Source organism: Phacochoerus africanus, chromosome 11 (assembly GCF_016906955.1).
Source record: "Phacochoerus africanus isolate WHEZ1 chromosome 11, ROS_Pafr_v1, whole genome shotgun sequence".
In the NCBI taxonomy this organism is placed as follows: domain Eukaryota; kingdom Metazoa; phylum Chordata; class Mammalia; order Artiodactyla; family Suidae; genus Phacochoerus; species Phacochoerus africanus.
The window spans coordinates 46428888-46569484 of NC_062554.1; the positions used below are offsets into that span (position 1 = coordinate 46428888).

At 55.3% G+C, this 140597-nt stretch overlaps 1 protein-coding gene and 1 long non-coding RNA gene across 4 annotated transcripts; one reads left to right on the forward strand and one right to left on the reverse strand.

Moving 5' to 3' along the window:
* Nucleotides 1-37661: 37661 nt before the first annotated feature.
* Nucleotides 37662-103211, reverse strand: LOC125110777 (nectin-1). The gene is made up of 6 exons (XM_047752355.1): nucleotides 102792-103211; nucleotides 52819-53169; nucleotides 51977-52279; nucleotides 51478-51595; nucleotides 49798-49949; nucleotides 37662-40911 (listed from the first exon to the last, which is right to left on the reverse strand). Exons 1-6 carry the CDS (start codon nucleotides 102868-102870, stop codon nucleotides 40367-40369), a joined length of 1548 nt encoding a protein of 515 aa, XP_047608311.1. The 5' UTR covers nucleotides 102871-103211; the 3' UTR covers nucleotides 37662-40366.
* Nucleotides 102917-112331, forward strand: LOC125110778 (uncharacterized). 3 transcript variants are annotated; one of them, XR_007130711.1, is made up of 5 exons: nucleotides 102917-102985; nucleotides 104011-104143; nucleotides 107829-107884; nucleotides 108645-108739; nucleotides 110373-112331. It is a non-coding gene; the product is annotated as an uncharacterized LOC125110778 (long non-coding RNA). The 3 variants fall into 3 exon arrangements; XR_007130712.1 differs by lacking the exon at nucleotides 102917-102985 and adding an exon at nucleotides 103210-103347 and having other exon boundaries at nucleotides 104011-104164; XR_007130710.1 differs by lacking the exon at nucleotides 102917-102985 and adding an exon at nucleotides 103210-103347.
* Nucleotides 112332-140597: the final 28266 nt, after the last annotated feature.

Sequence of the window (140597 nt, forward strand, 5' to 3'; positions counted from 1 at the left end):
TAAGACGTGGGCTGTTTGGCTCCCAAGCCCCTTCCAGGGTGAGCCTGGGCCTCCCAGCACCTCCAGGCCTAGAAGGAAGGAGGAGCATCTGAGACAGTGAGGGGTCTTGGGGCAAAGGCCGTGCCCGGGAAAGGAAGGGAAGACTAACCAGGGCCTCAGGGGGACACTCAGGTGGCAGGGCTCCCAATCTGCATACCCTGTACAGGGATTTGGGGGGCTGGGGTTGAGGGTACGGGAGTAAGGTGGCGACTTGCTTTCAGGGCACTGCTCTACCTCCACCTCCTGCCCTGCCCCTGTGCCCAGCTGCATCTGAGCAGGCTGGCCTGGTGCGGGGAACCCAGGGACAGGAACTTTTCTTGCCCCCCTCACACCCTAAACGGTCCATGTGGCTGCTTCGAAAGTCTCCAGAGTGTTCTCGTTGTAACTCAGCGGAAACGAATTATGACTAGGAACCAAGAGGTTGTGGGTTCGATCCCTGGCCTCACTCCGTGGGTTAAGGATCCGGCATTGCTGTGCGTGAGCTGTGGTGTAGTTTGCAGACGTGGCTTGGATCCCGAGTTGCTGTGGCTGTGGTGTAGGCCAGCAGCTGTAGCTCCGATTAGACCCCTAGCCTGGGAACCTCCATATACCACGGGTGCAGCCCTAAAAAGTACACACACACACACACACACACACAAAGAAAAGAAAAAGAAAAGTCTCCATGGCTGAACGTGCCTGTGGAGGAGGGAGGCAAGAGGCTAGGCATTTTGGTGTCACTTCTATCTATACCATCCAATATGGCAGTCCCCTAGCCATGTGTGCCTGTTTAAATTAAAATGGAAGTTAAATAACATTACGTCGATGTCACAGTATGTGACTGGTGGCTGTGTCCTGGAGAGCACAGATGTGGAGAATGTCTGTCAGCCCAGAGAGTCCTACCGGGGGCCCTGGGGTGCGTGTGGGGGCAGAGCCAGGGAGCGGTAGGAGCAGGTTGCGTTCCTCACAGTGCATGGGGGGGCAGCCAGTCTTGTGGGGGGGCCTGCCATCTGTAGCCCTGGGAGTCAGGGAGGGGCTTCGGAGGAAGGGGGGCGTAGACAACCAAGGGAGGGGAGGCGATGGGCTGGGTGGGGGGAGAGGGCTGGGGTCCCAGCGTGTGGGGCAGGCCAGCAGGGTGGAGCCCAGCCTTCGGACCCTGGCTCTGAGTTCCCACACGCCCATTTACAACCTGGGAAGAATAATCCCCACCAGATTGTGGAGGGAGGGGGGCCTGAGAGAGGCCTGGGCTGGCTCTGTGGCTCTGGCACTGCTGGCTGTGTGGCCGGGGTGCAGGTCCCTTCACCTCCCGAGCCTTGGTCACTTCCTGGCAAAGCAGGACCAGCAGAGGCTCCTGTGAGCTGTGCGCTCAGGGCTGCGGGTTGTGGAAGCTGCGCAGACTGAAGGAGCTCCTGGGCTCCCCATCCTGAGGGGCCTCCGAGCCCTGGAGCTCTGCCGCCTAGGTTCTTTAAAATTATAATGTATGCAGAGTCTGCTGCCAAAGGAGGATTTGAGGCAGCTAACCCCTTATTTTACAAATGAGAAAACAAGCTTCGGGAGGTTTAGGGACCTACTCAAGTCACGTCTTCCTCAAGTTCCCTGATGTTCAGAGCCAAGGAACGTTTCATAAATGCAGCCTTGGCCTTCCAGCCCTCCCCTGCCCCCAGCCCTATCCAGATGCCAATGTGCCCTTGCTGGGCCAGAGGCTTGGTGAGAAGCAGTGGCCAGGGCCACTGGGGCAGGAGAGCCCCTTCTGGGGATAGAGCTGAGCGTCTGGTGGGGCTGATGGGTGAGAAGGGCTTTCAAGTGGCTGATACGTCCAGGTGAGGATCAGGCCTAGAGATCTGGGTTCAAGTGGAGCCTCTGTGCTGAGTGACTTCTTGGGGATTTAAGCAGTAGGCCTTACTCCCAGGAGGCCTCTGCCCCTGTCACTATACTCCCAGCCCTGGGAGTAATGTTGAAATAGCAGTACTATTTTCTTTTTTCTTTTTCTTTTTTTAGCTTTTTAGGACTGCACCCACAGCATATGGAGCTTCCCAGGCTAGGAGTCTAATCAGAGCTACAGCTGCTGGTCTACACCACAGCCATAGCAACGCCAGATCCGAGCTGCGTCTGCGACCTACGCCACAGCTCATGGCAATGCTGGATCCTTAACCCACTGAGCGAGGCCAGGGATTGAACCCACATCCTCATGGATCCTAGTCAGATTTGTTTCCACTCTGCGCGACAGGAACTCCAATATAGCAGGACTATTAAGAGCAGGAACTTACTGACCATCAACTATGAGACAGGCAGGTCTTTTCCTTCCACTCTCCCTTTTAATCCGCTCAACAATTCTGTAAAGTAGATTATAGTCCCATTTAAAACATACTGTAGCTATGGGGTCAGAGAGGTGCAGTGACTCATCTAAGGTCGCACAGCCAGTAAGGGGCTGGCTGTATTAGGTTTCAAGCTAGTTCTTTGAATCCCCAGGGCTGGGAGCGTTCCATCACACACTGTGTCCTACTCAGTACCGGGCTCCGACTGATAAAGGGCTTCCCGGGGTGCTGGGCCATGGCACCCCCGCCTGTCAGGGAGAGTTACAGTCTCAGGGCAGGGGTGCACCCGGCACAGGCTGATTTTGGATGGGGGGCCCAGCTTTGATCTCCTTTTGAAGTTCCAGCCTCTGGAACCAGCAGTGTCAGTGGGGAGGGCTCTGGGCAGGGGGAGATGAAAAGGCAGAAGCAGCCAGGATGGGAGAGAGAAGGGAGGGTGTGTGGGGGGCGTGAAGAGACGAGAGGGAGAAACAGATGTGACCCGGGAACAGGGGGCGAGGCAGCTGGTGAAAGGGAGAGTGAGAGGCTGGTGGGGAATACGGACCGGGGGCAGGAAATGCTGTGGGCAGACAGAGGGTCTGGCCAGGCCTCAGGGCAAAGAAGAGGAGCCCAGCCGAGGGGGCCGTGGGGGAGCAGGGAGCGAGGCATGGGAGAGTGGCCTGGGGTAGAGGCAGGCTGTGGGGCCCCAGCTTCCAGCCTCTTCCTCCCAGGCGTCTGGGCTGTGGGCTGAGCCTGTGCAGGGGGACCCCACTGGGCCCTCACCGGCCATCCTCCTCCCAACTCCGGAAGGGAGGCACCTCTCTCTCTGGCTAGTTCTGCCAACTGTTGGTGTCGGATGGGCCAGAGCTTCCATCGAGTTTCTGGCCAAGGCCTCACTGAAGGCATCAAATGGTCCAAGGGTTGGGGTGAGGGAGAGGCGGGGAGCTCCCATCCAGGACTCTGCCCGGGTTTCTGGCTCCGGCTTGCGCCCAGCGAGGGGGCGGGGAGACATGAGGGGGAGGGTCTGCACCTGTTCCCGCCTGTCATCCTCCTTCCTCCTGGGGGGCTGCTGCCAGAGGGGAAGTGACAACACGTGGTGGGAAGGGGCCAGTGGCTGGAAGCCAGCTAATTCCCCGCCGGGCAGCCGCCTTCCGCTCCACCAAACCTCCAGCTCAGAGCCTCCTGCCCACCCCGCCCTGTCCCGCCCCCTACCCTGCCCAGCTTGCCCCAAGCTGTCAATTCCTTATGGCTTCTCCCCTGTCTTGGGCACTCTGGGCCAGCACCTTTCACACCTGGACCCAGACAGAGGGCCTCCCTGGGGCCCGGGATGGATGGCACCCTCAGCTCTGCTGCTGGTGGGATTGCTGGGGAGGTGGGGCGGGGGTGGGACAGGCGCCCAGTGAAAGCCCGTGAGGGAGGCAGCAGAGCCCCTCCCTTTCCTGGGTCTCTGCCAGCAGCGCCCAGGATTATACCCACCCCACCTCCTTGTACTTCAGAGAGGCCGGGAGGGCTTCCAAATTAGGATTTATGGGATTAATGGCTTCTTTCTGCCTCCCCCGAGCCTGTCTCCCTCACTGCAAGCCTCACGGCCTCCTCTCAGGCCGGGGGCGGGGGGGTCCCTCCCAGGGGCCCAGACCTCACAAGAAGGCTCTGCAGCAGCCGAGCTGCTCCCCTCGGTCTTGGGGGCTGGGAGGCAGAGACTCTGCCTGGCACCTTGTCCCTTGCTCATGCCCACAGCACCCCTTCCTTGGCGAGGGGGAAGGACAAATGAGAGTAGGGAGACTGCGGTTCCAGTGACAGGTTCTCCCAAGACGGCTGTGCAGGAGCTTCGGGAGGTCCCGGCATCGCTCTGGGGCTTCCCTCCTTCGAACCCAACGTCGGGGGCGGGGTGGGGGTGGGGGGGGACGGGTGTCGAGGCTCCACAAGATTCTCTCTTCAGAGGGGGTTGGGGGATGGCGGGCTGCAGGAGCACAGAGGTTGACGTGCACTGTGGGGAGGTTGGTGGGATGTGGGGGAGCAGAGTCCTGGCCCTTCTCGGGTCCCAGGACCCAGCTGGCTCCTGGTGGGTGGGGGATGGTGGGCAGGGCCCCCTGTGTCCCTCCTGGGGCCTCCCCCTCCGCCAGCCCTCCCAGGCCTGGTGGGGCTTTTCTCACACTCGGTACTGCCCTGTCTCTGCCGCCTGAGGTTGACTGATCTTCTCCCTCCTGCCCCTTTCTCTGTCCCCTTCCGCCTGCTCATCCTCAAACCATCTCAGGCACTGGGCCCTGGGGTCAGCTTTCCTGCCCTGTAGCTGAAGGAGTGGACCCTCTGACCCATCTCCAGTCCTGTCATTCTACTTTCTTAGTCTGAGGGGTCTTCAGCTTCCTTTAACTCCTCAAGGAGGCTCGCCCTCTGACCCACCATCTCCCCACGTCAATTCTTGGGTTCCTGTGGCCTCCACGTGATGCAGAACCCATCCTGGGGAGAGAGCCCTGCTCACCACCCCCTTTTCAGCTCAGGGGCTCTGTGTTGTCACTCTGCTGGGAGCTCCTCAAGCGGACAGGAATGTTGCCTTGTCCCTCTCTGAACCCCAAGCCCTCGGCACAGTGTCTGGCACAGAGCCTGTGCTCAGTAAAGTTGGTTGAAGCGAACTGTTCAGTGGAACCAAGGGAGGTCAAGTTCAGGAGGAAATGTGGGTGTGCAGCCTTGAGCCGTAGTAAGAAAATAAAGGGTAGCCCCCAGGTGCCTGTGAGGCTAAGGGGCATCCATGACGCAGGGAAGGAGGCCACTTCTGGGAGACGCTCATGCCTATTGGGCCCATAGGAAGATAAGCCGGGACCGCTAGAGCAGGAAGGAGCCCTAGAGATTACCGGGTCCAACCTCCTTGTTTCACGGGGTGGGGGCAGGGGGGAAAGGGGGGACCAGGTCCCAGAGGGGAAATGACAGGCTCAAGATCACACAGTACATTGGGGGCAGAAGCAAGATTACATTCTCCTGGTCCAGCTTCCTTCTCCTGCACCTGGAACTCCTGTCCCCCACCCACCCCATCCATTGCCGAGGCCCACAGCTCTGGATCCCTCCAGCCCTCTGAGCAGCTGGGCCTTTGAAGGCTGGGAAGGGTGGGGGGCAGAGCATACCTGAGGTCCAGAGGCAGGGGTGGGTGGCTAGGGGTCGTGTGCTAGGGGGCCGCTCAGCTGGATGGTGGCATATTCCACAACCTCTTCAGACCCCAGCATGGTGGTCCGTGGCCCTGGTGTGAGTTCCAGGGCTGACGTGTCCAGCTCTACGTACTGGATGTCAGTGTCCTTTGGACCAGAGCCCTGAGAATGAGGCGGATGGGAAAGATGGCAGGAAGGGGTGGGGGAGGGGGAGGGCAGGAGGAGGTGGCCAGATGAAGACCCCCAGGGCCAGGAGTTGGGATGAGATGGGGGGAGTGGGAGTGGCGGGGGGGTGCGTGAGGGAGGAAAGGGCAACGGGGAGAAGCGTGTGGGGTGGAGGGAGGGAGAGAGAGAACCAGAAAAGCAATCAATCAATGACAACAGAGAAGACACGGGTTTGGAGAAGTGTTTACAGAATTGGCCACGATGTGTGTGCTCGGCTAGGCTGTGTCTCCTTAGATGGCTGTGGGGATGGGCAGAGGAAGGCGGGTTCGGCTTCTGGTCCTGCTGCTCTTTGGCTTCCAGAGACTCTTTGGGCCAGCCCTCTCGTTTTGCAGAGGGAAGACACTGAGGCCAAGAGAGGGCAAGTGATGAGCTTGGATCACAGGGAAGTGGCTGGCAGCGCTGCAGTGGCATAAAGTTGAACTTGGAATCAGAAGAACTGGCTTTGAAGGTTTAGCTGGGCCACTTGCTGTGGCTGGTCAGATCATTCGACCCACCCGAGCCTCATTTCTCATCTATAAAACGGAGGAATAAAACACTTCATTCCATAAAGGATCGCTCGTTAGAACCCAGGGCTCTGCAGAGTTGCTGTGGCGGCTTAGTGGGTTAAGAACCCTACATAGTGTCCGTGAGGATGCAGGTTCAATCTCAGGCCTTGCTTAGTGGGTTAAGGATCAGGTGTTGCCGCGAGCTGTGGTATAGCTCACAGAAGTGGCTCCAATCTGGTGTTGCTGTGGCTGTGGTGTAGGCCAGCTGCTGGGCTCCGAATGGACCCCGATCTTGAGACCTTCCATATGCCGCAGGTGCAGCCACAAAAAGGAAAGAAAAAGGTAAAAAAAACCACCCCAGGAGTTCCCGTCGTGGCGCAGTGGTTAACGAATCCGACTAGGAACCATGAGGTTGTGGGTTTGGTCCCTGCCCTTGCTCAGTGGGTTAAAGATCCGGCGTTGCCGTGAGCTGTGGTGTAGGTTGCAGACGCGGCTCGGATCCCGCGTTGCTGTGGCTCTGGCGTAGGCCGGTGGCTACAGCTCCGATTCAACCCCTAGCCTGGGAACCTCCATATGCCACGGGAGCGGCCCAAGAAATAGCTAAAAAGACCAAAAAAAAAAAAAAAAAACAAAACAAAACCCCAAAACCAAAAAACTAACAAAAAACCCAGGACTCCAACTTTCAGGTACAACTCAGTATGACTTCTGACTTAGCTTGATCTGGAAATGACCAAGTAAGCGAGCTCTGAGCGTGGGGGCTGTCATGAAGTCAGAAAGGCAGACGCCCTCCCCGCCACGCATGGGCAGTAGCTCCATTGATGACTCCTGCTGTGGCCGTGCCCAGCCCCTCTCCCTCTCTGGGCCTCGGTTTCCCCTTTGACAATAACAGAGGGTGGCTCTGTGATCTCTGGGGCCCTTCCGCCTCCTGATGGTGGGCTATTCCTTGCAAGTTCCTCCTCTGCTCACTGCTGATGGATGTTCAGGCAGGCAGACAGATGGACCTGTCCACAGGGCAGGGGCTGAGGAGGGCTCTCCTCGGCTCGAGGGGCAGGGAGGAGGGCTCCAAGCCCCTCGTGGGAGGCAGACCCTCATGACCCAGGCTGCTCCTCACTCCTTTCCCCTTGGTGGAGCTGCCTGCGCAGCAGGAAGGTCCAACATCCTGATTTCAGCAGCACCCATCTGGTGCCCATCAGTGACCGCAGTCAGGGACATGTGGCAGGGCTAAGATTAGAGCAATTAGCTCCTGATTTCTCAGAAGTGAAAGTCACACCCTGATGCCTTTCCTTCCTCAGCCGTCTGCTTCTAGAGCCCGCCTGGAGGTGCAGGTGGAGGAAACACCTCTTTTCTAGGAGCAAGGGGCCTGGCGGAGGGAGGCTGGCGGTACAGGAGGAGGGTGACAGAAGGGAGGGGGAGGGGGCTGAACAGACCAGAGGTCTGGCTCCCGGGCCTTGAGCTGGAGGGCCCGTGAGGGTGGCAGAGGGAGGGACGGGAAGGTGGGCTCAAGGCAAGCAGGGCAGGGGTGGGCGCATGAGCTGCGGAGGGCAAAAGCCCTGATTTGCTTTGTCCCTGAGGGACTTATCCCCAAGGGACTTGTGGAGGCAGACAGAGTGTGGGTCCACAGATCAGGACCCCCGTAGGATAGAAAGGTGGCCGGCTCTCTGGGATGGTGTGAGACCATTTGGTGGAGACACAGACTGTGTCCTCATTCCTCACACCGAAGGTGGGACAGGGTGAATGGACCCTGCCTCTTGACTTTCCCATCATCATGAGGCTGCCTGGGGACAGGTGCTTCAGGTGGATGTGAGGCCAGGGGTGGCCTGGGGCTGCCACACTCTGCAGGTTCCCACTGAGGCTGTCTGCAGAGAGATCACCAGTGCCAGGAACTTCACTAAGTGGGTCCTTCCCAAATGAGTGCCATCTGCAAGGAGCGGGCTTGGCTCTGACCCCCACAGAGATGGGAGGGAGATGGGGGCGATGACAGCAAAGGTGGTTTGGGCCTTTTCATGCAGGTGGGTGGAGGGGAGTTCTCCGAGGTGGGTGGGGCTGACCTAGACGTCCTGGCACTTTGCCTTCTGTCTTAATGGGATCCATCTCAAGGAGGCAAGGGGGCAGTGACCTGGGATACCTGCTTGGACTGGAGGAACTCTTGGCGACCGGTTGGGGAGCCATCACCCTATAGGCCAGGTGTGTCCCTGACCCTAGGAGCCAGCCTTACCTGGGCTCTGGTACCCCTCTCACCCCAGAAGGCACACACCTCTCAGCCCAAGATTGGGGAACTGGGAGACATCTCACCCCAGGTTTGCCCTTGGCCAACTCAACCATCAATTCCTTCCCAAGGCTGTCTCAGTCCTGGAGCCTCCATACTCTCTGCTTTGTCCGTTGCTGGAGCAGCCACGGAAACACACTGCTCAGATCTGCCGTGGGGAGCGTGGCTGCAGACAACCCAGATACTGCCAGGCTGGATCCACCATGGCATTTGCAGAGGCCACGTGTCCCCTGGCTGCTCCTGTCAGCAACTGAGCATGGCTGGTACTGTTGGAGACCCTTGGGGAGGGGGCAAGGGACTCCTCTAGTGCTGGCCCCAGCACGCCCCATTGGCTGGGTTCAAGTTTTCCCAGAGTCAAGTGCCTTCTGAGGCTCCTCCTTCCTTCCCCTCTCCTTGCTCAGGGACAGCTTGTCCCTGCCTTCTGTCCCCTGCCCTTTATCTGTCATAGGCATTTTCTCCAGTGAAACTCTTATACATCAAATCATGCCTTGCTGTCTCTTCTTAGAGGACTTGAACAGACATAAGTGGTACAAAAATAGGTTTCAAAGGGGAAGTGGGGCCCAGAGTTTCTGGCACAACATGGCAGCTGTGGAGGTTCCTCCAGAGAGGGTTTTGGCAGGGGGGGACATTGAGGGGGAGGGGAACGCTCTCTCCAGCCCAGCCATTCTGGCTTTGAGATACCTGGGAAACGATGCCAGAGGGGTAGCAGAGCTGGCTGGTAATGATTTAGTGATGTTGGCACTTATAGAGGGATAATGAGAAATGAGGGCCATTGACAATTAAAGGCCCCATATGACAGCCAGGGACCCTCTCAGGGAGCTTATACAGAGGCCCCATCTCCTTCTGCCAGAGTGGAGGAGCAGACACAGGACCTGAGAGTGAGAACTGCAGAGCTCCAGAATTATGCTAAGTCAGGGCCTGGGCTGGAAAAGTTTGGAACTCTGAAACTGAAGATAAATGGAGAGAGGCCCCTGGGGTTGTGTCTCTCAGAGCACATGGAGGTGCCCAGGCTTCCCTGATGGCAAGAGGCATCTGCTCAGCTGCTGCCCCAACTCCATTCCCGGCTCCCAGGCCAATGGCTAAGTTTAAAGCCCAGCGTGATCCAGCTGGGGACAGCTGGACCTGAGGAGGAGAAGAGGCTACACCCAAGGAGCAAGGAGTGGGTGGCAGGAATTCTCTAGCACGTTCCAGCAGAAGCTGGGTGAGCACTCCGGGGTGGGATTTGGGGGTATAAGCAGGAATGCATTGACCTGGGGGTGCTTTCTCAGGACATGGAATTCACAGCCTGGCAAAGACCCCAGAGAACTGGGCAAACTCACTTGCTAGGGAGATGGCATTTTGCAGGGCAGAACTGGAGTTGCCATACGGACACCACAGGGAGCTCCTGGTCGGTGGGACAAGGGCCAAGCGGAGACCTCTGACACTGCCCTCACCAGCCAAGGGTCAGTCTAAAGTGATGTGGTACTCTGGTTGGGGGAGCAGTATCATCATAACGCCCTAAAGGACACAGGGGTCGGGGTTTATTATCTTATCTCCACTTAATTCCTCCATCTGGCCCCACAGGATGCTAGAGGCCGACGGTGGCTACCACGGTCGGCAGCCTGACTGAAGGTCCTGGACCAGGTGTTCTCAATGCCAGCTGAAGTGCCAGCTCGGTGGCGGCCCTCTGAAAAGCCTCTGTATGGTACTGTGTCCCCAACAGGAAGAATACAAGGGATGAACACAGGAGTGCCCCCCTCACTGCTCCCCACGGCTCAGTGGGGGATGTGTGCTTCCCACTCCTGCTCCTCTGGGCTCTGTAGGTTGCCCTTGGACTTCTCAAGGTTGCCCTTGCTCTGGGCCAGCTGGCAAAGGGTCACATTTTGGCCGGGGCGATTGGACCTGACCAGAAGGAGGAGGTCAGGCTGCTGCCACGCGTGCAGTGGAGGGCACGAGCTGTGAATGGACACACGCAACAGCCCTGCCTGCCAAGGGTGTTATTATTAAGGGCTCAGATGCCCCGGGAATGAAGATTTGGGTCACAGCACCCACACCAGGCTTCGGAGGTGAGAGCCCTGTGGTGACAGCATGGCCTGGGGAAGCTGGGGACATGCATGGCTTTAGATCCCAGCCGTGGGCAGCATGGATGGCTGTAGCCTGAGCTGGTGCCCCTCTGGACCCACCTCAGCGTTGTGCTGCACCCACACTCCCCCCAGGCTGCTCCCACCAACAACCAAACATGATGGGGACCTCGTGCAGCCCTGCGGGATGGGGGACTCAGAGCTTTTGAAGAGTGTGTGGTGGTTCTGACTCTTCCTGCTCCATCTTCCCTCCTTCCTCCTTTCCCTGTCTGTTCCTGCTTCCTCCTTGATCCTTTGCTAGTGTTACCCCCTCCCCCCCGCCCCCTCGCCCCTGTCCCAATGACTCTGTGTGTCTGATGCCATCTTGGAGTCTTCTTTTTGGGGGACTTGAGCCAAAAGAAAGCTTCAGAGCTCCACCCCCTCCCAAGGTCATCCCATCCAGTCTTCTGCTTTTAGCCAGGGCCGTCCATCCTCACAAGACCGAGGAGATGGAAGCCCCTCTCCTTAAGGGCAAGGCAGTGCTTCCTCCGCTCACCTCTTCCAGGCATCTACTTTAGAGCCTCTGGAAGTTCTCCCTGAGATCTAGCCCTGAGCCAGCCAGCTCTTCAAATGGTACCTGCAAATTGAGAAGCCTCGACAGAAACTCAGGGGAGCAGCACGCCTTGTTTAGTGCCCTTGAGTGTGTGGGCAGCATGGGGCTTGGCCCACCCGGGTTGGGGCCACTGAGCTTGGACAAGCCTCTAGCTGCTGGTCCCCCAGACCCCCTGCAGCCCTCCCACTCCCCTCTGGCGCCCTGCCCTGATGAAGGATGCATGCTGCCTCTGCCTGGCTCCTTCTCATTACTTAGCAGGAAGGACAATTGATGACAGTATTGACAACATCAATACTGTGACTTGTATACAAGCTGCACTGCCAGCTTGTATCCCCGATTGCTGGGGATAAATCCTCTTCCGGTCCAGTTGCTCTGCAGCCAAAAGGAATTACCCTTCTCTTGGCAACAACCCCAGTGCCTCCTCAGGATGCTGGAGTTGCCCCTCCACACCCCGCCACACAGGTCATTGTCACAAGTATCCACCTGCCCTGGGGCCCTGATCCCATGGCCTCTGCATTCAGGACAGAGAGTGTCCCCATCACCTGGCCCTCCTGCTAGGAGGGTAGACAGTGGCTCACTCTGCTCTTTGTCGGCTTGTTTGGGGTTTCTGTTCATCCAGTATGAGCAGAGCCTAGGCTGACAGGGAGGACACAGGGTCGGAGCCGCGTGCTGGGGTCTGGGGCTTGTATGAGAGGGGCGGAGGGGCCAGGGGAGGGAGGGCGGTTGGTGAGCTGGAGCTGCCAGGCTGGCCTGGCTCCTGCTGTGCCCCCCAGGGAGGGCTGTGCATGCCAGGCTGAGGGGGCAGCCGTCAGAGCACAGGGCCCAGAAGTCGTTAGAGGGGATTAGGGCCAGCTGCAGCTGTCCCGTTGCATCACGGCGATTTTTATGCCGAGCCCAGGCCCGCTCTTCAGGCGATCCCACTGGAGTCTTCCAGGACTTTCCAAACTGCTCCCTTCCATCATCTTACTTCCTCTCCCCATGCCTCAGCCCCCCACCCCCCACCCCGCCTGCCCCATTTCGCTTTCTCTGCAGCCCCTCCCCACCCTCCTGCCACCCAGGGCTCTGACAAGGTTATCGACTCCTGACCCAGGGCCGAGCTGAGGGAGAAGGCTGATGCGGAGGGGCATGGCTTTCCCTTTTCTGGAAACATCGGGGGCTCCACACTCCGTCCCTAATACCCACTTTCAGGCTGGGGAGAATGTGTGTCCTCATGGTCCAGAGCAGGGGTGGGGAGATGAGCTCTCTAGGGAGATCCCGCCCCGCCCCGCCCGGGGCTGGTTTTGTGGCCCAAAGTGACACCTCCTTCCCAAACTCAGGACTCTAAAGCCAAGTTCTCAGAGCTGCCCTGCGGCTCCCAAAGCCCTTGGGCTGAGGGGCAGCCAGGCCACAGAGCTGGGCGTTCTGCTGCATGCAGGAAGCCTGGGGCATCAAGGGATCTGAGGAGCTGATGCTGACCTGAGGCTCCTCCAGCCTCTGCAGGTAAAGTCCCCGCAGGTCTGGCCATCACAGTGACTGCTGTACCGTAGGGCCTGGACTTGGGAGCCAGAAGACCAGGGCCTCCCCAGTTACATGCTGGAGCATCTTGGGCCAGCCCCTTCGCTTCGCTGAGCCTCAGTTTCCTCATCTATAACATGGGGCAATGATAGGACTTATCATACTGATGGCTGTGAGGATTAAACAGAGTAGTGTTTGAAAAGTCTCAACAAAATTTCTGGCACACAGCGCATTCTCAGCACAGCCACCGGGATCCCTCTGTTGGAACTGGCAGGGCCACACAGAGGTTGCGTGCACCCTCTCATGGGGAGGGGTTGTCCAGCTGCTGTCTTGGGAATGGACCTTGTGTCCACAGTGAGTTTCGACTCACTTCCAAGCCTCTAGGTTGACAGAGGAATAACAAAGTGCTGGTGGTCTTCTCATCCCCGTGTAGAATCGGAAGGAGGGGGCTGGGTGGCCCTCTGGGCTTGGCACCCTGGGATAGGAATGCAACCTCCCCTGGGGGCAGGATTTGGCATCTCAAGATGGTCTCGCTTTGGTACCTCCAACAGAGAGAGAGGATGGCTATGCTACGAAGACAAAGCCCTAGCCCTTGTGTCAGTGCCAGGATGGAATGTGTTATCTTTGGGCCCAGGCGGTCTGGCCTGGATCTCTGCGCTGGCACCGCATGGGTACCGCCCCAGCCCTCAAGTCTGCTGAAAGAAGCGGGCGATGGGCAGAGGTGGCAGCCATTCAAGGGGACGCTGGTCCTCTGAGCAGCTGGGAGTGGGGCCAGGAGGAGGGGTTGTGGCTGGCTATCTGGTAGTCATTGGCAGGACCAGGGACTGGGGTGCAGGGTACAGAGCTAGGGGTGGGGCTGGGGGGAGGGAGAGATGGGCATCAGGTTGGGGCTCGGCCTCACTGGAAACCCTCTCCTCCCTGGTCTGTCAGCATCCAGTACCTAATTTGCCCAGGGTGCCTGCAGTGGTGCAACTATGGGGGACCTCCCTTGTCCCGGGTTGGCCGCCCTGTGCCCTCTGCCCACCATCCTCACCTGCCTCTGTCCCCTTCCCTCTAAGGTAGCTGGGCTTGTGGCCAGGCCAGGTGGATCTGGGTTAGGGACAGCATCCTCGAGGTTCAGGGGTCCTTACCCAGGGGCGGTAGGAAGGGGAGGCCCCCAGATCATAGTAGGGGGGCTGCAGGGGCAGCTTCTGCTGTTCTTCCTCATGCTGCCATGGCTGTGGCTTTCCAGGCTCCAGATGAAGGGTCTGGAAGAGAAGCGGGTGAGCGGCTGCCCTGCTCCAGGTGGCCCTCTTGGCCCCCCCATGGGTCAGGGACTCCCCTCCTCTGTTCCCCTGCACCCCATTCTGGCGTTCACCACTCTGGTGGCATTTGGGAGACATAGGGCAGCCTGAACCTTTAGCTTTGCGGGCTCTACCGGTGAGCAGCCTGGGGCCAGGCATCAGTGGTTTTTTAACCACTGATCTGCGAGGTGGGGGAAGAAGTCCCCCCGGAGGCCCTGGGTTGGAAGGGTCCTGGTTTGTCAGTGCTCAGGGTGGAGGGGGGGAAGCCCAGACCACAGTCTCTAGCCTGGACCTGGCCTTGTGGGACCTGGCCAGGGCTAGTGCCGGGGGCTGTTCGGGAACCCATGGACCTGGGAGAGCTCTGCATTCGGCTTGGGCCCCCTCGTGAGGCCCATCTCCCAGGTTTTCTGCCTGCCCCTCACTCAAGGGACCCAGGCTCACCTGGATGTCCTCAGGTGCAAGGAGACTCTGCCTGTTGGGAGAAGGCTCCAGCTTCTGGGAGCTGGGTAGGGCAGTCCTGGGGGAACAGAAGGAGGCTCACTCGCGGGCTCTCTTTCCCAGTCAGGCCATCTGACAGTTACCGGTTCCCTGCCCTTGTCACAAGGATGGCCCCAGGGCTCTCTTCCCAGGAGCCTCCTGAGTGGCCAGAGCTTGGGATATGGTGACTCAGAGGGCATGAGAAAGCCCCTCCCGTCTTTCCCAGTGTCCCTGTCCCCAGCCCAGCCTGACCTGTCCCTCGCTCCAGCCTGGGCACAGGAACCAAGTGAATCTCAGGTGTCCTAGCTTGAAGGACAGTGGGAACTCCACATGGGCCCGGAGCAGGCGCCAGGACCAGAACCAGGGAGAGCAGACTGAGGCCTCAGGTACAAATCCTATGGGGCACCATACATCTTAGTCATCACCGCAGAGAATGTTTTAATGAAATATTTAAAACCTCAAAAGTCATGCAGAAATCCACGATGAACAAAATATTAGTATTTTAAGCAAAGATCGGTAGGGCCACGCTAAGCCATATTGGAACATGTCGAGAAAGAAAAATCAGTAATACTAATCCTGTCTTTATTTAAAGTGTTGGTAGTTTGTTCTTTGTGGATTTGGGGCATTCATTTTGATTTTTAAAAACATATTGCCTCCATCTCAGGATGACGGAGGAATTTGGTGTCTTATTCAATTTATTAAACAGAGGCAAGTGCCCCACTCAGCTCACCCTGGTCCAGGTCCCACCCTTGCCCCTTGTCACCGCCGGGAGAAGGTAAGCTAGTGTGAGCTATTCACCTCTGTGCCTCAGTTTCCTTACCCATAAATCCTGGCTTGCAATTGCACCAGTCCTTCTCAGAATTGCTAAGAGAATAAAGTGCATCTTGATAACACAGTGTAAACACGGGGCTGCGCCTGCCTACAGCGAGACGTCGAAGGCTCAGCTTTGTCGACACAAGGGTTACAGCCACCCCCGCCTCACCTCACAGGTGGCAGGAGGAGGGAACGAGGCCTTGGGGTGTGGAGTAGTCCAGAGTCCCTTACAAGTGCAGGAGCTTCAGCAGGAGCCCATGGGGGTGGGCAGCAGGAGTGGGAGGGAGGTCTGGGTGGGTGAAGGATGGGCTTGTCTGCACTCACCCGTCCCCCTCCATCTCCAGTCGGCTCTTCCGCTGCCAGTGATACAGAAGGAAGATGGTTAGAGCCACACCGAGGATGACAACCAGGGCCACGGTGCACCCCAGGAAACTGGCCATATTTCCTAGGCCCCCCTGGGAGAGGGGCTTTTCTGGAACCAAGAAACCAAGGCAGAGAATGAGTGAGAGAAGGAGAGGGAGAGAGATGCAAAAAGAGAATTAGAGCCTGAGGCAGCGTCCTGCCCTAACCCCTCCCCTGCAGCTCCTCTCCCCCTTCCTGCCCCAGTTCTGGGAGGGGCTGTCCCAGTTAGGGTGGGACGGACCTCATCCATGGGCTCCCCAGAGCCCTATAATCCCAGCCTCTGCTCTGATCTTGGGATCTGGGGCATGGAGGTGGGAACGGGGGATGGGAACACAGGCTGGGCAAAGGGGGCTCGGGGATGGGGGTCCCCACCCCCCTCACTCCATCTCTGGCCCTGCAGGGAAGATCCCTGTTGAGTTTAATTTCCTTCCCCTTCCTACCCAATTAAACAAGCCCATGAACTAATTGGTGCTTTGCCCTCCCCGCTCTGGAGAGAGATTGAGGATCCAGAGAGGGGATGATGGGAGCGGGGAGGATGGATGGGGCTCCTTGGGCGAAACCTAGCCTGTCTGGTACAGAGAAGCAGAAAAACCCAGAAGGCTGGTGTCTAAGGTGAGGGGACTAAGCCTGCCTGCTGTCTGGACCACCTGGCCTTTGTGCCCAGAGCCACTGGCCCCGTGGGTGGGAAGTGGGGCTGGGGTTTAGGGCAGCTTCTTCAATTTGATCATTGGGGCAAGTCACCCAGTGTCTCTGGGCCTTGGAAAGAGAAGGGCCTGGGAGGCTGTGAAGGTTCATTGAATGACATCTCTGCCTGAGCTGGGGCCACTGGTGGTCCCTGAAGATAAGGACGCCATGAGGCTTCTGTGACTAAGCCCCGGGCCAGAGGCACAGGCCACTTTCCTGCCAGCTCTGTTGGCGTGGGAAGCTGTGGATGGCGCCAGGCCTTTCCCTTCCCTCCCTCTGCTGGGCTCCATTTCTCACCTCTGACCTTCCCAACACCCAGGGAGGAAGGGATTGAAGAGAAAATCATATACACTCCGTTCCCTCCTCCCTCCCCACACCGTGTTACAGATAATTAAACAAGAGAGCCCCTGAATAGAGATGCTAAATTGCAGTTTGCGATAAACATCATGGAGCCAATTTTCCTACAGCAGAATTGACAAGCACCTGCCCCCCACCCCCGCCCCGATCCACCCCAGGGCCCCGAAGAAGGGAGTGTCTGGCCGGGAACCTCAGGACCAGCCTGGCTCCCAGTGAATCCACAGCCCCTCGGCTGGGCTCCTGACAGTAATCCGAAAGAGGACCCTGCAAAGGCTCCGTCCGTGCACAGCTGGTGGGCTATGGTCGCACTGGGAGGGCAGCGTCAGCAAGCAGGTAGCAGAGGGACTTAGGAACCCCAGACTCCTCCGCCGACCCTTGACCCTCCTCCGGTACTGTCTCTTCTCTCCTTTCGCTGACCTCTTTGGCTGGAATACTGTAATCAATTAAACAAACCTTGTCCCCTTTCCTCCAAACCATAGCTTCTTAGCATTCACCGTCATCTCCTTGGTAGTCCCTCTTCACTTTTTTTTTCTTTTTATTAGAGTAGCTGACTCACAGTGTTGTATCAATGTCTTCTGTACAGCGTAGTGACCCTGTAGTCATACAAATGTATACATTCTTTTTCTCATACTATCTTCCATCATGGTCTATCCCCAGAGACTGGATACAATTCTCTGTGCTGTACTGCAGGACCTTATTGCTGATCCATTCTAAATGCAGTAGTTTGCATCTGCCAACCCCAAACTGCACATCCATCCCACTGCCTCCCCTCCCCCTTGGCAACCACCAGTCTGTCCTCTTCATCTTTAAGCCTTTCTGCTTCCACTCCAGCACTTCTGACTCTGCCTCTCCTTCAGTTTAGCAAACATTTCTGGAGCATCTAGTCTGTCCCAAGGCACTGTTCTGACACTGGGCAACAGAGATACATATGTGTACACACCCTGCCTGGCTCACAAAGTTCAGGTTTTTCTCCTGCCAGAGCCAGCTCGGCTGGGGACCAGCCTTGCGTGGAATCCAGGCCAGAGAGAGAGAGAGACAGCTATGCATCAGCCCTGCCTTGGCTCCCTGCTTCCAGGTGCCCCCTTCCAGGGCCTCTCACCCATCACTCCCTCTGGTTCTGGGGCCACTGGAACAAGGAAAGGAGGGAGCTGTCCTCCTAAGGGGCCGTAGAGCATGCGTAGGGTGCAAATAGTGGTATGTGACAAGTGAGTTTGTAAAGGTACCACCATGGGCATTAGAAAAATCAAGGGCCTAAAAGGGCGAGATGCTGGTGGCAGGGCTCAAAGGTGCCAGGGCCAGAGTGGATGACTCTGATTTTGTTCCCTCAAGTTGCCCGCTCTCCATGTCCCACCCCCCCCTTGAAAATATAAGTGCAAGTTCTCTTGAAGCCCCTGGGGCCGTCTGCTCCACTCGGATGGCCCCACTTTGGTGGAAAAAATACTAGTAGAGGGAAAATGAGAAATGCGGACAAGAAAAGGGGAAAGAGGGGACTCGGCCTGACGTCTCTGGCATGCCGGGCACTGCCCTGTGCCTTGGCTGATTTGGAGTTACTTTGATCCTCAGAATAAGCCGGCGAAGTTAGCTGGCCTTCTGGCAAGCAAAATGAGGCTCAAAGAGGTTAAGAGATGTGCCCGGGGTCACCTGGCTAGTCGGTGGCAGAGCAAGCCTTGGCACCTGCATCATGTGACATTCCCTGATCAGGCTGCGGGGTCTTATTAGTAGTCCTGGTCCCTCACACGTGGGGAGCTACCACCCCCCACCCCTTCCCAGACCCATCCCTACCTACTTCCTTGCCCCCAGCTGCTTTGTCTCTGAGCCTCCTCCCCTTGACAGCTGTGAGGTGGGGGCCTGGCGCTGGCCCCAGCTGGAGCCCTGGCACTGAGCCCCCAGACGTTCTCTGGTTACACCAGGACAAATCTGTTCCCCCAGCCCCAGCTCCACAGGCTTTAGGGATGGATCACCTGCAGGCAGCTGGGCCTGGCCAGGGCCGGAGTGCTGGGCTTGGGAGAGCTGGGAACTAAGATGTGAGGGAGGGGGCCCAGACAGCACCTTCGGTGTGCCAGGCTGGGTACTGGACCGAGGCTGGTCATGTTGGTCTTACTCTATGGAGAAGGCTCAGAGGGGTTAAGTCAGGCCCACAGCCAGGAATACCAGAGCTGGAATTGGATCCAGGTCAACTTCTGAAGTCCTTTTTTCCCTTACAGTGTCACCTCTATGTCCCAGGACCTCCTCTCTCTAGGCAGAGTCTGCATTGGTCCTGGCTCAGGCTCCAAGGATGTCCCCAACCAACTCCTTCTTGCCTGTTTCTGGGGTCACACCAGTAACTTCTCCTAAGCCTCAGTGCTGTTAGTTGCCACTTGGTGACAGCATGCCTGGTTTTCCTGTTTCTCAGACTAAGAAGTAAAATGCCCAGTTGGGAGGGAAACACAGAGTTGGGTTTCAGTTTTGGGGTGGGGTGGAGGGGGTGGGGGTGGGCACTGCAGGCCAAGAAGAGTCAAGGGAATCTTGGCTCTTCTGGGAATCAGAACTGCTTGCTGCCCTGAGGCCCTGAAGAGGTGCTGGGAGGGGCTTGGGATCCCACCTGAGTATCATCAACCTCAGTATCATCAACCTCAGTCTGCTTCTTCCCTCCACCCACCGCTCAGCCAGACCTCGCTGGTCCTGAGCCCCAGCCCATGCTTGGTGGTGGAAAGTAGACCCTGCCGTCCTGCTTCCCAGCCTGCTCATTTGCCTACCTGCTGCCCCCTCTCAGTTCCATAAACCTTCTGTGTGCCAGGCACTGTGCCAGGTGCTGGGGGTCTTGTCCCCTGGCTAATGGGGGAGTCAGGTATGTATACAAATAAGCACCATATTTTATTTTATTTTATTTTATTTTTTTATTTTTAGAGCCACACCTGCAGCATATGGAGATTCCCAGGCTAGGGATCTAATCGAAACTATAGCTGCAGGCCTACGCCACAGCCACAGCAACACCAGATCCAAGCTGCATCTGCCACCTACACCACGGATTATGGCAACACTGGATCCTTAACCCACTGAGTGAGGCCAGGGATAGAACCTGCAACCTCATGGCTTCTAGTCGGATTCGTTTCTGCTGCACCACGATGGGAACTCCTACCCTATTTTATGATTTATGCTTCAAGAGAAACCTTAGATAGGTTCAGGATGAGTGCAGAGAAGAGAGTGATTTCATGGCTTCACAGATGAGGGGCCTTCTGAGCAGGGTCTTGAAGGCATAATAGGAGTTTGCCAGGAGCATAGAGGGAGAATATTGTAGGCAGGGTGAGGAGGGCTTCAGGGACACATGGGTGTGAGATGTGGGGTGGATAAGGGGAATTCCCAGCACTGCCTGTGTTTGGGAAATGGGGTGCAAGAGGGCATAGACTGGGCAGGAATCTGGGGAGAGGTATGGCGGTAGACCTGGCTCAGAGGTTAGGTTTTATCTGTGGGTAATGCAACACTCTCTCTCTTCCTTGGCACAGAGACACTGCTTTCTCAGGAGCTGGTCTGAGCAAGGCTCTACCATGGGCTGCCCTTTCCAGGGTCCCTGCCCACGAAGCTGTCCTGGGTTGGTCTGCCCTCTGCTTGCCTCCTGTGACACAAGCAGATGAGGTGTTTCTGGGGGACCAGGAGCTCAGAGGAGGCTGGGTGTCAGGACTTGGTGCAGATGCTGGCAGGTAGGATGGGCTGGGGGTGGAGGGCCAGCCCACGAGGTCAGAGTCCCCAGCCTTTTCTCCAGCCCAGGTGTGCCTGAGTGGCTCCTTCCTGCTGGTCAGAGGCGGGCAGCTGAGACTCTATGTTCAGCCCGCTCCAGCTTCCTGCCTCCCTGACTCTATTTCAATGCTTTCTTCCCAGGACGCCGAGCTGGGTGGCAGCTGCATTGTCACACTGAGGGCTTGTGGGAATCTCTTCCTTCCTTGCCTGGGGCCAGGGGCTGGGGGCAGCGGCCGGGCGGGGAGGGGGGGGGGAACGACACATTTCCTCACCTTTCCCGCTCAGACCACGCAGAAGGGACCCTTTCAGGTGCTTTCTTATGACCCCGGTGGTGAGGGAGCTCCCTTAGAGGCCTGGGACTGAAGGCTTCACAGAGATTTTTCCTCGGCCTGTGCAGCCAGCGTGACTTTACATTGGACGGAGCCGGGCCTCCGCCTTCCCCTTCCCTGGGAGGCTGACCTGAAGGGCTGAAGCTGCTGGGAGCTTCCTGCCTGCCTCTTCCCTGGGGTGGGCCCCTGGTCTCTCCTCCCTGCACTGGGCTGTGTTGCCCTGCGGTGCTCTATCTGCCCTGGTGTATTAGGATGAGTGCAAAAAGCCCTTTCTCTTTGCCACAGAATTTCTTGGGCTCTGCCCTCGCTCAGGGGGAGGCCAGTTTGGAGTCGCCTCCTTCAGCCCTCCTGGATGGAGGCCCTGTGCTCTGGGCTCTGCTGCCCCGCCCTCTTTTTCTCCCTCAGCCCTGACGTCCATGTCACTTGTCCGGAGCAGACGTGAATTATGGAACGTGCTTAGCACAGGGCCTGGCACATAGTCAATACGTAATAAATAGCTGCTATTTTTGTCATTAGCTCCTCCATACATGCCTGTTGATGGGAGTGATGATGCTGGCGATGCTGGTGATGTAGTGATGCTGGTGATGATGACAAAGATGATGGTGAGGATATTGGTGCTTCTCCTCTCCCTGGAGTCCTGGCTTCTTCCCGAAGCTAGCCCACTGGCCAAATTATACCAGCTTAGCCACATATCATATGATACGACGCATATCTTCCATGATGCCCCCACCCTTTGCTTCTATTGACAGATAGCTAACTGGAGGCTCAGAGAAGTTTAGTAAAATCCTCAAGGTCACACAGCTCACAATGATGGAAGCGAGCTAGGGACCCAGGCGTCTGGATCCTCAGTGCAGAGCTCCAAGTGGCCTTGATGAGGATCCGCTCCCCATTCATCTGCTGAGGAAGAAAGGTCAGCTCCCTCCTGAGCTGGCCACTGACTTAGCTGGAGGACCTGGAGCAAGTTACTCATATTCTCTGAGCCTCAGTGTCCTCATCTGTGAAATGGGGATCACAATAGGGTTGTTGTCAGCTGACAATGAGGTAATGCATGCTAGAGCCCTCGGCACCATGCCTGTGTCCAGTCTGTGCTTAGTAAGCATTGGTTTTAGGTGGGCAGGGGACGTGTCTGCTCCTTGGGCTACTCCCGGGCAGCTGGGCCTGGGACGCCTGCTTGTCGCCCTCTCTCACTCCTGCCCTCAGCTTTCGTTAGTCCCTTGCTGGTCAAAATCTGCAAACCCCAAGTTGTCTAGACCTGTGCACGTGCGTGTGTGTGTGTGTGTGTGTGTGAGAGAGAGAGAGAGAGAGAGACAGAGGGAGAGAGACTGTGACACCTTGGGCAGGGTTAAGGGCAGTCACTTCCCACTTTGCCCACAGCATTCCCACTAGCTGGACTACTCTCCTCAATGTCACTAGGGTCCCGGCCCCTCCCACTCAGCCCTGCACCCCTCGAGGTGTCATTAGGAGGAAAAGGAACCTGATGGAGGCTGACTTTCCCAGAAGCCCGGCCCTGGCCACAGGGTTTGCTCTCTGAGCCCCCTCCAAGGTCGGCTCCAGCTGGAGCAAGTTATTGGGATTTCACGCACATTCCTGGGGGGAGAGGGATGATCTCCCATCTCCAATCTCCGTGCTGGGGACCCTGCTGGGAAGGGATGTGACCCCAGCCCTTGGAGGGAGGGAGATGAATGAGGATGTTGCCCAGCCAGGTGGGGGCGGGGCATAGCGAGGCCCTTTGTGCACCCCCTCCCCGCCCCCTGCCTGTCAGTTGGACACCCCCTCCTGGTGCCTCCAGGGCATCCCTTTCCTCACTTCCCTCCCTCCTCTTCTCATAAAGGCAGCTTTGAAGGGGAAAGGACCAAATCTGAGAAGGTGCACAGAGCAGTGGGGAAAATGGCCTGGATGCTCCTGTGTTTCCAGGGCTGTGGCTTTTAGCTGTCCTGAGCCCCACAGTCATCTCCTTGGGACAGGGGAGAGATGGTGCAAATGAACGAGATGACATGCATGGGGCGCCTGCACAGAGCAGCCGCTAGGAATCGCAACAGCAACTGCTGTGTCCTAACTCTGTGCTCTTCCTCGTCTTCCGATGCTGAAGAACAGCGGGGTGGGGCCAGAGGCTTCTCTCCTTTGCGGGCATGCGGGGGGGGAAGGGACTGGCCACATGTTGTGAGCTCCAGACTCTTCCAGCCCCAGTAGATCCTTCTTCATCATCCCCTACCTGCTGTCCTCTGGAGACACGGTCCAACACCCAGTAGAAGAGCTGGGGGCAGCAAGGGATCCCCAGCTCTGTCCCCACAGAAACCAAATCTCACGGGCTTTGTGGCCCGTGGTCTCAGCCAGGCTCCCCAGCCATTTTCCCAGTCTCAGCTGCTGGGTACTGGTGCTGCACAGCCATGCCCCCTGCACTGAGGGAGCCCCCACTGTCCCCTGCAAAGGCAGCAGTTTCCAGTGGGTCAGGGCGGCCCTGAGGGCACCCCATCTCTCTTTAGTCTGGTTGGAGTTTTACACCCATGGCCTGCCTCCCTGGGGCTGGGGTGTGATGGTGAGTGACAACATCGAAGCAGTCAGGCCTGACCCTGCCCACTGTGGCATGGTGGCATCAGCTCTGTGCAAGGAGCAGAAGGATGTGAGGTCAAGGGCAGCTGGGACAATCCCTAGGCATCTGGGGGTTGGACTGAGGGCTGCAACAGCCAGCGGATGCCAGAGCAAGCTTAGCCAAGGGCCTGGTCTGGAGCTGGTTCAGGGTGTGAGTGGTGGTAGGGGCAGGGGGCAGCAGCATGACTGCCCCAGGTCTCAGGGACAGCCTGTGGTCCAAGCCCCTCTTTCCTGTTTTGGGGACCCATCTCTCCTCCCAGTCTTGGTGGGTGCCCCAGAGTATCCTCACCCACTCACAAACCCCAGCTCTTCCCCTGTGAGGTCTGAAGCATTGCTGGGGAAGGGGTTGTTTTGGGCTCTTCCCCGGCTGGCCTCCCTCTCAACAGGCTTTGGCTGTTGGGCGGGGGGGCCCTCAACCCCCTGTCCCCCAAAGCCTGAACTTCCTGCCATAAGAGTCACTGCCTATGAGGATAAGTGATTCCCCCACTTTTTTATCTTGGACAAGATGAGGAGCATTTTCCAAAAGGACTGTTACTAGGAAAATAAGAAAAATAGGAAATACAAAAACACAGGGGTAACAGAGGTCATGGAGAACCTGCCTCTTCTCCTAAGGTAATTTACCATCCAGACCCCAGATTCATTAGAAATCTCCGAAGGTCAGCACGGTTGTCAGAGAGCTTGGCTGCCCTGGGAGGAAGCGGGGTCTGTCCCTGGAGGTTTTCTAGCAGGGCCTTGATGCCTCCTGGGTGGAGAATGACCTTGAACACTCAATACATAAAGACGATCCTTCCCTTCCCCATAGAACTTCAGGGTTTACGGAGGGCTTTCACTTGTATGCTCCTATCTTTGGTGTAATCCTAAAAATTAGGCAAAGCAAGGACTGATGTCTCTAGGATGAGAAAACTGAGGGACAGGAGAGAAGTGGCTTCCCCAAAGTCACAGAGAGGGAGGTGGTGACCACACTTGCCGGAATTCACATTTTTTAGGGCTGCACCCATGGCATATGGAGGTTCCCAGGCTAGGGGTCGAATCGGAGCTGCAGCTGCCGGCCTACACCACAGCCACAGCAACGCCAGATCCAAGCCGCGTCTGTGACATATACCAGAGCTCACGGCAATGCTGATCCTTAACCCACTGAGTGAGGCCAGGGATCGAACCTGTGTCCTCATGGATGCCAGTCAGATTCGTTTCTGCCGAGCCTCGATGGGTACTCCTGGGATTCACATTTTGAGCCATGGGGCTCTGCAGTTCCCTCCTAAGGGCACCCGTGGTTCTTTTCTGATTCATTTGCTCCTAAGAGCCCATCCTGCCACCTGTCCCTCTGTTAGGTTGGACCGCATTTACAGGGTCCTTAGGAGGTGGCAGGAGGTGATTCTGGAGCTGACAGGCCCTTAGCAGGGAGAGTGGAAGCATTGTCACAAGGACACATTAACAAGATAGACTGGGGGTGCTCTTGAGGCTTCCAGGAGGGGCCGGCTACGGGAGGGGATTCACAAGGCTAGAATTCTGGAAGCAAAGAGCTGGACCCACTGAGGGGCTGTGTGTCCATCCTGGGCAGGGGCCTCTGCAGGACCCCTCTCCGTATGGCAAATCTCCCAAATCAAGTGTGTATTGAGAAGAACCTCAGCACGGTCTGTAGTCATTGAAATGAGGGGATTTAGATATGACAATTCTTATATTAAAATGCCATGAAATTCAATGGCGCTTCCCTGGGTCTTGCCAAAGTGGAAGGTGCAAATCAGCTCCCCTAGAGGAGCTCTGGTTCTAAAATTGCAAAGTGGCTGAGTTCCAATACCCTGGGGGGTGGGGCGGGGGGAACCCAGGCAATCTGGAAGACTTTAGGATCTGGCCTGTCTAGGGAGGTAGGAGGAGTGGGGTGGGGCAGCCCCATTCTGGCCAGTTCTCAGTGGCACCACGCCAAGCGTCCGAGAGAAGATGTGAGTAAGTTGTTGGGCCCTCTCACGTCTAGAGGAAAATAACCTCAAGAAAAGAAATGGGGATACCTGGACCCTGGATCCTTCTTGTAAGAGACACCGGGAGAGATGAGACTTGGATTGGGGTGGGCATTTGGGTAGGGGGCGCGGAGCTGGGCTGGGGGCAGTGCAGAACAGTATTTCCTGTGCTCGGGCCCTGTGCCTTATGACGCTGGCCCCTCGCTGCAGCCTTCCAAGGAGGCGTCATTGTCTCCATTTTACCACATTTGCCCCAAGGCACTGAGCTGGTCGGAGACAGAGGTGGTGACGTACCTAGGCCCTACGTCTCCCAAACTGGGCCCATCCACCCATGTTTGCGCATGCATCTAGCTGTTCTTTGAGGCTCCGGAGTGCTGCCTAAAAGGGGCTGTGTTGTTCCATGCATTTCATAAGTTATGAGCCCCCATAAAAGTGTGACCATGGTGGCATTTTGTTTCTTTTTAATAGGAGATTCAATACAGAGCAAAGAGCGCTTGGCTTGGAGTCAGAAGGCCTGGGTCCCAGTGGCTCACCACTGTGTGACCTTGGGCCTGACATTGAACATCCCCGAGCCTCGGGTTAACCATGACCTCCCCAGCTGGCTGTGAGGACCCTGGGGTGTTGAGTTCCCTCTGGCAGCCCAAGGTGCCTGGTCTAGTCTAGCTGATTCCTGTTCCAAACATTTTCATGGAGGTTCTCCCCTGTGCTGAGTATTCTACACTTTGCCAGATCACTTCCATTTCACACAATCATCCCTGATACCATCTCTTCCAGGAAGTCTTTCCCCGTGAGCCCCACCTGTCTCCGATGACTCCATCTGATACCAGACGGGGTTCCCACAAGCTCAGTTGAATCCTGCCTGGGACTGTGAAACTTGGGTCAGGCCCAGGATCCCCTTGGGGGTGAGGCTGATGTGGCCTCTTCTCCTGGCTCTCTTGCCAGGGCATGGCCTTGCTCTTTCCAAGAGGATGCAGGTGGTGGGTAGGGTATCACAATGGTTAGAGCGTGGCCTCTGAGGCCAGACTGCCTGGGTTCAAAGCTCAACTCCCCACCAGCAAACTTTGTGACTTTGGGCAATACTTTTCATTTCCCTGCTAATGACGGCAATAATAATTCTAAGTTTGAGGCAAGAGTTTGATATAATAAAGTACTTTGAACTATGCCTGGCCCTTAGTGAGTGATATTGTCTTAGCTATTATTAAAAGATCTTGATTCACTTTGTCATTTCCAAACATGTAAATGTAAAGGAATTCTTACTGTTCTTAGCCTTCTGGGACGCAGTTTCCCCATTCGTGGGTTGGGGAAAATGACCTTTGAGGTTGCTCTGGTTCAAACGGTCTGTAATTCTGAAATTACGGGTAGATCGATGTCCTGCTTGGGGTCAGCGTGTGTTGCCCTGTAGGGGCAAAAGAACAGGGCAGGGTAGCCCAGGATGCAGGCTCAGGAAGAAAGAAGCTGACACCTGGGAAGTGATGGCAGAAAGCAGGCAGATGTTGATGGACGAGCCTTCCAATCAGAGAGGCCTTGCATGCCATTTTTACCCAGAGCCTGCGGGAAGGCCAGTACCAATGAGATCTGGGCCCTGGTTCCCATGCCAGCCTGCAATGGCACCTGAAACACCTGCATGGAAGGGACCGACACTTTTCTTTTATAGGCTGGGCCTGTGACAGGTGGAAGTTCCCAGGCTTGGGATTGAACCCATCCCGATAGCAGCAACCCGAGCCACAGCAATGACAACACTGATCCTTAACCCACTGAGCCACCAAGGAACTCTGGGGACCGACATTTTTAATTGATCAAAACCCCAGATCTTCCTAGGGCGAACTTCTCTGGAGGAAAACCCTAGAGAATAATAGCAATTACAGTCCTTCTTGGAGGCCAGAGGGGACATGGGGAGCCCATTCCCACTGTGGTTTTCCCAGTGGGCACCCTTTCTCTGCCCAGCTCTTGTAGAGACTTGGACCTCTGCTCTGGAGCAGGGCAGATCTGTCTCTTCTCTGCAGAGGAGGGCAGGATGGGGTGTTCTCACCAGTGAGGGGGCTGCCGTACCCTCCCCCACACCCTCAATGCTGCCAAGAGCCAGACTCCTTTGGAAACTGTCCCTGGCCACTATCACCCTGGGCACCTGGCCTCCGGATCAATTACAGCAGATTGAGGCATCGGAATGGGGTGTGGTGATTCATCACTGTCAAGGCAGCCTGGGGACCTGCCACCCCAGCCCCACTTTGTCTTCAGGGGTAGCCCAGGAGAAGTCACCAAGCCCCCATCTCCCAGGCTCTTTGTTCCATATGTAGAAAGTCATGGAATCAGAGAAGCGGAGGGTTTTGCTCAAGGTCATTCGGTGGGAAGTGGTGGAGAGGAAGCAGAGCTCAGCCTCCTGACTCCTAGTCCAGGCATCTTTCCAGCACGTTACCTGCCTCCAGCCTGTGGTCCAGCCTTGACCACCTGCACTTCCCTGCCAACCCATTATAGTCACCAGTGAAAAGCCCAGCTGGGTGTGGCTCACTGTCCCCTGCCCTTTTTTTGGTGAGCCCCCAGGAAATCTGTACTGCTTAGGAATCGATCGTGGGGGGGCAGAGGAGGATTTCCCAGCTAATTCCTCCCAGTGTGGTCATCATGACACTTCAACGGCTCATTGTAGCTGCAGGGCATTGCTTTGTGTTTTGTGCCAGAATTCCTATTTTCTGATGGCTGGCCCTTCCTTCCTGCTCGCCGGGACTCCTCCAGGGCACGCACCATCCTCCCTCTTGCTCCAGCTCTATCCATCCTGTCTCCACCTCCCCGGTGCCTCCTAGGCACCCAGAACAGGGACCTGTCCTCAGAGGACCACAGCATAGCTGCATGGACACTAACCCCTTCTTCCAGGGAATGCATAACATGCGTTTATAAACATTTTTTAAAAATGTAATTATAGTACATTTATAATGTAGTACGAATTTCTGCTGCACAGCAAAGTGACCCAGCCTTACATATATATATTCCCTTTCTTATATTATCTTCCATCATGGTCTATCCCAAGAGACTGGATATAGTTCCTTGCACTGTACAGTAGGACCTCATTTCTTCTCCATTCTAAATGTAATAAATAGTCAAACATTTTTTTAAAAAGCCTAAGTACCTTTTCAAAATTCCGAATCTCTGGTAGTCATGTGAAAGTACGTGACATCCTTTGTTGCCAAGGAAATGCAAATTAAAATCACAATAAGGTAGCTCTATGCCCTTGCCAACTGGCTAAACATAGAAGGACAGATGATGCCAAGTGTGGGCAAAGAAGTGGGGGCATCAGACTCCTTATACACCTGGGGAGGCATAAGTTGGCACAACCACTTTGAAAAACTGGCTGTATCTAACAATCCTAAGTCTGCTCTTGGAAATGAGTATTAAGTACCCCAAAGTTACATACAAGAATGGTTGTAGCAACTTTTTCCACAACTGCCCCAAACTGGAAACTCTACGCATGTCCTCTGATGTCAGAATAGAGGACTACATTGTGGCACATTTGCACGATGGCATATTATACAGTGAGGAAAACACGCCACATAGATACATGTCACAGGCATCATGTTGCGTGAAAGAAGCCAGACACGCAAGTTAATGCACGCTTTGTATGATTCCGTTTAAGCGAAGTTCCAGAATGGGGTGTGGCCTTTGAAGAAGCTTGAGTGAGCCTCTGAGTTTTGATCTGGGGCTGCCAGTGTGGAGGTATGCGTATGACATGAGCGCAGGCATATGGAGCTGTTCCCTTAAGATTTGACATTTTACTGTTTAATTCCTCAATAAATGTTTTTAAGTTAAATGTAACAAAGTGGGAGTTCCCGTCCTGGCTCAGTGAAAATGAATCTGACAAGCATCCATGAGGTTGCGGGTTCAATCCCTGGCCTTGCTCAGTGGGTTAAGGATCTGGCATTGCTGTGAGCTGTGGTGTAGGTCGCAGAGGCGGCTCAGATCCCTTGTTGCCGTGGCTGTGGCATAGGCTGGCAGCTGCAGCTCCGATTTGACCCCTAGCCTGGGAACCTCCAAATGCCTTGAGTGCGGCCCTAAAAAAAGGTAAAAACAAAAAACAAAGTAGTAAAACCTTACACAGAATCCTGACAAGTAAAACAGCAGGAAATTGAGACCCATTCTCTTGTCCTCCACCTCAGGGGGCCCTGGGGCGTTTCTGCAGATGAAACAATAGAGGGGCGTATGAGGGCCTTTGTTCTGGAGTAAACGTGGCCTCATGTCCCCACATCTGGCCCCAGTCCCCCAGCACTCAGGGGTGGCCCAGGGTAGGGATCCCCACTGAGGCCATGCTCGCGAGGGGCACACTGTAGCCCCTCCACGCCTGCGTCCCTCCCACCAGCTGTGGGTTGTGCTGTGGGGTGATGCTGTCAGAGAGGAAGAAGCTCAGGGGACGGGGCTCGCCCCGCAGGCAGGATGCCTGATGCCTGTTGTCGTTTCCACCGCAGGTTCTGTTTCCCTGCTTAGGGCAGAAGCGCAGCGGTGAAAATAATGGTAAGAGATGATACGATCCTTAAATGAGCACGCACTCTATTCCAGGCATTGTGTTAAGTACTTTACAAAGGGACCAGTCTCCTTTAATCCCCACAGCAGCCCTCTGTGGTAGGTGCCACTGTTACCTGCTGAACAGCTAACCTGCTCTCTGCAGACTATCCTTATTCATCCCAGCCGCCTACTCACATGGATTGAGAAGTAAGCTCAGGGCAGGCAAGTGACTTGTCTAAGGTCCACACAGCAGGTAAGTGGTAGAACTAGGGAATGCATCCAAGTCAGCGGACCCTAAAGTCCTGCCCCTTGCCTTTTACCAGGCTTTCGATACATGTCTGGTGTGAACTAAACTGATGATAGAAGCAGCATCTAAGAAGATCACAACAGGCTGAAATGCTGACTCGCGCATTAAGATAAAGTATAGCAGAGATGTGAAAATCACCACATGTAAGGGAAAAATAGCCCAACAATAAGGTGAGAGAGATCTGCTCAGAGGCAGCACGCATGAAAAGGCTCAAAGGTTTACTCATCCAGCCAGCCATCCATGCATCCACCACCCCACTCAGAAATTTAACCGGGATGGAGCCCCCCTGTTTCCAGGCCACCACCATGAGGTCAGCTGGCTTGGCTGCACCCACGATGTAAGAGAGCAGGCCACGTTCAGGAAGGACCCCACCCCCCCACCGCTGCTGGTCAGATCAGTTCCAGGAAATGAGTATTTACTATCTGGTCCTCAGAATGTGAGCTGGTAATGGTTTAATTTTTTTTTTAATTTTATTTTAAGAAACGGCTGGAGAACTGGATTTTTTTTAAAAAAAGGTTATTTTCAAGAGCAGTTTTAGGTTCACAGAAAAATTGAGTGAAAAATACAGAGATTTCCCATATTACCCCCCTACCCGGCCATATATATATTATATGCACAGCCTCTACTACCAGAATCCTGCACCAGAACTATACATTTGTCTTTTTTGTTGTTGGTGGTGGTTTTTTTGGTTTTTTTTTTTTTTTTTTGGTGTTTGGGAGTCATACCCACTGCATATGGAAGTTCCCAGGCTGGGGATCAAATTGGAGCTAGAGCTGCCGGCCACAGCCACAGCCACAGCAACTGCAGGATCCAAGCCGTGCCTGTGATCTACACCATAGCTCACGGCAATGCTGGATCTTTAACCCACTGAGTGAGGCCATGGATCAAACTTGGGTCCTCATGGATGCTAGTCAGATTTGCTAACCACTGAACCACAATGGGAACTCCCAGAGCTGTCTATTTGTTACAATCAATGACCCTCTATGGATATGCTATGACCATCCAAAGTCCAAAGGCAATTAGGATTTTTTCTCTTTTTCCTTTCGGTAACTGGGATTTTTGATGTGGGTTTGAGAGCTTTCGCTGCGCTGGGCATTGTGATAATGCTTCTCCATAGCTGCTGGTCATCACAGCCGAGACTTGAACCCAGGTTGGCCAGACTCCTAACTCCAGGTTCCTAACAGATGTGTTGCTGAATGGCCTGAAGACGAGAGCTGAGGGAGAAACATATGAAAGAGGTTTGGCCAGGAGTAACCGCCTCCAAACATCTGCAGGACGGTCCTGGGAAGGCCAGGCCATGTAGCTTCCCGGGAAAATACTGAGACCAGTGGATGGAACCTAGAGGGAGATTTTGTCTGAACAGAGAAATTGCCCCATGATGAGGGCTTAGCTCTGGAGGCAGGAGCTGCCCCTCCAGGGGCACCTGGTGTGCCAGGACATCCCTGCCCTGGGGAGGTTGGGCCACATCCCCGGAAGTCTCTTGACTCCCACTTGGAAGAGTTCAACTTGGTTCAACCTTTATGGACCGCACACTCTGCCCACCCCGGGCTAGGTGCTGGGGATGAATAAGATGGGAGCCCAGCCGACACTGGCGGGGTGGTGGTGAGGGGAGGTTTAGAGCCTCATTGGTGGGAATGAATAAGATGGGAGTCCAGCCCCTTGGGGTGGGGGTGCTCACAGCCCAGGTGCTGGGGATGAATAAGCTGGCAATGCAGTCCTTGGGGGGGCTTACAGCCTTGTGTTCGGTAATGTGTCTGGGGCATTACTATGTGCCACCTGCTCCCTCTGCCTCTCTCCGAGGGGCCTCCCTCATCTGCATATCAGGGCTCTAAGAGGACTGTCACTGTCCTTCATAAACTTCATTCGATTCTTCCAAGGTGACAACACTAAGGAGCAAGACCCCCATTCTTGGAGGGCTGGCAAGACTGCCTGTCCCGTCTTTGAGCTCAGAATCCCGCTTGCCTTTCTGACAGGCACCCAGCAACCAAGCACCCAGGGATGGTCTGCAACCAGAAAACCTGCTTCACTAGCCTTACAAGGTCGGCTCCATCCTGGTTCCCTCCTTGTCTCCAGGTATTGGCCTCTGTGGCAGTCACTGTCATCCGGGGGATCCTGTCTCATAGGGGATGATGATGGTAATGACGAAGATGATGGATGATGATGATGACAACACATAGCTTATTTCGTGCCCACACTTGTAAGTGCATTAACTCACCAAATCACCCAACTGCTTACCCATCCCTCGGTCTCTGTTTCCCATTTCAGGATCTGCCTCTTCCTTCAGACTGACACTTCAGGTGGCCTCTGCCTGCACACTGGGGGGCCCAAATCTGCCTGTCCCTTGGAACTTCCTGGGTAACTTGTTGAAACTATACCTGCCTGGGTACCAACCCCAGAGTTCTGACCCTCTTGGCCTGGGAGTAGGGCTTGGATATTTGCTTTTTTAAATCTGCAGGTGACTGGGGAACATGTCTAGGGTTTAGCTCTGGTTCAGTGGAGGCTGTGGTGTATGTTGATGATGCCTTGGGCTGGTTCTTGAGCCAAGCAAGGCTAGTTCTCTACCCTTCCTGGCTCAAGATGAGCTTAGATGCAGCAGGGCCAGAGGTGCCAGTTTAGATGGATGAGGCCCCAGGCAATGGAGCATGGTTGCCCTCCAGCTGGGGAAGGAGTGGCTGGCAAAGGGCAGAGGGCAGTGCCTGCAGCTTCTCATCTGGAATCGATGGGGGGGTAGTGAAATGTGACTTAGCTCTGCCATCAGGCCTGTACATGGGGGTGGAGAGAAAATGGGGTTTGGGGGCCCCACAAGCTGGTACCTATGGGGAGGCCAAGGACTGCTCCTTGGAAGTGTCAGGCCATGGGGACAGTGCAGAGGGAGGGCCAGGAGCAAGGTCTGGCAGGTGCCCCTCTTAAGCTCTCACAGAGCCTTTTCTTCCTCCACTTTTTCATCAACCCATGTGCCTCCCATTCTCTTAACAATTGCAGATACGATCTGTGACATTATGACTTATGATGGGAAGTATACATTTGCCCTTGGTCCTGCTCCTGGCACAAAGTTCCTAAAACCCTTGGAATTTCCTAAGGAATAAGTGTGATGAAGGTGTCTTGATATTCTTAAGACATCCCTTTCAACCATAGCTGAGTTTACATTAATGAGGTGACTTTTGGGAGTTCCCGTCGTGGCTCAGTGGTTAACGAATCCGACTAGAAACCATGAGGTTGCGGGTTCAATCCCTGGCCTTGCTCAGTGGGTTGGGGATCCGGCGTTGTCGTGGGCTGTGGTGTAGATTGCAGACGAGGCTTGGATCCTGTGTTGCTGTGGCTCTGGTGTAGGCCGGTGAATATAGCTCCGATTAGACCCCTAGCCTGGGAACCTCCATATGCCGCGGGAGCAGCCCTAGAAAAGGCAAGAAGACAAAAAAAAAAAAAAAAAAGAGATGACTTTTGGGAAGCCCCAAAATATGCGGGTTGGTTTCCAAGCCAACCAAGGAAGTGGTTAGAGGGTTGGAAATTTTGGCCCCACCCCTGACCTCTGGTGAGGGGAGAGGGACTGGAAACAGTTCAATCACCAAGGGCCAATAATTTACTTGATCATGCCTATGTGAAAAAGCCTCTATAAAGCCCCCAAAGAACAGGTTTGGAGAGCTTCTAGGTTGGTGAACACATGCAGGTGCTAGGAGAGGGCGCACTCCAGAGAGGGCAGGGAAGCGCCTGGCCCTTCCCATATACCTTGCCCCAGTGTCTCTGCCATCTGGCAGTTCCTGAGTTGGATCCTTTGACAATAAACCAGTAATCTAGTGAGTAAACTGATTTCCTAAGTTCTATAAGCTGCTCTAGCGTATTACTCGAACCCAAGGAGGGGGGTCATGGGAACCTCTGATTTATAGCCAGTTGTCAGAAGCACCGGTGACAACCTGGACTTGTGATTAGCAGCTGAAGTGGGAGCAGTTTTGTGGGACTGAGCCTTTCACTTTTGAACCCTGATGTCTCCAGGTACATACTGTTGAATTGGGTTGATTGCTTGGTGGTGTGGGAGAAAAACCGTATCAGAATCATACTGCTGGCTCAGCTGTTAACAAACCCGACCAGGATCCAAGAGGATGCAGGTTTGATCCCTGGACTCACTCAGTGGGTTAAGGATCTGGCGTTGCTGTGAGCTGTGGTGTAGTAGCAGATTCGGCTCAGATCCTGTGTTGCTGTGGCTGTGTAGGCTGGTGGCTACAGCTCTGATTCAACCCCTGGCCTGGGAACTTCCATATGCCACGGGTGCGGTCCTAAAAAGCAAAAAAAAAAAAAAAAAAGAATCATAGTGCCTTTTCCAGGAAGACTTCCCTATGGACTCTGACTCTGATGGCTCCACTCAACACCACATGTGGCTCCCCAAGGCCCAGTTTATGCCCCATGGGTGTTCACACTACTCTTGGTGGGTAGATCTAGAATCCACCCTCCCAGCCCAGAAATTAAGCTGGTGCCACCCCTTCCCCTGAATTCCTTTTGATCTATTGCTCTCAGGACATGGCTTTGCACTAGATCATGTTTAGCTGCACTTTCTGATGATCTGGTGGCCAAATCTTAGTTTCCTTTCTGCTTCTAGCAATTTTCCATATACAAATGAGTGTGTTGGACTAAAACATTTTCTTTTAGAACTGTTAGTATAAGATGTTAAATTCCAAGTTGGCCTGGAATATTCCTAACACATCTCTGGTCTGGAGAACTCCTACACATCCCTCAAGGCCCGAGGGATATGTCACCTCATCTATCAAACCTTTCGGACCTTTGCATGCAAAATGAGCCATTTCCATTCTTTGCTACCACAGCACTATACACACAGCCAACATGGCACTGTTTTGGGGTTTGGGACCCTGGAGACTCGGGATCCTTTGAGTGCAGGGATGCTGGGTGGTACTATCACAGTGTCTCACAGTGCCTGGCCCAGGGAGGACAAATGAACTGAGGGAAAAATGAATCCCTCGGTTCACCAAGTTCATTTCCTTAACCATCTGCAGGGGGAAGGGAAGGAGGATGGGAGAGAAGCCTCCATGGTACCCAGAGAGGGGCTTTGGCTGCCCAGCTGTGTCAGTTCTGGGCCCACAGTCTAACTAAGGCAACAGTGGACACGCCCCAGGGGGACCTTAGCCACTATGTGGCTTGGGTCTCCCAGACCCCCAATGTATGGTCCTCTGTTCTGCTGAGGATGGGGGTGGAGAGATGGGCACAGGGGTTGAGGTTTGGACACAAGTAGCCTAACTAGCAGAAAGTTCTTCCCAAGCCTAGCTCAACTAGAAAGCTAGGTGTGTCCTGGTCTGCTGGCATCCTGGGGGATGGGGCTGGGTCTGGCTCCTCCAGCCCAGAGAGGCTGCGCATAGGACTAATTGGCTTGCCCTCCTTCCTCTGCCGCAGAAAGTCTTGGCTAATTTGCCGGAACGCTCTAGTTAAATGCCAATTACGACATTCTGTCCACTGCTCTCTTGCAATATATTAATATTGTAATTAAGCATTTATTGCCTGCGCAAATTAAAAATTAACTTAAACGGACAGCCTGGAAAACTGAGGAAGTGACCGCTTAAACAACCAATTTGCATTTCATTCAAGATCTCATTCAGGTCTCAACATCTAAACACAATCTAGGGTGCTGGGTCTGGTCTTCCAGTGAGGGGTCCAGCCAGCTGCCAACAGCTGCTGGCTTCTCCTGCCCGCCCCAATCCTAGGTGTGGAGGGCGTGGTCTTGACCCAGATGGGCCAGAGGGCTTTCTGCTTGGCAGCCAACTTAGCTCCCAGCATACTCATCCCTTTTTCTCAGGGGTGTATGGTGTGGATTACAGTGAAAGAAGATGCTGCCGGGGTTGGGAGGCGGTAGCTGGGAGGGGGCAGTCACCAAAGCCCCTGCTACTCCCACCCCAGGATCGATTTGTCCTGCATTCCAGCCCAGGAGATGGGAAGCAGATGGCGTTGGAGTGGGGAGGGGGGGAGGTAACCAAGGAGCTAGGAGACCTTCCTTCGACCGGGCCCCTGGAGAAAGGGGGCGGGGTCTCTGAGAGCGCTTGCAGGGGATAGGCCGGCCAGTATTTTCCCCCTCCAAAAAAGATGAAAGGATAAAGCTCCCCCTCTTCCCTGTCCCCAGGGATCTGTCTAACACAACAGGTGTGACACTGCTGGTTTTCTTTTCCAAACAGACGTGGTGGGGGCTGGGGGGGGGCGTGGCAGGAAGGAGCAGGACATAGGGCAGTGGGGTGAGGGGAGGAATTGGAGGGGCCTGAGTAGGAGCCCTGGGGCAGGGGGACGGGGGTCTCCAGCCAGCACAGGACCACCCCCCCACTTGGCCCCCAGGCTCCCTATTTGTTCCTGAGCAGCCACCCCTCCTGAGGCTTCTGTCCACGGTGCTCCCACTTGTATGGAAGATGGCTCAGCCCAGGAGCTGGGTGGCCACTCAGGCGGGACCCTCACACTGGCCCTTGGGGTTCCTTCGCCTGTGCGAGGGGGCTCCTCTGGGGTCCGTGTCACTTTCCCAGAACCCTGGGACCTGGGCACGGGGGCTCTCTTCCTTTCGCTAGGATGCTGGTCTCACCCCAGCTGTGCCCTGTCCCCCTTCCACGGCTGTGGGGAAGGGCTCCGCCCCCGAGGGAGATGAGAGGAGTGACACGAGGCAACCAGAGTTGTTTTAAAGACTTTATTTATAAAAAAGTACATTTTTTTTCCTCAGTACATTTTTCAACCCATCATTTTTTTTATACAAGTAAAAGGGGGTGATGCAAACACCCCCTGGGTTAGAACCAGGAGAATCTGCTGGGCCGTCCCCAGGACCAAAGACGAAAACAGTGACTAAGAAACTGAAGCAAAGGTAGTGTGTCAAACTTGGGGTGGGGGGCAGCTTCTCCTGGATTTTGTTTCCATTTATACAAAAAAAGAAAACCATTTTTTTTTTTTTCCAGCCGAGAATCCCATTCCTCACAGCAGGAGTCGGAAGAGCAGCAGCACCGGGGCGGTGGGGCGGGTGCTCCTTGGGCCTTACGCTCCATCAGGCAGCAGAGATGCTGCCGAAGCCCTCGCTGCCTGGGCCACCGCACAGGGGCTGGGGTGGGTCTCCCCACGGGTGTGGGGCTGGAGGCACCCACCTGCTCCCTTCTAGGAGAGGGCTCCGGGTGGGAGAGGGCTCCTCGGAGGCCTCTGTCTGGCCCCCCAGCCTCCCCTCCTCCCAGGTGAGCTGCCCGCATCGCCTAACACAATCCCTGACTTCTCTGCTTGGATGAGGGAGAAAAAACGATTGCACCAGTGACTTGGGCACATAGGAGGGGGTTGGCAGAGGGAGCACGTGCCAGGGAAACAGGGCCCCTGTGAACCTCTGTGAGGACCCTGGCTCTGGGAAGTCACTGCTTTTCCTGAAGGGCTTTCAGCAGGACCAGCCCATGCCCCTGGCATGTCTGCAGGGCTGTAAGTAGCTAGGCTTGTGCGGGGCACCGGTGCTTGGGCCTGGCCGCAGGTGTGCGTCCCCGTGCACGCATGGGCCGGGCTGCACGTGTGTGCCTGTGTTCCCCGATTCTGTGCTGCTGCTCTTCAGAGCCTTCTGATCAAAGGGGACTCGGAGGGTTCTGTTACACATTAGAACAATATCAAAATCTTAAGGAAATAGGGATATCGGTGGAGTGGGGGGGGGGGCGGGCAAGGACAGAGGGGCAACAAGAGGCAGGATGACAACTGGGGAGGCCTTGGCACAATGAAGACCAAGTTTATTTCATTTCCAGCAAAGGCAGAAGCTCAGCTCATGCTGGGGGCTCGGAGGAGAAGCAAGATGTCCTCATCTGGCCGCTGGGCAGGACCTCCACGTTGCCAGCCGGCTGTGGCCCAGCAGTAGCACTGCCCCACAAACTTGGGCCACAGAAGACCCTGTCTCCCCACACCCAAGTGCCGACCCCCGCCTCAGGTCCACTCTCAGCCCCGGGGTAGCAGCTGCCCTGCTGATGGGGGCCCTCACAAGGCAGGAGCCTTCCAAGTGGCCCATGCATGGGGCTTGGACCCCACGATTTGTGCTTTGCTGGAGGAGAGGGCATGGAGGTGTCTTAAGGGGGGGGACTCAGTGCTTTGGCTAGGCCCCGGGGGCCTCCTAAGTCCATCACATAATAAAGAAGAGGGGTGGCAGTGCAGGATAAGGGACACACAAGAGGAGGAGTCCTTTCAGTCTTCAAGGGGACAGAGAATGCCTCCATCAGGCAAGCCCCTGGGATTGCCTCCTGCCTGGGGGCGGGCGAGGGGACCAAGCAGAGGGACCAGAGTGGTGTGAGGTGGGATGGGGCAGTGATGTGACATGGAAAAGGTCCTCTGCCCTGGGAGGGGGGAGGGGGGCGGACACTAACACTGCTGGGAGATGCAGCCCAGCTCCTCCATCCCCCTCTGCCCTGTGGCTAGAAAGACCCCAGAATTTTCTCCCAACTCCACCCCATCCAGTACCCCCAATGCCAAGAGAGGGGAGATCTGCCCCAGGGCTGGCATGGCTTCAGACTTCTGCTACGTGGCTACTGGGTGGTCTGGGCTGGGGCTAGGGCAGTGGGGGCTGGGAGAGGAGGGTCGCCCAGCTAGTGGGTCCAGGGTTGCCAGGGCAGAGATGGAGCTGGCTGGGGGTTCAACAGCAGCACCAGGGAGGGGAGGAGTAGGGCGGGGGCTGGGGGCTCCCTTGGGAAGCCCATGGTAGGGTAGGTTGGTGCCCGTGGGGCACAGAGTGGTCTGCCTCCCTCCCCTCAACACTTGCCATCCCACAGAGCCCCTGCACCCTGGGCTGAGTTAACCAGAATCCTAATGGGCAGGCCTGAACCTGCCTCTCCCATCCCAGGGTCTTTCCCATCTAGAGTGCTGGAGGGCTGGGGTGGGCAGATGGAGGAACTGAGGCACTTTGAGCTGGGGGAGCTGAGTGAGAGCTGGGAGGGGCCTTCCTCCACAGTCCAGACGGGAAAACCATCAGTCTTGGGTGACCGACAGGCCCCCAGGGCCCCGTTCAAGAAGGGAATGGACGATTCAAAGGGAAAGCTTCTCCACGGTCCCCCCGCAGCCCCAATCCGGAATGGAGACCAGGGAGAGCTGAGCAGGATGGGAGGGTGCCAAGCAGGAGCTTCTGACTCAGGATCCACGGCCACCTGCTCTCATAGCACTTCCCCACTTCCCGGCAGGCCTGGAACCTCTACACTGACACCGATGACGCTCCGGAGTCTCAGCGGACTCCGCCCGCTTCCCCTGTGCCAGCTTCCTTCTCCGATGCCCTTCCTGTGGACACTCCTGTGCCTGGCACTCCCGGAGGTAATTCCCTCCTGGGCTCCCAGCTCTGACTCCCGGAGAGAATCAAGAGCTGCTAGCACTTGACAGGGAAGGGAGAAATCGGAGAAACTTCCATGCTGTAAGAAGCAGTTCAGGGCCAGCCTGAGTGAGACCCGAGGGTGGAGGCGCCGAGGGGCCTCATCTCAGCTATATCCCTGGAAGCTTCGGAAGGCTGTCCCCATCCTCAGCGGGAAGGAAGGGGGAAGAGGTGGAACAGCGAGGTGACCTTGGGCAGTGTCCAGCCTGGGTAAGGCATGTGACCCCAGGGGGAGCACAGGGGTAGACACGAGTGGCGTTTATGTGCATGTAGGTGTGTGGACATGTTGGCAGAGGTACGGGAAGTCACGTGGGCCAGGTCTACCTGGTGACCCGCTCTGTGGGAGCAGGCACACCAGAACCGAGCCAACGAAACTCTGGAGGCCAGTGAGGAAAAAAAATGCAACACCAACCCTGCCAGGAAATCACGCTGCTCAAGGCCCAGGGTGGGGACCTCAACTTGATTCACTTAACAAACATGGACAACCCTGGCTGCTTTGGAAAAGCCACCCCTCCCACCCTCTACCTCTTGGGTGCAAAGGCTGCCTAGACTGGGGGTCCAAACTCCCACTGCGTCAGCTCATGGTGGGATTGGGGGTGGGGGTGTGCCAGGTTCCCTCTCCTGGGGAAAAAGGAGCAGCATCGGGGGTCTGGGGACGGCAGGGGTGGGGCTTTTCCTCTTGGAGCCCCTTCAGCCCTCCGCCCGCAAGGAGGGGACACACACAAATTCCAGTGTTGGGGGCGGGGGAGGGCTGGCTCCCCAAGCCCTGGGGGCACGCCCGGGTACACAAGACGAGAAAATGGGGCTCCCGCAGAGGGTGGCAGGTGGGGTCAGGGGAGAAAGGGATCAGCAACACCGAAGCCACAGTGAACACAACACCATGGGGGACACAGGGGATGGGAGGGAACCAAGAAAAAGCCTGGGCGGGCGTCCTGGGCTCCCTGGTGCCCCAGGAGCTGGGGGCCAGCTTTGGGCAGCTGGGTGAGTCTCTGGCGAGCTCCTGGAGGAGTGGGTGGTGGGGGGTGGGCAGGGGGCGTGCGGGTGGGGGCTGGGGCGGAGGCTCTGGAGAGGGGGGCTACACGTACCACTCCTTCTTGGAAATGAAAGACCCGTCGTTCTGAGAAACCATGTTCTCGGCCAAGTCCAGCTGCTCAGGGTCGTACTGGTAGCCCAGAGTCCGGTCCCCGTAGCCATCCTGACGGGCCTCTGCCTCATCCACTGTGAAGTAGGGCCGCTTGGCATCCTCGTCGTATTTGGGGTGGGGGCCACCCACCTTGCGCTCACCCCCTCCGCCCTCCTCCTCCTCTTCCTCCTCGTAGCTGCTTCCACCCAGGGGACCGGCTTTCTTCTCGTCGTCCGAGTCCTCGGGGTACTGCAGGTTCTGGGCCATGGGCGGGTGGTGCTGGGGGATGCCCGCCTTGCTGTAGCCATTGCCGTATACGTGCTTCTTGGTGCTGTAGTCACCCTTGAAGGTGTGACGGCGCCGGCGCAGTGCCACCACGATCCCGCCGACCACAAATAGCACCAGCAGGATGCTGCCCACCACGCCCCCAATGATGGCCGTGGGCACCTGCCCTGCACGCCGCCCGTGTTCGGGAGGAGACGGGGTGTAGGGGAACTCTGGGTAAGGAAAAGAGATGGAGGGGACAGTCAGTGTCTGCTCCTGAGGAGTCAGCGGGGGTGGCAGGGAGGGAAAGAGGGAGGGAGGCAGGGGAGGAAAAGCCAGGGAGTGGGCCCAGGGCCCAAGGCCAGCTCGGTTCCACAGCACCCCAGCACCACCCTCCAGCAGCTGCAGTGATGGTAGCTGGACGAGAGAAGAGAGAGGCAGAGACAGTCCGGTGGTCTCAGAGCCTCTGTGCTGTTTCTCCTTGGACGTGGTACCCGCCCACCCATGACCCAGTGTCCTCCAGAAGCCAGTAACCACCATGACACCCCGTGGAAGAGGTCTGCTATTAATTTCCATCCAGCACGCGAAGAGTCAGGCTTAGAGAGGTTAAATAATTTGCCCGAGGCCACCAGCCAGAGATGCATCGTTGGTTCTCTCGAAAGCAAAGTCTGTGCAAATGTCACTGCCCCTCTGCCTGACACCTGCTGGTAACTGCCCCAGCACCGTACCTTGGCTTCTGAGATTCGGATCCTGGAGCAGACTGGGTGCCCCAGGCTTGATGTCATCTGGTCCCAGGGTGCAGGGAAGAGGATGACCTGGGCTCCCAGGTGCTGGCCCTGTAGATGCCCCGTGACTGCCAGAAACCCGGGGTTGTGGTTCTTGGCTGTGGCCTGACCCAGCGGGGCTAAGTGGGGGCGGGGGGTGCAGCCGACCCAGGCTATGAGCATAAGATGCTCAATGTGGCCCCATCGAAAGTGGGTATGGGAGCATGTGAGCAGCAAAGATGACAAGTATCCACAAGAGAGCACGCTTGCGGGCACACGCCCTCATTGTCACCACCAGCCCACACATCTGAGGTAAGGAACGTGTGTGCAAACATGTGCCCACTGAGAACAGAGTAGAAACAAGAAGCCAGAAGAGGGAAAGAGAAAGGAGGCGGGTGGGCAGGCAGAGAAGGTGACTGCTGGGGGACTGGGCCAGAGGCCACAGGGGTCCCCAGGTGAGGCCGAGGGAGGCGGTTCCCAGCGCCACCACAGGGTGGCACCGGAGACCGCAGCTGGCCTTGGACAGCAGGCGCCGGTAGACAGGTCCAGGGCAGGCCTGGAAGGCTGACCTCGGCTGCTCTCAGCCCTCCTCTCTTCAGGCCAAGGGAGAGGGTCGATTTGGGCCCAGGTTCTGGCCTCTGGGAATTGGTTTCTGCCAGCTCACTCCCTGATTCAGCATCACTCACTCCATGGGAATCCTGTTCCTCTTATGAGACCAGTCCCTCCTCCCAGAGGTGGAGCCTGTCTTGTGTGTGAGCCGGCGGGGGGCGGCGGGGGGCGCGGGGGGTGAGGGAACAGCAGGGCGGGAGGGTGCTGTCTGCAGGGCTGGGGGGGTGGGGAAAGATTCTGAAAGAAAAGACAAAGGGCCTTCCAGGAGTTCAGGCTGGAAGGGCTCATGGAAACGTGGGGCCAAAGAAGGGAGGCGATTCGCCCAAGTCACATGGCTATGGCTAAGCTGGGACCACCCAGAGGCTCTCGCAGGCGGGAGCTGGCAGAGGGAAGCAGGAGTATTGAAGGCTCAGCTTCCCACTTGTCACCACTGTGTCCTCAGTGCAGGTCACTGAGTGGCTGCCCAATAAATATTTATTGAATATCTGTCCTCACCGCCCACTTCCAGAACAGTCTCCCTGAACCTCAAGCTTCTTCTGGTTCACCAGGTCCCATCTGTTTTACTGCCTCGAAAAGGGCTGCACACCTGCTCCCCATGAGGTGGGAGCTGCCACCACAAGAAATGCCCAAGAGGCAGCTGGCAGGAACCTAGCCGCCTCTGTGCTTTCAACCTGCCGGCTCCCTCTTCAGTTCTTACCCCATACCTGCGTGCTCTCTCCTCTTGCCACCTGCCTCATCATCTCTCCATCCACCCACCCACCCACTCATCCACTCAGCAAACACGTATCGAGCATCTATTTCGCTAATCCCGGGAGACAAAGAACCCACGGCCCAGCTGAGGGACCAAATGACTCTCTTAGAGGCAAAGCAGTGTGTGGATGTCGAGGGCGCTGGCAGATGGGTGCTTCGGGAGTGTGGGGAAGAGAGGACCGTGGCCTGGAGTTTGAAAAGGCTTCTTGGAGGAGAGAAGACTTAGGCCAAGGCTTGAAGGATGACTAGGACTTGGAGAGGCTGGCAGAATAAGGAAGGCACCGAGTGGAGGGACCTGGCCTTTCCTTTCGACGTGTTTCCTACAAATAAAAGGGGCCCCTGACTCTCAGCTTTATTTTCCAAGTGTTCTGTCTGGGCCTTCTCTCTGCTCCAGCCATCTGGTTGGAGGCTCCATCCTTGGACCTTCAGCCGGTACCCTCTGCTTTCCTTGCTAGGGATAGACCTGGTGTCAGTGTCAGAAATGACCTGGATCCTGGTGGCACAGCAAACCATTTCGGGTAGCAGGCTCTCATTGAACTTTGGGGCTTTATCTTTAAAGGCCTCAGCAGTTCCCAAGCAGTGGCCATAGAACCACAAGCCATTGGCTCCGAGGGTTGGCAAAAATACTGGGGTCAAACGTTTCAGGAAATGTTGGTGTGCACAGAGCATCAGAGCCCTTCATCTTCGCAAACACACTGAACTGTAAGAGGAACAGGAAGTGTTTCCCAACCTACTGGAACCCAACCCCACCCCTCCTGACTCAAGGACCATTCACGGGACCAGTATTTGGGGACACACTTAGCAAACTCTTCTATTCAGCACATCCTCATTCTGGAATTCTCTTTGCCCCCCTAAAACCCATCTCGCTCACTCTGGCTCACCACCTTCCCTTCCTCTTTGTTCAACAGCACATCTCCCACCACCATTCATCTACTCTGCCAGCTTAGACTCCCATTCACCTGTGACTCTTCCTTTACCTCTTGGGTGGAGATTACACCATCAAATCTTATTGACTCTTCCTATTCGATAGCGTCTTATTTGATGCCAGGTCTTACTGTTATAGGAGATCCCTCAATTTCCCACCTTCACTTGGTCTCTGCCCCCCTTTAGTCACTTCATCCATAGTCACCAGGTTAATTTTCACTATGTGGACACCACCACTCCCTTTCTCAAACACTAGCAATGACTCCTCCACTGCCCGTTAGACCACGCCGGTCTTCAAAGCTCGCGTCATGAAACTTGATCTTGGGTTTGGCCAACTCACCGTTTTTGCTGTTCAAGTTGACTGTTTACTGCAAACTTTTGCTCATGCTGTTCCCCCTATCAAGAATGCCCTTCCTCATCCCCTGTGGCCTATTTCAGTGCCTCGGTCCTGTCTTTGTGTGGTCTTCTCTTCTCCAGCTCACACTTACCTTTTCTCTTTAGAATTTTTACATACTAGTGGTCTGTAGCTCTCGTTCTGGTATAAACAATAGCTTATTCCCTTCCATTAATCATATACTAATGTATTACAGTAAAGCCTGTGATAGGACACCCTGCAGTAAATGCAAATTAGGATCTATCATGATTGGCTCTGGTCTTTCTGGCAGCTCTCAAGTGGCTAAAGTTCTTCTCCAGGAACAGGGAGAGAGGGGTTGAGGAAGTGGCAGCGTCTTGGTAATTTGGGATTGACCCAATTTAGTGTGTTCCAGTTGTGTACAATATTAGTTCCACTATATTTACTCTTACACTTTTTTTTTTTTTGTAGCCGAGACCCAAGGAAAAGCAAATCTCTCCCACATTTTACTGAACTAGATTGAATTTTTTGGACCCCATAATCATAGCCTGGTAGAGTGCAAGAAAGCGGCTGGTGGCCCAAACGAGTCTGCAAATTTGTGTTCAGAGTCAATCTAGAACCTGATCTCTTCTCACCGCCTCCATCATTACCAGCCTGATCCCAGCCACTATCATCTCTCACTTGGATTATTGCAGTAGCCGCCTAACTGGCTTTCCCAATTCTACACTTTTCCACTATAGACTCATTTCCCCACTGCAGCCACAGAGATCCTGTTAGGTCTGAGAGCTGAAAATGCTCCACATGATCTATGCCTCTGCCTCCATCTCTGGCTCTCCTCCCAGCTGGCTCCCCTCTCAGCTTCCTCAGGGCCTTTGCCCGGGCGGCTCTGGAACCTGGAAGGCTTCTCCCCTGGTGTCCCATGCTCACTCCCTCGCCTCTTTCAGGGCTTGGTTCAAACTTCTCATCAAGGCCACCTTCTCACTGAGGTCTTCCTTGACTCCTTCTTGAAAATCACAGCTCACAAACCCTCACCCCAGGCCCTCGGGAACCCCTAACTCTGCTTTGCTTTTTTCCCGTGTCACCTTCAAAATGACTACATAATTTTTCAAATGTATCTTATCTGTTACTTGTTATCTGTCCTCCTGTGCTGAAGTGTAAGCTTCATGGGGACAGGGACTTTGCGTGGCTTCACTGATGTACCTGCAGGCACTGAGACTGCCTGGCACATGGCTGAAGCTCAAGAACGTTTGGTGAGTGAATTCTATGAAAGCAAGGCCATGACTTCAAGGTGAGCCACTGGGTCTCTTTCTCCTCTAGGGCCTTCTGTTTAATTCCCACCACTCCCCTAAGTTCTAAGGAGGTTTATTCTTTCTTGGAGATTTTTGGGAACCCTGGTTATTTTGCCTAGTTGAGGGCCAGGCCTGCCTAAAAGAAGATTGGCTAAGCAAACGTCCAGCTCTGCAGGCTTCAAAGTGAAGACGCCAAGTGAGGGTGTGGAGGGAGTGGATATGGGGACTCATTTGTAAGCAGAGGTGGCTGTCTGCTGTGGAACGGAGTGCCCTCCCCTCCTACCCCTCCAGCTGTCACATTCAGCCAGTAGCTCCTGTCTCTGTGCCAGGAGCAGAGCCTCAAAGGGCGCAGCTGGCAGGAGAGAGAAGAGCTGGGCCGTGGGGGGGTCATGTGCGCTTCCTGGTGGGGGCCCAGCAGGCTCTCCTTGCTTCCTTTTAAAAGAGGGCAGCCCGGCCCCACTGCTGAAGGGTTGCAGCCTCCCCTCTGGGATCCCAGTCTTGCTGGGACCCTGAGACAGTGGGGGCTTTGCATTCCTTTGGGGCCCTGGTCTGTTGACTGGGGTGGGTAGGCTGGTACGGGGGCTTGGGATGGATCAGAGGTGAAGTGAAGGTTAGAGTTTACAGCCTGATTCTAGGATCTGGAGGAGGTTTGGGGTCAAAGAGAATATTTGGGCTTCTAAAACCAATGCCTGCAGCTTCCGCCAGGCTGGCGGGCAATGCTCTGGCGCCAGGCTAGGCCAGGAAGCATGAGAACTACACCTCCCAGCATGCAGTGCTGCTGGCCAGGGAGGGTGGGAAGGCCTGAGGTCAAGATCTGGGAAGCCCTTCTTCTCCTGCAGCTGCAGCAGCTGTGCACCGCCGAGACCAGTGGGCAGGGGCTCCTCCCGCCAGAGGAGGACAGGAATCCTCCCAGGGCTGCGAGCTGCTGCCTCCTCACAGGCTCCCCACCATGCTGCCCTCTCGGCCCCGGAGGTGGGCAAGTTTGCCCACAGCACAGCCATGGGCCCCCTCCTGCACCCTCAGCACCCAGACATCACTTGCCTGCTTGCTGGTGCACGTTTACACACGCAGAGGCACACGCCCACACTCATGCCTGGGCATGCACACACGCAGGCTCACACCACCCCCCTTCCTTCCAGATGGAGCCTGAAGCCCCACCAACCCTTGGTCTGAAGGACTCCCGCCCTCCTGCGCAGAGCCTATTGCCTTTGCCCTGCACGGCTGAGCTGGCGCTGCACTGGAAATGGAAATTGGCACAGACTCCCTGCACTCCAGTGGCCTTCCCCGCCCTGCTCCGGGGAGTGCCCTGGACAGTCTTCTCCAGACACCCTCAGTCCCAGGGACAGCCACTGCCTCCTTTGGCCGCTTTAGTCTGGTCAAAGCCATCCCTTGCATCCCTCCCCACCCTCAGCATGGCCCCCAGGGGCCGAAGGGAGGGGACCTTATGAGTTTGTTTTGTGACTATTGGGTCAACCCCATGACATTGCTCCTGGGAAATGGGCTTCTCAGAGGGCCCCAGGCCCCTGGAAGTGTACCTGTAAATTATGGTGAATTTGTTTTCTCTGATTTCTCAGCTGCATGGCTGCAGCCTGGACTTGTTTGTTTCTCTCTAGGAAAACCCTCATTGTACACATGGCCCCTAACTGGTCCCCAGTGCCATCCACGCATCCTCCCAGGCACTCAATGTGAACCAAGTGAAGCTGCTTCTCTGCTGAGAACCCTTCAGAGGCTCCCCGTGGTCAGGAGAGAGGAAGCCCCACTCTCTCTGTTCCTACCCACTCAGCTCCAGCCATTCTTTCCCACCCACATCCCCTGCCCGGGAACCCCTGCCCTCTACGGCTGCCCACCCATGCACGCTGGTGGGAACAGCTCAAAGGTCATCTTCCCCTGGATCTGAGACCCGGAGAAACCTGCGCCCAAGTGTGTCTGTGCAGGTGGTGCAGCTGCCCTGCACAAGCGTGCCTGCATACTCGTGTCTCTGGTGCACACCCCGCTGCATGCCTCCCCTGCCCGTCTCTTCATTTCCCTCTCCATATGTGCCCAGGGCAAAGCTATTACCCGAACGGATGGCCAGAATGAAAAATTAAATTTCCACTTATCCATCTCCTTCATGCATTCCCTCCAGACCAGCGGGGCTTGGAGCACAGGTATGGCTGTGTCCCCGGAGACTAGCCCGTGTGGGATGAAGGCTGCTGGGGTTGGTGGCTGCATGGAAATCACCCATAAGTACAGGAACAAACAGCTCTGAAAAGGCTCAGGCTGCTTGGCTGAGCCTTCCTGAGGGGGCTGGAGACCTTCCCTTGGGACAGCCAGCTAAGTTGCTCCTGGGCCCCATCAATGATTCAGTCAGCATCACACGTCCCTGGCTTCTGCCTAACTGAGCTGTCAGCCACAGAGTCCCCTTATGCAGGCCCCTTCTCATCGCCCATGTGTGTATCTTTTGGTGACATCCCTGTCCCGCTCTGTACTTTGAGGAGCAGGGGAGGATACGCTGTATGCCTCTTCCAGCTGGAGCCCTGGGCAGCCCCAGCCCACCTGCCCGCAAAGCCACCTAAGCCTGAACACAGATCCCATGAAGGGCAGCCCTGGAGCAATCACAGCCAAGGAGATGGCTCACCTCCACAGTTTCCCTGCCTGGGCCTGGGAAGCTGTCGCCTTTCCTCCCTTCCTGCTCCTAGACCTGGTGTGATGCCCTGATGACTTCCTGGACTCACGGTCATCCTGCGTCCTCCTGAATTTTGGGAGAAGGGAGGCCCCGACTTTCCTGTGCCAGCCCTGCCTCTGGGGTTGGGCAGCACCACTTGGTCCCATCAGCCTAGCAGGGCCTTGGCCGGTCTGCTCATGCTGGGGAGTAGGATCGATGGGAGGTCTCTGCTCCCGAGTTTCTTGGCCTCAGCCCCTGATTTCCTAATCAGGAGTTTCCCCAGAGAGCCGAAGTGGTGGAGGGGGTGCAGAGGTGACACTGGTGGCCCACGGCTGGGGAAGGTGTCCTTACACAAGGAACCCATGCTGTGTGCCAGGCAGTGGATGATGCATTTGGCCTGATCCTAAGAGACCTGAGATAAGTATGATGGTGATAGTCCGTATGACAGATCAAGAAGCAGAGGCTCAGAGAGGGGAAGGCCACTCGGCCAGGAAGAGCCAGCATGCGAACACGCTCAGGCCAGGGCTGTGCTATGCCTCACAGGACCAGCTGTCCTGAAGGGAGTCAGGTTCCCTTAGGACTATTCTTTACCCTTTGTGGCCTTGCTGCCCTGGGACCAGAGCTCAGGCGCCTGGGAGGCTCTTTACTGAGCTTTGCTCAAACTTCTTCCAGGGGCCAAGAAGGGTGTGACTCTGGCCTTCCCATCCTTGCCAACCTACTGGCACCCCCAAGCCCTAGCCTGGGGGAAGCGCCGTCTTGGCTTTCCCCAGGCTCTGCCTCTGACACTTCCTGTCCAGCTCAGCAGCAGCATGACATCACTTCCGGACCTGGGAGGTTTTTTCTGCCACTTTCTCACCCTGCAACCAGCTCAGGTACAGGGTTAAAGATACCCCGGGTGTGAAGCTGTGATGGTAATTTACCCCTCGACTGGCTTGTTTTGATCTTTCCATTAAGAACGGTAATGATGGAGTTAAGATAAATAATCAGAGAACAGAGGGCACTGACTGATGGACTGGTCTGTGCTAGGTGCTTGACCTACATAATGTAAATTCTGACAATAAGCCCTCAAGGCACATCATATTATCCCCATTTTACAGATGAGGGCTTGTCCTGCTGCTTGACCTGGACGCCCACGCTCCTTTTATATCCCACATGTCGTCTCCCCTAGGGCATCCCAGCTCCTGCGCTCCCTTTGCCCTGAGAGGGCAGGTGGCTGAATCGCCCTCCCACCTGCACTGACAGAGGAAAATGCAGGGAAAACAGCAATCCAGGCACAGAGCACACAAACCACCATGGCTTTGGGTTCCACCCTGGCTTTCCCTCCATATTCCTGCTTGAGGCAAGCTTTGCCTCCAGCCCACAGGGCTTTCCTGAACTGCAGGAGCAGAGCTGGGAGAAGACAAGCTTCTCTTGCAAGCCCACCCCACCAAGCCAGCAAGCCAGCAAGCCAGCATCACACGGTGTGTTCTGGGTGTGCTCTGTGGGCAGACCCACTGGCAGCTCTAACCACGCCCCGCCCCCAACAGCACTGTTGCAAACAGCACTTACTTCCGCCCTTCCGGAGCCTCCCTCCTGCCCCTCTCTGACCAGAGTCACCCTGTCTCATGCACAACCTTCACAAAGGAAAAAGCAAAGCAAAGCAAGACCAATGGCCAGAGCTCAAAGGAGAACCAGAGAAACAGGAAAAGGAGATGCAAACTTCCTCCAATGACACAACCCAAAGGTGGGGGATGCTGGCAGTGGAAGAAGAAGTGGTGGGAGAGGCAGGGAAGGACACAGCGTCCTACCTGTGATATTGACCTCCACCTGGCCCGAGCGGGTACCGATGGGGTTGGTGGCCTCACAGATGTAGGTTCCTGCCATGCTGTAGTTGATAGGTCCCCTGAAGAAGAGAGTTCTATTCTGGGCCTCCACACCCTTGGGGAGGGAGCCATTCAGCCTGTAGAGATGGGGAGACAAGGTAGAGGGTTATGACCCTCCAGCCCCAAGAAGCTGCCCCTGTGTCACCCACCTGACTCCAAGACCCCCTGCCCTTTGGCTGAGTCAATAGGCGGGGTCTGTCTTGGAAGGATTAAAAACAATAAAAACAACAATTATTGCTTGCATGTGGTGGTTTTATATTATTCAGTGTTGCACATTTGATGATTATAGCACTGAAACATAGACAGGACAAGTGGTACTGGTCCCACTTAACAGAGGAGAAATAAGGTTCAAGGCCAAGGAAACACAGCTGGTAAGTATCACCTGGAGCTCTAGCCAGATCTTTGGGCTCTTGGCAGTATTCTTTTCACTACTCATGGTTCCTGGTAGTTGGTCCTTGACTTCCTGGGTAGCTGGTTAATAATCAGGGGTCCTAACCCCAAATCTGTTGAAGCTGCACCACTGGGGTCACGGTCTAGAATCCCCCCCCCCCGCACCCACAGCATATGGAAGTTCCTGGGTCAGGGATCAAATCTGAGCCTCAGGTTGCGACCTGCATCATAGCTATGGCAATGCCCAATCCTTAACCCACTGTGCCCCGGCAGGAACTCCATGGCCCGGAATTTTAACAAGGTAATAAGATGTGATCCACATTGAGGTATTGGGTTCCACTTCATTATCTTGCTTTCTTTCTGGTTCAAGTCAGAGGCTTTTTTTCATGTGGGGGAGTATCCTAGAAGTTTCCTGAACATGGGGGACCTTCTTCCTTCTTCCTGATCCTTGATGCCACACACAATTATTCTGTTGGACCCAGCAGCCTCTTGGGCCCTGCCCACTCGCACCTTTGAAGCGCTCCTGGTTCCAGGAAGTGGGTGGTAACCAAGGGCTGAGCTGTGCCATGTCCTCTACTCCCGGAAGCCATCTTCTGACCACCCATGTTCACCCACTTCTTGGCTTCCCCACATCTCTGTCTTTCTGTGTGTTCTATCCAGCTCTTCTATGGGAAGACCCTTGGCTCAGGCCATCAGAGCTGGCTGGAGGGGGAGGCTGGATCCTTTGAGGTCCAGGCACAAAGACCATGAGGCCATGAATGGGATGATGGGCTTTGGGGCAGGTGCTCCATGAACACAGGCGTGCTGGGCTGACTGCCGCCTTCTCCCTGAGAATCTGGGGGTGCTGGAGAGAAGGAATAGGAACAAAGAAAGATCTGGGGGTGCTCCAGAAAGCCAGCTTCCCTGGGGACACCTTGATAAAAATAAATACTGGGGTCTGGGGTGGGAGTGATTCAGACTGAATCACCAAAGGAGAATGACAAAATTCTTTATTAGGGAGAAGAAGGGAGGCAGATCATGAGGGAAGCCCCCCGGCAGAATGGTCTGTCCCACTGACACCGATGTCAAACACGGGGGCGGCCCCCTCCTCTTCTCACAGAGAAACCTGAGCCTAGACCCTTGTTTCCTCCCTGTGTAAGGCTCCTGGAGGTGGGGTGGGTGCCCCCTCCCCGCCAAGGACCAGAAAGTTTCCTTGCAAGGCGGCCAGGCACTTACGTGGTCCAGTGGTACTCGGTGGCTGGGGGGTTGGCATCAGCTTTGCACGTCAGCTTCACATCCATTCGCTGCAGGTACCAGTTCCCATCAAACCCCTTGATGGTCACCTCGGGCTCATCTGTGGGGCAAAAGATGATGTTTGAAAAGGGTGAGGTCAGGAGAGCGGGACTTGGGTGAGGGAGTCTCAGACAAAGACAGTGACATGGCAGCAGCCAGAAGAGGGGGAAGAGTGACAGGGGGAATGGAGGTCACAGACCCTCTGGCAGAAGCAGCAAGGGGAACGAAGGAGGAGCAGGGCAACGTGAGGAGTAGGGGCGGAGAAGAGGGGAGGACAGAGCACCCTCAGAAAGACAAAGGGAGGATGAGGAATGATAAGGGGGTGACGGAAGGAGGGAGTGGGGAGAGCGCCAAGAGGTGAGACCAAAAGAGGGAGGGCTGGTGAGGGTGGGGGCGGGGCAGGGGACCACGGTGCCCGCCCGGGAGGCCCGGCCCCACTCACACTGCACATTGAGGGTGAGGCTCTCCCGGAAGCGGTCCATGTGGTAGTTGACGATGCAGGCCAGGGACTGCTGGTGGTCTTCCCGGCTGGGCACCAGGCGGTAGCGGCTGATGACAGTCACTGTGCCATTGGGGTTCCGGATCTCCTGGTACTCTGCCTCGCCCTTCAGGTGCGTTTCCCAGGACACCACACTGGGAGGCTTCCCATTGGCCGAGGTGCAGGTGGCCACCAGGACCTTGTCATCCTTCCCTTTCTTGGCTCGAAGCACCGCCTGGGTGCCCTCTATCCAGTTGGTGGGTTTGGCTGCGGGCAACCAGAGAACATCATGGGTCCAGCCCTGCTGCTTCATCAAGGAGGCACAAACCCGGGAGGACAGGTACCTTCCAGGCTTTGCTTCAGGTCCCCCTGATCACCTTCGTCTCTCAGCTGTGTTTCACCAAAGCTCCTCCCAGCACTTCTCACAGGGAACTCTTTGGCTTTAACCCATGACCTTCCTGCTCTAATGTCTATATCACCTTTTGTTGAGCGGAAGTCGTCCTGGACTCTTGGCGTGCTCAAGGCACGCGGCTCAAGAGGCTCTCCCCATTACCATGGCGTCTGCCTGCTTCTTGGCCACCTGGAAGGTGCCCCACCATGGGTCTCCAGGCTGAATACTGATCCTCAGCTCTGCCCACAGCTGAAGCCCCGCTCCCATCCCCAGTGAACTAGAAGAGCCTGGCCAGAAGGGACCGGAAGGGCCATGCCCGGAGCACAGGAGCATGCCAACCGAAGGGGACCACCTGGGGCCATCGAGGATGGCCAAGCCCCTGGCCATTGCCGAGCAGAGTGGTCGGTTAGCTTACCCATCACAGTGAGGTTGAGCTGGCTCTCTCGATTGCCCGCAGGGAAGGTGGCAAACTCGCAGATGTAGACGCCCTCATCCTCCAGCTCCAGGCGGGAGAGGCGGATGGTGCCGTCAGTGAAGGAGGGTCGCAGGAACTCCACGCGCTCCCGGTAGGGGGCCAGCACCGAGACGCCCATGGCGGGGTTGTAGATGGCCACGTTCTGCTTGGAGCCATTGGTGGCCTTCTGCCATGTGACCTGGGTGATCTTCACGCCAGGCAGAGGGTTGGCGAAGCTGCAGTGCAGCACCACATCTGTGCCGATGAAACCATACATGGAGTCGTTCACCTGGACCACCTGGGTGTGGGCACCTGGTGGAGGGAGATGGCAGAGGGTGGTCAGGGACTGCTACAGTCCCCACCCCAACTCCCTGCATGCTGGTCTTTTCTTTTCTAGCAGAGCCATGATGTAAAAAGATTCTGGCGATAAAAATAACAATCGTTTGTTATAGAAACACTGTGGGCAATACTGACAAATACTGAGAAGACGATGACAAGAACCCATGACCCCGCCACTCAGACATATCACTGATAATCTTATAAGAAGTATCCTCTTTTTCTTTTTTCTCTATATATTGAGGTGATCATCTTTTTTTTTTTTTTAAACAAAATCAGAATCATATTGTACACATTGTTCCATGGGCTGCCTTTTCACTTAGTGATATACCATCAATGTGGTTCCATGGCAATAAATAGCCATCCACACCCTCATTTTTGACGAGGAGGGTCCAATGTGCTGCTTTTTGAGCAGAGGCCCTGCTGAGGAGCTGCCAGCTGCTTCACCTCCCTGGGCCTCGGTTCCCGCGTCTGATAAATGGGGCGGATAATGCCGTCACAGGTTGCTGGGAGAACCAAATGATATGATGGATGAGGCAGCGTCAGGAGGCAGGAAGCGCTGGGTGAGCACCAGGGCCCGCAGTGGCCGTCATTATGGCCACCCCATCACCTTCTCCCTCAGGAAGGGCTGGGTGCCCAGGCCCCGGGGTGCACTGCCTCTCGCACAGACAGGCAGAGACAAGTGGGAACTGCATGGGTTCAGCCCCCTTTGGCTCCCGCTGGCCTCACAATCAAGTCTTAACTTCACATTTGAGGTTCCCATCATCCGGGCGCTGCTTTTTTGTCCACATTTCTCTGAACGTGATGTCCTCCAACCATGTCAGACTGGGCCCTTCCTCAGAAGATGCCACGTTTCTGGGTTTCCTCCCTCCCTCCGCCCATTTATACACCATGTTCTGGGTCTATCATCTGCATTAGAGTCACATCGACAAGCAATTCATTCCCACCCTCCAAGAAGCACAGAGCCTGCAGACACTGCACTTCTAGACCCCTGTTCCCAATGTTCCCAAGAAGGCCCTGGAAAGCCCTTCCTCTTCTCCGCCTATGGCCATCCCACTCAGGCCAACCCCTCTGGAAAGCTTCCTGAATCCTCCCAACTCTTTTCTGCCTGGAAATGTGGTTGTTCACACCTCTGGCTTCTCCTCTGCCAGAGAGTGAGCTCCTCCAGAGCAGTGTCTGTCTTTTCTATCCCTGTAACCCTGGCACCCAGCCCAGCAGCTGGCACACAGTAGGTGCTCAGTAAATATCTGGGGCCAGATAAATGGCAACGGAAGCCATGAGACGTGCAAGAAAGAGGGAATGATCAGTGGCATCAAATGAATGAATAAATCCCCTCTAGTCTCCCCACCGATTTACTTTACTCCATCTAGAATGGTTTTGTTTGAGCTTTTCCTTAACCCTGAACTTGGTTCAGGCCCCTAACCTGGGGCAGCCGTCCCTTCCAGGGGGCTCACTCCCAGCTTCATCATTGGCTGTCCTTGCATGCCTCCTTCACTCAGGAACTTTATTGGGCTCCATCAATAACGTCAGTGCCAGGCCCCAGACTAATGTGCCCCCCACCGTCCCCCCAAGGGAGTCTGGTGTTCCAGAGTGGGAACTCGGGTCTCAGGCTTGCCTCTGCGTGATGGAGCTGGGATCAGCGCATACTCCCCTAAGGGCTCTAAAGGCCATGGTCAATGAAATATGCTCCCCTCCCCACCCCCACACACCTCCCCTCAAGAGGGTACAGGTGTACAGGTCAGGTGTCTCCAGGTCACTGCAGTATCTTCTGTGTTTGGCACACAGTAGGCACTTAAGAAATGCTTGCTGAATAAATACATCGTTGACCCTCCGCCAGGCCCTTGCCATGCTCTGAAAGCTTCCGTGATGTGCCCCCTTCTTTCTCTACACCCATTCACATCCGCACAGCCCTTCAAGGCCCACCTGTGGTGTCCTCACCCCACCTCTCCAGTTGTCCCTGTGGCCCATCTGTGGGGTCCTGACATGTCCCCAGCAGAGAACACTATGCGCTGGTAGGAGAAGCCTGGAGAGGGCAGGGAGTCAGGAGGGCTGGCTTCCAGCCTGCCTCATGGTGAGCCCACCTTGGCACCTTGGCCGGTCACTGTCCCTTCCTAAGCCTGATTTTCCTCCCCTGTCAGGGAACAGGCTGCACCCCCGAGTCCCAGTGGCCCCTTCTGGCCCTGACTGTCTGGTTCCCTGAACTGCAGCCCAGCCCAGCTGTGGCCCCACCCCAGACACAGTCCCACAGTGAGGTCAGTGGGCCAGTCCGCCCAGCAGCACTTCTGCTGACTGGCCAGTTGGCAAGCGGCTAGGCCCGAGGCCCTCCCAGCCGGATAAATGGGTACTCCCTCCCCCATGCCCCAACCTCTACTCACCCAGCCTGCTGGAGGCTGCCCAGCAGCTGAGCTAATGTGGGTATAATTGGGGAACTTTCACCACCCAAAGCTAAAACAAGAAAAGCCAGTTGGGAGGGCTTGGGCCACAGGTGGTGGTGGGGGGGTAGGGGTGTGGACACCGAGATCCATCTTGGGATTGGTACCAGGGCATGGGGGGGCCTAGAGCGGGACACTGTCCACCAAGCCTGCCGAGACCCCATCTCCTCTAACCCCCTAGGGGTTTGGGGACAAGCGGGTTCAGTGCCTAGAGCACAGGCTGACATTCGTTGGCCACATTCTCAGCAGTGACCTCACTCTGCAGTGCTGTGAATACCAGGAGGGGAGATGGCTGATAGCGGCCTGGGTGTGGGGACGGGAGGCCACTGCAAGGGGTTCAGGCCCCCAGAAGGCCCCTCTCATCCATCAGTGCCTCAGCAGGCTGAGGTGGGCCTCCCCAGCCCACGCCTGTGGGGTTGAGGCTGCCGTCTCCTCTCCAGTGTGAGGTTCCCAGAGCAACCCCATGGCGGGCACCAAGTGGGTTCCCTGGGCCGTCGCTCCTCTGCCCCATGACGATCAGGCTGGGAGGACCTCTCAGGAGCAGGCAGGCTCATCCTGGCACCGGCCTCTCTGCCCACAGAGAGGGCGTTCACCTTGTCCGCTATTTTCATCATAAGCATCTTTGCCCCACAACTAACTGGCCATAAAACAATTTTACCAAAAAAGACAAAATAATAAAAAATCAAAAAGGGCATAAAAAAGGATATAATGAAATGGAATAAATGAATAACAAAATTAAAAAGACTTTTTCACGAAGTACAAAATATTGGAATTTAAAATGTGTGTAGATTCATGGTGATCCTGTGCAAAAAAAATGATTTTATTTTGTGGGTTGTATTTGTTCAGCAGTAAGCACCCGTCTTCAAGTCTTTTGTTCACAGTATTTTTTTTTTTTGCGTTGCCTGTGGCATGTGGAAGTTCCTGGGCCAGGGCTCAAACCCGAGCCACAGCAGCGACCCAAGCCACTGCAATGACAATGCAGGATCCTCAACTGGCTGTGCCACAAGAGAACTCCTGTTCATAGTATTTTATACATTTTTTTTTTTGGCTTGTCGATTCATCTCCTTATTTGGCATCGAACTTTTTATTTTTCACCAAAATTTCTTCTTTCATTAAGAGAGATATCCATTTAGAAACACGGGGGTGCATGTGTGTAAGTGAACCCCGCTTTGCGTTGTGAAGGCCTCCGTGCTTTCGTGTGTTCTCGGCACACTGTCTCACGTTCGTTGAGAGACTCTCCAAAGTTCTACGGAAAACGGAGGCTCAGTTCTGTGCCTTTGAGGCCCTCAGCCTCTTTCTCCTCCAATGTAGTGTGTTTCAAAATACGAAACCAACTCTTGAGGCGAATCATCGTCTTCTGTCAGCTCGATAAAGCCATCAGAAACGTCGCTAACTGGAGGAAGCGCTAGCGCATCTCAACGAGTTGAAACCAAACTGTCAAACCAAACTGTCAACCAGTTATTTTATCTTTCGAGGCAAAACTGCCTCGTGGCCACTTGGTTATGCAGCAAAATGTTTGCAGTGAAAATGCTTTCGGTGAAAAGTGCCTAGAAGTGCTGTTAGCAGGGCCAGGGGAGGGGGCGCTGGGGGGGTGGGCAAAGGCGACTCTTGGAGTGTGGGGCTTGGGGTCACTGACGGTGGGGAGCCTGCGTTTTGGAACTGGGAGGGGCTGGGAAGCCTGGTAAGGTCTGAGGATCCTGCCTTACTCCTCCCCCTACTCCAGGCTTAGGGACCCAGAGCCTCCAATCCCCATCCCTGATCTTGGTCAGACGATGCCAGGTTTGCGAGAATGCCCCCCTCCCTTTTTTATTTTTTTATTTTTTTTTCTTTTAGAGCTGCACCCACAGCATATGTAAGTTCCCAGGCTAAGGGCTGAATCAGAGCTGTAGCTGCTGGCCTACACCACAGTCACAGCAAGGCATGATCCGAGCTGCATCTGCGACCTACACCACAGCTCACTGCAATGCTGGATCCCTGGCCCACTGAGTGAGGCCAGGTATCAGACCCACACCCTCATGGATACTAGTCGGGTTCGTTTCCGCTGCGCCACTATAGGAACTCCTCCCCCATTCTTTAGGTTGGGCAGATTGGGAGGCTTTCAGAGAGGCGGGAACATCCCACCCCATGACTCTGACAGGCAGGGTCAGAATGTTGTAGTCACCATCAAAAAGGGACAGAAAGGGCTGGATGCAGGCAGGGACCCAGGAAGAGGGCCCTGCTCTGTGCAGGAAGAAGCGAACTGTAAGTCTTCTCTGGAAGGCCCAGCAGAAGGGGTAGACATCAGGGGAGGCCCCTTGGAGACCACACAGCTGCTGTTCCCAGCCGGTCCATGCTTCTCCACCAAGCGCACCAGCCCTGACGGCCCAAACACTGATGCCTGTGTCTCTGCCACATTATCTAAGCTCCACCCACCCTCTCAAGGGATATCCTGTCACCATCCGGCAGCACAGTAGGTTGGGAAGAGCCAGACAGTGTGGGTTTGCATTCTCTCTGTATCACTTACGAGCTGTGAAAATTTGGGCAAACGACTTAACTTCTCTGTGCCTCCGTTGGCATTGAGGTTGCACATCTGCAACATGAGGATTATAATAATGTCTACCGCATAAAATTGCTGTCATGATTAAATGAGTACATGTGAAACTCAGAGGTCAGCACAAAATTGAGTGCTCAGTGTTAGTCTCTATGATCACTGCTACCACCACCATCACCACCACCACCTCTAACACCATCACCACCACCTCCATCACCACCACCTCCATCACCACCACCATCACCACCACCTCTAACACCATCACCACCACCACCATCACCACCACCTCCATCACCACCACCACCATCATCTCTTCTTTAGCAGCAGGTGATCTTTCCTGGAACCTCAGACTCTCTCTGGTTCCCTAGCTAGGGCTGGTCCACAGAAGGGACCATCTCTTCTTCCCCACAGGCTCCCTCTTATATGAGGCTGCCCCAGATGTGGGACCCACCACCTCCAAAATGGTAGCACAGTGGAGCTCAGTGGACCATGCAACTCATCATTTTACAAAGGAGGATACCAGGGTCCAGAAAGGCTGGATCACTTGCTCAGGGACACTGAACAGCAGCACCTAGCCAGGAGCTCTTCCCACTGGGCCATTAAAAATAGAATCAATCAGGTTCTCAATCTAACTCCCCAGGGCCTCATTTGAGGTGGTGTCCCTCCTGGAATATAATCTCCAGATTGTAGAAATGGCACAAACACCAGCTACAATACTGCAGCCATGGTGCCTGTGGGCCACCCTGGACCCTGTGGGCTTGGTGGGGGATTGGGTCAAGGGGCTGGGGGCTAGAGATGGAGCCCCAGCTAGAGGCACCTGCAGGAGGACGCTATGTGCAGAGAAGGAAGAAGCCAGAGTGGTGGGGAGTGCCAGTGGAGAGAACTACAGGAACCCGAGTGCTCAGCAGAGAGGCTCCTATGTCCAGGGGGGCTATTAAAGACTATTTCTTTTCCTGACCTCAAGAACTGCCTATTTTCTCCCTGGCCACCCTGGGAGCACCAGGGTCTGGGACCCAGTCCCAGGTCTCTGTGCTCAAGTGCCTCAGTTTCCCCATTGTCGTTGGGGTTGGGCAGTACGAGCTGCCATCGTGGCTTCTCAGAAGTGCTGAGCCAACAAGGCAGGCGTTGGGCCGGCCCCTGAGACGTCATGGACCTGCAAAAGCCCCAGCTCAGCAACAAAACACAAAGGCTCCTCAGTTGTGGCCGACAAACCTGCTCCCCAGGGCCCTGCCCGCCTGCCCTGCCTTCCACCGAGCTAATCCCAGGCTGGGGCCACAAGTTCCCACGCAGCGGGGTGTGGCCCAGAGTGTGTATGTGTGTGTGGGGGGCACTCTCCTCCCCATACCCACCTCGACCAGTTTCTCTTCCCAACCTTTGAAACCTCAGACCCCTCTCTCCCTAGCCAGGCAGGCGGGGACTGGGCCCCTGTGGTGGGTGAAGGGCAGGGCTGGGGACAGGGGATTCAGGGATTTCTGGTGTGGCCGCCTCTTCCTCTGTGCCCTGAGACTCTGCCCATGTGCCCTCAGTGGGATGGGCAGAAGTGGCAGGCCTGGCTTGAGTGGGAGGCCCTGGGCTTCCCGATGAGAGCCTCTCTGCAACCAATATCCTTTGGGATCTATTCTAGGGCTTTCCAGGGATGCTCCCCTGCTCCCCGCCCTGGAACTGGCAGAAAAGGAACAGGACATCCGGTGAGAAACCAGCAAAGTGGTAAGTGGGGATGACTCACTCACTGGTGGGGAGGAGGGGGGGCCTCCAGACATCCTTGCTGAGTCAGCAGTGACTTAAAGGTTAGAGTTCCCCACCTCCCAAGGCAGACACTTCTCCAAATGTCAACTCCCAGGGCTGGCTAGCTCCTCACTTTCCCGTGCTAAGGCCTGCCCACCCAGGGGAGAGGCTGGCGAGGTGGAGGGTAAGATTCAGAGAGAAACCTCTTGCTAGGGTCCCCTCCCCTGGGAAGTTTTGTCCATCAGTGTTGCCTGGACCCAGTCGTTCTGCCAGCAAGAACCCACATGAGCAGGGCCCTTGCTGAAGTCCTTTGAACTTGTCCTGTCTCGTATCTATGCCCCAGGCACGTTTCCCTGAGTCCGGGAGCTCCCCGAGCACCCAAGCTGCATCTGCAGCCTCCCCTCCACACCCAGGATGGGGTCCAGGGTGGCCCAGGACAAAGGGCTGAGTAAGGGAACAGAGAAGCGGCAGCTGGCAGGCTCTCATCCCTGCGCCCCTGGCCACCCGTCTTTGGATCCGAGCATGCTCAGAAGAGCAAGAAGTTGTGAGGGCCCAGTCTGGGCCAAGGGCCCCTGTCCCTTGCCGCTGTTAGCTCACTGCTAGCGCGTCTCCTGGGGAAGGTGTCCTGGGGCCCTGAGTCCTCTCCACATTCACCTTGCCCGCAGAGGTGATAACATCCCAAGATCCCACAGTCAGGGGCTAATTGCTACTGTCCAAACCCAGGCGCCTCTGCCCCTCATTTGGGGTCACAGAAACTGCCGATGTTTTCCTCTTGGCTGATGCATAACTGCCCCCACCCCCCCGACTCCCCACATGGAGCTGGTTAATGATGGGCTGTGGGGCTGGCGCCCGGCGCCTTGGGCGGGTGAGGACAGTGCGTGGGTGAGGAGGGGGCGCGGCAGCCTGGGAAAAGCCCCAGAAGGAGCTGGAGCAGGAGCCGAGGATCCTCCAGACAGGCCGGGCCAGCCCTGCTCCCTTGCAGTGCAGGAGCCCAGAGGTAGTGGTGGCAGTTCAGGCTGCTCTGGAAAGTCCCATCTCTCTCTCTCTGAAACCTAGCAGGACAGGCTGGGGGACAAGGATGAATCAGACACCTGGATGGCTCTGCGACAGGCCTGTTTCATGCTGGCTGCCTGTCCCCAAAGCCCAGGGCAGGGCTGGTCATCAGCAGCATCTGAGGAACAGGAAGCCTCTTTGGCCCCCTCCATCTGGGGCTTCAGGCTCCACCCCTCAGTCCTCTCTGTACTGCTCATGGCCTACCTGCCACCTTTCCTCTGGCTGGGTGGTGGGGAGGGAAGGTACCCATTAGAAACTGGGAGAGGCAGGCTCTGGTCCCCACTACTTGGTCACTTTTTTCTGTATGGCCTTAGTTGGGAGAGTTTGCTTCTCTGCCTTATTTCCTTTCCTATAAATGAGAGTGTTGGACCCCACGACCCTGGAAGACGAGGCTTTAGATGTCACCTGTCCAGCTCTCTCTCTGCCCCCGCTCTGCACCTTCTCTGGATCAGCCTCTGGAACTTCCCTACTAAGTGGCTGTTCTACCTCTGTTCACTGCCCGGCCTCTCCAAGGAGCCCACCCAGATCACATGGAATGCCAGGAAAATGTAGGCTGCATGACGGCAGAGCCGGGGTGCACAGGGCCCTTCCAAGCCACGTACTCACCAAGCACAGCTGATGCCAGCTCCTAAATGCTTTTGAATTCATCTTTGTTCTCCATCCCCCACTGGCCCCCATCCAGAGTCTTCCTGAGCTCCCCCCATCCCGACCCAGCTCAGCCCCTTCCCTGCCGCCTACCTCCAGCAGAGTCTTACTTCCTTATTTCTCAACATTCCCGGGTTGGGACTACCCCAATCCCTTTCCTTTGAACCCAGCACCCACCATCTCATCTCTGCAACCCTGTCCCCTCCTTCTCCCCAGGCCTTGCCCCTGCTGCAGGCCACAGTGAGCTCTCACCTAGGCCACTGTGCTACAATGCCAGGTACACACACCTGCCTCCAGACCTCCCCCTCGAATCCATTCTCTGCTCTCTAAAATAGAAATCATTCCCGATTTAGAATCCTTCCATGGCTTCCTGCAGCTCTCAGGATCAAGTTCAAAGTCCTTTGGGACTCTGGACCTTATCTTCAGCATCCCAGCGCCCAGCCTTGTCCTTCCCCTGCTCTCTCCTGTCATGTAGGCTCAGACCACCAGGTCCCTGCTGTGTTCTTCCCTCCGCTAAAAGCAGATACTGGCTACTCACCCACTCCTTTTTCATCCTTCCTGAATGACCTTAGCCTTGACTTTTGGGGAGGCTTTCCCTCACTTCCCCCACCATGAGTGAGGAGTTCCTGCACCCTGAGGGCCCCAGTGCCTCATCATACATCTGTCACAGCATTTCTCGTACTGAGCAGAAAGACTAGCACTCCAGCCCCGGACCTGGCATCTAGTAAGCATAAGGGGGCCTCAAGCGGCTGGTGGAGAAGGCTCTGAGCCAGTTGGGGTGCTGGGCCAAGGTTAGCTGTTTCTCAGGTCTGACTGTCACTTCCTGGAAACTGCACATTAGCCAAGGAGCAGGACCTATACAGGAGGACACAGCACGGCATGGGCAGGTAGGGCCGGACGACAGAAACAGGAGGTGAGGCCTCACATCGGCACGGAAGGGACGCAGGTCAGGGCCCAAATCTCCTCCTTGACAGACACCAGGAGGCTACACCCCCAAAGGGTGCAGGGCTGTCTGAGCTTGTCTGCCCCCGACCCCGCTTGCCATGTCCTGATGTCTCTGTCTCTCTCTCCTCTGTCCCAGTTCTTAGCACCCAGCCCCACTGTCCTCGCTCCAGACCAGAAGGTGAAAAATCTTCTTCTCACCCCAGCAAGCTGTGGCCCTGAAGCCCTGCTCCCAAGGTCTCAGCCCTGCAAAATCTGCACGCTTCCCAGCTCCGCACCCCTCCCGACATGGCCTGGATTTCTCCCGGCCTGGCCTGGCTCTTGAGGCCTCAAAGACCTGGAACCCCCTGGCTCTAAGGCCAGGATTCTGACAGGTGCCATCTCTGCAGCCAGCGCCAGCCTCTCTACCTCAGCTGCAGCAGCAGACATGTCTCACAGCAGACACGTCTCACAGCAGACACGCGGCAGCCTGGATTCCCCTCAGCAAGTGTGCATCTTTAACGACACATTTTGGGGATTGCAGGCAGCGGCCTTCTCAGAAGGCTAGTGTGTGTGTGTGTGTGTGCGTCTTGGGTAGAGTGGCAGGGGGGTGGGGGGGAGAGGATGGGGGCTGCCGAGAAAGCAGAGGAAGAATTCCCTAGGCCTCCCAAGGAGAACCTTTTAAAAGCTCAGGGGTGACAGGTGCATTGCCTGAACCCTGCGGGTTCCATGCCGATGGTCACCACCTGTCTAGAAGCGGAAGTCTCTCCATCTGCCTCTTACCAGGAGGGGCCTGTCAGACCACCCCAGTGCCCAGCTCTGTGGGTGCCCTGTCCAGCTCCAGGCAGCTGCCTGCACTGATGGCTGGGGGTTGGGTCGATGTAGGGAGGGCAAGGCAGTCAGGTGGGTATATGGTGCCAGCTTCAGGAAAGGCTCATGCTAAAAGGGCAGGGCTGGGGTGGGAGACTGAAAGGGAGCGGGTTAAGAGGAATATGGGGTGGTGGTTATAGAAGTAATTCCTCCGTGAGCGCTGACTTGGGATTCAGACAGACCTAGCCTTGTCCCTGCTCCTTATTTACTGGGTGACAGAGTCAGCTGCATCAACCTCTCTGTGCCAGCAGGTGAAGGACTTGGCATTGTCATGGCTGTGGCTCGGGACACTGCTGTGGTGCAGGTTCCATCCCTGGTCTGGGTGCAGCCAAAAAGGAAACAATTATAGTACAATCTCCTCCCGTGAATTTGCGGATTAAGTGAGATAATGTACATACGCTCTCAGCCCAGTGCCTGGCATAAAGTTCTGCTACATGAGTGGTCGTATTATTATTGTTATTATTATAATCCTGGGGAAAGGTCATATTATTATTACCATTATAGCCTAGGAGTCAGGGAAGCGGGTTTCCATCCTGGCTCTATCAACCCACCCTGTGACTCTGTTTGACCATGCCTGAGGCATGTGGAAGGTTCCCAGCGAGGAATTGAACCTGTATCATAGCAGCCACCCGAGCCACTGCAGTGACAATGTTGGATCCTTAACCCACTATGCCAAGAGAACTCCACCACCGTGTGATCTTGAGCAGCACCTGCTGTGATAAGGCCACTTTTCAATATCAGGGGTTCTTGGCCTTGGCCCTGCTGACACTCGGGGGCCTGATAATCCCCCCTTGTGGGGAACGGTTCAGGCACCGCATGGTGTTTAGCAGCATCGCTGGCTTCTACCCGCTCCTCACAGTAGCACCTTCCTTCAAGTGTGACAGCCTGAAACATCTCTAGACATTGCTCCGTGTTCCCGGGGGTGGGGTGGGGTGGGCAAAACTACCTCCAGGTAAGACCACCAGCCTAGAGGAAGGGGCTTGAAGCTCAGGCAGGGGTGCTGGAGTGTGGGATGGAGCTAGCTGGGTGAGAAGGGGAGCAGGGAACAGGGCTGGGGGGCTCCAGAGGGGAGGTGTCCTGATCTGTCCTGGGGCAGAGGAGCTGCAGGTTCCCGTTTGGAGAGCCCGCTCTTGGCCAGCAGGAGGAGGGGCAGCGAGATGTGTTTGGAGGGAAGGGGAGACTTGGGGAATTTGGAGCCGATCTGTTTACTCTCAGGACAGGAGTGTTCTGTATGGGGTGGCCTGCAGTCCCCAGGGGACGGCAAACATTGCAAGGGGTGGTTCAGGGAAGAGCCACAGACAGGGAGACACGCCGTGCAAAGAGGCTGCAGAGACCAGGGGCTGTGTTTCTAGAGCAGAAACGAGGCCGGGCAGCATCTTCCCTGGGCTGGTAAACTGCTATCATTTCGCAAGGATTTTCACCTCATTTGGTTCCTGCTTAAGTGAAATCCACAACATGTGTTCTCTGCATTAGTGGAGTGTTTGTGCTTAATTAGTGGCAAATTCTTTCATATTAAAGTCATTAAGTTTTGCCGTTTGCTCTTCTCACCCCAGGCCTGGCTCTCCTCTGTCTTTCTTTTTAACGCAGGCAGCCTGATTGCTGCCACGCAGGTTGTTCAGCCTTGAGGCCTTAGAACATGAATCTCTCTCACTCACTCTCTCTCTCACTCACTCTCACTCTCTCTCTCACACACACACACACAAACACACACACACACCACTCCCTCCCTGTGGCATTTGGACCCTACAGCACTAGCCTTGCATCCGTCCCACCCTGGGCTGGCATTTGTGGCTCCCAGCACCTCTGTCAACGCCCGGGCTTCTCCACGTGGGCTGGCCGCTCTGCCGCCTGCCCAGCCCTGCCTCTGGGGGCTCCTCCTAGGCAGGGCTTTAGGGTTAGAATTTCTCCTGCCGGGAGGGACTCTAGGGCTGGAGTGGGAGCCAGCCGCAGGCTGTGCGGTGAAGCACTGCTCTTCACGGGATGAGGGGGAAGCAGCCCCCGCAGCTCAGGAGGCCGTGTCTACACACTCTACCACGGCGGCGGGATTGCGCTCGACTTGCCCTGCCGGCGCAATGGCGAGGTCTGGAGAGGGATGCTGGGGCGCAGTGGGGAGGCTGTCTCTTGACCCTGCCGCACAGGAAGGCTGTGGTCTCACTGGTCCCCAGAGCTGAAATGCAGTGGCCTCTGTGAAGATGCTCTGGAGCCACAGCTGGTGACTCTGGACTCTTGGACAGGCAACCTCTTCCCTTTCACCTGATTCCGAAGCAGCTTGACAAGGAGAAGAGGCCTGAGATGGAGAAGGTGGCTGCCGCAGGAACCACACCTGCTACCTCATTTCTGGGCAGGAGGCTCTGGTCAGGACCGTAGGAGTGATATTGTAGCCATACTGCAGCCCAAGGTTTAGCTCCCTCACTGTACAGATGGTATAAGAACAGAGCCAGCCCTTGAGGGTTACCGCCTGGGACTCTTTCTGCAGATTTTGGGGGTCAAGCATGGGAATGGGGAGCTCCAGGGCCTGCAGATGGGTCTCCTCTAGGCCTGACTCAGGTGTGGGGGGTGCCCCCCACTTGGTGAAGCCCCTCCATTGCCACATAGCCTGGTCCCAGACTCCAGCAGGTCAGTCTCCACACCTCCCGGTCAGGGGTGTCCCCCCCTCCCCCGCCTGCCCCCGGTCTGCTCCTGGGCTTCAGGTGGGCGGGGAGCAGTCTCAATCTGCTGCACTCTGGGCGGTGAGAAGCCTCTCTGCTGGGCAGGATCGACAGTGCAGACCAGAGGGGGACGCAAGAAGCAGGGAATTGGCAAACGCTCGGGGTCACAGCTCCTCTTTGACTGACCTTCAGCTGGTGCGGCCCCAGGAGCCTCCCCTAAAGGGTCTCCAGCAGGGGGCTGGGGGTGAGCCAGGAAGCCAGGCCCCCAGGCCCTAGCAGACCCGGGCTGCGGGCTTGCTGGGCTTCTCCGTTGGCCAAGGGGAGAAGCCAAACCCCACAGAGCACAGACTTCTGATGCCTCTGAAATTCAGGCTTATGTCTGGGGAGCATCTGAATGAGGCCTGGAGTGACCTGGATCATTCCAGGAGGCAACAGGTGAGCAGGATTGGGGAAAAAGGAAGAGTCTTTTAAGGGTCCTTCCGTCACATTCAGAACCCACGCCTTTCTGAAAGCCCCCACACTCGACCCGCTCAGGCCCAGCCAGCTCCCCCGGCCCCATCCTCTGCCCAGTCCAAGGTTCAAATGAAAGTGAACATTTCCCCTCCAAACACAAGTGGTGGCTGCTGGACCCCCAACCAACCTCTCTGATGAGAGCCCTTCGTTGTGAAACCCCCAACTCACTGTACCCACCCCCCCACCCCCATGTAACCCAGGACAGCATCCTTCTCAACCAACATGAATCCCGCAACACTAGCCCAGGCCGCATCTCAATGTCAGTGCCAACCTAGACCACAAGACCGGGGTCACGCCCCTGACCCTTGCGCTAACCTCTTCTGGTTTTAACCACAGAACGAAGCAGAACCTTATGTGTGGTTCTAACCTCTGCTCACTCCAGGTCTGTCTGAACTCTGCCTCGGCTTTGTGGCAGAGGGCAGGCAGTCATGGCTCACCGCTGTCTTCCTACCCATGGTCCCCCACTTGGGATGGCCAGAGAAAGCGGGGCCTTCAGAGGGTCCTGATATGGGGGTGCAGCCTCCCTGTGGGGGTGAGTCTGCCTGACCGGGGGCTCATCCTGCTCTCTCCCCAAGACTCCCCATGGCCCAGGACCTTGTGGACACGTCCTGTCCTTGGGCTGCCCCTTCCCCAGCACCCAGGATGTAGTAGCCATTCTGTCCTGCTGCAATTCAGCATCAGTGATCACTAGCAGTGGGACCCAGAACACGTCCCAACCTTCCCGAAGCCCAGCCTGCTTCACCTATAAAATGGGCTTAAGCACATGCACCTCTTTGGCTGGGGTAAGGATGAAGTGAGGGCATCTGATGAAATGCCCTCCATGTCCCGGGTCCTGGAACCTCCCTGCCTGGCCCCACTGTATTCCCAGCACCCCACTGCCATACCCTCTTCCTCCCCCTCCCTTCTCCTCCTCTTCCTTTCTCAGCAGCACTGAAATCATCACCTCTTCTTGGCAAAATGCTGAGAGAAACAGGTCCCTGCCATTGTCACAGCCTGTCCTCTTCCTGTCCCCTCGGGCAGGGGCAGGTGGGATATGGGGACCCAAAAGGCAGGGGGACAAAATCCCACGCCCTGGTCACTCCCCCAGGAGCCCTGTCCACTCTCCCTGGTCACTGGCAGCGCTGGAGTTTCTAGTTGGGGGTCTTTCCCATTCTCCTAGCCTCCTCCTCCCCACCATCCCTGGGCCCAGCACAGATCTTTTAGGAGCCTCGCCCAGTCCCACTTCCAGCTCAGACTTGTTGGGGTTTCAGGAGTCACTGGGTAGGGGCCCGGCGTGCCAGGACCTGCTTCTCCTCTTGCCTTGCAGAGACAGCTAGCACGTAGGCAGCGGGGCACAGCGCCCAGCTGCGGGGATGTGGCCCAGCCCCTGTGGCCACCTGCTTCCCTTCCCTTCCCCCCCACCCATCCCCATGGACTCCTTGCCCTGCCCACCGCACTGTCCAGAGTGGCCCGTGAAGGTCCAGCGGTGGCCCCTGGCAGGGGTCTGTATGTGTGTGGGGCGGGTGTATCCCCCACCCTCTCCTAAGCGTGGGAAGGGTGCCACCTGCTACCGCAACCTCCCCAAGCCGGGCCCATGCCCTCAGCAGCAGAAGCTGGGTCTCACATGGTCCCTTTCCTTCCTAGGAAAGTACAAGAGGATGACGGTTCCTGGCAGGCCCCGCTGCCAGATGGTAAGAACAGTTCACACGTGTACATTACCTGTCTGTGCCAGGCCTGCGTGTTTACAGATATTAGCTCACTTAATCCTCACAACAACTCTGGGAGCCGTGTATGATTACTGTCTCCCTTTTCAAGGTGAGGAAACAGAGAGGTCAAGTAACCTGCCCAGGGTCACACAGTCTGCAAAGCCGACCTGACCCGGCGGTCTGGCTCCAGAGGCTCTGCTCTTCAGCACCACACGGCCGCCCGTGGCCTCCCTCCCCCTCTTTCATGGGATGAGTGGCCAGCACACACCTACTATACCCCAGAGTCGTGGGGGAGGGTAGACACGATACAGGGGACCCCTGCCTGCGGGCAGCCATGCTGGTGGGGCTGGGAAGGGCTCTTTGTTGGCAAGGCCCCTCCACCCCTCCTCCAGGCTGAGTGAGGCTGGGCTCTGCCACTCGTAGCAGGACTACAGGGCTGGATGAGCCTAGAGTGGCCCTGGACCAAGGGATGACACTCCAGACATACTCTCGCCCTGCTCTCTTTCCTTCCTAGTCCAGAATTAAGAAACATGACATCCAGCCTGAACTCTGCCCATCTCTGGTGGTGAATCTTCCTTTTCCTTTCCCTGGGATTCCCTACCTGTGAATCATGGCATCGTCCCCTGTCGCCTCCCGGGCAGTGGGGCTGGGAGGACCAGGCGTGCACAGGGCTAACGCCGGCCACCACCAATTAAACTGCTGTGATGTGCTGGGCACTGACATACATAATCTCACTGAATCTTCACAGCCATCCCTGGGGGTGGGGGTGGGGGAGCGTCCCCGCAGCCTCGGGCCCAGAGGGGAGTGACTGTCAACCTCTGCCTTTCCTGAGGCTCCCCTGAAAGTAGGGTTTTTCTTTTCCTTCTCATTTTCCACCCCTGCTCCTCCCACCTTGGCCTGCACCACCCCCTCCCCTCCCCTCCCCTCCCCCTCCCCTGGCCTAACCCTGCCCATTCTAGGTTATTAGCTGCCCTGATGTCCAGGAAGTGGGCAGTGGGTACTAATGAAGAATCGACTGACTCTTCACACCCCTCCCTGAGCAGGGGGCTGGAGGCCTGGAGGGGGTACTTTGGGGCTCGGCTTATCCCCCAAGGTGAGCAGGAAGCTTGGACACATCTGCCAGCCAGCTCCACCGGAGGGCTTCCCATCAGAGGCTGCTGGGATGGCATGTCAAATTAGCTTAATGAGTGAGGCCCCAGCTTAATTGGGGCCCTCTGCTTTGCCGCCGTCTCCTGCTTTCATTTTTAATGCTGGGAAAGGGTGGGTTTTCTTTCTCTCTCATTCCCATGCATTTCCACCCTGGCTAATGGCTCCTCGCTCAGAAAGGCCCCTACAACTGCTAATTGGGTTTAATTACTGGGGTAATTAATGATGCTATTGGAAAACTGAAATGTTGTGGGTGAATTCTGTGTATAAATAGAGAGAAGTCAAAGGGATGGAGAGCTAGAAGGAGACCCAGGGAGGAAAGGCCAGGCTAAGAATCCCTCAAGCTGGGGTGGCGGGTCCCTCAGATGGGGACCATCTGGCCTAACGTCCCCATTTATAGGTGAGGAAACAGAGGTGCAGAGAAAAGCAACTCATCCAAAGTTGCTGAGAAGTTGGAGGGAATGGGGGAAGGAGGGGCTGGCTGGCAAGGCTGAGCCCTGAAAGAACAGTGCTGGTGGGAAGGTGTGACTTTAGCCAGCCTGGGCTCAATCCTGTGATAAGGACGTGAGAGCACCCCGGGTGAGAGCACCCCGGGAGCGAGCGTTATCAGCCAGACACCAGCCCCTAGCAATGTACTGTGGTTGTTTCTCTCTTGGTTACAAAGGCCCCGCCTCTGGATCATCAGATAAGCAGAGAGCTCATCAGGAGGCACTCAGGTGTGGAAAGAGCCAGAGCGGTGGGCAGGTAGTGGGAGGCTTCCTCCTCTACACCACCTCTAGCCATGGAGCTCTGCCCTCTGGTCCATATGGAAAGGGATGGACGGGCATCTCTTAAGGCATCTCCTGTATCTTTCCTGCTTGGCTCACATCCACCAGCCTCATCCTGAAGTGATGGGGAGGAGGGTGAAGGGGATAAGCCATTTGCCCCTGAACTTCACGGTGACCTACAGGTTTTGTGCTCTTCTGGGGAGAGATGAGACTGGGGGAAGGAGGAGAGAGGACTGGCTGCCTGGGGGCGGATGTCTGGTCCCCTGTAGGGGTCCCCACGGCCTTGATGATATCTCCATGCTGAAGACCCACCCCAAATCCAGCTGCCAACTGGGCATCTCCATGTGCCCACCCTGAATTCTTCTCTCCAGCTGCTCCCTCGCGCACCCCCTCCCACCCAGGGCCCCATCACGTCAGTCATCTCGTTATATCCATTTGACTCTCCTTCCCCCAAATTTCTAAAACACAGCCCCTGACCTCCTGGTCCATACTGCAGCTCCACTGGAAATTTAGGCCTCCACCATTTCTAATGCGGAATCCTGGCGCCATCAACACTAAAACCAGCCAACCCTTAGTTCTAAGAGGCATCTAAGAGGTACGGAGCACCATCTAAGAGGTATCGTTAGGCATGGACTCTCATTCATCCTCACACAAGTCCTTCCAGAGAGGCCTTCCTGTGCATGTTGGGCAACTGAGGCTCAGGCCGGCGAAGTGGTCTGTCCAGGCCCTAAGTGGACTTGAACACTAAGCAGAACTTGTCACACGAGACCCAGCTCTCCACTGCCTCGGGGTAAGTCTCAGGCAAATCTGATCTGTTTATCAGCCTTTCCAATCTGTCTCTGCCTGTTTCCCCAGCTTCTTTTCCAGTCACTCCCACGTCCCCACCCTCCACACCAGCCGCTGTGGAAAGCTCCTACCCAGTTCGAGATTCAGGTGTCACTGCCAATAGCGCTCCCCAGGGCGTGCAGTGCTGGTTGATTATCTCTGAGCTACTTTGAAGCACCAGCACCTGCACAGGACAGGACCCCAATCCGTGTTTGCTCAGTGAACTGCGAGCCCGGCTAGAGTCAAATCTCAAGAGAAGAGCGCTGCTCTGGGATCGTTCCGATCACCAAGATCTTTCAGTCAAGACTTCTTCGGAAGCTCCTGATGGAAGGAGGACCAGACTCCCTGGAGAATGCCATGATTATTTGTAGGAAGGACGCCTACTCTAGAAGGGAAAGTTTGAGAGGCCCCGCAGAGAGTGGGAGACCTCCCTTCCCTTACAATCCAGCCAGCCTGCTGGGGCTAATCCCTCCACTCTGCTCTTCCAGCCCCATTTACCTGGATGATCCTAGGTTCTGGAATGATCCAGAGGAAGCTGCTACCCATCTGGCAGATGCTGAAATTGAGACCTGGGAGGGTGAGGTGATTACTGCACAATAAATGCACTGAGAGCAGAGCACAAACCCAGGTCTCTTGACTCTTCTTTTACTTTCCTCGTCCCAACGGGATGAGGGAGATGGATGGTGCAGACACGGCCCCTGGCTGAGTGAAGGCCTCTGGGTAGGAGTCTTTGGAGGGCAGGTGCCTGGCGCTCAGAGACCTGGGTTGGCCAGAAGATGGGCAGCACCCCTCCCTCTCCTGCCCCCAGTGGCCCCAGCCGGACCCCTTCAGGCTGCCATCAGGAAGTGCTCTGGAGTTCACCTGCACCCCCCTGGGTTGGGGTGGAAGAGGGAGGGAAGCCCGAAGAAGCAGGTCAAAGCAAATCCTCTCTGAGTGCCCCACCCCCACTGAGAGCGGGCAGAGCCCGAGCCTGTAGGACCAGAACCCAGGCACCCTGTCCCGACTCGTTCCCGGAGAACCGCTTGAGTGGGAAGTGAGCGAGTGAGTCAGGGCTGCGGGGTGGGAGGAGCGAAGGAGAGAACAGAGAGGGGCAGGCGGCGGGGCTGGGAGGTCTGTCCCACCTCAGAGGACGCGGGGACCAGGGCTGGCAGGAACCTGGGAGAGGGTGGGTTCCCAGGGTGGGAAGGAAGCGGAGTTGGCTCAGAGGGCTTTGGCCCGAGGCCCCCACCTCCCAGGTTACAGGCTCAGACAGGCCTGAGAAGCAGGACTGCTGGCTGCAGATAGGGGCAAGGTAGGAAGCAGCATCCAGCCTCCATTGTCTGCGGAAGAACCTTGCGAGGCCTGATAATACAGAGAGCTGTGCCTCTTCACCCTGACAATGAGCTACAATCAACAGGAGGCCTGGCAGCCAGAGGTGGGGGCAGCTGCTTTATCTCCCATCTCCCATCACCCCCGCCCCATCTCCCATCAGACTCTGAGTGCCGCCACCACAGCGGGGCAGGGGCTGGCCCGGGGGAGGGGCAGTGCCCATGCTGCTCAGGGGATGGGCCCTCTCATCCACAGGAGATGCAGGGGGTGGGGAGGTCAGGGTGAGGATTAGGGTGAGGAGACGCTCTGAACCCAAGACAGACTGGTGGGAACTGGTTTTTGACTCACAGCAGAGAAAGGAGGCGGGTGGGGTTATGGCCAGGGCTTGTGCTTTTTTTTCTTTTCTTTTCTTTTACGAGATGTGAACTCAAGCAATTAAAAATATGCATTTTATTTTGCACAATCTGCCCCGCTGTGTCTCTTCATCTTTGCTCCAGCCCTGGTCCCATCAGAATGGTTGGCATGTCCCAGCAACTTTTCATCTTCAAAGGGATTAGACAGACTGTGTGTCCCTAAGTTTTTACAAGGCTCAGCCCCCCCCCTCTTTGGCAGGTTCCCTCACCCCTAAAAAAGTACGGGTACTTGTGCTTCTGCCTCCCAGAATTCTAGCAGCCAGTTATTTTATTTCCTCCAACACTAACTGAACCCCTCCAATGTTACCAGACACTGGGTAGAGTTTCCCATTTAGGATCTCATATCATTTCCACGCCCATCCTCTGGAGCAAGTATTGGTATTCCCAATTTACAGAGGAAGAAACTGAGGCCCAGTGGTTGAGAAATTTGTCAAGTTGCATAGCTAAAAAGTGGTCCAGAGCTTGAGATGCAGTCTTCTGTGCACTTTCAGCATAAGACTGCCTTCTGTTTTTCTGTCTGTTCAATTAGAATCCCTCTTAAGAGCAGATTCCAGCCCTCTAGACAGGCAGTGCCCAACTCACTGGCTGGCATTCGTAGGTTCTCTGCAGATCTGCTCAGGTGAACAGGACAGAATGGATCTCAGGGGTTAAAGCCTTCAGTGACCTGCCCAGTCTGGGTCTCCCCGCCCAGTTCTGGGAGCAAGGGAGGGGGAAGGAGCAAAGACTGGGGTTTTGGAGTGGCTGAGCTCTCCCCATGGAGCCAGCTGGTGCCCAGAGAGGTAGCTGGGCACCACACCTATTGCAGGCCGTGCCCTGCCTGACATGCCGCCCCAGGCACCAGTTGGCAAAAGCTCCAGGTGGACTTGGGAAAGAAAGCATGTCCCTGGAAAGGCGACATCCATGCCTGACCTTCTGGGCCGGGTGGCGGCAGCAGAGGGCAGTCATGCCCAGTCAGAGGAGGAAGCTTTGCCTCTGAACTGCCCAACTACCCTCTGTCTCTGACAAGGTTTTACCCTCAAAACTCCACCTGGGTGATTAAATAAATTTTTTCCCCTTCTCTCCCCATTTCTCTCTCCTTCCCTCTCTCTCCTTTTTGCAGCCACCCCTACAGCATAAGGAAGTTCTTGGACTAGGGGTTGAACTGGAGCTGCAGCTGTAGGCCTGCACCACAGCCACAGCAATGCAGGATCCAAGCCACATCTGCAACCTAGGCTGCAGCTTGTGGCAACACTGGATCCTTAACCCACTGAGCAAGTCCAGGGATTGAATCCGCATCCTCACAGACACTATGTCAGGTTCTTAACACACTGAGCCACAATGGGAGCTCCTCTTCCCCTTCTTTCAAGGTCTTCATAGTAGGACATGCTACCATTTCCCCTGGGAAATGGCTCAGATGTTCTAGGTACTTTGTTGACAAAGAAGTTCTTCCTAAAGTCTGTCCTCAATCCCTCCTACCACGGTGGAAGCACACTCTGCCCTGTGGTGTGCTTGGACCTGTTGGAGCATGTACCAGGGCTGGAGATTAGGCAGGTCCTCCTCTTAAGAAGAGGACAGGAGAGGTAGGGAGGGGACTTGGGTAGCACAAAGACCTGGGTTCAGCTCTTTCACTCACTGTCATTGAGCCTTCATGAGCCTCTGTTTCACTGTCTGTAAAATGGTCTTAACATTTGAGCACAAAGATAGCTATAAGGATTCAAGAAAATAATGTATGCTCACGGATAATGTGATACAGAGTGATTCTCAGGAGGTGGCAGCTGGTATGCAGGTGCTTGGGAGTCATGGACAGAGCCAATAAGCTGAGACCATCCCTCGAGGCTGGTGCGGGCCTTTTCCAGAAGCCCAAAGTAGCCTCCAGACTCTCCCCAAAGACCAAGGCTACTCCTACTTGTCTGGATTCTAGAAACTGCCCTGTGCCTTCCTGCAGAAGAATGGGCAGCTCTAAAGCTCCATGATAGATCTCAGACCGCTCAATTGCTTTCCCCCCAAATCAGAGTCTTCAGTCTGGTGTGTGGCCTGGTCCTGGAGTCCCATGACAAGGGGGTTGGGGACCCAGGAGAGATTGGACTGTACTCCCTGCAGAGTAGGGGGCCTCTGGGGTGGGTGCCAGCCCAGATTTGTATCCACACTGTGGGCCCTGAAGATGCAGAAGCAAAAAGGACCAGAGGGGCCAGAGGTTTGACACGGATGGAGGGGCTTTCCCCGACCTCCTTCCCCAGGGCTGCGAGTCTGAGAAGTTCTGCGTGTCCTCACGAGAACTCTGGGACTCTTTCCCCCGTCCAGCCAGCCGACGCCAACTCCGCCCTCTCCCCGCGTCCTTCTCCCCACCACCCCAGCCCAGCCACACCCAGCTCCACCAGGGCCTGGCCCTGAGTCCTGGAGAGCAGAGGTCCCTATCCTGGCTGCCAGCCTCACGCTTGCACTCTGGCACCTGGGGCCTCTGGGCCTGGCCGGAGTCACAGGATGGCTGGGAGGGCCCCCCGCTGACATCTCTCCCTGCTCCCTTGTGGCTCAGAAACCTGTGAGGGATGGAGGCAGAGCCTGGGGTAGGGCTCCTTGAAAGACACTGGTGGGCTCACTGGGCATCAGCTCATCCGGCTCCTAGGTCCTCGCTCTGCCTTCCAGAGCAGGCGTTAGGGGACAGCTGAGGAAACAGGCTCAGAGGCACTCAGACCACCCAAATCTGTGAGCCCAGGAGCCCGGACAAACCCCCTCCTCGCCAAGACCTCCAGAATGAAGACTCTGCTTTTCATGTCCACAAGGACAGGGAAGCCCAGAACCTTTCCAGGTCTCTGTTCCCCATCTGCACAGCGGGGATTCTAACCACTAGCAAGCCAGCCCCTGTGGGTTTGCTGAAAGCATCGAATGAGACGAGTTCTAAAAGAACCTGCTGGAGGAGAGGTGTCTGGCCACTACTGGTCCATGATTGGAGGCCATGGGGCAGGGCTGTGTGCCCTGTAGGGGTGAGGTCCCCCGGAGAGCTCTTCCAGGGGGCCTGGAGGGCGTGGGGGTCGTGATCTCACTAGGGCTTGTGGTCTGGTCCCACTGGACAGGTGTGAACCCCCCTGCTCCAAGGGATGCTGCGCCATCCGGCTGCCACCAGCCCTCAGCCTGTTCCTGGCTCATAGGATCCCTGGTGTAACAAATTCATCTTCAAATGATGCCTTTCACCAAGAGCTAACACCTAGTTCCCAAAAGGGCCCAGGCCGGAGTCAGGAGACCCAGGTGCTGCCATGAGCCAGTGAAAGATGTGACTTTCTCTTTCCAGGCCTGTTTCCTCATTCAAATACAGGAGCTGGACAATCAATGCTTCTTTCAGGTTTCCCTGGCCCGGCCAGTCGGGGAGTCCCTGCTCAGGAGCCAGCCCCCCCGGCCGGCTCTGTGAGCAGAAGGCAGCAGGCCAGGCCACAGATGCTGCCGGGTGGGCAGTGTTCACCTCCATGGGTTTTCAGGGCCCAGGAGCTGCCGATTGGCAGAAACGGAACCTCTAGGACGCTACCACAGCATGGCAGGCGAGAGAACAAGGTGGGTTTTGCAAGCAAGGCATGGCTGGTTCCCAAGGGCTTTCTCCTCTGCCTGGTGTGGAGAGGCGTTTCTCAGAGCTGACTATTCTCCAAAAGGGCAGGGCTGGGCCCCGTTCTGGGATCGGGGTGGGTGGTGAGGGAAGGCCCCCACTCTGCGAGAGGAAGCCTTGCTCTCGCCCAAGTCAAAGGCCAGGCTGAAGGAGCTGGGGAGCTCCTGGGCTCAAACCCAGGAAGTGAGGCATCTGTTAGTGAGCCTCTGGCCGTGAGTCAGGTCTCTGCAGAGCCCAGGGTGGGTGGGATGGGAGAGACCAGGCAGCCCAGCTGAGTTCCCATCCTGCCTCTGCAGCAATTGACTGTGTGGTTTTCATCAGGTACTTAACCACTCTGTGCTCCCTTTTTGCTCACCTGTGAAACGGGGAACACCAGTGACTGCTTCTGAACGTCTCCTGAGATCACCGTTAGGGTCAAAGCCAAATGACCTTGTTTATGAAGGAACTCTGAGCCCTTCCCACTGCTTTACTCAGTGCCACCTCCCAGAGAGCTGGCTTTGGACCACGTGGGCACCTGCTGCTTCACATTCTCCAGACACCTCAGATGGGGCAGGGGTTGACTCGGTTTTGTGGATGCAGTGGTAGGAGCTCAGGGAGGTAAAGTAACTGAGACCTGGTCCTGGGGTTTTCTGGGGCTCCACAGCTGAGCCCCATCATCCATAATAGGTGAGTGGACAAGAGAACTCAGCAGGGTCCCTCTCAGCTTGCGGTCCCTCGTACAGGACCCTGAAGCCCAGATCTGCCCTTTTCCAGACTCCCCGCTTCCTCCTGCTTGGGGGTGGGGGTGGGGCAGCTGGAAAGGAGATGAATCTGGGGGAGATGTTAATTAGTTCTGACAAATTAATAAAGAAAGCCTCATTTATTCTCCAGATGTAATTTCCTTCCCTGTGCTTTATTTTCCTGCCCAACAAGCCGCTGATAGGGAAATGGAGGGGAAAGGTGCTGGTGGTGGGGGTCAAATCACCCTGCCTCCTCCTCGCTGGCTGCCCCCCACCCCACTGCTCCGGGGAGCCAACCCCAGACATTAAGCTGTCAAACCACTCCCAATTACCTCCCTCTACGCCTGCTGGCTCCAGGGGCGACAGTTGTAGCAAGCTGGCGTTGACTCATTCTGTCACCAGCCTGCCCTGCTCTGGGAAAATGCAATTTAATGAAGTCCAATGGCATGGCTGGGGTAGACAGGGTCCCAGGAAGAGGGTGGCACCAGCCTGGGGACGGTGGATCGTCCCTTTCTGCGGGACAGTGCCTTCGATCTGTCTGACATCATCTCACCTTCTGAGTGGAGCGGAGTCCCAGCGGGAGGGGTCATGCTGCACACACCCGCTGCCTCCACTCCCCGCTTCTGCAGCTCTGAGCAACCAAGACATTGACCTTCTCCGCGAGGGGCCTCCGCCGCCCTCGGCTGCCTGTTTTAATAGCGTATGGGCATGACAGCTGGGAAGATCTTCCTGCTGTTTCGTCCTGATCCCTTTCGCTGAAAAGCAAGTGCATTTCCCCATGTCTTTTGATACAGAACCTGGGAGAGGGTCCGTCCCCACCAGACAGCATCCAGGCCAGTCCGGCGTTGGGGAGAGAGACTCTGTGTGAGGCCAGCTCTGTGCTGCAAGAAAGCATGCCTTCCCTTTTGATTTTGGCGGGGATGGCCTGGCCCTGCCACTTACCCCTGTCCTTGTCCTACCTCATCAGAGGCGCCTGCTGGAGACTCTAGTTCTCTCTAGTTATACAGCACAGAGGCTCTGGCTCCTGGGTTCAAATCCCAGCTCAGCCACCCTGCCTGTGTGACTGTATGCTTTCTGTATTACACTTGTTTCCTCATCTAGAACAATGGAGCAAATGCCAGTAACTTCTTCATAGCTTGTTGGGAAGATTAAATGAATTTCTAGAAGCAAAGCCCTGCGAGCAGAGCCTGGTACAGGAGATATTAATTTGAGGTGCCACTGCCCATCATGCCTACTGCCCCCAGGGGCAGCACGCCTTCTGTAGGTGCAGGGCCCCCACAGGAGCTCTTCCCCTTTCTCTCTTTTTTTCTAACACTCCTTCATTCTTTCTGTCTCCCCAGACGGGGTCAAGCTCCTTGCTCTCTGTTCCCGCCAGGCCATCCCTTTGGCCATTGCCACACATTGTTCACTGCCTGTCCCCTGCTAGACCATAAGCTCCAAGAGAATATGGATGGATCTCAGTGCCTGGCCAGGGCCTGCACGTGGGCCTTAGTGATCAGTCACCCAGAGCTGACTGATGCCTGGCACCCCTGGGAGGCCAAAGTGCTGAACCTCCCTCACCCCACTGGAAAGGGTCTGGGACCTGGGCATGTTTGAGAAACACTCCTGGCAGAGACAGAGAGGGAGGGATAGGTCCTGCCTGGCTCCACACTGAAGCCCGAAGGTAGTCAGGAAGGGGCTTTATGCTGGCTGAAGGGACGGAGGAGACGTCTTACGGCAAAGGCATCTGGACATCCCCAGAGCTCAGGGACCAGCTGGCCTCTGGGAAGTCCCAGCAGCACCATCTTCTGTGGCCTTCTTGGTGGCCCAAGTGGTGAAGCCCAGTCATTGGTCCTACATGCATCACTGTGCATGGAGGATGGGCCAGAACGGACAGCACAGGGGCAACTAGTGTGACGCTCTTGCTGTACAGATGGGGAAACTGAGGCCAGAGACTGCCCAAGGTGACTCGGCCAGCAAGTAGCTGAGTGGGACTCCTAATCCTGAGGCTGGAGCTCGCACACTTGGCCCATGTGAGCACACCTGCGTCCTGTGTGACTGCCACATTCGATTCCTGTCACCCTGCATTACTGCCAAAGTAACTCCCCCTTCAACGCTCCGAGTGAGATCCCCAAAGGATCGATCCTGTCCACTGCAAGGTAGCCGGCTGCCGGGTTAATTTAATGTGCGCTCTGCCCTTTCAGACTGTCCCCTCCACCATGTCCCGCCTCCTCTCCAGACCAGTCACCACTCTCCCCAAGCCCCTGGGAACCTGCTCCTGCGACCCCCTCCAGCTCCCGGCTCCGGGACCCCACCTTAGCACTAGGGACAGGGATCTGGGGTGGAAGGAGGCCACCTTCCCAAGGCCATACAGTTGGTGGCCTGTCCCTGCCTGCCATCGTGTTCCTGCTTGTGCACCGAGAAGACCTGTCTCCCTCCTTCTCTGGATCTTTCCCGCGACTCTCCCAGTGTTTCTTGACTAGAATGAGCCCAGAGCCGTGACAGAAGGTCTTCTGGAGGTACAGGGCTGAGCAGAGCTTAGGAAGGGGTCCCCTGGGCCCTCCCAGCATCCACTCCTCCATCTATAACTTGGTGAACGAAGTGCTATAAGGGCTCAGAGGGTGTCTGACTGCCCCCTGCCCTGGAGTAAAGGCAGGCCAGCCTGCCCCATTCTAGGAGGTTCTCTGCAGCCAGGTGGAGAGATGCAGACAAGGGCTGAAAGACCCCCTGTGCCTGTGTGCACCAGAGACTGACAGGGGGAGGCGGGAGGGGGCCCGGATGAGCTGGGACCCGGGGTAGCAGGTGGTGAGCTGCTCCCAGGGCAAGCCAGCTGGCATCCAAGGGCACGGGGTCAGACCCAAGCCCGGGGGGAGGGCTCGGACATGCCGCATTCAGCCCAGGTGCAGCTTCTGTAGAAAATGTGTGCAGCTAAGAGTCTTCAGCTCACATATGGAATTCTCCAGTGAGTCCTGGGCCTCTCTGAACCTTCCTCAAGTATAAAACAGGGAGGACCACCCTGCCCTGCAGGGGTCACTGTGAGGATGAGGTGAGCGCACCCTACAGCTGCTATAAACCCTGCAGGAACCGACACTCTCCGAGGGGCCGTGATGCGCCCTTCAGGCACGGCTCCTGGAGCAGGTTGTGGCGAGCCAGCGGGTCTTTCAAGGGGACTGTATGAGTGTGTTTGCGTGGGTGTGTCCCAGGGCTACTTAATTTTAGACCAAGGGTGGCCAGCGAAGGTCTCACTGAGAGAGGGGACATTTGAGGAAAGAACCAAGGAGGGAGCCTGCCCATCATGTGGCTGCCAGGGAGAAAAGCATTCCAGGCAGAGAAAGGAGAGGTGCAAAGGCCCTGAGGTGGGTGTGTGCCTGGTAAGTCTGGTGGCTGTGGGTGGTGGGGAGAGTTCAGGAGCCAGATGACGAGGGCCCAGGCTTCTCCTCCAAGTGAGATGAGAGCCACTGGAGAGTGTCCGAGGGGAGGGACCAAGAGGGCTGACACTGTGGGGAGTGGGGGCAGGGGCACTGGTTAGGAGGCTCTGGCAATTACCTGGGACATCTCAGCGGCCTCTGCAGAGATGGGGGAGGGAGAGCCAAGGCCAGAAGCCAGGGACAGAGGAGGGGCAGAGCCAGGTCTGGGGAGCCCACCTCTCCACCTCTCCCGCCCCTCCAGGTGAGACAGCTGGCAGCCCGCTCTGCTCCCTGCAGACAAGCTGTCTTCCCCACCCTGGGCCTGAAAGGGAGGCTGGGAGGGGCAGGGGTGAGGAGGAAGCCTGCACCAAACAATGGCCTTGAGCCAAGACAAGAGCGATGCTTGTTCCCCTTTATTTAGGATTGTTATGGGGAGAAATAAAGCCTCAGCTCGGCCAGGAGCCAGCCCCTTGCTCCCCTCTCTCCTTCCATCTTCCCTTCCGATCCACCTCTTCCCTGGGCGCAGGCCTTCCTCTGACATACAGAGATCAAATAACTTTTCACTCAAAGGCGAAGATATTATCTCCCCTTACAATTCAGCACCCACACCAGCGGACCGACAGCCCCAGATTAAAAGGCAATTAGGCAGCTTTGTTTTCTCAGGGGCAGAAGGTCTGCCTGGCACCCTCCTTGGGAACCGGATCCCACCGTGGGGAGGGCCAGTGGCTCTGGTGAGTCCCTGAGGAGGAGAAGGCTGGCGGCCTCACGTCCGTTCCACCCCACCCTGGCCCGCAGTCCCTCACCATTGCCCCAGCAGCAGGAAGGCCCCGCTTCCCTCTGCTCCGGAGCTTCTGGGCGACCAGGAGGAACCCCCCCGATCCTGGCACTGCTCTCTGATTCACATACCCACGCACTGGGAGTAGGGATGGGGGCTTATTTTGTCCCCCTCATCCCCTCTCCCCAAGAAAAGACAATTCTGATCGCTCTCCAGCCTATTTCCAATAAACAGCATGGAACTGCCCCCATCGGGGTTTCTATCTCTTGGAAATGACATAAAGGACAAGAAAAGAGAAGGGGCCTTGGCAATTCCTTCAAACCAGAGACCCTGGGCCTCCCCCTCCTCCCTCAGTTACTCTGAGCTGATAGCACACGTGAAAATACAGGCTTCCCCAGCCCTTTCAGAGCACCTGCTTGCCCTGTCCCATTTAATCTCCGAGGAAACCCTCCAAGTACGTATTATTGTCATCTCACTTTTTTTTTGTCTTTTGTCTTTGTAGGGCTGCACCCGAGGAATATGGAGGTTCCCAGGCTGGGAGTCAGATCAGAGCTGTAGCTGCCGGCCTACACCACAGCCGTAGCAACGTGGGATCCGAGCTGCGTCTGCAACCTATACCACAGTTCACGGCAACGCCAGATGCTTAACCCACTGAGCGAGGTCAGGGATTGAACTCACGTCCTCGTGGATGCTAGTCAGGTTCGTTAACCGCTGAGCCATAACAGGAACTCCTGTCATCTCACTTTTATACTCACTTGGCCACCATCTATAGGGGGAGAAACTGAGAGACAGCGAGGACCCTCAGTCCCTCCCTATGGGGCTGTGTGAGGTGGGAGAGGGTGTTAGAATCCATTGTTGGCTTCCTGGTATTTCATCTGACGAGGACCGGATAGCCCTGCGGGCCAGGATGGTTGGGGAGAGCCTATCCATCCTGAAGTGATCCTTGAAGGATGGGGAGGCTTGCCTCACACATAGGTGCAAAGGCCACCACCCTTCCCTTGTCACAAAGCTCATCCCGCTGACCGAAGCCTCACACTGCCTCCCCACCCCCTGGGCTGGGCTCGCTCCTCCAGGCGCTTTTAGGCATCGGCTCTCGTGTGTCTCTGGTGCATTACTGAGCCTATCCTATGTGCCAAGCACAGTGCTCGTTCTTCTGGGCAGATGGTAGCGGCAAGAGGTGGGAAGGTAAAAGAGCGAGAAGGAATAAGACGTCTTCTTTTCCTGTGCAAGCTCAGTCTAGCAGGGGACCAGAGGCGAAAACAAACAATTACTGAGTGATAAGCGCTGTGTTTTGTTTGTTTGTTTTTTAAAGTATGAACCAACATCGATGGGAGTTGAGACGAGGAGTGATTCTGAGAGTAATGGAGGGATCACAGGAGAGGGGAGAGTTTTAGCCCAGTCATGCAGGATAAGCAGGAGTCCCTCAGAGCAAGAACAGGGAACAGGGAGAAGGAAGAGGGTTTTTCCAGGCACGGCTGCGGCGAGGTGCTGGCTGTGTAGTGCAGAGGTGAAAGGAAAGGGAGGTTGGTGCCAGTTTAAAGAGCGCCCTGTATGACCCCAGGGGCTGCCCTTCACCCTGGTGGCAACTGGGAGCCAGTGGTGCTATGGGGGCAGGGTGGTGACACAGAAAGAGGCACATGTGATGCTCGGTGGAAGACACCAACCTCAAAAGGCCACTCTGTGTGATGCCACTTATATGAACTGTGCAGAACAGGCAAATCCCCAGACACAGAAGTAGATCACCAGGAGGTGGGGGTGGGGGTGGGGCAGAGATCATGGAAAGGATGGCAGATGGGTACAGGGTTTCTTTTTGGGGTGATGAAAATGTTCCCTAGCAGGCAGTCATGATGGCTACACCACTTTGTGAATATACTAAAACCCACCGCATTGTACACTGAAGAGGGTGAATTTTACGGCATATGAATTATGTTTCAATAATAAAAGAAGAGGCGCATCAAGAAGGATGGATGGTGAGGAGCTAGATCCCATCCCGCCAGATGCAGGCTGGCTGCTAGACCTCTGCAAAGCCACAGCGCCCCCCAAAAGTGGGGGTCTCCCGCTCGGCACTACTGCTCTGAGCACCGACTTTCTGAGATCTTCCTGCCGCCCCTGCCCAGGACTCATTCTGGGAGTGGGGGGCACCAGAAAGATCCTGGGACTCCCTCTTCCCGTCATCCTCCCCCCACCCCATCCAGAAGGCATAGCAGCACGTCGTGCCTGGGACCTGAGCGACAGATGGGTCACCTGACAGGCTACACCACTTATTTTTGAAGACAGGCGGGTCCCCTGGTGATAGAGCAGGCGCGGAAGAGGCTGCTGGAGACGAGGAAATTAGGGCAGAAAATGACACCATGAAAACAGAACTGTCTGTCCAGAAATAGGAGAGAAAAAGCCTCGCCCACATCCCAGTGTGTCAAGGCCTGTCTGAGCTCCTGGGAATCCAGGGACCACGCAGCTGTGGGGCTGCCGCGTTTTTTTCCACCAGGCTCATAGCTCTACTATCTGCTATGAGCTTGCTGGGGCCACCCCAATCATGGGGGCGGGTAGGGGGCAGGTGGGAGAGCCCTGGGGGCAAGAGGCTCCGACAGAGTCCTTTGCGTGAGGCTCCAAGTGTCTCTAAGGGGGCTGAAGGAGCACCCACTTCCCTGGGAGGGAAGCAAGGGCCCTCACTCTCAAAACCCTGTCACCTGGAAGGTCTGTGGGGACTGAGGTTCCTTGGACACAGGTGGGGGAGGGGAAATGCATCAGCCATCACGAGTGGGTTGAAAGTTCTGATGATTGTAAAGAGTGTGTATGTGTGTGTGTGAGAAAGAGAGAGCACACAAACTCTATTCCTGTTGAAGGGGATTTTAAGATGCCCAGAGGGGGTGAGGAAGTGGTTTGGAGGCAGAGGTGGCCAAGGCTCAAAAAGTCTAGTCAGGGAGTTCCCATCATGGTGTGGTGAAAACGAATCCGACTAAGAACCATCAGGTTGTGGGCTCAATCCCTGGCCTTGCTCAGTGGGTTAAGGATCCGGCATTGCCGTGAGCTGTGGTGTAGGTCGCAGATGCGGCTCAGATCTGGCATTGCTGTGGCTGTGGCGCAGGCTGGCAGCGACAGCTCCAATTAGACCCCCTAGCCTGGGAACCCCATATGACGTGGTTGCGGCCCTAAAAAGACAAAAAAAAAAAAAAGAAAGTCTAGGCAGGAGCTGCAGGCTTTCATGCCCCCAGACTTCCCTTCCAGTCTGATGTGGGTAGAAGGGCAGGGCTGGCTCTGCAGTCTCCAGTGCAGAGCTTATGAATGGAAGCAGGAGGGAGCAGTGTGTGGGAGCCCAAAGGAGCCTGGGAGAGAGCAGGGCTGGGCTGGGCTGGACGAGCGATGCTGGGGGACTTCAGTCACTCTGGCAGGCAATAGCTTTATTTTCACTCTAGGCTTGGGGGCGAGGGCAGGGCAGAGAGGAAAACGCGAGGTGGAGCCGGTCTGAGGGGGAGGACCTTGCTTTTTCCCAGCATCCCCCAGGCCACTTCTCTCACCACAAACCTCAGTCTCAAGCCACTTGGTTGTCATGGAAACAGGATGGAATAGAACAGATGGTCTCCACTAGCCAAATTCCAATTAAACAGGGCAGAGATGGATCGGGAAGGGGGTGTGATATGACTAGGTCACAGAAGGCTCTGCCCTCCAACCCAACCTGCCCACCCTAGGCTGCCCCAGGACGGGCAGGGACTCACTGGTCACCTCCCACAGACCTGGGGCTGGGACAGAAGAGAATTCTGGGAGGGGGATCTCAGGTGGGTGGAGAAAGCTACTCAGGGGAACTCATCACTCAGTTCCCCTCACTCTTGCTCCTTCAATTCTCAAAGGTGAGGGGCTCAGAGAGGGGCCACACTGGGGGGACACACATTTGCATCTACAGAAACACTGAAACAGAGACACACACATGCATACATGTACACCCCAGGGGACGTGTGCAACTAAAGAGTACTGTGTGTTTACAGACGTGTATGTTTACAGGCACAGAAACACGGGGCACGTGCAGAAAGGTTAAGCGAAGTCATTAATCAGAGACACATCCTTAGAAGAGTACAAAGAAAATGCTTTAGGAAACAAAATAAGCAATTTATTTCAATTTTCTTAATAAACATGTATTAAAAAGCTATCAAGTGCCTGAAAGCAGGACTTACACACACACACACACACACACACACACACACACACTCTCTTCTGAGTGATGCAGTCCTGAGCTCAAGGACACGGGATCCATGAACTAATAAAACGAGCCCGTGCTATGACAGGAATGTTCACAAGCGCCATGAGAGCATCAGCGAGGAAATGATGACCTTGGGGAGGGGGGTTAGGGAAGAAAGGGCCTTGAAGGATGGGTGGGACTTTGCCAGGCAGTGAAGTAGGACCCACCAAGCAGAGGGGACAGTGTGCACAAAGACCTGGTGGAATGAAAGGTGAGAGGTGGCATGCAGAGGGGATGAGCCCAGGGTGCATGGGGCGGGGTGGGGATGGAGCAGCTAGTGGAAGGAAGGACCCTCCAACAGCCCATGGTGAGGATGACGCAGATTCTAACTCAAACACAAACACCTGCACCTAGCAATGCAGCAGCACACACCTGCTGGGCAACCACACATCCACACACACCTTCACACACACCTTCTCTCTCTCTCACACACACACACACACACACACACCCAGGGCGTGATGCATGGGAGGTACTTAGTAAATGCTGACTACGTGGGAAAAAGATGCGTTTGTTTGCCGCAAACAACGCGAGGCGAGTGTGGAGGTGTCAGGAGAGACGGAAGCATCTAAAGTTTTTGCATCTTGCCTCTGGGGTTAAACAAAGTGCCAAGAAAACAGAGAGGTGCAGGGGAAAAAACCTCAGAGCTTACTGGGCTTGAGAAGGAAGGGGAGCTGGCAGCTCCCATCAGTGTACTGTACATTTATGGAGCACCTACTGTGTACAAGGCTCTGAGTTGGAGCCTGCAGAGATTGTAAGGCTGAGTTCTCTCTTTCAGGAGCTCAGCTTCTAGGGTGGGGATGGGAGGGAGGAAGAAAGTACGAGATAACACAGTCCCAGGAGACAGGGGAAGGGGCCATTTGGGAAGCAGGTATTTTGCGGGTCACTGGGGCTTTGGACTCCAGTAGTGGGAGCCAAAGCTCAGGGGCCGGGGTGGAGGAGCCGAGAACAGGGATCTCCAGCTGGAGCCTGGAATGTGCCCATGTCAGGCAGGGGGAGATGTCTTTGGAAGAGTGGGTTCTGGCTACAGCAAGAGCCTAGACCAGTTGTTCTCAACTAGGGGTAACTTTGCCTCCAGCGGACATCCAGTAGTGTCTCAAGACATTTTTTTATTGTCACATGGTGGGGGGTGGGGGAAGAATGCTACTGGCATCCGCCTGGTAGAGGCCAGAGATGGTGCTAAACGTGCTGCAATGCAGAGGACAGCCCGGCACAAAGAACGACCTGGGAGCGCTGGCTGGGGTGAGAACTCAGGCTAGAATGTAGAGTCTGAGCTTAAGTCAGTGGCACTGGGGAGCCCACGAGGGTTTCAGGCAGAGAAGGCGTGCAGACTTCTCTTGGCTCTGACAGTGTGCAGGCCACTCAGGAATGAGGAGAGGCCCCGGGATGTCTCAGAGGGTGGCGGGTGGCGGGTGGCAGTGCTGGGACTGGGGGGTGGGGCGGCGGGTCCCGGGACCAATAGGAACTAAGAACAAATCAGATGCAGAGGATGGAGGAGTGAACGGGAGAATTGGGATTCCGAGCAAAGAAATTGGGAGAACCCAGGGAGGGCCATGTCCTCGGAGGAGGAGGATGGCACAGGCACCCAGGGCATGAAGCGGGACTGTCCAGCTGGCAGTTAGACAGGCTGGCTCTGGGCGCAGGTCAGGCTGCAACCAGACAGAGCAGATGAGGGGACTGTTCTCTGAAGTCCAAAATCCTCCCCCCAGCCTTCCTTGTCTCTTCCAAGGCCACAAGCTCCCAGCACTCCCATCCCAAAGACATTCCAGAAGACTCCAGTCTTCTGTCATGTGTGTCCATATCTGGCCTCCCTCAGGCTGCCCTGGTCACACCCCTACCCAGACTTCAGGTCTCAGCATCAAGGTCACGTCCCCAGGAAGTCTCTCCCAGGTGTCTCCTTTGCAGCCCTGGCCATGCTTTGATCACTGGAGTAATTCCCTAGGCCGCTGTGTGCACCACCCCAGCGCCGAGGGTGGGGGACACCTGTTTTCAGACAGTCCATCACCATGTGGCCTGGTCCCAACTGGTGCCAAGGACTGGAACAGCCAAGGGAGGCTCCTGTGGCCCTGCTTCAGCCCTGGCCGCCTTGCCCCTTTTACCCTTTCTCTGGCACCTCCCCTTCCTCTGACCACGTGGCTTACAAAAACAGTTCTAGAAAGAATGGTTTTGATAGCCACCAGGATGGGGTTGCACCAAGGACCCAGAAAAAGGCACGGAAATCCGGACAACCTCCAGTGGGCAGTTTTCCAGCAGCTAGAGATGAAAACTGCCACCCATAGGCCAAATCTCAAGGACTCGTGCTCCCCCTCCCCCCCTTCCCTATACATCAGCCTTTGAATAAAGCCTTTAACCCCAATTTGAGTGGCTTAAAGTACTTTTTCTCCATATACAGTACCTGGCATTGAATAGATGCTCAGGAAACATCTATTGACTAACTGACCTCACCTAAAGGATGAGGGGAAGAGTTAGCCACAGGAGCGCCCCAGGACCCATCTGGCCAGTAGAAAGGGCCCAAGCGAGTCCGTGGGAGCCAAGGAGGGCAGTAGTGAGATGCCCTCTGGGGTGGTTGCAGGGCCTGCCCTGCCAGCAGGGGACGTCTAGGTGCATGCTAAAAGCCTGTGGGGGGAGGCCTGCAGCTTCCTCTTGGAGATCACACACCCTGCTGGCCCTGGAGATGGAAACCCCTTGGAAGTGGGCGAAGGGGGGTGGGGACTTATTGGCAGAGCCCAGAAAATCTCTAGGGTTGGAGGTGGGGGAGTTGAAACTGGGGAAAAAAAACACTAATGATTTATTAACCGGAATCACTAATTATTAACCAGTTAGACTTTTGGACTTGAGGGCCCCATTTCTGTCTTCTCTCCTTCGCCTGTGTTGAATCCCAAACACCTCTGGAACAACCCCCCAGCCTGCTGCCCCATCTCTGCCCAGCCCCCCGCAGACTATCTCTGGCCTGGCCTTGCCCTTTATCTTACCCTGCCTGTCGTGGTCGCTGCTAACGACTGTCAGCCTCTACTCCTGCCTCGGGGGCGGTGGGGGCAGGGTCAGGAGAGAGAGGAAGACAGTGATTGAAACTCTTATTGGGGGGCATGTCTGCGTGACCTGGAGGCAGCTGTGGGGAAGACCCTTCCCCTCTGCACGTCCCACCTCCCCACCCCCAGCCAAGCATCATTTCTCCCTGCTCAGCCTCAGCATTTGGGAAGGGGAGGGGTCTGGTGTGGGGGGGGCTGGTGGCAAGGAGCAGCAAGCCTGTGGGACAGGGGGGAAAGGGGCTCCAGGCCACGCCTCCTGGGTAGTTTTGATGGTGGGGGCTGGGGCGGAGCAGGGTGGAGACATATGGGGGGGGCAGATCCTGACTAACCTCTGCTCTGGGTTCAGGAAGGAAGCCTCTGGTTTACCTGTAAGATAAAGGGGAGCCCAGACTCTTCGGAGGCCAAAGACTTGCTTAACCATCGGCTGGGACTCCAAGGCTAAGATGCCCACAAGGCTCTGCCTGGGGGCTTTCAGTGCCTGGCCAGTCCCGATGGCCTCATGCCGGCTGGTCCACTTCTGGCTGCAGAACCCCAGCCTCTGCATCACCAGGTCGGATGGCGATGTGCCTCACCCCACCACATGCCCTGGCTCGCTCTCCCAGCACCGTGACATGCCACAGAGCCGCTGCATCATAGCATGAAGCACCACCAGGTGACATGTGAGGCCGCCAGATCACCCCTCCACAGCCTCCCTGTGTGCGCTGCCTCCCACTGGCAACCACACCCATGCCCTTTAGGGCCGCTGGGAGAACGAGGGGGCTGCCACCCCCACTGCAGGGGGAAGTGATTGCAGGCAGAGGGTCCTGCTCCGCAGACCCCGCTGTGCCCCGCCCTCCCCACTGTCCTCTTTATGCCCTGAATCTCTGCAATATGCTCCCTCTCTCAGGCCCCTCGCCAGCTTAAGTCCTTAATTCCCACTGGAGATAAACGGATCTTTCACTGCAATTTACTGTTAATCCAAAGGAAAACAGGGGCTGGGAAGGGGTGAGGTGGAGGTGGGAAGGGTGAAGGCAGCCAAGCCCCTCTGCGTTCCCCCTAGCCCCTGGGACAGGGCTTGCGGCTGGGGGATCCTAGGCTGAAATCCCTGGGCCAGGCAGCCTGCGTATGGAGCATCACACCTGTTACTGGGGATCTAGACAACTTGGTTCCGAGGCAAGTATCTGAGATGGCGGGGGTGTCAGACTTGGCTGACACTTGAGCTCATGGGAGAGAAGCTGCCAGGTGCCAGAGGCCATGTTTAAAGGCCTGAAGGACCCCCTGTACACAATCAGATGTGTTCCATACGATGCCAAGGGGTAGAAATAGGACTAATAGGTGGGAGCTTCAGGGTTGCAGATTTGAGCTCAGTACAAGGAAGAATCTGGGGTAGTCAGAGCTGTACAGACTTCTGTGTAGGGTGGTGAGTTCCCCGTCATTGAAGGTATTCATGCTGACACTGGATGAGCAATCACCAGGTAGGGATGTGGTTGGTGGTTTGAAGAAGTGAAGGGGTGTTACATTATTTGACTCTCCTTCCATCGCTGAGACTCTAGGTTCTGCGACTTACCATTCTGGTCCCTCATCCCTTCCCCTGCAGGGCAGGAGGCACCCTCAACTGAGGGACCAGCTGGGAGGCTCTTTCCAGACCTGGGGCTGGGAGGGGACAAGCAGGCTCAGATATGAAACCCTTAAGGGAGAGGAGCAGGCAGCCCCCTGCTTAGTCACACCTGCTCCTTCGTGACCAAGCAGGGAGAGTGCTGGGTTCAGGCAGATAGCACCTCACGAGGCCCCAGCTCCTCCTCTCCATCTCCCAGCCTGGTCACTGCCCCATGGACATGAAGAGGTGGCACCCTCAGGTGTCACCTGCTGCGTGTGAGGTCAGAAGACTGATGCTGTCCCAAGCTGGACTGGAAGCTCCGAGGAGGCACCAGCACACACGTGGTTGGGCAGGTGCAGGGACGGGCCTGGCACCCCTCCCACCAAACACCTAGGGCAGTGGGATTCTCATAAGTGCTGACACTGGGCTCCGGGGCAGCTGGTCTCCTGCACCTGGGGTACCTTGATCAAGGGTGTGTAACTCTTGCTTCTAACTACCCTTTAATAAGGAAGCACAGGATGGCTCCAAAGAGTCACCAGGCACCCTTTCAGGTGACCATCTGGGCATGCGGGTGGTTTCCCAGGAGCTCAGGGACCTGAGCGCCTGCCTCTTCCTGAGTGGATCACCCTGGAGAGGTCATAGGAGACCTGCTAAAGGACAACCACCCCCCTACCCCCCAGTGTGCAGGGTCATGAACTGCTGGGATGGCTCCTGGGCCTGACTTCCCAGCCCCAGGGAAGTGACCTCCCTTGAGACACAGGGACCTTGATAACGAATAACAGCCAAGTGATGTGAAGACTCACACTGTACCAGGCACCGTGCTAATCAGGCCCCTGTGTTATTTACCTCTTCTCCCATATCGCAGCCCCATTTCCAGGGAAGGGAACACAAGTTTACAGAAGACACAGATATACACGCAGCCACATGTAAGCAATAAAAGGCAGAGATCACTTGGCTGCAAAAGAACCAGTGGGTTCAGTCAGTTTGCTGGGGAAAAAAATAGTCATACCAGCTGCTTGGGATCCTATAGACAAAACAATTATCTAAGATTGACCTTCTGCATTCTCTAACTGGCGGCTGGGGGGCAGTGCAGACCCTGCCTAGACAGCCATCATCTTTGATTGCTTGCCTGCCCTCCCCCACCTTTCCCTCACCCCCCCCAGGATCCAGACACTGCTCCCCAACCCAGAGAAATGGCTGAGATCCCCCCACCTCCACGGGGAGGAAGATGGCAATCATTCTGATCAGGAGCTGATACACACACAGAGCACGTGACCTCATGCCCGGGCACACACATACACACACAAACCATAAACCTCTCTCATACACACACGGAGGACATAAAAACACTTGTAAAGAAACACATAAACCAGCACAAATTATCATTACAGTGCAAACTGTGTACACAAGTGCTGAGGGGGTAGGACTTATGGAGTGATGGGAGGAGAGAGAGGATAATGGAGCCGTTTCCCAGGAAGGGTGTTTCTGAGCAGAGCTGTGTGTGTGTGTGTGTGTGTGTGTGTGTGTGTGTGTTTGTGAGACGTCCAGAGAAGCTACCTGGTGGCACTGTTTGCCCCCTGCCCCAGACTCCCTGGAGCCACAGGAACCCCTCCCAGGTATCTGGCAGCAGTGCTGGGGGTGGGAGGCAAAGGACTGGTGCCTACCCTCTTCCACGACTACCCTGCTTTCAGTATCTGACTCTTGGGAGGCGATGAGGGTTCGGAAGGGTGCTGGGGCCCAAGCTGGGGTGGGCAGTGGGGAGCAGGGGCTGGGGGCTGTCATCTAAGTTCCCCAAAGGCCCATCCATCAATCGAACAGAGATAATCAGAGTGCGCAGCTGGCCCAGGATGCTGATTACTCTCTGGGCACCGTAAACACAGGGAATAAATCTGGGAAGGGGCTGGGGAGGAGGTATCTCGGCAGCAGGGCCGGCCACCCTGCCTGGGAAGAGAGAGGTGCCCCATCCATCATTCTGAGAGAGGCAGCAATCTAGGCCAATGAGATCAGGACAGTTTAGGGGTGGGGGAGGTAGGCGATCATAATAAAATAATCCAGTGCAGTGTGGCCACTCCACTCCGATCTTATTTACACTTGGGGAGAAGCCTGTCATTGCCTCTGCTCTAATTTTTACCCAGGAGCTGCTGCAGAAGCTTTTACTACGGACTTAAAACCCTCAAAGGAAGCCTGGCCCAGAGGGCACACGAGAAGGGCATGAAAGGGGCTTGACTCAAAAGCACCCGTGGGCATCGCAGGCCCTAGGCAGGCAGGCTCTGGGCCCAGCAGGCGCCTTTGTGCTGACAAGGCAGTCCTTAGGTTTGCTGGGAGGTCAGAGGGGTCTTAGGCCCTCCTTCCCCTTATCGCTTCCAAGGACTTTCCGGGTGCCGGCAGATTCCAGCCCCAAGAACCGACTGCAGAGCTCTGGCCCATGTCTGGGCCACAGAGGCCGCGCCGTAATTCAAGCTAACGGAGCATGGATAATCTAGAACGGCGGAGGGTCCAGGAGGAATTTCTCTTTGGCGTCGAAACGTATCAGATGACTGTTTTGCAGCCGAGTTACCTTCCTAATTAAGCGAGGGAGTTTGTGAGGCCTGAGCCCACATGGTGACCTGCAGGGTCAGGCTGTGCTGGAGGAGCACTGACCCCAGGTGACCCCTGAGAGGACAATCCACACAAGGGCCACCTGGGGTCCACTCTTAGTCCTTGGCCACAACACTGGGAAAGGGTTTTGATTTTTCTGCCCCCACGATCCTCTTTCCTGGGACAGTTTGCTACCCCAGCTGCGAGGCTCCCTGTCCTGAACCTGCCTGGGGCGCAGGAAGCATCGAGCCCTTTCATCCCAGGAGATCAAAGCGGCCAGCTTCAGTGAACACCCTAAATCCTCTCCCTGCCCCTCTCCCAGGTAGGCGCCCCTCCCTTGCCATCTTTTGGGAATCTCTGGGTGAGGGTGAGAGAGATCAGAACCTTCCAGGGGCTTAGGACAGGCCCTGGCATAGGATCAGCTATGGACCCACCCAGGATCTGGAGCCAGCCTGGGAACACCTGCTGGAGGCAGTTCCAGGTGGATTCTCCAAGAGGAGCTATTACACCTGCCACGCATCTCATGGCAAAACATAGTGGGAAGCCCCCCAAGGGCATCGGCGGTGCCCAAGGTCTCACGAGATGAAAGGATGATAATGTCAAGACATCTCCCTCCAGCATAGCCACGTTAATACTTCCAAGACACAACAGAAACTGGCAGGATATCCCAGGAGTGGACAAACTGAGCGTCAGGTACTTGTGAGGTAAGGACTACCGAGACGGACGGTAAGTGCTAATGACTCCCCAATGCCCCAGGGGGCCCCAGGTCATTCCCACACCATCAAAGGGACCAGGAGGGTAGGCTCTAAGATGCTATGCAGGGGTGGTGGGCATTCCAGAGGCAAGGTTGTATGACTCCAGGCTTAGTAAGCTGTCCTCATCACCCACAAGAGAGGTGGCTTCACCCAGTGGTAGGATCATGGACACCGGGCCTGATTTCCTGGATCTGAACCCTGGCTCTGTCACCCACTAGCCGGGTGACCAGAGGCAAGTTAGGTAACTTGTTTGTTCCTAGTTGAAAACGAGGAGACGTGTCCTCCACGAGAAGGAGGTATTATTTTGTTTGTTTGTTTTTGTCTTTTTGCCTTTTCTAGGGCCGCTCCTGAGGCATAGGGAGATTCCCAGGCCAGGGGTCTAATCAGAGCTGTAGCCACCAGCCTACACCACAGCCACAGCAACGTGGGATCCAAACCGCATCTGCAACCTACACCACAGCTCACAGCAATGCCGGCTCCTTAACCCACTGAGCAAGGCCAGGGATTGAACCCACAATCTCATGGTTCCTAGTCAGATTCATTAACCACTGAGCCATGACGGGAACTCTGAGAAGGAGGTATTGTTATGATGACTGCATAAGTTATTACACACAAGACCTTCACAGCGGTGTCTGAGGGTCCGAGAGCTCTTGATAACAGTGGGCTGTTATGATCATCATCATTACTGTCCAAACAAGCAACCCTGTCTCCACCTCGCACGTACTACTGGCCCGCAGTGTGGCCAGCCCTGGGGACTCCAAGCCCCATCCGCAAGAGGCCCTGCCCTTTTGGAGCTCTCCGTCATATGAAGATAAACCCCAGGTCCAGATAACTACAGGGCAAGAGGCAGAGTGGTTATTGCCATGGGTGGCCTGGAGGAGGTGCTGGCGGGGGAGATCCGAGGTTGTCTCCAGCTGGCGGTGGCTCCACAGGTTTCATGCTAGATCTGGCTCTTGACCTCAGCATTCAGATGGGGAAAATAAGGGAGATGAGGGGATGTGGGGGGAAAGGCATGTGTAAAGGCACTGAGGTGGGAAAACAGCGTGTGTGCACTGGCTGGGCCTGCCATGCAGGGAGGGGTGGTGGGAGCTGGGCCAGGGAGGGGGCAGCCAGCAAATGCTTCTGCGGTCCAGGGTGTTATTTCAGGTATAACCATGCAAGAAGCAGTGTAGGCAGTCTGCAGCCACAGAGCCAGGGGTCAGTCAGGGAGGGAGGGGAGCCAGAGGCTGCTGCACTTCACTTGTTCTCTGGATAAGGATGCAGCAGCCAGCCCCTCCCGCAGCGGAGCCCGCATCCAGTCTACTTCCTTGGTCCCAGCAGCTGACAGCATTTGCACACCAGCCCCCCCACCCCCACCCCCAGATACAGAAATGAGGGAAGGGCTGGAGAACAATGAGCCCAGGGGAGGCAGTGTACCAATCTCACTCTGGGCTCGAAGTGCAGACAAGCTGCAGGGCCTTACAGGGCCCCCTTTGCTCCAGAACGGGGCTGACTCGCGTCTGCCCCCCAACAGATCGGCTCTCCCATCTCCACTGACTCATTTGGCGGGCGCTCCTGTGCTGAAGTGTGGGCTGGCCTGCGTGACCCCTGCGTGGAGCACACGAGTGAGCCCGAGTGCGCTGAGAACCAGTCACTCCGGCCTGGCACTCTCTTCTCTCTACAAGACTGAGGCACCCATAGGGGGTAAGGTTTCCTTTGCCCTCATCTTGTTTTTCATGGTGACCTCCACCGAGCCCTGGTGGTTTTCTGGTGGGCCATTCTGCAGGACTGCAGGGGGAGAAAGAAAAAGCGGGGGGAGGGTATGGGCAGAGAAGAGGCTGGCTTTCAACTGACCCTTGGATCCGCTAAGAAAGAAAATCCTGTCTTGGGTGGGAAGAACCCCCAAGTGGAACCAAGGCTCTGTCACAGTGATTGTGGGCAAGTTATTCTACTCTGGGAAGAGGGGTGGGACCAGGAAGTCCCTGCCGAGGCTGCCAGCTGGGAAACTGAATCTGTAGAGAACAGCAAATGCTCCTGCCAGAGGCCCCCAGGTCTTTACCTCCCCACTTTGGGAGAGGAAGATGGGCTAAGATTCAGTCCAAGGCCACAGGAGGACTCCAGACCCCACCTCTCCTGCTAGGACATGTCTCAGAGCATCCCCGGACCTGTGGTTGTAGGTGGGTGTGCTGTTCCCCAGCCCTCGTCCCCAAAGACCACATCCACGATATGACCACAATTTGCTGAGCTCCTCAGCTACTCTACCCAGAGAAGGCGGCCTTCTAGGAACAGCCCTGGGGTGGCGGGGGGAGGGGGGGAGCTGTGCCCTTGTCTCCCTAAGGGACAAAACTGAGGGTCCAAGTGGGTAGGAGGGACTCTGTGTTTCCAAGCTTGGGGACCGTGCCCTCCAGGAATATGTGGGTGGGGGTGGGGAGGGAGGACCCCACTTAAGTCCACACACCAGTCTCCCAATGGGACATTCGTGTGCCCATGGCCATTGGCCTGTTTTGCTGCCTGGGCCACGCCTGCAGCTGTGTCCCAACGGAGCCACCAAGCCAGCGGAACTAATGTCCTCTAATGAGATCCGGGCCAGAGTGGCCGGGCGGGTTTTATTGTCTGTGGCTTGGTAATGAGACTCCTCATAAACCAGGAATGAAACTGGGGTCTGCGTGGACCAGAGAGGTGTGGGGGGTAGCCCAGGAGAGGGAATCAACTCTGCCTCCCAAATCTCATCCCCCTCCCCATCTCAGCTGCTCCGGGTCAGTCCACAATGCTTTCTAAGCCTCGCTCTGCCCCAGGCCAGGCCCACACCCTGCCTCTGTGCCTGCCTGGGCCCTGAGGCTCTGTGCTTACACCTCAGGGGCCCTGCCCAGATCTCAGGCAGGAGCTTGGGGGTGATATTCAAGCACCTGGCAGGACATGTTCCCCCTCCCCTCCCCTCCCCCTCCAGCTGTTCTATTGTTGGGCATCTTGTGCTCTGTGCCAACCTGGGCCCTGCGGTCAGCTCCAGCTGGGCCACCCTCCAGCCTGTATCCTTAACTGATCCCTCACTTCCCCAGGGAGCCGTCATGCTCGGGCTTGTGGGGGCAAGTGGAAGCCGGTGGTTGCAGGCGAAGTGAATGACCACCTCTTTGGACATGTTCTCTGAAGGCCTGGCTCAGCCTCTTCTGCATCTGTCCATCCCAACCCACTTTGTTTTCCTCATCCACGGGCTGTGGAGCAGAAGACCCATGAGATGGTCTGCGAGGAATGAAACCTACATCTCACTGTTGTCATCTGTAAAATGGGCGAACTACTGCCATCCTCACGTGGGGTTATTGAGAGGATCAGCTGAAACTCTGAGCTGTAAAGAGCACCATACACCTTACTATTATTATTGGCAGAGGGACTCAACCTGCAGAAGGAGAAACCGAAAGGACTTCCTGCCGGTGAGGAGGGCATGATTCCGGGCGGGATTCTACGTCTCTGGCTGTACCGTCTCGCCAGATGAGATGGTACCGTGGACTGCTGGGAGAGGGTCCTGCCTGCCCTTCCCCCAAATGTGGAAGTTTGCAGGAAGGCAGGGGCTGAGTCCCAGGCCCTCCATGCCAGCCCAGGCTGCCACCACAGCCAGAGCTCCAGATGGGCTGTGGCGCTCATTTGGGCCCCAGCCAGGCAGCGGGGCAGGAGATGGGGAGAGCCCTTGGTGACACGCTGCAGAACAAAGCCACGCGGCACCTGCTGCTCACGTAGTACACGACCACCAGAGCTGGGTTCAGGCAGGTACCTGCCGCCTACCAGGCCACCTGAGTCCCCCGGGGCTGCTAGAGCCTTTGCCATCATTTCCCAGTGGGGACGTGAGGTCAGCAGTGGGCAGGCAGCTGAGTGGGTTTTTCTCAAGGGAGTGTGAAGTTGGCATTGTCCAGCTGGCAGACACAGAGGGGGCTAGGAGCTCTCAGAGGAAAGGCAGAGGGAACAGGAGTAGTTACCAGGGCTGCATATTTATCACACGCCTAGCAAAGCACTAAGTACTTTTCATGCATTACTGTTGATCTAATCTTCACAAACCTCCTTTGAAAGCTATGGCAGCAGAAACCCATTTGACAGATGGGAAAACGGAGGCCTACCAAGTGACTTAACCAAGCCCACGCGGCTGGCAACTGGTGGAGCTGGGCTCAAACCCAGTCCACCAGGCCTCACTTTGCTGTCTCACTCTGCTGGGTGAAAAGATGGGGGTGGTCTCCCGCTTGTGGGGAAAGGAGGCGAGCTATGTTCCCCTCCCTCTTGGCTGGTGCCTGGGGCCATGGCTGCTCTGCCCCAGAAGTCTTCGAAAGGCACAGATCTCAGGAGCCCCTCAGGATACATACGCGTTTCCCCTCCCCCACCCAGGGATAAACCTTGGGATTATCCATTGCCTTGAAAAGCCTACAGTCTCCTGTCAGGAAGACCTTCTTTGTGTTCTTCTTGGGTCCCTCCTGTTGCACTGTGTTCACCTCTCCTTGTGGAATGGGTCGGGGTTCAGATATTAGGTTCGGTGTATTTTCTCCTATCTTTTCCCTCTCCCTGTTGCCCATCTCCAAACAGCGTGAGAGGATCCAGAACTTAAAGGGTTAACTGGACTAAGGGGTGTTCTCTCCAGCTCAGGGCTTTCCCTTTGCAAGGTGATCCCTGCTCAGATCTTAAGTTACCTCCAGCCCCAGCCAGCACATCTGCTGCTGGCTCTGCAGACCTGGTCTCTATGGAGAGGGGTGGGCATCATGCAGGAGAAACACTTGCCAGCTGGACTTGGGCAGAGGGTCCTGGGCTCCCAGACTGCCCTCCTCCCTGCTCCTTGCCTGTCATTCCCACTAGCCTTTCCAACAAGGGGGCTCCTGATTTCTGCTGCCCAAACCGGGATGCTTCCAGGCACGTTATGTTGCCAACCTGGTCACACACACACGGTTCTGCGGGGCTGCTCACGGAAAGCTAGAGCCCCCAACTCGTGCTCCTTTTTACAGGCCCAGAGTACATCATCTTTCCCCAGATGATCCTTTCCCCCAAGTATTCATGTAGGAAGCAAAGAGGCCAAAGTAGTAGCTGAAAACCTATTTCCTGCAGCCCCTCCCAGCCGTTTGGGAATCCTGAGAAGCTGTGGGGCAAGCCAGGCCTCCCTTAACACCAGTTCCAGCACTGCTCTGTGTGCCAGGGAGGCAAGAGGAAGCTGACAGGAGAGGCGAGGCTCTCCAGGTGAGCATTTCCTCTTGAGGATGCAAAGGCCCAGTCTAAAGCCAAGGGCAGAGCAGAAAAGAAAGCAGTGTCTAGGAGTTCCCATTGTGGCGCAGCAGAAACGAATCTGACTGGGAACCACGAGGTTGTGGGTTCAATCTCTGGCCTTGCTCAGTGGGTTAAGGATCCCATGTTGCCGTGACCTGTGGTGTAGGTTGCAGACATGGCTTGGGCCTGCTGTTGCTTTGGCTGTGGTGTAGGCTGGCAGCTGTAGCACTGATTTGACCCCTAGCCTGGGAACCTCCATATGAGGCAGGGGCAGCCCTAAAAAGCCAAAAAAAAAAAAAAAAAAAGCAAGCAAGCAGTGTCTAGCCTTCCCACTCCCAAAGGACATGGCAGCTCCTCTTGGGAGGAGTTGGCGGAGGGCAAATCCTAGGTCTCCTCCAGAGTCACCCTTGCTGACATTCTGACATAGTTAAAGCTCAGAGCCACTCACAAAGCCATCAAAATCAGTTACATGTGAATATACCTTGGATGTATATTTATGGCACTAGTGCCACAGGTCAGCATGTGCATGGTGAACTGCTGATAACCAACACACGCACACATAGTTTTGCACACGTGTGTGTACCTTCTTCTGTACCGAAGGTGAGGTCGTAGACGATTGTCGGAAATGTTATAGCCTAAGTCCCATAGCCGGCTAATGACCATTCTGGCCTGGCCCACTGGCTAACAGTCAAAGTGCAAAAAAAAAAAAAATCAGCAAAACAGGTGAATATACAGACAGCCTCTTTGTCCCCCCCACCCCCGCCCCAGCAGGTAGGAGTCATTCAATTTATCAGGTTAACAGGGACAGATATAATCAGGAAAATCGAAGGTATGTTCACCCCTCCCTTGGGTATTTTCTGTTTGTGCTGAACAATGAACATTAGTCAGCTGCTAAACAATAGCAGTATCACAGACAAAACTGGGGCTGGACCCCCCCACCCCACAAGCCTGGCCCACTTGCATGAAGGTTCTGGCCCAAGACCATCCTGGCAGCATACAACTGGGTCCGGGGTCAGGCCAATGAGGTAGATTCACTGAGTGAAGCTGAGTGGCCGAGAAGGGAATGGATAACACAGTCTTTGCCAGCATCCAGCAGAAAGGGGCTGCCTGTCCCATAAGCACAGAAAGTCGGGCTCAAAGACACCTTCTAGACCACTCAGCCCGGGGCACTGGGCCCAGCTCTGCAGTATCTTCTCCTCCCTTCAGGCCTTGGCTGTTTGGCCTTGGATCTGTTTCTGAGACACTCCTCAGCGCTGCCTCTGAAATGGACCTGGGATTCCTGCCTCCCTGCACTGCAAACCCCAGGCCAGCAGAATTGGTTTTGCTCTAATGTCCAGCCCAGCAAGCCTGAGCACATCGCTGTCTGTGAGCGATGGGGAATCACCCAGCAGTCCTGACATCCTGGGTTTCGAAGGAAACCACCACCCTGGTGAGCTCTGCATGGGCTGCAGGGAAGGGGTGTGCTGGCCCTGACAGGTCTTCCCAGGATGTGCTCTTTCCAGACAAAAGGTTTGGGGAAGCCAATTAGGGAGGGTGCGGTGTACGTGGGACACCAGCTCAGCGCACCTGCTTCCAAGGCAGGTTCTCTTTCCACTCCTGGGCTCCTCCCGTCCCTTTGGGAGGCAGCCCCCAGGCCCCACTGGCCCCCTCCTCTGACTGAACAGGCAGGAACCCCTGAGACCAGCATCTCAGAGGTTTGTAGAGCTTCACCACCTGCCTCATAAAGTCTGTGTGGTCAAAAAACAGACTGCCGTGCTTACATATCAATAGCCAGATCTGGAGTGTTTTGAAGTCAGCAGGGTCACTGCACGACACCCTCCCCCACCCCCACCCCTCCCTGGGGCTCCTCTCTTCACCCTCCCGTGCTCTCTGCCACAGCACCCCCCCCCAACCCAGAAAAGAACATCAGGCTGACAAGTCCCTGGAGAGAGGCAGCAGCGGGCAATCAGGAGGGTGTCTGGGGGTGATGGTGAACGGGGTGTGGGAGGGCAACTTCTGGGCCTACCAGCCTGTGTCCAAGGGTCATCTGGGCACTACTATGTCCACCTGTCTCCCTTTACAGGGGCACCGGGGCACAGGCACTTCACAGAGGAGCTCGGCTGGTTGGGGAACTTTGGCTGCCCTGCTGGCTGACGCTACCCAGCCATAACAATTACCATCAATCAAGGAGCGCTTATTAAGTGCCTGTCTGAGCTGTGGTTCCTTCTCTGTGTCCCATCCCCTCAATCTGGATTTTTGGGGAGGTAGTATCTACGCTTGAGCCAGGTGAGAGTGTCACCTCCCTGCCCCCAATCCTGGGTGGGATGGAATAGGGGCAGGTCTTCAGCCACTCCAAAGAAGGAATTAACTACCATGCAAGGCACACAAAGCTGGAGAAGGGAATAACAAAAGGAGCCTGGAATGGGGGTGAGTCTGCTCCCCCTCCCCAAACCTTCCCGCTCTTTGTCCACTCAGGATTAGGTTAACCCCTGGTATGCCGGACCAACCAGGCCCCAGGGAAGCTGTCCTTTTGCTGGGTTCCGGGTGTGGGCAATATGGAATTGCGGGGTTCCAGAAGCCCAAACCCTGGTGGTCAGACAAGTAAGTGTCAGAGCCTGAGCTTCTAATATCTCCTGCTGGCCTCCCAGGAGGTCCAGTGTGAGATAAAAACCTCTCATTCTCACCAGAACCTCCTGCTGGGGAGGGACTTGGTCACGCCTCTTTGAAAGGAGCAGGGACACCTGGGTGCCCTGGAACTTACCCCCACCCCACCCCCCACATACCCAGCAGGGCAGCAGTCCCAAGGGTGCGGGGCTGGGGGCACTACCGTGCCGGCTTTCACAAACCGCTTGCCGAGCCATCCGCCACTCGCCACTGGGAGACGATTGCAGCGCCCTGGCGGTGAGCTGGCGGCAGACCTGGTGCAAAAGTGAATGAGGCCAGGTTTCTGCCTTCCAGGAGTGCACCCCGGCCCCACAGCTCAGCAGCCAGGCGGGCCCCTCAGATAACAAACTGCCCTGCAAGTCTAGGGCATCGCAGGCATCTCCTCCCTGTGGCTGCCAGCGCCGCCAGATTCTACATTCTTGCCCCACGCAGAGCTGGTCTCTCTGGACTCCGACCCCTTATTTTGCCACCTAAGGCCAGGGCCACGTGCTCCAGGCAAGCCCCCACCCTACCCCGCCCCCCTCCAAGGCCCCCGCTAGCTAAGGCGGGAGGTTGTCTCAGGTTTCTTCCACCAAGGCTGGAGGAATGCCCCCTCCTCGCCCCCAGTTCCTGCCGGGACCTGCGCTGGTGTCGTTAGCCACCGTGGGAGCTGGGCAGGTTCCCCGGGGACACAAAGGGTTAAATCCAGGCAAGGGGACTCAGTCGGATTTGCCTCCTAAACGCATTTTCCAGTTCATTCCCCAGCACAATACGCCCGGGGCCGGTCCCAGCCTCCGCCCCCACCCCACCCGTCAGCGAGGCCACCGCGGGCCACCCCTGGGGTCGGGCGTCGGGTTAACCCCTTGGCCGCCAGCATCTCGAGGAAGGACACGAGGGGCACCCTCGGGAAAGTGGGTCATGCAGCCACCTGGCTGGCACGAAGCCCGCAGCGCCTCTCCCGGGGAGAGCCCACCAAACTGGGATTGGAGTTCCGAGGCTAAGCCCAGCCCCGCGCAAGGCGGGGAGGCTGCGATCCCGCGCGGCCCGGGCCTCACCCTCCGGGGAAGGAACCGCAGGTGAGCGAGAAGCCGCCTCTGCCGCAGGAGCCGGCTCTCCGCGCTGGTGGTGGGGCGACGCGGTGCGGGAGGGGGCTCAAGCGCCCGGAACAGCCTGGCAAATGGGCGGACTGGAGAAATGAAGCCCCCCTGCCATCCTCCAAGCCCAGAGCCCACCAGCGCCGAGACTGACGCCCTCCCCCTGGGGCTGTTGTCTCGTACCCCGAGACGGTGATTTACGGTGATTATTTTGCATTTATGTAACATGCAGTGTTTCCAAACTGCTTCCCGAGCTGAGAGCTGGTTATTAAATAAATAGAACGCTATTACATATTATTATTTTTGTGTGAAAAACTGCGCGGAGAAAGTGCTTTCTTGCTATACAGAGACGTGCATCCGACTGCTTCCCTGCAGGGCTGGCTGTTCGGTTCCTCGACCTCTCTTTCTCCGCCGTGCCACCCGCACCCCCCTTACCTAAGCCGTGACCCAACTTTTCTGGCTCCTTTCACTCCCTACAACCCTGACGTGCCCGCCATCCAGCTCCCAGCCCCTGGGAGGCAGTGGATGGGAGGAAGGGGGGGGGGGGTGGAAAGCAGAGGCGGAACGCGCTTACCTGGGAGAAAGAAGGCGGTCAAACCTAAAGCGAGTCCCCACCAGCGTCCAGCGGCGCCCGCAAGCCCCATCCGAGCCATCGGGGTCCGGGGGTCCGGAGAGGGGAGCCGCGAGGAGAGCGCTCCTCGCTCTCCAAAAAGCAGCCCGGAAGACGAAGGCGATCCCTGCCGGCCGGCGGGTTCTCGGAGGATCCAGGTCAGCCTCAGCCGTCGGCCGGGGCGGGGTGGGCTGGGTGGGATCCGCGCGGCCGCAATCCGGGCCCCGGGCCGCCGCCGGCTCAGAGGCTCGGCAGATGCCCGCCGCAAGTTGCACGAGTCATGCCCCCTTCTCCTCCTCCGCTCTCCTCCCCGCGCCGGTCCCCGCCCTCTTCTTCCACGCAAAGCCGGCCTGGGGAGAGGGACCCACCCCCGGCGCGCCCGGCTGCCCCGCTGCGCGGCGCGGGCTCCCGGCCCCCGGCGCTCTCACACTCTCCCGCTCGGCTCCAACTTGCAGGCATCCATGGCCGGCCGTCCTCCGAGGGCGGCGGGACAAGCGAGGGCGGCGGGTCGAGTGGCGCGGTGAGCTCGGGGCCCAGGCGGAGGGGGCGATCTGGCGGTGCGGCTCCGCGGGAGAAGAGCAAGCCGGGGGTGCCGCGTCCCTGCCGCGCTGCTTCGGCTCGCTCTGCCGGATCCCGGCGATCCGCAACAATGTGGAGCTGCTCGGGCGCCGAGTAGAGCCTCGTTCGCTCCTCTCCCTCTCTTTCTCTCACTCGCCGAGCTCCAGCCTCTCAGCCGCTCTCCCCGTGATGTCAGCCCGAGCGGGAGGGGTTGGCGTTAACCCCCTCCTGGCTCCCACGCGCGGCCCGCGCTTGGCCCCGGCCTCCGCCTCACCGCGCACACCTTCCGGCCCGAGACGGAGGCGGGTCCCCAGCGAGGGCCGTGGGGTCGCGTTCAGGCCCAATGGCTCGGGAGATGCCCCTTCGGTCGCCTTTCCGCGGGGAAGAGGGCCGGAGGGCCAGCCGCCCTCCTCTGTCGCTGACAAAGGGAGGCAGTGACCCCTAGCGGCCAGCGTCGGGGGAGAAGCTGTTGGGTGGGGGTGGAGTTAGGACCGGGTGGAGGCGGGGCGGGGAGGGGGCATTGTGGAGGAGGGGGCGTGCAGTATGGAGAATCCAGGACCCAGCAATGTCCGAGCCCAAAGGGCTTCTACAAGCCCTCTCCTCCGACCCTCGCCCCATTTTACAGATGAGGAAACAAAGGAGCAGAACGTGGCACGGTTTGGACTAGAAACGAGTAGCCTGAGCTCCCTCTCCTCTGCATCACGGAACGCTAAATGAAGGGGCAGCTATGCGAGGACCCTCCGGAAGCTGCCAGAAATGTCGGTGATGGGCATTAGTGGGTGAGATCGGGTCACTGAGGTTTCTGGTCTTTTCTAATTCACGCTCCCTTTCGGAGTTCCTTTTCCAAAACCGAAGCCCCGCCTCTCCCTAAATAGTGCAAGAAATTGAGCTCTGTCCCCTTTGCAGAACTTCTGTTTTGAGGGATTTGCAGGATTCCCGAGAAAGTGACCCATCCAGTTCGCGTGGGTAGCAAGGCAGGGACTCTCCACATCCGGGTGTGCTTGGCTTCCTGCCAAGGCGGCTGGGCCCTCTGGGTTCTTGGCAGCCCAAGCCTGCCCTCTGTTCCTTCCCTGTGGACCCTATCCTCTCCCCCAGGAGGAGGCAGACAGACAGACAGACAGGCAGAGTTCCCACTATGGAGGAGAAAAATGTTCTCCCCAGACTCCTGACCAGACAATGCTCCCTTTGCCCATTGCTGCCCTTTGCCCAGCAGGCAGGAACGGAAGGGAAGTGGCGCGTTCCTGATAAAATGTAAACGCTAGTTCCTGGGAGTAGGAAGAGCAGGAGGATGGGCAAAGAAGGCACCCCTTGCCCACTCTTTGGGATCTGTTCGTGGAGTGTCTCTTGGTTTCCTGCTGAGGTCCGCAGACTAATTCAGTGCTCACTGAACACTCACATTCATGTGTGCACCTTTTACGTTTAACAAATGCTTTTTTTGTACCAAAGACCATACCAAGCTTGGGGATACAGAGATGTCATCATTGCCCTAAGGGCACTCAGTCTGGTTGGGGGGGGGCGTGTGTGGAGACAGACAGAAGCAGATGTTATAAACAGGCATTTAATGTGCGTGGTGTGTTCCAGAGATGCACACATAGCATTTGATGGGTCTCAGAGCAAATGCCCTGTTCAGCCTGGGGTGGGGTGAGGATCAGGGGAGGCTTCTAGGGGGAAGGGACACAGGGGCTGCGGGAGTCATCTACCTATCAGACATGTGCTGGAGGGCAGAGGCATTGAGGAGGCTGGATTCAAGGTAGCTGTAGCCTGAGCCTAAGACTTGGGGAAAGGTGAGCCCTACAGTGAATGAAATGCCATGAGCCACCAGGAAGGTTTTATGCTGGAATGCCTTATCAGTGTGGCTTGTGGTCGTCCAGTCTGCCCCTAAAGACTTTAAGGATCAGAGCTGGATTGAGTTCACGGCAGTGGTCTCAGACGCTGCCTCTGAATACTTGATTGATTCATTTCCCACTGGGCTGTTGTCTCCTCCAGTGCAGGCACGTTGTAGGAGCTGAATGGATGGGTGAGGGGGAGCAGTTCCCCCAAGGCCCACTGGTTCCCTGCTTCTGTTCTCCTACCTCTCCATCCTTGAGTAAGGCGTTTTTGACCTTCTGCTCTTAAATAGGCTTCCAAAGAGACTGTGTCTGGCGGTTGATATGGGGGCTGCCTCGGGATGGGTTGGGTGGAGAAGATGGAAGTGGGTAAATGAGAGCGTATGCTCGTTCCCTCATCTTTAAACAAGTCCCTGAAACATGCAAAGCACCACCATGAGTGCCAGGTGTGTGTGTGTGTGTGTGTGTGTGTGTGTGTGTGTGTGGTGGGTTGTAGTGGGCAGGAAACGGAGCCAGGAATGGGCAAATAGAACTAAGATAGAGCTTGCTTACTCAGATAGATGAGTCATTGAACAAATATATTTTTGAGCACCTACTATGCTATGTATCGAGGATACCAAAGTGAGCTAGAACCAAGACCCTACTCAAATAATTCTAAGATGGAAGTTGTTAGCTACCAAAAAGAGCCCTCAACTGCCTGCATCTAGCAGAGACAGTGAGTGCTTCTCACAGCGGAGAGCCAGGAAGTCTTCTGGAAGAGGTGGCCCTGAAGGGTGGATCAGATTCAGACCAAGGGGAATGAAGGAGGGAATTTCAGCGGAGGGAACAGCTTGTACCAGGACATGGAGGTGGGAGCGGTCGGGGCCCCTTTGGGAACAACAGGCTCTCCAGTTGTTTTGCATTTTGAAGATGATAAGAAAAAGAGACTGAGAGGTGCAATCAGACTGTGAAAGATCTGGAATGTTTCTCGCAGTGGCAGGAAGAAGCACAGGACCAAGCATCAGGAGACTAAGTTCTGGTCCCTACTCTTAAACTGGAAGGAAGCCCAGGAGTCATTCCTGCTTCTTCCTTTTTCTTCGACCACCACATCCCAATTCAAAAGCAAATGTTGAGTGTGCCTTCATATATGCCTTTTTTTTTCTTTTTTTTTTTTGTCTTTTTAGGACCACACCCACGACATGTGGAGTTTCCCGAGCTAGGGGTCGAATTGGAGCTTCAGCTGCCAGCCTACACCATAGCCACAGCAATGCGGGATCCTAGCTGCGTCTATGACCTGACCTACACACAGCTCATGGTGATGCTGGATCCTTAACCCACTGAGCGAGGCCAGGGACCGAACCCACATCCTCATGGATGCTAGTTGGGTTTGTTAACCACTGAGCCATGACGGGAACTCCCTCCAAATATGTCTTAAGTCTAGGGACATGGCTCCATTTCTACGGCTTCTCCCTCGTCCGTGCACTCATGATTTCTGCCTGAGCCTTGTAGCCGTGCACACTGAGGGGGTGGGATACAAAGTAATGGTCAAGCACGGGGGAATCTGGAGCTAGACCGCCTGGATTTGAATCCTTAAACCCCTGGCTCTGCCACTCAGTAGCTGTGTGTCCTCAGGCCACTGACTTAACCTCTCTGTGCTCAGCTTCCTCATCTGCAAAATGAAGGGAAATAAAGTACTTACCTCATGGAGTTGTGAGGATTAAGTGAGTTAAACACATTAAGTGCTTGGAACAATGCCTCGTGTACAGGAAGAACTCTTTCAGTGTTAGTCATCATCATTACTGTAATCTCTCTCCCTGAATCCAGTTTGCTCCTCTTTGCCAGGGTGTCAGAAGGATATGTATATATATCTTTCTTTTTAGGGCCGTTTCCAGGTTAGGGGTTGAATCAGAGCTGCAGCAGCTGGCATACGCCACAGCCATAGCAAAAAATAGATCCGAGCTGCATCTGTGACCTATGCTGCAACTTGAGGCAATGCTGGATCCTTAACCCACTGAGTGAGGCCAGGGATCAAACCTGCATTCTTATGGACACCATGTCAGGTTCTTAATACACTGAGCCACAGTGGGAACTCTGCATATGTGCATTTTAAAATCTTTAAATTGTGAAATAGTTTTGGATTGACAGAAGAGTTGCAAAAGTGGTACAGTTTCCGTTCATCCTTCATCCAACTTCCTCCAATATTAATGTTTTACGTAACTGTGGTCCCTTTGTCAAAACTAGGAAATAAGCATTGGTATGATACTAATTAATTGAAGTACAGAATTTATTCAGATTTCTTGTCTTTCCAATAATGTCTGTTTTATGTTCCTGGATCCAAGCTACAACACGACTGCATTTGGCAGTGGACCCTCTTCTAAGACAAATGATTAGGTCCTAACGCCTGAGAATGCTTCCTTGGCCAGCCAGCCTCTGAGGCCAGTGTCAAATTCTCAGCAAGGCCGACGGGGCTGCCTGCTTCTGCAGCCCTGTGTCACCCTGCTCCAGGGCTTTGAGCAGGAGCGCTGAGCTTTCCTGGCTTTCCGGCCACCAACCTCTCTTCCTTGGCCTTCACCCAGGCTGTTCCATCTGCCCTAGTGCTCTTCCGCTTCTGTTGACCAGCTACTTATCTCTCCTTTAGGGCTCAGTTTACACCTGTCGCTCCCTCCGTGGAGCCCACTCAGCCCTTCGGACCAGGTGAGTCCCTTCCTGTACAGTTTCACAGTCTGCATACTTGTGACCATGTCAGTAGTTGTTTCTAACACTTGCTTCACTCCCCACCGGGCTGCCGGCCCCGCAGGGTAGGACCACTTCAGCCTTGTCCTCTGCTTTAGTCCCAGCACCTAGGATGTGCCTGGCACTCAGTGGGCACTTAATGAAAATGTGTTGATTGATTAATTCACATCTTAGGCCACTTTCAACCAATTACTTCTCCTCTCTGGGCCCGTTTTCTCATCTATAGACTAAGGAATTTAATTTTTTCCGTGGTTTTCCAATTGTGGTTTGAAAGTCCTAGAGTTTCCTGGGACCCCCATTTCCTGCTTCAATAGGCATCATGTTTAAAGAGCACTCTGTTTTCATGTTCTTTAAACATTAGGCTTCGGAGAACCTTCTTCTTATTATTTTTTTGGCTGCAGCCGCAGCATACAAAAGTTCCTAGGCCAGGATCGAATCTGAGTTGCAGCCTCAGTTGCTGCTATGCCTCAGTGGTGGCAGTGCCAGATCCTTAACCCACTATGCCAGGCTGGGGATTGAACCCACACATCCACAGTGACCCCAGCTGTAGTCAGATTTTTAACCCACTATGCCACAGCAGGAACTCTGAGAAAGGGTCTTCTTAAGTGGATTCTGCTGAGTAAAGAGGTATGAACCCCCTGACATATTATTACACTGTACATTATGTATCACATATAGTTGCATCATCTTATAACTCCATGATTTTTTTTTTTTTCTGCAGGCAATGGTGAGCCATTGAAGTTTTCTGAACAGAGAAGTACTTATTGGGAGCTGTTGGAGCTGTGCTTCCAGGAGATGAATCTGGCAATAACATGGGTAGGACGGTCAGAGGAGGATTGGTCAGGGAGCAGGAGGGCAGTGAGAAGAGAAGGTTGTCATGGAAGCCAAGTGAGGAGAGGATTTAGTGGAGGAGGAGGAGGAGGAGGAGGCTGCCAACAGTGTCTGATGCTGCAGAGCGCGGGGCGGGTGGCGGGGGGGGATCAGAGGAAGGCTTTGGATACAGTGGCGAAAACCCCAGTGACCTTTGAGAGAGCAGGGCTGGGGGCAGAGTAAGAGCAGAACCCAGATCAAAGTGGGAAGAGAAGGATGTGGAAAGTGAAAACGCAGAGGCAGCTGGTGTCCACGCTGCTCTTGAGAAGTTTGGTGGTGGACAGAATGGGCAACATGGATCAGAAGCTTGGAGAGGCTTAGCACGACAGAGAGCAAGGGGCTTATTTGCCCCTTTGTGATGGGAAATCAAAAGCTCCTGAGCGTCTTGAGGCAGGAAGAAGAGAGCTGGTGGCCAGCGAGGGTTGGCAAAATCAGTGCAAGAAGCGAAAGAGGAGGGCTTGTCGCGGAGCAGACCCTGGAGGAGGCGTGGCTGGCGGGACTAGGGTGGGCGAGGGGTCAGCCTTGGCAAGGAGAGGACTTATCTTTCTCTGAGCCAGGAAGAAAGGTGATGCGAGCAGTGGCGATGGAAGTTTTGGGGTGGAAATCAGGGCAGTTCTTTAGAAGGTCATTGCAGTCAGTTAGGAGTTGGAGTTAAGTGCAGAGAGAACTGGAAGGTGGCTTCAGATCTTATCAAGGAGAAAGCCAAAGGAGGTGGAAAGGAGGCGTGATTAGCAAGCTTCTAAAACCCCGAGGGGAAAGGAACACACACAGCCTGTGTGCTTTCATAGAGGAGAGTCATGACCAATGGGCAGGGGGTGTTGGGAAGTAGCTTTCAGTGTGTCTAAGAAAGACTGTTTGGGGAACAGACAAGGAATGAACTCAGGCTCCATGACTTCAGGAATGGTGGCCGGCTCAACAGACAGGCACTCAGACTTACCTTTCTTACCTTCCTTGTGGCTGGGGACAGTGGGCAGACAGAGACCAGCCCTGAGGAAGGTGCCCTCCCCAGGACCTGTCCCCACTGCCCTCCTTCAGTTCCATGGGCTCTTCCAGAGAGGCAGCTGTTGGGCTGGGGAAAGTCTATATAATACAATAATGACTTCTCCTCCTGGCCGTCTCCCAGGCCCCCCTGTGTCATTCAGTAATTGGCTCATAAAGCCCACTTGGATGTGAGGGGACTGCTGTTAAAAAGTCCCCAAGATTCCCCAATCCTCTGAAATCTGTTGATAGGACTAGATAAACTCGAACATATATTAGAGTGGGGGTCACCTCTCCTCTGTCTCCAGTCTTCTTTAGGCAAAGCTGAGGCTGAGGACAAGGGGAGAGAAGGGGAGGAAGAGGAATCTGGAGGAGAAAGTATGGCCAAAGCCCTCAGCAGCTGGGAAGAGGACCCACTGGCATGGGCGCCCCCTTCCCTAACCTGCCAGGCCAGCCTCGCCCCAGGCGGTACTCCTGGGGGGTAGTTGGGAAACCACAGCATCTAATTACTGTTATCATCACCCTGGTAGCTGCGGTGATTATGATGGTGCCTCTGTATCCCACAGTGCTTAGCAACATTTAATTATTGTTATTCTTACAGAGATCCCTGCAGAGCCTCCCTATTGCCACGGTTGCCATTGCTCTTCAAGACGATAGATCAGCTGAAGGCAGCTGCCCCCACCCCCCGGTCCAATGATCTACTATGTCAAAGTGGTACCCCAGTGGCTAACTCTCCCTTGTGGGCCGTGGCATCCCAGGGGTCTCCTGGCTTTGGGCGTTGGAGGTCTGAGCAATGATTGAAAGATCCAGTTCCCTCTTGAACCACCCAATTCTCCAGGAAGAAGGGATTCCAGAAGGAAAATTAGCCAACACCCCGTTTCTGGTCAGAAGGCCCTCAGCACGTTCCTGTGAATAATCGTATCCCAAATCCTAAGGAATTCTGGATGGACTTGCAGGTGCATTCTTGGTTTGGGGTGGGAGTGCCTAAAACTCAATTGGAACTGAGAAGAGGGTTTTGGTGAGGATCCGTGTGGCCCAGGGAGCTTAGACAGAGAGATGGGACGGGGCTGGGTAGAGCTCTAGCCTGGAGCACATCTATTGCAGAAAGAGGTGACAGGGAAAAGACAGAGAAAAAAAGACCCTCAACCTCCCACCCGTACTCTCTCCCCTTCGACGGTGCCTTTAAATCCAGGGTGGAGGGGGCATTGTGGCCACAATAATTATCAGGATGGACTACTTGTTGAGAGGAACCTGATATTTTTTGAGAGCCATACGGAAGCCCCCAGAATGGAACTTATTGTAAGGGAGGACCAGTGCTCCTGAGTCAGCCCAAGCCCTGCCGAGAAAGTGCCTGGTAGACATGCTGGAAGTGGAGGTGAAGCCAAGCATCCTTCTCCAGGGCGCTGATCTTTTTAGGATCTGATGAAAGCTGTGTCCCTCTGCCCTGCAAACGGCACACATGCACAAGGTCAGTGTTTACATGGCAACCTGCAGGAGCCCAGCTGCGGCCCTGAGTTAGCAGTCCCTGCTGAGAAAGGGTATTTCAGGCAGGAGGCAACCCTGAACCCAAAGTCCCTGTGATCCAGGCTAATGAGGGGTGTTCGTGACATGAAGGATCCAGAATGAGACACATCTAAAGCAGAGTTCTGAAATGTAAGGTGAAAAAAAAGAACAAGCCTGATACACACTTCATTGCAGGTCAGGTCTGTGAAAAATCCCCACCTAGAAAGAGAAAAATGCAGAGGCAACATAGAGAAAGGAAAACAATTTGTGGGTAAAGGGTTTTTATTTTGAAATTTTGCTTTGATATCATGAAGTTACTTTAATGATATGATTTAATGATTTAACTTTTTCTATATTATGTAAAGTGCTTTTCTTCCAAAAAATAAGCCTATGAATTGAATTTGATTTAGGTTAATATCAATGCCCTGTGTGCTTTGAGCGCATGCTTCTGGGGAAAGATGCTCCAGGATGGAGCCAGGTGGCCTGGAGAGGACGTCCAAAGGGTGGGTCACTGACTTTTGAGGATCCTCAGGAGGCAGTCGAGCAGGTGGCAGGCATGTGGTTGGAGTCCAGAGTCCTAGCTTTGTGTTCTGGGCAAGAAGGGTGACCAGTTGTCCCATTTTGCCTGGGCCTGAGCAAGGGTTCCTGAGACATGGATCTTTCTGTCTTAAAACCAGGAACGTTCTGGGCAAGCCAGAGGGAGCTAGTTAATCCTATGTATATATTAACCTCTCTCTGCTTCAGTTTCCTCATTTGTAAAAGGATGCTGCTGACTTTCAGAACCTTTGTAAAAGCACTTTGGGGACTCCACCATCTTCACGCCGGATGAGGATGATGTTTATTACTGGTGGTGTGGAACCGGGGCCAGGAGTGGGAGAACCTTGAGATCAAAGAGACCAGGGGCCTGTTTGAACCACCCTGTGATGTATATGTAGAGAGCTTGAGCCAGCCACTCTCTCTCAAGAGACTTGTAATGACAATTCATTCAACAAATATTGATGCACCACCTATGACCAAGTACCATGCTAGGCATTGGAATAAAGCCATGTACTACTGAGATATGCTCCCTTTCTTCCCGGGGCCAAAGTCTAATAGGGAAGAAAGGATCTACTAGGATATGGGGTGATAAGGAAATCTAGGGGCTATAGGAGGGTCAGGTGGGTGGGGTCAGAGAGGCTTTCCTGCAGAGGTGAGCGGAGCCTGGAGAGGTGAGGACTGACGAGCCAGGGATGTGGAGGCATCTGGAAGGAGGAAAGGCAGTAGGGAGTCCCAGGGAGCTGGGTACATCAAAGGACTGGGAGGAGTATAGTCTTAGCACCCTGGGTGCAGGGCAAGGTGTGGGGGGTGGGGGGGGTGGGGCGGGGGCCAGGGCCTTGCACACCGTTATGGTCTTTGGACTTAATCCTGAGAGCAGTGAGGAAATGTGGTGGGCCTAGCAGAGCAAGGATGTTTCACACCTGGTCACCCGGAAGCCCCAACCTGTGCTGTGCTAAGATGGAGTGCCCTGTGCCAGGCACCGGGTTGAGCCTGTTATGGCCACGTCCTCTGGATCTGAAGGTGCCAGCTGTCTTTTCTGCGCCCAAGGCCCCCCGAGCCTGGCCCATCTGCTGAGTGCTCCTGTGGCTTCAAGCGTGGGGTAGTCAATCTGTACCTTTCCCTGGCAGGGCCCCTGCTGCCTGGCACAGACTGGGGCTCCAGAGAGTAGAGTGGTGCCCCCCTCCCAGGCACGCTGCTGTCACCACAATGTGTGTGTGGGCTTGATGGCTGAGTGGCAATGAGCTGAGGGCCTGCTGGGGGCTCGTGCAGCCCCGGCAGCTGACAAATAATGAACAATTACACCATCGACCCGAGTGCAGGGAGATGGGTGTACACCCACATGCACATACGTGCACACACATACGCTTGTGTGCACACACTCAGATTCACTGATATTTATGTCCACACGTTCCCTGAAACTCAGGCCAGCACACAGAGAGATGCCCTGCTATGTGCATGAGCTGGACAGGCTCACGTTGTGTCACGTTCACCCAGCACTGACACGTAGCTGTTACAGATGCTCCACGCCAGCCTCACGTAGATGTGGACAGCTGCGCTGACTCAACCTCTGTATCAAGTCTCGAGCAAAATGCCTGACACATAGGATTATTTCATATATAATATATATATATGTATATTGGTCTTTTTAGGGCTGCACCTGTGGCATATGGAGGTTCCCAGGCTAGGGGTTGAATCAGAGCTGTAGCTGCTGGCCTACACCCCAGCCACAGAAACAGGGGATCCAAGCTGTGTCTGTGACCTACCCCACAACTCACAGAGGCAATGCCAGACCCTTAACCCACTGAGTGAGGCCATGGGTGGAACCTGCATCCTCATGGATGCTAGTCAGATTTGTTTCCGCTGAGCCACAATGGGAACTCCCTACTGTTGTATTTAGATTTGATACTAAGACGCTTGAATGTGTGCCCAGGTACCAGGAACCTCACAGCCACATACATTGCTCCGTATGTGCATTTTTTTTGGGGGGGGGTCCCCTGACCGGGAAACGAACCATATATTCCTTTAAAGGCAGATGCTGACACAAGAACTCCATCCTACCACGAAGCTGGTACACATACCCCTGTGTCCACAAACAAGCTCACTCTCAGAGACACATGGGTTGCCATAATTTTCTTTCCCAGTTGCACCTACACACAATCACAACAGCAATAATAATAATAGCAAAACCAGGCTGGGTGATTGCTTTATATTTTTCAAAGAGCTTTCAGGCCTATAATCTCATTTGATCCTCACAGCAGCCAGGTGAGGTAGGTGGGTGGAGCAGGCATTATTAGCCCCGGTTTATGGTTGAAGAAGCAGAAGCCAGAGAGGTTAAATACACCATCTGGGAGGCGGCCTGGAACCCAGATCTGACTTCTCCGTCGTGAGCTTCGCCTGGCCTCCCATGCCTGCTCGATGACTTCAGCTCTCGCTATGGAAAGCAGGGGGTGGGGTGCTGCTGGAATCGGAATTCCTGGTTCAAAACCTTTCCCGGAGTCAACCCGGGCTGAGAAGTGGGAATTGGAGGCTGATAAAGGGAAACCACCATGATTAGAAATCCCATAAAGTCTCATTTACAACTCCTGTCAGAGGGAAGGAGCCATTGACCGCATAGGAGAGAAAAGCAAACACCGATTTCCTTTAGGATTGCTCCAAACAGCTGATCCAGAGGTCCTGGGTGGGGAGTCCTGTCCCCTCTGAGCTCTCGCTGTCGTCTCTGGGCACTTCCCTCTCCTCTGGTGGGCTGGCCTTTGGGTCCTGGGAGAAAGGGAGAGGAAAGGAGGAAGCCACCTCCACCTGCCTCGGACCCCTGTCTCCTCCTCACTGCAGGGGGCGCCTCTCTCTTTTGCTCTGTCCTGAGCCTTCAGGACCCATTCAGCATCCTGTCCCCAATCTGGCTGGGGCAGAAATGAAGAACAGACTGCCATCCCTACACCTGGTCTGCCAAGTCCATGGAGCCCAGGCCCCGAGGCCTCAGATCCAACCACTTCGAAAGTGACAGACAACTTTCTTCAAAGGCCGGTGCTCTGCAGGGGAGGTGGCCTCCTGGTGAAAGAGCAGAGAGGGCAGTCATCCCTGCTTTTGCTTCTGATTGTGTTGTTGCTTCACTTTGGTTTCACGGTCACTGTGTGCCTTAGTTTTTCCATCTGCAAAATGGGCTTCAGAAGACCAACCTACAGTGCCGCCCAGGGGGTGAGATGAGTTGAGGTGTGTGAGTCCCAAGTCCTGAGCCCTGAGCACTGCGCCTGGCACACCTCTGCGGGCCAGTCTCCTGATGAGGGAGGGCTTCCCCTGCAGGGGCTGGAGGGGTAGTGTGGCAAGAGGGAGTGCCGGCTGTGGCGGAGAGGGAGGGAGGCAGGGACAGGGTAGGGACATCTGTTTGACACTCTTGTCAGCATCCGTTACCTGGTGTGTATTTTCCCAGGAGCTGATTACATTACAGCATGTGTTGATAAACATTTGAAGTCGGAATGGAGTGGAAACTGAGCGGAATGTTAAACGGGTGGTGGTTTGGTCAGGATGTCGGGAAAGGGCTAGCTGTGACAAACAGGAGCTGGCGACAGGGCCCCCATCTTGTGGTCTCTGAGCCTACAAGTTTCTTCTTTCTTTTTCTCTCTCCCCTCCCCTCCCCTCCCAGCATTGGCCCCAGCAGGGCATGAGGACATGGCCCCAGAGGCAGCGTGTTACAGCAGAAGAGGGATGCGATTTGGACTCAGGCACTTCGGGGTTCCGGTCCTAGCACCGCCACAGGCTGGTTCTTGGCAACTTGGGCTAATTCCTTAACCTCCCTGAGCCTCAGTCTCCTCTTTTGTGAGCCGATTTAATCTCCATACCACAGAGTGAAGTGAAGACTGAAGGAGAAGACATCAACCACGCTGGTACATGGAACTCAGCACTCAGGAAACATGGGTTCTTCTCCCAGTTTATCCAGAGGAAGAGTGTCGCCCTGACCTTGACTGTGCTTTGGATGTCAGGCAACTGTTTCTTATGTCTACTAAGAGGAAGTGGGCTCATGTTCCTTTTATTTTCCCCCCCTAGGGCCACACCTGGAAGTTCCCAGGCTAGGGGTCGAATCGGAGCTGCAGCTGATGGCCTACACCACAGCCACAGCAATGCCAGATCCAAGCCATGTCTGCAACCTACGCTGCAGCTTGTGGCAATGCCGGATCTTTAACCCACTGAGCAAGGCCAGGGATTGAACCCACATCCTCATGGATACTAGTTGGGTTCTTAACCTGCTGAGCCACAATGGGAACTCTTCACATTCTTTATAATGCAAACTTTCTCAGGCAACCCAGGGTGAGTAGGGAATCTTCCTCCTCTTTATACACCTATACATGCATGGCAATAGTAGTCAGTTAATTATTTGTGTGGCTATCTGCCTGATGTCTCTCTCCCTCACTCAGCTACAAATCCTCTGAGGACAGGCACTGTGTTACCTGGTCATAAGCTGATGCTTGGGGCCTAGCCCAGTGCCTGGCTCAGGAAGGAATGGAATGGCTGACTCCTACCTTTTTTTTTCTTTTTCCTTGCTCTTTTTATGGCTGCGCCTGTGACTTATATGAAAGTTCCCAGGCTAGGGGTCAAATTGGAGATGCAGCCGCTGCCTTACACCACAGCTACAGGCACACAAGATCCAAGTCACATTCGAGATCTACACTGCAGCTCAGGGCAACGCAAGATGCTTAACCCACTGAGCGGGACCAAGGATCCGTCCTCATGGATACCACTGAGCTACCTGGGGAACTCCAACTCTCACCCTGCTGATTGGTCCAGAGCAGAATGGTCAAGATAACCCCTCATCAGAGCTCCGTGGTGTCTTATCCCACAGAAACATAACCCACTGGGCCGGGCTGGGGTTTGGATGGCCACCTGGATGCCTGTGCCAGGCACAGGCTGCGTGCGGGGGAGGGCCTGGCTTCAAAGCTTTTTCCTGGTCCCCAAAGCCAGTGTGGAGAGTGCGTCCTTGAATGTAAGTCCCCATTGTGGGCTGTTTCTGAATTCAGAGCTCTGCTGTACCTGCCACTTGGCCTTTTACATAGATTACCTTGTATTAACTTTTCCTGGATCTCTTGTCTCTCAGACAACTGGAGCATTGAGACCTTCAAGAGAAGGACATGCAACCGAGCACCGAGGCCTCAGAAATTCACCGGACATGAATCAGTGAAGGAAGGAACGCTACTCCTAACCACCCCCCCCAAGCCCCACCCCTGTCGTGGTGCACCCTTGACCAAGAACCTGCCATCCCAGCCCACCTCCAGTCCAGGCAGGCATCTCAGGGCCTCTGAGGCTGCTGGGGTGGCCCGTGGTGGGAGGAGCACGACTGCCCAGCGCCACCTAGTGGGCGTGGGCTGGGAGAGCGCATCGTCCCGGACTGTGGGACAGGCTACTGCCTCACTGGGGAGTGGGGGAGGATCCAGCCATTGCCCTTGGCCACCCCATCCCCTACTTGGAGATGTGGAGACCCTTCTCGGGAGCCCTGGCCCCAGAGGCAGCAAGTCTGGGTCGTACGGGCCTGAGTGTCTATGAGGTCTCCCTGCCCCCCACTTCTTGTACTGATTCCCGTACCTTCTCAGCCACAAAGAGGCCATTGATTGGGAAGAGTAGCTAGGTTGTGGTAGGGAAGCTGAAGAAGACGTGCGGCCGAGACACACACACACACACACACACACACACACACACACCCTCTGCCTCTTGCAGACTGAGGCTGGGTGTACTGGTCCTCAGAGAAGCTCTGTGGCTCAGGCAGCTTCCTCATTTCTCTCCTGCTCTGCCTCCTCCTCCCCCACCTCATTTTTGCATCCACCTTTGGACTGATCTGGAGCAAAAGGTTCATCCCAGGCTGGCCCACATGCCCATTCCCGCCAGGGTATGGCCTCTTCTCCTAGCAAAAATGTTGGTGGCCCTTAGTGGCACTTTTTAATGCCAGGCGAAGCCAATATTGTTAGGAACCGCTGTTGCAGCTGCTGCAGACAAATAATATGCAGTAATGCATCCCCGGCTGATGGGAAGGTTTGAATGTGCTGCTGCTCTGGTTTATCAGCCCTTTGCCCTCACCATGGAATGGCTAATAGATGGTACACAGCACCCGGGGGAGTGTTGGGGGGAGGTGTTGTGTGAGGCGTGTGCCAAATGGAAGAAGGCAAGGAGAGGAGTAATTTTGGCTGGAAGGGGTGCTTCTGACCCTCCTACAAATTCCTGCTTTATTCCTTCAGTGATAAGGGAGATCCTTATCGTTCATGACATCCGAATTCTGGGCACTCTGGCCCTTTAAAGGCCAGAGCTGCCAGGACTGCCTCAGGTTTTCAATCAGTCCACTTACATCAGAGGTAGAGCCCACATCCAACTACCTTGCCCGATTCCTGGTCGCCTGCCCCCACGCTGTCTCGGAGTTGGCCTGCAGTGGGGGTGGGGAGGCTGGCTGTTGGTGCCTAGAAAAAGACGACTGGGAGCGGTAGGAAAGAAGCGCCTTGAAAACCCACCTGGGGCTCCCTGAAAGCTCCTGCTGGCCACCCAGATGCCTGTGTGTGCACAGGCATAGGCTGCGTGCGGGGGAGGGGCTGGCTGGGGATGCCGGCTCGCCTGGCTTCAAAGCTTCTTCCTGGTCCCCAAAGCCAGTGTGGAGAGTGTGTCCTTGAATGTAAGTCCCCATTGTGGGCAAAGCTCTGCCCGTGTGGGTGTCGGGAGATGTGCATTTATTCACACATGCACAGTCTACTGGGCCCAGAAAGGACTTTGGAAGAGATCCCTCACCCCGACCCCACTTGTGCCTCCTCCTTGCCAAATGCTCATCTGGATTCTGCTTGATCGTTCCTAGTGACAGGGAGCTCACTAGTTCTTAAGGCGGTCCATCCCTGCTCTGATAGTTGGGATACTGAGCTGGTAATTGTTCCAGGCAGCCTGGATAACCCCCCACCTCAACACCGTAGGAAAACAGGGCCAAGGCAAGGTGTTAGGAAATAGCACCCCACCATGGTTATAACCAGTGCTTACTGCATACCTGTTCTCAGCCAGGCCCTGCACTGAATGTTGCCCATATAGCTACCCTCATAATCTTCAGAAAACGCTATGAGGTCATGTTTGTTGTTGGTCCATTTTATTGAAGAGGAAACTGAGGTACAGAGAAGTTAAGGCCTTTGCCTGAAATTTCACAGCCTAGTAGTGGCAAAGCCAGGATTCAAAACCAGCAGGTCTGGAGTTCCTGCTGTGGCACAACAGTATTGGCGGCATGTTGGTTAGCGGGGATGCGGGTTTGATCCCCAGCCCGGCACAGTGGGTTAGGGATCCAGGGTTGCTGAAGCTGCAGCTTGGATTTGAGCCCTGGTCTGGGAACTCCCTATGCCTTGGGGTGGCCAGAAGTGAAAAAACAAACAAACAAAAAACAGGAGGTTTGGCTCTGCCTTAGCTTAATCACCACATTTTACTGTAGGCACCACAAAGAGAGAGACAGAGAAGGGGAGAGAGAGAGAGAGAGAAAGAGAGAGAAATGCTTCACCTCCGTTTCCAGGAAGCACAGCTCAGTTACATCACAGGCAACCAGGAACCCGGGGCAAGAAATGAATATATTAGCAATTGCCCTTCTTCTTCTTTTTCTCCTTGTCCCAAACTGCTTCTCCTCCTCCACCTTCTTTGTCACCCTTGCCTTCACCTTCATCTAAATCGAAAGTCATCTTTTGAGTTTGTATGTGTGCTCAGGGTTCTCCGGAAGCAAGACCTGGGAGTCTGCAGGCCAAGACAGATGTACGGGCCTAGACAGACGACAGGGGACAGCCTCACAATAGCGTCGGCTAGACGTGGTTGTAGATGGGGAATAACTGGGGAAGAGCTACATTTACGTTCCACACCAGCCAAGGGTGAGGTGGTGCACGGTTCAGAGAGTTTTATGTTCAATTTTATGTCTAGACAGAGTTTGGGATGAGGTGATCACTTCTCCTCTAATTAGTGTGGGAAGGCTTCCCCAGGCGCTGCTTTCGGGAGCTCTCCTGCTGTCTTGGCTTTGCCATCTGCTCCCAAGAGTGTGAACTGGGTAGAGGAGGGCAAGGGAACAAGCACTGGATGGGGAGTTGGGACACCTGGCTCTTTGGCCTTGGGTCTGCCACCAACTTGGTGTGAGACCTTTGATAAGTTACCCTGCCCTCCTGGGTCTCCACTTCCTCACTTGTAAAATGAAGGGTCAAGACTTGCTGGTCTCTCAGGCCCCTTCAGGGGTGTACTATTTGAGGTCTGTCCAACCAGGCTGTTGTGTATAGGTGGGCAGGTTGTGCACTGTGCAAGCATACTCCGCCAAGAGGTGGGGACTAAAATCCAGCCTATGCTTTTCTCATCAGGCTACGCACGGCAATGGGACCCACATCCATCTAAATCATGATGAAGTATCGCATATGGGCCAGCAGTGGCCCTGCAAGGGTCCCCATAGTGGGAGGTAGAGTTGGGGTGGTGGGAGGAGAACTCATGTTTTTTAAATCAGAAAGTGAGATCGTGGGTTGGGATATGGAAGGAGGGACAAGGAGAGATTTTTTTTTTTCCCTTTTTAGGGCCGCACCTGCAGCACATGGAGGTTCCCAGGCTAGGGGTTGAATCAGAGCTGCAGCTGTCGGCCACAGCCACAGCAAGCCCAGATCCTGAACCCACTGAGCAGGGCCAGGGATCGAATCTGCATCCTCATGGATACTAGTTGGGTTCATAACCCGCTGAGCCACAACAGGAACTCCAAAGAGAGGTTTCATGGTCCATGAACGTCTAGAAAATTCTCGGTGAGCAGTGGGGAAATACCAGCTCTCAGCTAAACAGGTGGGGAGGGGAAGGGAGGGAGGCAAGTCTGAGCTGAGAGTGGGCAACCCATATGGATGTCTCTTGGGCCGAGGTCAAGGTGTTCCTGGGAGCAGTGGTTTTCCCTGTCCCCCGAGCCTGGCTCACTCCTGTATCCTGTCACCCCAAAGCAGTCGGTCCCTTAGGGGTACCTTTTTTTGCTGGGCCCCCAGTAGAGGGAGATGGGAAGGGTTTTTCCCCAGGGCCCCCTGAGAGGGCTGTAGGCTTTTAGAGGGTATTTCTTAATCCAGCACATGGTTTTGGAGGCCCTCTCTGGGCCAGGCCTTGTGGTGAATGAAGCTGCCCTCAGGAAGCTTACGGTCTCACAGTGCTTTTGTCCACGGGTCTAAAAGGAAATGGCCTTTGTCCCCAGAGATGGGAGGTCTGTGGACATTGTGGGACAGTTCTGGCCCTCCCCGGGGCTCAGTCTGGTCTGAGGCAAAGGGCCTTACCTCCATCTGAGGAGTATGAGAGGCCACTGATTTGGGCCTCATTGGCTCCTGGGAAGTAAGAGATCGAGTGGGGACATATTTCTGAGGGCCCCCCGGCACCCAGGGAGGATGCGGGGTCACTTTGGAGGAAACCTGCGGATGAAGGGCTTCTGGAAGGGAGGAGGGGAGGTGCACAGGCTCGGGGGGTCTCTGAGGGGGGCAAAGCCCCATTTTCACTTGGTTGGGGGAGGGGTTGACTGAGAAGGTGGGACATGGGAAGGGGGCACTGAGCGGGGCTTGTTACATTTTGTGTCCCTCCCCCTTCCTAAGTAAATCTGACACCCTGCATTACCTGGATCTGATGCTTTTCACAAGGGAAAGTCCTCCCAATGTCTAACTCGGGTTGTTCATACTGCAGTTCCTGCTCGTTCCCACACAGTCTGGCGAGCACAAGTTAGGGTGCCAAGCCTGTCTCCTAGGCAGTCCCAGTTGGGTGGAGATGGAATGGAGCACAGGCCCGTCCTTGTGCCTGGGCCAGGCAGGCCCACCCTACTCCCCGGTGCCCCAACTCGTGTTCTTTACAAGAAAGGGGCCACAGGGAGGCTGGTCGTGTGTCTCGCACTCACAGCGGGGGTGTGCCAAGGGCCATTTTGTTTTGAGGATATTTCCTGCCCCCTGGGCAACCTGCATTCAGTCTCCAGAACCCAGGGAATTGGGATCTGGGCTCTGAGCAGCTCAAACTGGAGAAGGAGCTGCCCTGAGATGGAAGCAAGAGTGGGTCCTCTACCTGCATTACAACAGCAATAACAGTGATGATGATGATGATGATAATCAAGAGCTAGCATTTACGTACCAGACACCATTCTAAGCGCTTACTCACTAATATGTATCAGTGTGCTGTTGCTGCTGTAACAAGTGACCCCAGACTTCATGGTCTAAAATAGCACAAAATTATCTTACAGTTCTGTAGGTTGAGGTCTGACATGGGTCTTACTGGACTAAAAATCTAGGTGCAGAAGGGCCACATTCGTTTCCTACTGATGCTAGAGGCAATTCCGTTTCTCCTTCTTTTATGGCTTCCAGAGCCTGCAGCCCTTGGCTCGTGGCTCCCTCATCCATCTTCAAAGCCAGCAACGTTGCATCCCTCGGATGCTTCTGTCATCACATCTCTCTCTCCAGCCCAGCCTGGAAAGCCTCTCTGCTTTTAAGGACTCATGTGATTAGGTTGGACCCAACGGGATAATCCATGATAATCCCTCCATCTCAAGGGCCTTACTTTAGACACATCTGCAGAGTTCCTTTGCCACGTGAGGAAATACGTTCACAGGGCCTGGGGATTAGGCACAAACATCTGCAGGGTCCACTCTTCTGCTGCTACCGTTGACATGAACTTTTTCATATAATGGACGCATGAGGTCAGTAGAATAATTACCTTCACTTCACAGATAAAGGAACTGAGGCACAGAGAAGCTAGGTTACCTTGCAAGTAGCAATGTATTCGGGGTTCATATTAAGGCAGCCTGACTCCAGAGTTGTACCTTAGTGGCTGAGAAAAAAAGCAAAGAGCAGGAAGCAGAAGATGTCCAAGTTTCACATGGTATAAGGGAAAGTCCCCCTAGATTGGCTGAGCAGTGGCTCCATTGGTATTTATTGAGAACCTACTAAGTGCCAGGTCCTGGGAGGGGCCTCCAGGAGGGTGGGATGAAGTGCCAGTGGGAGCCCTGGTACTAAGCTCATTCTCTTTCCTATTGTTGTGTGAAGGGGTGGAGCCCTCTAGCTGGGAGGTTAGCTGGGAGAAGGCCTTGGGCTCTAGTGGGCATAGGGCCTGGGGCTCTGGGTGGGCTCAGGTGGAGGACTGGGTTGCCCTGCCCTCTGCAGGACCCTGCTGGACCAGCCCAGAGCCCTTGGGGGCTGGCTCGCCAGGCTGACTCTTCCTGCCCCCTCATCATGATGGCGAATGGGCCCTGGGTGAACTTGGGACCTGCAAATCATGGAAATTAAGACCAATTAGAGAGGGAACCAGCAGCCCCTTGGCAGAGCTTCCGGCCACAGAGGCAGCTCGGGTACTTTATGGATGTTTCCTCCCATTTTGTGGTCCAGCTGGGAGGCAGAAACACGCTGGTTCAGCACAAGGACTCATCTAGATGTTTCTGAGCAACGTGGAGGGAGGCCGCCCCCTCAATAGGATTGGCAGCCCCCTCCCCACCCCGCACAGGCCCTGCTTTCCTGTCTGCGGGGATGGCTAGAATCAGCATCCAGTCCACGGGGCCCTTTCAGCCTCGCTTGGTGGCTCCTTTTTCTTCATACTCAGCTTCATCCTCCACATAAGACCTCTGGAGACTCAAGCCCAGGAGCCAGAGGCGGGAGAAACACAATAACAAGTCACCTTGCTGCCTGCCCCTGCCCCTTCCCCCTCTGAGCTCCCACATCACCTGCCCCGCCTGCTGGAAGGGCTCCCACTTTCCTGCTGGGATGACTTCCCATCAAACCCTTCCCCTTGCGGGGGCTGGGCTCTCTGGAGGTGCACAGACCGAGTAGAAGGAAACCAAGGTGGTGCCATAGAGGCAAGGACAAAAGTAAGATGGGAGTTCCCGTCGTGGCGCAGTGGTTAACGAATCCAACTAGGAACCATGAGGTTTCGGGTTCGGTCCCTGCCCTTGCTCAGTGGGTTAACAATCCGGCGTTGCCGTGAGCTGTGGTGTAGGTTGCAGACGAGGCTCGGATCCCGTGTTGCTGTGGCTCTGGCGTAGGCCGGTGGCTACAGCTCCGATTCGACCCCTAGCCTGGGAACCTCCATATGCCGCAGGAGCGGCCCAAGAAATAGCTAAAAAGACCAAAAAAAAAAAAAAAGTAAGATGAATTCTCCAGCTTCCCAGGTCCTCAGCCACCTTTAATCCTTGCCTCCTCATGCTTGTCCATAACTCTATGCTCTTCCTGTGACAGGGACAGAGGCGGGCCTGTGCCCCATGGGGAGGGCTGGCACCGAAAGGGCCTGATAAGGAAAGAGTCTTAGCTGGAATGTGGCAGGAGGGGTGCAGGGGTATCTGAGACAGAGGAAGTGTTGCCTGAACCCTTCTGTGAGTGGGAGCCGTGACATTGCAAGGGGTACCCCTTGCCCCTGTGCTGCCCCGGGGTCTGGTTTTCTACCATAGGTGCTGTGCTGGGTTGAGGTCCCCTTCTGGAGAAAGGGACCCAAGTGAGCTGGAGGGGCCACCCTGCCCCTAAGGCCATCCACGGACCCTCTTCCTTTGCTTTTTCTGTCACAGTGGGCAGGGCAGCCCTGGACGCCCAGCCTCGCAGGTGTGTTGAACACCAGGGCCAGGTGGTGTGTTGAACATGGAAGAGAGACGGAGCTGGATGGGGCAGTGCCCAGGCCCTGGCTCACACGTGAACTGGGGGGAACGGAGGAGAGGACCAGGTCCCCAGGGAAGCCCAGACCTGGATACTTGGGGACAGTGGGGAGTGGTCCAGGCTCTGCTCAGGTACCAGCAGCTCCACCGCAGCTGAGAGTCCACTCTTCCTCCCTCAGCTTCCACCTGAGGCTGCTAAGGTCCTTGGATACCACCATTCTGTGTTCCACCTGACCTGTGGCTCCTCTAACTGGCCCTGGGCACATGGCTTCACCCCTCTGTGCTTTGGTTTCCCCGCCGTAAAATAAGAACAAGAATAATATCCACATCATGGGATTGTTATGATTAAGTGATTAAATTACATGAAACATAAAATGGCACCTGTTGTATAGAAAGTTTTATAGAGGTATTAGCTATTATACTATCACTCATGTTATTAAAAAGACCATGTTACTTTTTTGTTGTTGTTGTTATCTTTTTGCCTTTTTTTTGGGGGGGGGCTTATTAAGTTATTTTAAGACTGTAGGGTCTGGAGTCCAGCAGACCTAGGTTGGAGTCCTAGCTGTTCTATGAATAAGCTCTGTGACCCTGAGCAAGTGGCTTATCCTTTTCTTTTTCTGTAAAATAGATCTAATTAATAATAATAATAATAATAATAACAACAACTTCTTGGAGTCGTGATGATTAAATGAGACATCTAAATAAATTTACTAAATGCGCCTAGCATAATGCATCGCTTCCTCTTCCTGGCTGTTATTAGATTTAGGACTGTCTCTAAGGGAGCAGGTGGGGATCCTGACCGTCTTTTTTTTTTTTTTTTGCCTTTTCTAGGGCCACACCCACGGCATATGGAGGTTCCCAGTCTAGGGGTCTAATTGGAGCTATAGCGGCCGGCCTACACCACAGTCACAGCAACGCGGGGTCCAAGCCACGTCTGCAACCTACACCACAGCTCACTGCAACACCGGCTCCTTAACCCACTGAGCGAGGCCAGAGATCGAACCTGCAACCTTATGGTTCCTAGTCGGATTCGTTAACCACTGAGCCATGATGGGAACTCCGGGATCCTGACAGTCATGTCCTTCTGAGTAGCTGCTCTGGCTTGAACACTGTGAACACCCGGAGCAGGACTGCTGGTTCTGTTCCCGGCCCTCCCAAGTCCAGAAGTGGGGTGGCAGTGGTGACAGGTGACGTACTGGGGATTTGGCTCTGCTGGGCTCCTCACACCAAGAGGGAGCGGATGCACTGCTGTGGGCAGCCCCGTGAAAGGCACGAATGGGCGCCTGCTAACGGGGTTGGCACACCCAGAATGGTCAGACTCAGGGGGAAGAGCGAGAGAAACATCACACCCCAAAGAGCCTTCCCTGGCCTGCAAATCTGTCAGGTCGCCTGTTACATGCCCTCACAGCTCTCTATTTTTGTCTTTACAGCTCTTGTCACAATTTGTAAATACGTAAATTTTTTTTCGTGAACATTGCATGTTTGTCTCCCCCTCTAAAACCTAAGTGCCTGAGAGCAGCGATCACATCTGGACGGCTCACCGTGGGCTCCCAGGGTTCGGACCAGCACCTGGCATGCACTCAGTGCTTAATCACTTTTCTGATGACTGAATAAATAATAATAGTAACTAGTACTTGTTTAGCTTTTATTATGTGCCAGCCATGGTCCTAAACACTCAACGTGCCTTGATCAATTTAAACCTCACGGTACTCTTAGGAGGAAGTTACTGATATTATCCCTATTTTACAGAGGAGGAAACTGAGGTTCAGAGGGGTTGAGTTACTTGTCCAAGGTCACACAACCACCAAGCCAGGCAGTTTGCCTCCAGAGTTCATGCTTTCAGCGGCAGTGCCATACCACTCCCCTAAAGGGATGAATGAAGGGCGCACATAAGTTGTTTCTCATGGGCACTGTATTTAGACAGATGAGTTTTGGGGGAGAGTGTGGATGGCGTGACTCCTGCAGATTAGGCTGCATGCGCCTGATGAACAGAACTCTAATGATCTTTAAGGACCCTCTGGAGAAACTCTCCTGCCTAATGCCCAGCCTCTCCTCAGGCAGGTGCTGAATGGTGGGGTGGGGGTGGGGGTGGCGCTGCACATCAGGGGGCTCTAACTTGCCCTGGTTCCTGTCTTTCTCTCTCTAGGATTAAGGAAATTCCAGGAGAACAGGCATGGGCTTGGGAACCTGAATTTCCTGTCCTGGACTCCGCCTCTTCCCAGGCTTTTTGTGTCCATAGAAGCACCTGTTGATGGGGGTGGGGCTGGGGAGACTGCTTTGTCATTGCAGGAGGGGGTGAGGAAGATGAATCTGGAAATACTTCTACTCCTTGGTCCCTGGTTCTTACACATTGGTCCCCCAGTTGTGCCCCATGCCTGCCTGATATCTGTGCACCCCCTTCAGCATTTCTCTTCCCCACACGTGGTTCCTGGCGTGTCCTGCTCTTTTGGGGGCCAGACCTCCCCCTGCTGCAGTCACTTCCTGCCCATGCACGAGCGTCTCCCAGGAACCTTCTCCTCCTGTGCCATGAGCAAATGCAAGGAACACCCTCTGGGCAACCAGTCTTAGCTCCTCCCCTAGGACTCCTGTCCTCCAGGGAGGGGGCATGTTTGAGCACAGCCTGAAGTGCTCAGCACTGTGGATCCCGTTGGCCATGACTAAGGACAAGAGCCGGATTAAAGAGCCACATGCAGGCCTGGTGAGACAGGGGCACTGGTCTGTACTGCAGAAATATTAAGAAGTAAAGAAGCCTGGCATGGCATGAGATTTTTTTCTTTCAGGGAGAGTATAGGGTGTAGGTGGACAAAATCCTTTGATCACTTACAATGGAACCCCCAAGGGATCCCATGAAAGGGACCACAGAGATGGCATGGAACGGCCTTCTAAGTGGCAGTGCGGGGAGTGGGGAGGGAATCCAATTTTCCATAGAGCTTTGGCTTCACTGCTTGGGAATGCAAGTTGGGGGCCAGAGCTGAACTGCTCAGGACTTGAGGGAGTCAGGGCTCTGTTCTGCAGAGGGCTCCTTCTCTGCCCAATGCCCCAGCCCGCATGTCAGGGCTTGGTCTCACCCACAAACCAACACGGAATAAACCTTCCAAGTAGATTACTGTGGACATGCTCTAGCCCTGGCTGAAGGGAGAAAGCTGAAAGTTGGTGGTTGTGAAGCAGAGGAGCTATATTTTGGTCTCAGCTCCATTATTAAAACAAGTTACGTCTCTTCAAGCCTCGTGTCTTCCCTTATATTATTTAGACCACGTGACTTTGAAGGTTCCTTCCAGCTTTAGGGATTCAAGAAGGTGGTGCTGCTTGGGGAGGCCCTGGGGCTTTGAAACAAAAACCTACCCCCCAGGAATATGAATTAAGAGGCTAGAAAGGGCAGGACCTGCTTCGCAGTTGGCACAAGGCCAGGGGCTTCACGCACGTTATCTCATTTAATTCTCACAAGAGCTCTATTCTTCTTCTTTTTTTAAACAGAAGAAACCAAGACAGAAAGGCCTAAGTATGGCTCAAGGTCACACAGTACAAGAAGCAGAGATAAAATCTCAGGTTGCGGTTGTGTAACTCAAGGTTTGCCTTGGGTGCCCTGCTTGGAGGCAGAAGTGGGTGCAGGGGTGGGGGTGTGGGGCTGGGCGTGGGCCGGGACAGTGGCTGCTGTACGGACAGCAGAGACTTGTCCCAGGCTGGAGACTATCATATTGCAGGGACTTTCACCCTTGGGGAGGAAGGAGGAAACTCCCTGGCTGAGGGGTGGGGGGCTGATTGTGGGAAGTGAAAGCAGGAGAGGATCCCTTGTAGTCCCTGAGAGAGACTGTCAGCCTCGGTCCCAGGGAAGGGGACATGGGTGGCAGGATGCCAGGCCCCCAGAAGTGTGAGAACGTGTCTGCGAAGGGCCTCTGGTGCTGCAGACTGCCCACCCTCCCTGCTCCCTTGCCAGGTCCCGGGAGCAGGCTCACACTGCACACATGCCCAGGCGTGCTCTGACCTCCAGTGTCACACCCCCCGTCATAGACACGGCCTGCGCCCTGGCTCCATCTGCTTCACTCCTGGTGCTCACCTTGGTTCCTCTGTTCCCAGCCCCTCCCACATCTAGTCTGCGTGTGTGTGTGTGTGTGTGTGTGTGTGTGTGTGCACGCATGCACGTGCATGTCTTCTTTCTCAGCTTGCAGAATGCTCCACTGTTTGTTGGCTTCTCTTGGGTTTGCATAAACATATATGCACAGTCTGATAATCTCTGTTGTGTGTCTCCTTGACACACACACACACACACACAACTCCCTCTTTTAGCCCTCTGCTTCTCAGCTGTTTGTCTACTGGTCTTTCTCTCTAATCCAGGCACAACTCTGGGTTCCAGAGAACTGCATGCGTCTTTAAAGGACTGGGCGATTTCGTCTCTTGTTTTCCTCCTCACTGCTGTCCTTGCAGGCTGCCTGAGCCTGGCCACGGGGCTGGGCAGGCCCCTCCTGGCAGTGGCATCCCCAGGAGCAGCTGGCCAGGGAACGGCTCTGTGGGTGGGGGCGGGCAGGGCTGGGAAGCCGTTTGTTTGCCTTGGATTCTTTTCTGTGAGCATTTCTGTCTACTTGCCATGATGTTTCATTGGTTTCAGCTGATGTCATTCTGGTGCCTGGGAGAGCCTTGACGTCCATGTAGAGCATGAAGGTGGGAGTGAGGAGGGGTGCAGCGTGCTGACCTGGAGTTAGGAAACCCTGGTTCCAGCTCCAGAACATTGGTTTCCTCATCAGATATTCCAGGGCCTTGGAGCGGATGATTTCTAGTGTAGTTTGGAAACGCTGAGACTCTAGGAGACCTCTGCTTAATTTAAAATCTGTCTACACCCTGATCCTTCCTGATCGCTCTTTGTAGCTGATTTGCATGCACAGGCACCATCCATGCAAACATGTAGACACACGCATGCACCACCCACCTCCTCCAAATGCAGCTGCGCTATGTTTTCCAGGAACTTCCTCAACTCAGCTGGGCCCCAGGCCCCTTTTCAGGGTGGGGGTTGCACGTAGAAGGCTATCTGTGTGCATGTGTGAGGCATATGCAAATGCATTTACATGCATGCACACGCACACACACACGCACATCACTTTGAGTACGTCTCTGGGTGGAACGTGCTCTCCGTAATGACAATGACACGGGACTTCACCAGCCAGCCCCTCCACCCATTCCCACACCCCCTCCCCTGACAGTAAAGACTGAATCCACAGTCCTGTTCTTGCTGTGCTCCTCATCCTCCCCAACTGCAAAGAAGAAAAGGAGGTGGGAGAAGCCCAGGAGGGTGTAAGGAATGAGCCAGAGGGCCTGGGAATGAGCAGGAAGGGGCCACCTTGAGGCTAGTCTAGTCGGCAGGTTCCAAATATTTCACTTAAAGCGCAGATCCTTGGTTCAGACCAGCCCTTACCTGGACATGCAAACAAACAAAACTGATGAAAGTCAAACTGCTGGGGGTAAGGTGGTGGGGGCGGGGGTCCAGCCTACCCAGCATCACCCCCCCATCACCATTCCTGCTGCCTCTTTGGTGAATGAGTTTAGAGCTTTGAAAAACACAGCTTAAAATCCCTCCCTCGAGCCCTATTCTCCAGTGTGGCCCCTGGACCAGAAGAAGCAGTAGCGGCTGGAGACTCATCAGCAGTGCAAGTTCTCAGGAGACCCCACCCCTGTCCTGCTGAATCAGAAATCTGGGGTGGGCTGCAGTGAGGGAACCCACGGGCCTGCACAGGTGACGAGACGTGTGTATAAGGTCCCCACTGAGGGCGAAGTGTCAGGGCGTGGCTGGTCATCCCTCATGCGGTACATCTGGGGAGACGTCTTGGAAGAGGCAGATTCCAGAAGACAAGACTTCAGGAAACAGGGGTTGTGGTTACACACAGGCTAGTGCGAGGAGGTGGAGAGGGCAAGCCTGGCCCTGAAGCAGGAGACCCAGGAGGGTCCAGGGTGGGAGCTGGGAGTGGGGCCGGCAGGGAGAACGTGGAGGCCCTGGGTTGGGGGGGAAGGAGGAGTGGAAATACTCAGCTCACCAGCCCTGCTACCAGTTCTCCAGAAGCCCGGGGACTTCCATGAATTAGGGAGCATTTAACATCTCTGGCTAATTAGCCATTGCCTGCTACCGAGGAAGGAGGAGAGGAGAGTTTGGAGCCAGGCAGCTTTGAAAGGCAATGCTGCTCCTTGACAAAGCCGGCCTGGGGAAGTTTCAAAGGCAACTTCTGAGCGGCCCGCACGTTTCATGTTCATTAGATCCTCGCTTCTCAGGCTCCAAAGACAAACAGTGGGATTTAAGGGTTTTCTTTCCTTTTTGGAGGCATTTCCTTCTGAGCTGTGAGCTTTCAGCTGGGGAGGAAGCAGAGCTGGCTGAGAGGCTGCTCCTCCAGATCCATAGCCTGAGCAGAGCCTGGCTCCATCCTTCCTGCACCCTGGAAGCTACCAAGGGTCCCAGAGGCTCTGCACCCACCTGACTCTGAAGGCTAGCTGAGCAGGCACCCATGGCTGGCTGGGGCATGGGCAGGAAGGGGTGCAGTCTGGGTGCTGCAGGACGCCAAGCCCTTGTTTGTCATTACCTCCCTAGCACCTGGGCGCTCAGTAAATGTTTACTGAATGAGTGAGTGAAGGGATCAGTGAGGGTGCTGGTCGTTTCCTATTGCTCCAAGATCCATTTCTGGCCTCCTCTGCCCCGTTTTGAGGCACAGGGAACTACATTTCCCAGGCTCCCTTACCTACTGCCTTTCTGGATGGGTTCAGCCAATAAGAGGTGCTGGGAGAAGGTAGAGGGTGGGAGGAGGGGGAAGAGCCCTTTCTTCCCTTGCTCTGTTTCCAGCCAGGTCTCGGTGGCATCCAGGTCTCCTTTTTGTTCCTGCAGGACAGCCTCTTCCTACACAGCCCAGCTCCCTCTGAAAGGTCCGCAGCCGGTCCAGCTTCTGTCTGGGGACCGCAGCTCTTGGGTTCCTGGAACCCTGCCTCCTCCACCCAGCCCCAGGAAGGCGGCGGCTTCTTGCTATTGCTGACCTCTGGGTTGTTCTTCCTCTTCTGCTGCCTGTACAACCAACCCCCTCATTTAAATCCCTCTGCTTGAAAGCCCTGAACTGGCTTCTGTTTTCTCTCTGAGCTCAGTGGGATGTGTGAGGGGCTGTGCTGGGTCCTCCCTGCAGAGGGAAGCCCGTGTATGAGCAGTGGGTCTGAGCAGGTGTGATCTGCCTGGGACCTGGAATCCCATAGACGTGGAGGGCTTGTTCTGGGCAAAACACCCTGTCCTGCTGCTGGGGCACGTGCCCCTGTGCTGCTGGAGCCCAGGGCGCCTTTCTCCTGTCCCAGTATCGCTCATTCTCTCTGACTCTGCTGCAAAAGCCTAAGACATGGCACAAAGGAACAGCGAGGTGCGAAGAGGAGAAAGCCATCTGCCGCCCGCCAGACCCCATGCAGGCCTTTAGTGTCTGCTCGATGAAGGGTTGCCAGGACCCAGGGTGGGGTGGGGGGTAGATCATCTTATTCTCATGTTATGAGGGGCGGGGGAGACTGCGACTTTAAGAGCTTAAGTGACCTCTTTCCTCTTTCACAGCCAAGTGGTCACTCAGTCTGTCCATTCAGTCTCATTTTCATGCCTCTTTTCGCTTCCTTGTCATCCTTACTGTTTCTGTTACTTTAAACACCCACGGCTTTGTCCAGGCTCCTAATGGGGCTGCCTGCCCCCGAGCTCATCTTCCGGCGCAGCCTCCACACCCTGCCAGGGCCATTTTCTAAAACAGACGTTGAACCCAGCATCCCACGGCTCAGGTGGAATGAGAACTCTGTACTGTCTAAGGGATGAGGTCCAATGTCCCTGTGAGGCAGCAAGGCCCTCTGAGATCCAGTCCCAGCCCCCTCCCCAGCTGTGCCTCTTGTTTCCCTCTCCACTCGCACCCCACGCATTATAAAGCCTCATGAAGCTGCCGAGAGCTTCTCTAGCAGAGATGATGGGTTGTATCTCCAAGCTTGCTCTCAGCTCCGAGGTCCTCCCTTCATCTCCTGCCCCTTCCCCATCTCCCTGGGATGCCCCGGCTCTTTCTTCAAGACCAGGCTTCTGCATCTGCCCCCAGGGACACCTTGCCAGCTTCCCTGCTCCAGGTGGGTCCCTTCTCCCCGCTCCCATGCACCTGTGTCTTCTCGTTGCTGTATTGGATCCATTGCACTGCATTGCAATCATCGCTGAAAATTTCTACTTCCCCTCCTAGACTGCACATTTCTGAGGGCAGGAACTGTGTCATTCATTCATTCACTCTTTTTTTCCTTTGTACGGCCACACCTGCAGCGTATGGAAGTTCCCAAGCTAGGGGTCAAATCAGAGCCACAGTTGCCAGCTTATGCCACAGCCACGGCAATGCCAGATCTGAGCCGCATCTGTGACCTACACCACAGCTTGTGGCAACCTTGGATCCTTAACCCACTGAGTGAGGCCAAGGATCAAACCCGCATTCTCGCCAGGACACGTTGGAGACTTAACCTGTTGAGCCGCAGTGGGAACCCCCCGTTCACTCATTTAAAAAGGCTTATTGAGTGCTACCTTTATGCCAGGCACCGTGCATGATGCTGGGACACTTGGCCCGTGTCACAGAGCACATGGTCTCGTGTGAAACAGTCTATCATACCAGTAACCGCAATAAACGTGGCACCAATACTTGTATAATTATAGGTTACAAAGGAAAAGTGAAGGGTGTGATATCCTTGGTGCCTGATCCCTGAGGTATCCAGTAGATGCTCCTTTCCATCCCTGCTCCAGTCCTGTGCACCAGGACGTGTATTTATTGCTGTGTGTCTGCGAGCTTTCTGTGGGAGGGACTCTGTTTCCTCAAATCCTGTCTTCAGGAGCTGGCACACAGTTGATGTATGATAAATGTGGGTTGAGTTTAAAATGGATTTGCATCTCTAGACATGGGTGGCCTTACTCCCTGGAGGAGCCCAGGCTGCTGGGCAGCAGGGTCAGGGCCCTGGACATGGTTGCCCCTCCTCTTCCTGAACACTCCCTCCCCCAGGGCCACGGAAAACAGGAAAGGGGACTCCTTTCAATTCTGTTACTTACTAGTTGTATGACTTTGGGCAGGTCCTGGAGTCTCTCTGGGCCTTATTTCCTCACCTGTAAAGGGAGCTGATAATAATACTGATGTAAGTTTGCTGTGAAGACGCTTAGGGTAACACACAGAAAGCACTAGAGTCGTCCCTGGTAGAGTAGGTGGAAAATCTGCATTATCATTATTATCATTTCCTTGTCTATGGCAGGATCCCACTGAATGCCCGCCTGTCATCCGCATGCATCTCCTCGCCAGATCCCACACCCAGCCCAGCCCCCTCCGGCTCCACACGCAACTGGAGTCCCAGCCTTTCCTCTTGCTAGGAAGCTGTGGGTAACTGGGGCTTAATTAAGGATGCTTGACTGGGGTGTGATTAGCAGCTGCTATGAGTCAGCAGAGGGCCAGGACTGGGAGAGGACCGGCGGGGATGCAAAGAGAGTGAAGAGAAGGCTGTTGGTGCCCGGGGCTGGATTTCCGGGCTCAATCAACCCACTTTGTTCCACAATTGAGGGGGACAGGGTGAACAAGCCTTCAATCTCCCCAGCCACCCCACCCTGGCACTGGAGCTGGAGGTCTGAAGTTGCTACTACTCATTCATTCATTCAGCAAATGTTGCATGTGTACCACTGCCAGGCACTGTCCCAGGTGCTGGGATGGCATAGTGGACAACGAGGACACAGGCCATTGACTCCAGGTAACATACAGACCGGGGGTGTGAGCACAGAGAAGAAAACAGGGATTAAAATACCTTGGGATCTGCTGCCATGGGGGGCAGCACCCAGGACACTCCAGGAAGAGCTGTGGCCTCTCCCTGCTCTGAGAATCTTGTCCTGCCCAGCCTTCTATCAGGCGTTGAGGCGACCTTATTTCCTTACCTGTCTGCCTTCTCTGCCAACTGCAGGCAACCTGAGGGCACAGGCTGGGTGACATCATTTCTGTACCTCCACCTCTTGGCTCAGTGCTTGAAACACAGCAGGGGCTCAAAAAATTATTTGTTTGGTTGAATGAACCCCAGCTCAGGAAGCAACTGGCTCTGTGAGCCCCTAGATCGGGAGCTGGCAAACTCTAGCCTGCGGGTCCAATCCTGCCTACAGCCAGGTTATTTTGTATAGCCCTCAAGCTAAGAAGGGTTTCTACATTTTTAAAGGGGTGGATTGTTAAAAAAAAAATCCAAGAATAATATGCTGCAGAGACATCTATGGCTGCAGAGCCTAAAATACTTACTGTCTGGGGTTTTACAGAAAGTGTTTTTTGTCCCTTGTCTAGAAGCTTCTGTCTGCCTCTCCCTTTCTTTACCTGTGAAATGAGGAGCCTGGGTTACACCCTGCAAAGGTTCCTGAGGTGAAGTCATGGGATTTTGCATCCCAGAGCTTGTGTCTCTGTCCTTGAGTGTCCATGTCACACTCATATCACCAGTGGCCCCCACAGCATCTGTAAACAGATACTTAGGCAATGTCTGCTAGCTGGTGGTGTGGGGGCAGCAGAGGGAGTTCAGTTGCCACACAACTGTGTGAAATTGGGCAACTCATTTACTTCCTTAGGCCTCAGTTTCCTCATCTGAAAAATGGGGATAATAATTTAGCATCTACTTCCTAGGGCGGCAGTGAGGTTTAAAGGAGATAATTAAAGGTGGAAGAGCTATGCAAATTCTATAGTGCTGTTCAAATGCCAGTAGCTATTGCTACTGTTATGGCTGGACATATGTCGTTACTTAGTTCTGCTTGGTACAATTTAACTGACAGGTAGTTTCTGTGATAAGAGTGGTTTGATTCTTGAAGGTCAATGTGGATTTTAAAGCGGTCCATCAGAAAGGCCCAGGGTGAGTGGGCTGAGTGATGGGGTTATCTGTGGCTTTGGTGGGGGGGGGTCCTGACTAATCTTTGCCTCCTCCCTTTAGACTGTGGCAAGGGACAGTTTATTAAGACTTGAGGAGGCTGAACCCCCAGAATCTTAATCCTTGACCATTCCCTGGGTAAAGGATAGGGCCAATCCCATCCAGCAGTCTCAACACTACCTTCCCCCATGGGCACCTCTGTTTACTGGGAGGGAGAATTTGACTTTCCTGCCCAGCCTGGCTGCCCTCAACTTATTGCCATTGGAATTGTCTTCATCTCTCCATAACCTTGACTGATCTTTGTCTAGCATTTTCTTTTCAATGAGCTCTCCCTTATGTATCCATTTTCCACTGGAGTGGTGGTACTGTTACTTGTGGTACATGTGGCAGTGGTGCTACTGTTCCCTTTTACAGATGAAGATACTGAGGTTCAGGGAGGCTCAGTGACTCGGCCAAAGTGAGTGTCCCAGCCGGGGTGAGAACGGGGTTTCTTACGTCCCAGGCTCTTTCTGTTCTACCAAACTGCCTTTCTTCCCCTGCCTCCGTTGAACCAACACATCTGTTCTTCTGATCCCTCTCTCCTCCGTCGCTGCCCTTCGCTTCATCCGGCTGACTCACAGGCCTAGGAGAATCCCCTCCCGTCCCGCTGTGCTGGTGCAGCGGCAGGCCTGCTCCTGCAGGGGAAACCTGTTGTGACAACAGTGGGGCTTGGGGCCTTGGCTTGCCTGGTCCTGCCTCCTGGGGGGTCTAGGAGTAGACACGGCTGGGGAAGGCGCACACCAGGAGTGCCAGGGTAGAGATGTCAGATTCAGTTACCATGACACAGAGTGTTTATGCTGCCATGGGGGCCTGGGTGTCATACCGCATTAGGCGGGCACACAGGGCCTACCCCCGCCAGCCAAGAGATCAGCTGTCTGGCCCGCTCTCCCTTCCTCCTGTTGGATGCTGTTCCCCGTGGCATTCCTGACCCCTGGGGATACAGTTAGCATCTCTTGGGTGCCTTTGGGAGGTGCCACTTTGTAGGGACTGAGTGTTCAATTGGGGGCAAGAAGGTTTGACCCCTTAACAGCTCCACCTGGCCTCCCCAGCGGCAGGCACCTAGGTCCTGGTTTGGTGGGGAGAGTCCAGGCTTCGAGAACCCCTCAATCTGTCTCTATGGGCTCAGCCCAGAGGTGATGCCCTACAGAGTCCTGGATGCAGGGGCACCCTGTGATGGGGCAGACCCTCAGCCCTTACCTCCTCCAGGGGAGAATGCTGATAGGCTCACGGGGAGACCTGAGGCTCTGCCCCAGCATGGCTCCCCCTCCTGCCTTGCTTGTCTTCAGCTTTGTGTCTGCCACTCTCCCCCATGTCCTCTGTACATGGCTTTAGGTTGAGGATGAGGGGGCAATGCGCAGCCAAGGGAGAGTGGAGAGGACACAGGTCATGTCCCTGGGGCAGAAAGGGTTTGGGGCACACAGGGCTCTGCAGGTACCCAGCCTGAAGAGTGATGGCCTGGGGATGTAGAGGGCATGAGCCAGGCTCCAGTGCATGGGGGGTGCGTCAGTGTATGAGCCCCAGTGCACGGGAGGCTGCATCCTCCCCTCCTCCCCAGCCCTTCCTAACTGTCCCCTTGGGGTCTGGCCTGAGCCCTCCTTTCCAGCTTCATCAGCCCTTGTGCTCTAGTCTCCCCTGCTCTGCTGCAGTCTTAACACCTCCCTCTTCCACTGTGTCCACTGGGCTGCTGACACCCTAAAGCCTGACCCCTCTGCTAGGACTGACCTCATCACCTGAAAAGATTCTACCGGTCCTTTGCATCTCTTCGCAAGACTCACTTCCGCTGTGCGGCCTCCCTTGGCCTCCTTGTCTTCGGTGCCCCCTCTCTGGATCATTTCCCTGGGCCCAGACTTCTTTCAGTAGGACGCTGAGCACCCATGTTCTGTCAAGGTGGGCTTCAGCTTTGTACTCTCAGCTTGCCCATAAAACTGGCCCGTTTCACCCGGTCGAGCATATGACTCTGAAAAGAAAGCCCAGAGAGAGAATGATGGGTTCTCTGATGGAATAAAGCTGTCATGCCGGGATGCTGGGCATCGTGCTGGGAGATGGCAGAAATGGTCTCTCTCGCTATCCCTGTCCTGCCTCCCAAGGCCACCCTGGCAGGCCCACCTCCACTGTGACTATATCCGCCTATATGGTTAGTGGTTGAGGTTTCTCCCTGACTCTTGACAGGGAGTGACTGAGGATTGGGACAATGTCTTCATTGCCTCAGGAGTAGCTCTGTGCTCAGCCTACGTTTCTGAGGTTTAATAAATGTTTAGAAGATGCTCAAATTAATAATCAATGATGAGGGCCATGGGAGAGATGCTCCAGGAGTCCTCCCCATCCTTGTTCCTTCTCTGTGTCCCCACCCCCTCCCCATGGCACAGGTGAGACAGCTCTCAGAGCCCACAATCCAGATCCCCCAAAGGGGGCTCAGAAACCCAAGACTGCAATCCGAGGAGACGAGCAGCCTCTCCAAAGACCCTCCCCCAGAGCTGCCCCCCATCATTCTCAGATATCCCCCCAGACAGGGCTCTTTCCAAATTTCTGACATTCAAAGCTGAATCCAGCCTCAGAGCCCAGCAGGCTGAGCCCTGAGGACCTGCATCGCTCTGGCTCATCCACCTCGGCCAGCCTCAAACTAGGTCAGGCCCTGCTGCCGGCCAGCAGGAGTTGGCCAGCATGGACTGCCCAGCGGCCTGGCCACGTGGTTGTAGCTCCTGGGGAGCAAGACAGGGAAGTTGCTGGTGGGGGGGAGGGGTAGTAGCTGGAGGGGGGCAGGGATGGAGGAGAAGGTCTGATGCTGAGGCCAAGGCAGGTGGCAGGGCTTCCCTCACTCCACTCTCGTGAATGAACTTGCTGATCAGACATTCATTCTTTTTCTTATTTACTCAACAAACGTTTATTGTGTTCGCCTTGTGCTGGGCTGTGTACTAGGTGCTGGACTTGGAAGAAGAGCTCTTGGGCCAGACATATATCAAGGACGGTAAGATGCACCACAGTGATGCCAGGGTTTGTACCAGATGCCCTGGGCTGCCCAGGCAAGAGGACAACCGAGAAGGTCTGTGGAGGTCAGAGGGCCACCATGTCCGAGGGCCAGCTGCTCACACTATTGCAGGAACCACCCTTTATTCCCCCCCTGCATCTTGCTCCCAAGGATATGCTCCAGGCCTTAGCTCCAAATGAGATCCCAAAGGCATCCTTGCCACGTGCATGGCTGCCACCCCGGTCCAAGCCTCCTCTCACCTGGCAATTGCAGCTGCAGCTGCCTTTTAATGGGGCTCCTTTTCACAATCTAGTTTCTGCATAACAGTGACAGTGATTTTGTTCTAATATATGTTTTAGTTTTAAAAAGTAATATAGGAGTTCCCGTCGTGGCGCAGTGGTTAACGAATCCGACTAGGAACCATGAGGTTGAGGGTTCGGTCCCTGCCCTTGCTCAGTGGGTTAACGATCCGGCATGGTGTAGGTTGCAGACGTGGTTAACGATCCAGCTGTGGTGTAGGTTGCAGACGTGGCTCGGATCCCGCGTTGCTGTGGCTCTGGCGTAGGGTGGTGGCTACAGCTCCGATTCGACCCCTAGCCTGGGAACCTCCATATGCCGCAGGAGCGGCCCAAAGAAATAGCAAAAAGACAAAAAGTAAATAAATAAATAAATAAATAAATAAATAAAAATTTAAAAAAAATTAAAAAAATAAAAAGTAATATATGCCTTTGGTACAAAACAGAAAGATTTTTAAAAATGGAAGTGAGACCATGTCCCTCGTTTGCTTAGGAACTATCCACCGAATCCTCTTCTACTTAGAACAGCGCCCCCCGCCCCCGTTCCTGCCTGGCCTAAAAGCCCTCCCTGACTTGGGGTCTGCCTGCCCCTCTGATCCTATTTTGCATCATTTCTCTGCTCCGTGACAAGAAACCAGTCTGCTCCTCAAATAGTCCAGTCTCCCCAGCTCCCATGACTTTTCCTCATGCTGTTCCAACTGCCTGTTATGCTCTTCCCCAGACCTCTGTTTGGCTGCTGCTTCTCATCAACCATATCTCAGCTTAATGTCACCTCCTCAGAGAGGTCTTCCCTGATTGCTAATCTAAACGACCTGTGAGATATGAGACATTCCTTATCCTATCACCGTATTTTTAAATGCAGATTTATTGAGATATAATTGACATAAAACACGTTGCATATATTCAAAATGTACGAGTGGATACATTTCGACATACATATGCACCTGTGAAACCATCACCGCCATCAAGATTGTCAATACATCCATCACCCCCAAATTTTCTTCATGCACCTTTGTAATCCCTCCCAGGCTTCTCTCCCCACCCCTTACAAACACTAATCTGTTTTCTGTCCTGTAGATTAGTTTTCATTTTCTAGAATTTCATGTAAATGGAGTTTTATAGGATATACTCTTTTTTAGGGAGGAAAGTCTTTTTTTTCCCCACAAAGCATAATTACTTAGAGAATTATCCATATTGCATGTATTGCTATTCCTTATATATATATATGGCTGCACCTGCAATATACAGAAATTCCCAGGCCAGGGATCAAACCCATGCCACAGCAGCGACCCAAGCCTTAGGAGTGACAACAATGGATCCTTAACCTGCTGGGCCACCAGGAAACTCCTATTCGTTTATATCCCTGAGAGGCATTCCAGATGCACCATAGTTTACCCATTCGCCTATTGATGGGCAATTGGGTTGTTTCCAGGGACTGGCTGTTATAAATTAAACTGCATGGTCATTTATGTACAAGTCGTTTCTCTTTGGTAAATACCCAAGAGGGAAAGGGCTGAATCCCATTTAACTTTTAAAGAAAGTATCCAAACTGTTTTGCAAAGTGGTTGCATCATTTCACATTCCCACCAGCCATGAATGAGAGAGATCAGTTCTTCTATATCCTTGACAAAATTGGTGTGGTCAGTCCTTTTATTTGTAGCTACTCTAATAGCTATGCAGTAGCTTCTCACTGTGGTTTTAATTTCCACTTCCCTAATGATATTAAGTATCTTTTCATGTGCTTCTTTGCCATTTAGAGATCTCCTGTCAAGTATTTTGCATCCCTTTTTCAAAATTAGGTTGTTTGTTTTCTTATTGAGTGGTGGGATGTACTTTTTATATTCTGGATATAAGTCCTTTATAAGATTTGTGATCTGTAAATATTTCCTCCCAGTCTCTGGTGTGTCTTCATTCTCTTAGTGTCTTCCAAAGAACAGAAGTTATTAATTTCATTGCAGTCAAAATTTTCTATATCCTTCTTTATGGATCACGCATTTTGGTGTTGTATCTAAGACATTTTTGCCT

Bases quoted from the DNA above. Each gene is read 5' to 3' on its own strand.
- LOC125110777 (XM_047752355.1), bottom strand. From the start codon at position 102,870: ATGGCTCGGATGGGGCTTGCGGGCGCCGCTGGACGCTGGTGGGGACTC. The intron at 52,280-52,818 runs GTAAGCTAACCG...GGTTGCCCGCAG, and splicing joins GCTCAACCTCACTGTGATGG to CCAAACCCACCAACTGGATA. The intron at 51,596-51,976 runs GTGAGTGGGGCC...TTTGCCCCACAG, and splicing joins CCTCACCCTCAATGTGCAGT to ATGAGCCCGAGGTGACCATC.